At 42.7% G+C, this 104,491-nt stretch overlaps 5 protein-coding genes across 5 annotated transcripts; all 5 read left to right on the forward strand.

Moving 5' to 3' along the window:
* Positions 1-2,130: 2,130 nt before the first annotated feature.
* Positions 2,131-30,008, forward strand: LOC115077430 (extracellular calcium-sensing receptor-like). Its single transcript, XM_029579719.1, has 7 exons — positions 2,131-2,339; positions 4,005-4,296; positions 4,740-5,570; positions 14,752-14,979; positions 15,585-15,708; positions 18,689-19,607; positions 29,786-30,008. Exons 1-7 carry the CDS (start codon positions 2,131-2,133, stop codon positions 30,006-30,008), a joined length of 2,826 nt encoding a protein of 941 aa, XP_029435579.1.
* An 817-nt stretch (positions 30,009-30,825) lies between these two features.
* Positions 30,826-43,600, forward strand: LOC115077431 (extracellular calcium-sensing receptor-like). The gene is made up of 5 exons (XM_029579720.1): positions 30,826-31,092; positions 31,534-32,364; positions 40,879-41,106; positions 41,713-41,836; positions 42,672-43,600. The coding sequence occupies exons 1-5, from the start codon at positions 30,826-30,828 to the stop codon at positions 43,598-43,600; spliced, it is 2,379 nt and encodes a 792-aa protein (XP_029435580.1).
* A 7,106-nt stretch (positions 43,601-50,706) lies between these two features.
* On the forward strand, positions 50,707-60,034 carry LOC115077432 (extracellular calcium-sensing receptor-like). The gene is made up of 6 exons (XM_029579722.1): positions 50,707-50,897; positions 51,696-51,987; positions 52,693-53,538; positions 56,730-56,957; positions 58,246-58,369; positions 59,112-60,034. Exons 1-6 carry the CDS (start codon positions 50,707-50,709, stop codon positions 60,032-60,034), a joined length of 2,604 nt encoding a protein of 867 aa, XP_029435582.1.
* A 3,366-nt stretch (positions 60,035-63,400) lies between these two features.
* Positions 63,401-83,223, forward strand: LOC115077433 (extracellular calcium-sensing receptor-like). Its single transcript, XM_029579723.1, has 7 exons — positions 63,401-63,501; positions 67,948-68,181; positions 73,727-74,018; positions 74,384-75,229; positions 77,818-78,045; positions 80,648-80,771; positions 82,301-83,223. Exons 1-7 carry the CDS (start codon positions 63,401-63,403, stop codon positions 83,221-83,223), a joined length of 2,748 nt encoding a protein of 915 aa, XP_029435583.1.
* A 7,837-nt stretch (positions 83,224-91,060) lies between these two features.
* On the forward strand, positions 91,061-100,833 carry LOC115077434 (extracellular calcium-sensing receptor-like). Its single transcript, XM_029579724.1, has 6 exons — positions 91,061-91,257; positions 93,780-94,071; positions 95,108-95,950; positions 96,988-97,215; positions 99,029-99,152; positions 99,911-100,833. Exons 1-6 carry the CDS (start codon positions 91,061-91,063, stop codon positions 100,831-100,833), a joined length of 2,607 nt encoding a protein of 868 aa, XP_029435584.1.
* Positions 100,834-104,491: the final 3,658 nt, after the last annotated feature.

Here is a 104,491-nt window from a genome sequence, read left to right on the forward strand (position 1 = left end):
ACATTCACAATAATAAAGCTAATAAAACAAAACAAATTACAAAAGCACAGTATTATAAAACCAATAAAAATAAAAAAAATCATAAAGCAGTATCCTAAATGCTACAATTTTTCATCCAGATAAATTGCAGAGTGAAGACTGAACCTCGATTGGGGGCTCTTTCTGGAGGTGTAAGATTTTAGCTGTGCAGGTGATCTGTCTCCTGGGATTTTCCAGTGAGACTTCTTACAGTCTTTGCTTTCTACTATGCTATTTAAATTTGGCTTGTACTGAGTAGTGCATAAATGCAATGATTCGTATTTGTGTACATCAATCAGAACAGATTGGTGCAGAGAAAACAAACTCACAAGAGTGAGCTAAACACTGAAAGAATTCCGTCTTTTAGAAGAGGCTTCCAGGGTTCTGCTATTTCTGGTTGAGGAGCTGCTTCATCAGTAACTAAGGGAGATCTCAGGCTGCTTCAGCAGAGGAGGGGGGGGGGGGGGGGGGGGGGGAACTGACATCTAATCTGAGGTCTTTTCCACTGCTAACTGCTATTCAGATCCAGAGAGGATATTTCATAGAAACCACATAAACAAATAAATAAATATCATTTATCTCCAGACTCCAGTGATGGGATGAGGGTGAAAGGGGATAATTTTAGGAAATATTTCTTTACAGAAAGGGTGGTGGATGCCTGGATCAACCTTCTGGTGGAGGAGGTGGAGACTTAAACAGTATCTGAATAAAGTAAACATGGCATTTGTACAAGGGATCTCTGAGGGAGGGATGAGAATTGTAAAACTAAATTAGTTGGACGGATGGGCAGAATAGCTAGGCCATGCAGTCTTTTTCTGCATCACGTTTCTTTGTTTCAATGGATTTACATCACAAAATGTGATTTGAGCTTGTGAAGCTCTCCACGGGACCCAATGCAGTTTCAGTCTGGGGGATTACAGTGCAGTTTTCCATCCACAGACAGAAATTTGGGGATGTTGGACCTCTGCAGGCTTTCTCATCCCAATCCTCAGGACACTCCCAACAAATTGTACTTTCAGGAGCTCCGCAATAAATATGCATGAGAAAGATCCGCATACAATAGAGGCAACACATACAAATCTTTCTCATGCATATTCATTATGGATATCCGGAAAACTCAACTTGCTGGATGCATTTCGGGGGTCTGGGTTGAGAACCCCTGCATTAGAGTGTCGGTGGCAATGTGTGCAAAGGACAATCTTCGAGAAGCAATAACCCTGGAGTTATGGCATGAGATGTGTGATAAAGTATGAAATTGTCTGCTCTGGGGTAACTTGTTGCCCCCCCCCCCTCCCACCTGAAGTTTTTTGTCTGTCAGTAGCCTACCAATTATCGTTACTGGCTGAATTCTGCACGGGGGATACCTGTGATAATGTCCTAAACATTCAAAATTTTAGGAGCACAAACTAAGAACATAAGAAGTTGGCATACTGGATCAGATTGAGGGTCCATCAAGCCCAGCATCCTGTTTCCAACAGTGGCCAATCCAGGCTACAAGTACCTGGCATTTACCCAAACACTTAGTAGATCCCATGCTACTGATGCCAGCAACAAGCAGTGGCTATTCCCTAAATCAACTTGATTAATACAGGTAATGGACTTCTCCTCCAAGAACTTAACCAAACCTTTTTTTAAACCCAGTTAGACTAACTGCATTAACCACATCCTCTGGTAACAAATTCCAGAGTTTAATTGTGCATTGAGTGAAAAAGAAGTTTCTCTGATTAGTTTTAAATGTGCTACTTGCTAACTTCATGGAGTGCCCCCTAGTCCTTCTATTATCTGAAAGTGTAAATAACCAATTCACATTTACCTGTTCTACACCTCTCATGATTTTGTAGACCTGTATCATATTCCCCCTCAGTCGTCTCTTCTCCAAGCTGAACATCCTAACCTCTTTAGCCTTTCTATGGAGTTATATTACAACCTTGGAGATTGGGTAAAAGGTCATCCCAAGATTCCATATGAGGATTAGGTAAAGGCATAAGACAGGGTTGCCCACTAATCTCCCTTACTATGTTTCCTATGAACTACTGAGCCCTTGTGATTGTCTCGGGTGTTTCCACTGATTATTAATATTTCCTCAGCCTGTCACATAATCCAGACTGCATCATGGCACTTCTTGGGTTGATGGTTCTGCTGGTGATGTCCTCTCCTCGCTACTGTGCTCTCTCCCTGTCCCCGGGCTGCACCCTCCGGAGCCAGAAAGAGGTGGGCTTCACGCAGGACGGGGACATCCTGATTGGAGGAATAATTCCTGTACACCTCAGCTGGCTGAAACCAGACAATCAGATCATTGGACAGCCCGATCTCTGCGATACGTAAGATGCCTGCTTTTCATGTTCAGCTTGAGTCTCCTGCACTGATCTGAAAGTCCCCTGGCTGTGTAAGAATGATCCCTGAACGTGCAGCCTTTTGCATGTCTCTGCTCTATGATTCTGCTTGGATACTGTGTGTGTGTGTCTCTGCTCTGTAAATCCCTTGGGGTGATCTTTGTGTGTTGTCTCTGCTCTGTGATGCGCTGTGTATGCTGCTTGTGTCTTGTATGTCTCAGCTCCCTGATTCCCTGGGGGGTAACAATATAATGATAACCAAATGCTTCATCCAGTCTGCCCAGCAAGTTGCTTATGGTAGTAACTGCCGCACCGTGCAGGTTACCCCCCACGTTTTCTGTTAAGGGTATTAACTTCAGCTTCATGTGGGTTACCCCCAATCCTTCAGTTAGGGGTAGTAACTCTCAGAGCATACGTTATCCCCATGCACCTCTTTCTTCATTTCCAGTATCTGGCCTGTAAAGATCTGCAGTGTTTATCAGATGCTGTTTTTAATTCATTTACAGTTTTCGTCCTCCCCACCTCTTCTGGGAGGGCATTCCAGGCCTCCACTGCCCTTTCATGAAAAATATTTCCTGATGTTGGTTCTGAGTTTTCCCCCTGGAGTTTCATTTTGTGACCCCTAGTTCTGCGGTTCCCTTTCCAATAGAAAAGATCCAAGGTTGGAAAATGATTAATACCGTTAAGGTGTCTGAAGGTCTGTATCGTATCTCCCCTGCATCTCCTCTCCTCCAGGGTCTACATATTTAGATCCTTCAGCCTCTTCTCATATTCTTCCAGTACAGACGCCTACACCATTTTGGTCGCTTTTCTCTAGACATTTTCCATCTGGTCTCTATCCTGTTTGAGATAGGGGCTCTAAAACTGAACACAGTACTCAAGGCGAGGCCTCACCAAGGACCTGTACAAAGGCAATATCATTTCATTTTTCTTACTGTTTATTCCTCTCTCTATGCAGCCCAGGATTCTTCTAGTTTTAGCTATTGCCTTGTCACATTTCTTCATTGCCTTCAGATCACCAGAGACTATTGACCTAAGATCCCTCTCCCAATCTGTATATATTAATCTTTGGCCTCCCACTACATAAAGCTCTTTTGGATTGCCGCACCCCAGATGCATGACTCTGCACTTCTTGGCATTAAATCCCAGCTGCCAAATCTTTGACCACTCCTCAAGTTTTGCTTGGATATAAACCACATTGTTTAACTCAATCCGTTGCTTTTCTGGGTAAATTGAAAATTTTCCCGTATATTTTGCTTTCATTGCATCATCAGACGCTCTCCTTGTCTTCATTTAATGATGTCACAAGCAATGAAATTGCACTTCAGAAATCAGTCAAAGATCTGCTACTACTAAGGACTAACTATTTCTATATTGCTACAAGACATATAAGATAGGGACACAAGTAACTAACTCACCTGCATCACATTACTAAGCTAGGGCCTGGTACACTTACTTTCTTATAGGAATTGAGACGACAAAGCCAAGAATGCAGTTTGATATAAGACAACAAAAAAAGAGATTAAAACTAGGCAGATATAATATGTAAATCATAACAAAAAACACAAAGACTTCAGACAACCAAACATGATTATTGCACTCACTTAACTGGACAACACACCACCTGAGTGTGGAATTCTATTTGTTCCTCAGATTAGATACGAAGGCATATAGTTGGGTGCAAGCCTTGGTGTTCTCCATCAACGAAATCAACCAAGACCAAGCCCTCCTTCCCAACATCAGCCTGGGCTTTCAGATCTATGACACCTGCTACTTAATCACTAGAGCTCTAAGGGGCACTGCATGGATGCTGACAGGGCAGAAGAAACCCATCTTGAACTACCGGTGCCAAAACCAGACTTCATTGGCGGCCATCATTGGAGAACGCAGTAACACGTTCTCCATTCCCATGGCGAGAGTCCTGGGACTTTACATGTTCACCCAGGTAAGACTTGGTCTCCTTATCTGAAATCGGCAACTAGGTTAGTGGTATGGTAATAATGGTGGTTGCGAAGACCAAGACTCCTAGAAATACTCATAGACCAATGAACAAATAACAAAAGTTGTGCCTTTGGGCTTATTCATGAGACAAATTTTACCAAAGGCAAAGAATAGATAAAATAAAAGCCATTTGATCATTTTGAAGATGCTGTCTATTGAGATAATTCAGAGGCTTTTTTTCTGAAACAGCTTTTATTTCCAGGATCAGGTCATCTCGTGATCCTTTTATTAATAGTTAACATAAAAAAAAGTATAAAAGTACCAATTCACTGATGATGATGATGATGTTAATCTAAATAATATTAGAATATTGTAAAATTCTCAGCCTGCTTCTGTTGTAGGAAATCTGACTCTTCTTCCCCTTCACTGAACCTTCTGCTCTTTCAGGTAAGTTATTTCTCAACAAGTCCAGATCTGAGTGACAAGTTCCAGTTTCCATCCTTTTTCCGGATGCTTCCAAGTGATAACATTCAGGCGCTGGGACTGGCCCAGATGGTGGCTCACTTCGGCTGGGCATGGGTGGGGCTGATGTCCAGTCCAACTGACTATGGGACTCTTGGATCTCAGATCCTGAAGGTGGAGCTCTTAAAGCTTGGCGTCTGCATTGCCTTTCATAAAACATTCCCGACAGTTTCCAAAGCCAGGGATCTCATGCTCATCTTTGAGATGATCAGGAGATCATCTGCCAAAATCATACTTGTTTATTCTTCAGTCTCTTATTTGCTACCTGTGGTAGAGGAGCTATCGAGAGCAAACATTACTGGCAAGCTATGGATTACCTCTCATAGTTGGTCAAGCAGCTTCTACTTCATAAAAAGAGAATACACTCATCTTTTGAGTGGCACCATTGGATTTGCAGTTCATGAAGGTGAGATGCCAGGATTCAAAGAGTTCCTTCTCAAACTTCATCCTTCCACATCTCCACGTGACATATTTATCAAACCATTATGGAAGGAGATCTTCGGGTGCCACTGGCCTAACTCAGAGAACAACTTGACCAACTTGGATGTCAGCCTACCCATGTGCACAGGCGCTGAGAAGCTGAAGGAGTTTAATGGTAAAATTCCACGTGAATTTGACATGAGCACCAGCTACAATGTCTACAATGCAGTTTATTCTGTGGCCCATGGCCTTCACGACATGCAATCCTGCATGCTGGGGGAAGGGCCCTTCGTCAATCACACATGTGCTGACATAAGGGATTTCAAACCATGGCAGGTAAGAAACAGCAGTAACTGCAATGTTTCCATGGGGATGACAATTTTCAAAACAATTTACACAGGCAAAAAAGTGTTTTATCTGTGCTAATCATATGTTTGAGGACTGCCTGTCCTCAATCTGGCTGTGTCCATGTGCTCATCCACAACACCAGTACTTTTAGCCACAATGAGAGGAGGCATTTCTGGTAGGGTATCATGGGGATCTCTGGGCTTGGCAATCAGGGCTGCCCAGTAGAAAAGGTGCCTGAGAGGCAAGGTTGAGGCATGGTGGTGGAGAGCCAGGAGAGATACACAGAACAGAAACACAAACTGTACACAAGCAGGGCATTGTAGACAGGACTGTGAAGCAGGAACATTTTTAAGCAGGAATACTGGAACATGAATATAACTGCAGGAATGTTGGGACTAGATACTTAGACAAGAACAATGCTAGAAAATCAGGGCCTGAACAGATTGCCACAGGGCAAACACCAAGAGGGTTATTGGATATTCTGGGTATGCATTATATTCTGCTGGGAATATAGGGCACACCCAGTGCTGGTCCAATTGGAATAGTGCAGGGCCATGTATGACTCTCCCAGGAAACAAGACTAATATACCAAGATGCTCTGAAAGCCAGCAGTCTCTCCAGTCTTGCATCAGGTTCACCAACTGGAAGTCTCAGAATCATGGATTTCGATAATGTTGATCCTGACATAGGGATGTGCTTTTGTTTGAAATGACATAGGAAATGTGAACATAGCTTCATTTATTTCATGCACATAATTAAGAGGTGATTTTAAAAATTCCTGAATCCCCTCCTATAATTACTTCCCTCAATGGTCTTCCAGAGCAAAAAGACCTTTAAGTTCCAGTCTATTTCATATGTAGATATAAAGGCAACTGAAAGCTGCTAGTGAATGCGTGCCATGTTAAATTCTATTGCCCAGCAAGCAACACATAAGAGTAAAGCAAGAGAGACAGGAAGCAGACAACAGTGATATAGCACAATCATCCATAAGGTGGCATCAATCTCTAAGCTAACATCTGTAACATCTCCATTTTCTTTGTTCTATTGTAAAATGTCCTACAGATTAAAGCTCTTAGAAAGCATTGAGTGTCAATCAATGTGAGTGTAGATATGGCCTTTCTGGGCATGCAGTTGCTGATCTCTGTCTTGCATCAGTGGACAGGTACCTCTCATGCTTGGTCCCAAACCTCCAACAGGTGTGCCTCCCTGCTCAGGGTGCCCATCCATACTGTTCCAGATAGATCCTCTGCTTTCCATACTTTGGCATCTACTTGCACAGGAGGAATTGCTTGGTGCTTTAACTGAGCAGTGTATATTCTGTCCATGGCACCCTTGTGAAGCTGGCTGATCAGCCACTCATAGATCCACATGATTACAGTGATTGAGAGTTCCTTCATTTTCTACCAGATAGAAAGGAAAATTAGTTTCTTACCTGATAATTTTTGTTCCTGTAGTACCAAGGATCAGTCCAGGACACCTGGGTTGTGACTCCGCACCAGTAGATGGAGACAGACTAAAACTTGTGGGCGGAGCCATATATGCTCCTGTGCCAGTCACAGCCCCTCAGTCATACGTAATGTCAAAGTAGAAAATTCCATAAGGTAACCATAGCTAACCATACAAACTTGCTATTTAAACGGAAAAAAATTCCAACACCCCTACAGGAACCAGACGCCCCAACCGGGAGAGCGACTAAACAAGGGGTCAGCGTACTGAAACACAACAATGAGCGGACTCTTCGTTACTGCAGCGTAGCACTGCGGGCGGGATCCTGGACTGATCCTTGGTACTACAGGAACGAAAATTATCAGGTAAGAAACTAATTTTCCTTTCCCTGTACGTACCAGGATCAGTCCAGGACACCTGGGATGTACCAGAGCTAAACTACCGAGGGTGGGAAGCAGAGAGTCCCGCTCGGAGCACCTACTTTCCAAAACCCCCGGAATCAGTAGCCTGAACCTCCAACCGGTAATGACTAATGAAGGTATGTAACAACCTCCAGGTAGCCGCCCTGCAAATCACTGGAGGCGACAGCTGCGAAGACGCCACCCAAGACGTCGCTGGAGACCGCGTCGAGTGAGCCCTGAGGCCCCCAGGAATCGGTTTTCCCCACACGAGGTATGCTGAACCAATGGTTTCTTCTAGCCAACAGGCAATCGTCGTGTGGGATGCTGCGGTCCCGTTCTTTGGACCCGAAAAGGAAAACAAACAAAAGATCCGCTATCGGAAAGGAATTCGTGACCTCCAGGTAGCATAGAAGGGAACTTCGCACATCAAGCCTCTTTAAGTCCCTTGCTTGAGGAACAGAGGAGCTCCCGGCCGCAAAGCGGACAGCTCAACTGACTGATGCCGATGAAAACCTTAGGTAGAGAGGAAGGGATCGCCCGCAAGGATACCCCCGAGGCAGATCTCTACAGGAAATAGCCTGCAACTCTGAGAAGGGCCGCGCCGAGGCAATCGCCACCAAGGAAAACAGTCTTTAATGCGAAATCCTTGAGTTGTACGCTTCAAGGGTCAAACGGTGCCGTGCACAGGGTGGGAAGAACCCAATAAGGTTCCAGGACGGGCAGGGGAAACGCAACGGAGAACGGAAAGCTTAGCCCCCCCGGAGAAAAACGGGAGACATCAGGCCCCGCCAGCAACCAAGCGCCGCCACTTGGACCCGCAGGAACTGTATGCCAAGCCTTTGGCCAGACCAGCCTGGAGAAAACCAGAAGACCAGATACCGAAACGGCAGTGGGAGCCACACTCCGCTGCACGCACCATTCCTCAATGACTACCCAGACCCGGACGTACGCCAAGGACGTAGACTGCTTCCTGGACCGCCGCGGCATAGCCACCACCGCGTCAGAGAAACCTTTCCTCTGGAGCCGAGTCCACTCAAAACGCCATGCCGCGAGACAGGAGGGATCCGCATCCTGCAACCAGACGGGGCCCTGACGGAGGGGCCCCCGCGACCCCGTGGAGACGCATGGGACGCATGGTAGCCGCCCTCGACAAACTGAAAGAGGCCCGCGAACCACGGACGGCGAGGCCATTCCGGAGCCACCATGATCATGTTGAACGGGTGCAATACTATGCGGCGCAGAATCTTGCCGAACATCGGCCACGGAGGAAAGACGTACAGCAAGATATCCGTCGGCCACCAATGCGTCGACTGCTTCTGCTCCCCTTGCTCAAAACCAATTGAAAAATCACGGAGCCTTCGCAGTGCGGCCTGTGGCCATCCAGTCCATGTGGGGATACCCCACGTCTTGCCGATAAGGCGAAACGCTTCGTCCGCCAGCTCCCATTCCCCGGGGTCCCGACGATGCCGGCTGAGAAAATCCGCCTGGACGTCGCCGACCCCGGCGGTGTGAGAGACTGCGACGTTGTCGAGATTTATTTCCGACCAAACCACCAAGAGCCTCGCCTCCTCTGCTACCTGTGGGCTTCTCGTCCCGCCTAGGCGATGGATGTGGGCTTCTCGTCCCTCCTTGGCGAGTGATATAGGCCACTGTGGTTGCGTTGTCCGACAAAACACGGACTGCCCGTCCCCTCAGCAGAGGTAGGACAGATTGCAGTGCCAGACGGACCGCTCTGGTCTCCTGTCGGTTGATAGCCTCTCGGGCTGGAAACGCTGACCATAGGCCTTGAACTGACTGTCCTAGACAGACTGCTCCCCATCCGGAGAGACTGGCATCCGTGGTCACCACTGTCCAGGTGGGCACGAAGAGTGACACTCCAGAGGTCAGAAGACTGGAATCGAGCCACCAGGACAGGCTGGATCTCGCCCGGCCTACGAGTGGAAGTGGACGGTAGAATTCCCCCGAAACCGGCTTCCAGCGGGATAGTAAGGACGACTGCAATGGCCGTAGATCAGCGAACGCCCAGGGAACCAACGCGAGAGTGGAGGCCATAGGACCCAGGACCATCAGGTAATTGCCGACTCGTGGTAGGCGTAGCGACAGCAAGCGCCGCAATTGAGACTGCAGTCCGCACCTTCGGTCCTGCGATAGGAACACGCAGCACCGTGTCGTCGAAGGTATTCCAAGGTCTGCGTGGGCACCACTTGACTCTTGTTGAAAATGACTACCCAGCCTAGAGACTGCAAGAGTTGTAGGTCCCTGGCCACCGCCAGCCGACACTGATCCTCGGACCTCGCCCGAATCAACCAACCATCCAGGGAAGGATGAACCAGCACCCTCCCGGCGTAGCTGCGCCGCAACCACGACCATCACCATCGTGAACATTCGAGGCGCCGTTGCCAGCCCCAAGCGGGAGAGCCCTGAATTGATAAAGCTGTCCTAGGACGCAGAACCTTAGGGATCGCTGAAACGACAGTTGAATGCCTACGTGAGGGTACGCCTCCGTGAGATCTAGTGAGGCCAGGAACTCTCCTGTACGCACCGAGGCGATCACCGACCAAATAAACTCCATATTGAAGTGAGGCACACGCCGGCCTCTGTTCACCCCTTTTAGATCCAGGATTGGTCTAGAAGAGCCGTCTTTCTTTGGAACAATGAAATAAAAAGGAGTAACGCCCCTCGCCGTGCTGACTGATCGGAACGGGGAAAAAAATGGCTCCCCAAATTTTCCAAGCGCCGGATGGTGTCTAGCACTGGTGCCTTCTGTTCGGGAGCCTTGCACGGCGAGACCAGGAATTTGAGTACTGGGGAACGAACAACTCTAATGCGTAGACGTGCGTTATCACATTGAGGACCCCCTGGCCCGAAGTTATTCTGGCCCATTCCTCGACAAACAAGGGTAACCGCGCCCCTACCTTGGAAACGACGTGCTGGGGCTGAGGTGAGGGATGGGCTGGCCGCGTATCACAGTGAAGAATTGGGCTCCTCCCTGTCTACCTAAGTGTGTACTCCGAAAAGACTGCTGCCATTGAGGGATTCGGGAGGAAGGCGACCTATCAGACGGACCGGTAGACCTTTGAGCACGCGAATTCCTGGGCCCTCGGAAACGGGATCTGGCCGAAAAGGAGGAGCGCGCCCTGAAATTTGTCCTCGGGCAGCCGCTTTGGACGAACCATCTGCAGCTCAGTTGCGTAGCCATAGCAGGCGACGCACCGATACAGCCTCCACCCCGGACTTAGCGGATGTACGCCGCAACCCGTGGAGAGCATCTGCCCCATACGCCATTGCTGCCTCCACCTATCTGCCTGTGATGCCTCTGCCGCCGACAGACCTGGGTTCGACTGAAGAACGTGGGCCCAGCGCAGACTCGCGCGTATAGCGAAGCTGGTACAGATAGCAGTCCGCACCCCAGGACAGACACCTCCAAACTCTTCTTGAGTTGCACTTCCAGCTTCCTATCCTGTATATCCCGGAGAGCCGTGGCTCCTGTAACCGGAATGGTCGACCTCTCTGTCACCGCAGAGACTGCGGAATCCACCTTCGGCAGTCTAAGGAGTTCCAGCGCATCCTCGGGTAGCTGGTAAGACTTGCCCATGGCCTTACTGACCTGCAAGCGTAACTCCGGCGTATCCCATTCACCGAACAGGATATCTGTCGATGAAAAGTGAAAAGGAAATGCTACTGCCGGCCCCGAGAGACCTAAGAGCACCGAATCCATGTTTGCCTCTGGACGGGCCACCACAGGCGGAGCCTCTATTGCCAGTTCCTGAAGAATTGCTGGAATTAGTGGGGACATTGCCTCCCTGCGAAATAGCCGCACCACTTTGGGGTCCTCCCCTTCCACGGCTAGTGTCCCTTTGCCCGCGCTGGGCTGGACGGGACCGTCCGCAGCCGCCTCCTCGGCCCCCTTCAGGGGCTCCTCTGGAGACTCTGAGTGAACTGTAGATGGAGATTCCTTCTCCGACTCCTGAGGTACGCCACGCGGCGGATGCGTCCACCGCGAGGGCTCCCGAGAGCCCTCCACAACATCCATAGTGTTCTTCTTCTTTGGAGCAGACCTGCGGGTGGCCCTCCCCCGCGACGCCCCTCCGGCTGCGCTTACTATGCTCAAAATTGAAAAAAGAAAAGAATCCTGCGCCACAAAATCAGATGACAAGAACCCGAATCTGAAGAAGCCTCCGCGGTAGCCACTGGGGAACGAGGCCCCTCCGTGGGGACCCCCCCCCCCCCCCGCCGGACCCCGCTACGGAAAAAGCGCGGGAGGCAGAGCTGAATCCCCTGCTGGGAACCGAGCAACTTCGCGGCTGGGAATTAAAATGGCCGCCGCACTCGTACAGAGCAGGAAAGAAAACAAAAACCTTGGGGCCTATCAGCCGAGCCCCCTCCCTGCGTGGCGGCGATCGCGCGGTTCAGGACCGGACCCCCCGAGGCGATCCGGGCATTCCTTCTCCACCCGTGAGACAGGAGCTGCAGAGACCTTGCCGCGATAAGCATGCGCGAGCCGAGCCGCAGGCCGACCCTCATGGCAGGCCGGCGATCGCGGCGAAAAACGGGCGGGAAACGCCGCGAAACAAAAAAATTTCAAAGTCGGCGACCTCCATACTGCTACCGGCGCCCCCCCCCCCCCCGAAACGGAGTGGAGACGCGAGGAAACAGAGAGCCGGCACAACAAAAACAAAAAACCCCCTTTTTTTTTTTTTTTTTTTTTACACAGCTTGCAGCTGTCCTTGGTTCTGGAGCCCTTTTCCTGCAGGGGGTGAGTGAACCGGGCTCCCCGGTGTCACCCCTGACGCTGCCACTAGCTCAGCCGGGTCCTCGACCCTGGCAGCGGCCTCAGCCGGGGGAGGGTAGTCCCCTCAGGACCTCTCAACCCCCCTGGGAGGCAGGGCACCCAACTAAGAATTAAAAACAAAACCCAATTTAGTATACAAACTATTAGGCCTAACAAAACTAGCCCAAAAAACCAAACCTGACTAACCACCAGAATCAGGTCAGGCAGGGCTGTGACTGGACCTGCACCATCTACTGGAGACAGAGTAAGACTGAGGGGCTGTGACTGGCACAGGAGCATATATGGCTCCGCCCACAAGTTTTAGTCTGTCTCCATCTACTGGTGCGGAGTCACAACCCAGGTGTCCTGGACTGATCCTGGTACGTACAGGGAACCAGGGTGTGACCTTTTGCATGCAGGTGCCCAGCCTCCAATGGTTCATTTGACCTCACAGTAATGGTTTCATGTGGACTGGGCTCACCAATACTCAACAATACAGATCCCTGACAGATACATCATAGTTTGACTTAGACTTAGATAACATTAAGATCTGCAAAAGAGTGGACATGCATGAAGGAGTGGAAAGAATGAGAAATTACCTTGAAAAACTGGAGAAGTGGTGAAAGATTTGTCAGTTGGGATTCAATGCCAAGGAGTGCAGACTCAGGTATTAGGAGCACCGCAATTTAAAGGAGTTGTATATGTTGGGTGGTGAAAGACTTATGTGCAGTTTCTGCACAAACATAAAGGTGATAGTATCTGATGAACTGAATGTGGCAAAGCAATGTGACAAGGTGGTGCTAAGGCCAGAGGAATGCTGGGCTGCATTCAAAGATGCATAACCAGCAGGAAAAAGGAGGTGACAATACCACTGTATAGATCCTTGGCGAGGCCTCACTTGGAATACTGTGTTTAGTTCTGTATACTTAATCTAAAAAAGGATAAGGACAGAATGGAAGCGGTCCAGGGAAAGGTGATCAAAATTTTGTGGGATCTGCATGGAAAGCCATATGAGTTGAGATTGGTGGACATAATACTATGTATATCCTAGCAGAGAGAAGACACAGGGGTGATATGATACAGACATTCAAATTCTTGAAATAAATTAACAAAGTACAAAAATCAAATCTTTTCCAATGGAAATTGGGTAACTTTACTACTACACCTGAAATTCACATTTATGCTTGGGGGTAGCCTGCACGGAGCAGCAGTTTTATTACCCTTAAGATAATAATAAGAAGAAGAATTTTAATTTGATATTTTTTTAAAGAGAACTTGTTGAGCAGACTGGATGGACCATTTTGCTCTGTCTGCCATCATGCAGATAGAGCTTTTCTGATACACCTTGTATCACACAAGGCTACTGGCAATGATGTCTTTAGTCTTGTTGACATACTCGCTGTGCTGGATCGCAATCTATGCCTTCCATTAGTTTGTTTCTCCAATGTCAATGTCTACGTCTATGTTTCTATCCCTGAATAGCCAGTATTCATTTTTCTCCGGCCAACTATTCAGGACCACAAATTTCAATACCTGCACAGTTTAATCTCCTGCAGTGTGCTGTATAATGTGACGTAGACTCTGGTCAGTGACATTCAGACAATATGCTTGATTTTACATCCATAGTTTATGGAATATTCTTTATGTCTCTAACTTTATTCAGGTCTGCTTTCAATCCCTGTGAGGACAGGATGTGTCCATGGAAGCAGAATTCTTCACCTTGAATTTCAGTTTCTTCATTCTAAGCCTTAGCTTCACCTGCCTGCATCAATCCATTAGGGCCAATAGCTTTTCATCGTGGTCATACTCTGTTTCCTAATCAGAGTCCACCATAGCCCATGAAGAGGATGTCATCTACTATTGACTCAATGCCACTGAACCCTGCTAACAGTTTGTGCTGCTTATGCTGATACACCTCTGATTATATCAAGACCCCAAATGATAGTAGGAGGGTTTGCAACCCTCACTAAACGTTCCTGCTGAGGCAGATGTTTTTGGGGATTTTTGCATTTTTAATCCCTCCCTCTCCAACTCATTCTCAACATGCTGCATAAGCAAAATACTAGTGCACCATTTTCTTTCAGTCATCGTTCTTGCACAGACACCTCCGCAAGTTAGTGCATGTTTTTTAAACAGTGAGCACTATTCAAAATAGTGCATGTTAAAAACAATTAAAAAAACAAAATAAAGTACTAATGAAATGAAACAAAAAATATTTCCATGCACATCCCTAATTCCCGAGGATGCATTTTAAGTTAGGGGAAGAAACGTGTGCACATAGATAGGATTTTCAACTCTATGTGCTTTTTTTTCCAGCAAAATTCTACCTGCAGAAAAAGCAGCTGCAAGGGACCACACATGCTGTGTATTCACAGTATATTTTAAAGAAAAAGAACAAGCATACATTTGCTTTCAGAGTTGCCCATGGGTAAATAGAGGGTCTTTCAATTACATTAATTTTACCATAATGAAATGAACAAAATTATTAATTCTTCCATTACCTGCCTACACCATCAACATGACTATAATACTGAACATTTTTCACCCCCAGCTCCTACACTACATGAAAAAGGTGAGGTTTATGAACAAGATGGGGGAAGAAATTTACTTTGACAACAATGGCGACTCTCCTGCTGTCTATGACATTGTTAACTGGCAACCAAATCCCGATGGCAGCATCCAATCTGTGAAGGTGGGAAGCTTTAACTCTAGAGCACCCAAAGGTCAGGAGTTGTCCATCAACATGAGCGCCATCCAATGGAATACTCAACACACAGAGGTAAAAACCCACGGTACACAAAGCAAGAGCTGGAATTTTTCCCTGAACCCATTGAGAAGCCTGGGAATATGAAGCCAAACACTTTCAACAGTATTGTGTCTTGAGAAAGCCGTGCAGCCTCCTCCCATTGCTTTTTCCAAGCTCCTCTTACTCATCATTTCAGCAATGTAGCAACGGATAACTGTGAAACTCAGACAGGTTTCCCATGTCTCTTCCTCATGGGATGATGTCAAACGAGGCTTCTTACTTCCCTCTGCTTAACCTCTCTTGCTTGCTGCCATTTCCTTTCTGTAGCATGGACATGCATTCCTGCAGGTTCTTCTGCTTTGCAAAACTCTACTTACATGGTTTGGAGATTTACAGCAGAAACTTTTGAACAATTCTTTTTTTTTTTTTTAATGAGACATGATTGTTGATTAGTTTTCACTTTTTTTTTTTTATAATCTACAAATTAAATTCTAGAACTTTTATTCAACAAAGTTGTTTTCCATTGGCTGAGAATGGGACAAATAATACCAGGCCGAGTAATTTTTATGCATGCTGTTTTCAACATAGCTTAGGTCTACAAAAGATTTCCTTCTCTTTCTTTCTCCATCCACTCCCAGGTACCGCGCTCCGTGTGCAGTGAAAGCTGTGGCCCTGGGTACAGGAAGGCGATTCAGCAGGGGCAGCCCCTCTGCTGCTTTGACTGCATCCCATGTGCAGAGGGGGAGATTTCCAATGTAGTAGGTATACAGTGCAGGATTATTGCATTTATTGGATTTCATGTCTTTGAAAACAGGACAATTTAATATGCCATTATGACTTAAAAAAATGGATCCATGATCTATTCATGCTTGAATGACCCATGCCATTCAAACAGAACTAGAATGACACTAAAAGAGATTCCTGATCCATTCAGAAGGTGGAAATGAAGGAAAACCTCTAGTCTTAAAAAGAAGTAAAAAAAATGTAGTCAGAGCTAGGATGTCCACATGATCTCTTAATGGCACCCAAGTAGGAGAATGAGTTCCTTAAGCTTAGACTGTTTGTCAGTCATTGGGGCTATTATCGTGCCTGCTAGATTGTGCAGGAAAGGTGAATTTACAGAACCAAGCCAAAAATTCCACAATAATATTCTTAACTGCTGTAGAAAAGCTTTGCCCAATCTCCAAACGAGTCATAAATGCCGCCTCAAAACCTACAAAGCCATGGTATTCACCAGAGCTAAAGACCCTAAAAAACAACCTCAGGCAAAAGGAAAGAAAATGGCGTAAGGAACCCACTCCCCAACACTCTGCCATCTACAAAACAGCTCTTCACAACTACAGACTCTCAACCGAAAAACACAAGCGAGATTTCTATGCCAAAAAAATCTACGAATTCAGATTTAACCCCAAAGTGCTTTTCTCCTACATCTCAAACCTCACCACACCTATCCCCCCCACGATACCTGACTCCGATGCAGCATCCAAATGCAAACAACTTGCAAACTACTTCCAGAGTAAAATCTCCAACCTCCTCTCAAGGTTCCCCCACTCCACTAACAGTACCTCCTCCACCCTACCCACCATCCCTACATCCTCCCAACCCACAATGGCTGCCCTCGACTTCACCTCCTCCAAGGAAGTCGAAAACATCCTCAGAAAACTTAAACCTTCCTCCCACCCCAATGACACCATCCCCTCTAAAGCCCTACTAGCCATTCCTAACTCCATAGCCAGAGCTATAGCAGATCTTATCAATTGCTCTCTCGCCCACGGATCTGTCCCAGACCCACTCAAGCACACGGTTGTCAAACCTCTCCTAAAGAAACCCTCCCTGGACCCGAAGGATCCTGCCAATTTCCGACCAATTTCTAACCTTCCTTTTATCGCCAAGCTAATGGAAAGAGTTGTTAACTCACAACTCATGGACTTCCTCGAACATCACGCGATCCTCCATGCCTCTCAATTCGGCTTCAGAAAACACTTTAACACAGAATCGCTACTCCTCTCTCTATCTGACCACCTTCTCAGAGGCATGGGCCAAGGACACAGCTACCTCCTCACCCTGCTTGATATTTCAGCAGCCTTTGACACCATCAGCCACCAACACCTCCTGACCCGCTTGGAAAATATTGGCATCACAGGCCTAGCGCTCGCCTGGTTCAAATCCTTCTTATCAAACAGGAAGTTCTCTGTTAAAATTGGCAACTCTACATCCACCCCCCACACCTTACATCAAGGAGTCCCACAAGGTTCATCACTTTCATCCACCCTCTTTAATGTCTACCTCACCCCACTCTGCCAACTACTCACAGATCTTAAGCTAAAATTCTATCTTTACACTGATGATGTCCAGATCATCATCCCCATCAACAACTCCATCTCTGACGCCCTAAAGCACTGGGAAAGCTGCTTGACGGCCATCAATTCCCTGCTCACCAACCTCCATCTTGCTCTTAACACAAATAAAACTGAACTCCTGGTTATCTCCTCCGAGGCCTCCCCCCCCACCCCCCTAACTATCGATCCTAAGCCCAACCCTCCCACAACACAACCATTGGTAAGGGACCTAGGGGTCCTCCTTGATCATCAACTAAACATGAAAAACTACGTAAACTCCATCCTCAGAGCAGGCTTCTTCAAACTCAATGTACTCAAAAAGCTCAGACCACTACTATACAACCAAGACTTTCACACAGTGACCCAGGCTACCATAATTTCCAAACTGGACTACTGTAACGCACTCCTCCTCAGGCTCCCCTACTCTACAATAAAACCCCTACAAATACTACAAAACGCCACAGCAAGACTTATTGCAAATTCCCGTAAACATGAACACATCACCCCAATCCTCAGAGACCTCCATTGGCTCCCCATCCCCTCACACATTCAATACAAGACATTAACCATAGTACACAGATCTATTCATGCCCACAACTCTAAATGGCTTGACATTCCTTTCAACTCTCCCCAGTCCACTTGACCTACCAGAACTGCCAACAAAGGCACCCTACTTGTACCCTCGCTAAAAATAGCACATCTTTCCTCCACACGCGACTGTGCCTTCTCAATTGCTGGTCCCACACTCTGGAACTCCCTTCCGCCCATCCTACGTAAATGAGCATATCCTGAATAGATCTTCCCCTGTCAGCCCAAAAGCCCCTCACAATGTGACCATTACATGCCTTATGTTAAGGTTTCTTTTTTGCTTTTGTTTATCTATATTTCTATACTGCATCTTGTTGATCCCCCTCCAGGTTTCTCCTCCCTGTTAATATGTATTTTCCAAGCTTAAATGTTTGAATGTAAACCGGTATGATGTCCCCACTAATACCGGTATAAAAAAGTCTTTAAATAAATAAAAATAAATAAATAAATAGATATGTCAGAAATGAACCTGGTGATATCCAGGTTCCAACTATAGTATGCCAGCACTGCAGCTATCTGAGTAATTCCTCCTGCTTAGCTAGCAGAAAATCCTTGGCTACCATAGACAAGATATTCATTACTAATGTATGACTTCACCCAATCACATGACTGTGCTAAAGAAATTCTAAGAATCAGTGAATTCCAAATGTATGACCTAGAGGAATACAAAGAAAAAAAACATCATCTCTAACTGATAAGTATTTCCAAGGTCAGTTAGAAACATTTCCCGTTGCATCTCTAGAAAGAATTTTTCATCAAGGCAGGGGACAGTCCTCTTACTATTCATCATGAATATCTGATTTTCTAATTTATAGATTCAACTATCTGTATGCAATGTGAAAGTGACCAGTGGCCCAATGAGAGAAGGAGTGAATGCGTCCCAAAGAGAATAGAATACCTCTCCTATCAAGAAGTCATGGGAATCATTTTGGCTCTTGTTGCCATTTCCTTCTTCATCATCACAGCTGCCATATTGTACGTTTTCATCAAGTACCGAGATACACCCATCACCAAAGCCAATAACCGTGAGCTCTCCTTCCTACTCCTAGGGGCGCTGATGCTGAGTTTTCTCTGTTCCCTGCTCTTCATTGGGGATCCACAGCTAATAACCTGCTTGCTTCGTCAACCTGCCTTTGGCACCATATTTGTCCTCTGTGTCTCGTGTGTGTTGGCCAAGACTATTATGGTACTCATTGCCTTCAATGCCACCAAACCCAACAGTAACTTGAGAGGATGGGTGGGTCCCCAGGTCCCGATTGTTACAGTTAGTGCTTGTACATTTATACAGGTCCTCATCTGTGTCACTTGGCTGCTGCTCTGCCCTCCCTTCCCAGAGAGGAACATGAAACTGAAGACTGGCATTATCATATGGCAGTGCAATGAATGCTCAGATGTTGCATTCTGGTGCATGCTGGGTTACATGGGACTTTTGGCATGTGCCAGCTTCCTGGTGGCGTTCTTTGCACGCAAGTTACCTGACAGCTTCAATGAGGCCAAGTGGATCACATTTAGCATGCTCGTGTTTCTGAGCGTCTGGCTGTCCTTCATCCCAGGCTATCTGAGCACCCAGGGGAAAAACACAGTCGCTGTGGAGATCTTTGGGATCATCTCTTCTAGTGCAGGGATTCTCATTTGTATTTTCTTACCCAAGTGTTACATCATATTACTGAGACCTGACATGAACACCAGGGAACAGCTTTTAGGGAAAGGTACTGGGAACATAAAGAGGAGAAAGTAAGCATCACACTCCTCCATGCTACATCATGCTGATCCGTTATAAGCGCTAAGCCAGCAGGCGCCACTGAGGGGGATAGCTGGCCACTATCTGGAAATCACCTGTTCACATCTGAGGTAAAAAAGACAAAAAAAAATTGAAAAAAGAAAAGAACAGCACTGAAACTGGGATGAGATGATGAATTTGAAAAGAATAAAAGGTCTGAGGGACCCGCCCCTCCCCCGACGTCATCGCTCACGGAACTGATCCGTTATAAGCGCCAAGCCAGCAGGCACCGTGCGCCGAAGGGGTGCAACAAAGGGGCACTCCCCTTTGTGCACCCCTTCATGCATCCCCTAGTTTTAAATATTCCCCTTGTTATCTTTATTCCTTTGTTAACAATTTTCTATTTTGTAATTGTTTTACATTTCTGACAAAGGTAATGTATGCTTTTTAGTATAATTTGTTGATTGTTCTATGTAACGCTCACAGGCGAAATTATGTTTTTATTGTAAACTGGTGTGATTTGTATTTTATACAGGAATGTCGGTATATAAAAGTTAAAAATAAATAAACAAATAATTGCTGACTGTAGTACAGAGCCAGTAGTCACAATGGTCCTGAAGGAAACTGGAAGATTCTGTAGGTTCTGATATATTATCTTGGATCATTCAACGAGACATAGTACAGGAGCTTTAGAGACCAGACAGATCTCTTTCTTCATCTACGACTCACTCAATATTATTCTTTGCAAATGATCAGATTTAGCCAGATATGTAGTTCTTTTTAGACTTCTCCAGCTATCAGACTGAGCAGAATAAATTGTATTTCACGACTTATCTAGCAAAGCAGCATTTATTTAGACTTATTCAGCTGTCTTACATACCCAGATAAGTCCAAAAAGCTCTAATTAGACAGACAAGTGCCCCCTTTCAGACTTATCCATATAAATGCCACTATTTATCTGGATAAGTCCGAATTTGCACAACTTGTGGTTTTTATGCGAGCATGTTTGCACACATAGGCACTTGTATATTATAATCTGCACTTTTCGTTTGTGCACAGGTTATAAAATGCTGTAGCAACTTTGTGTGTGCCCATATCCACGCTTATATGGGTGCACGCAAGCTGCTTTGAAAGTTATCCTCCCTATGAGTAGGTTGATTAGTTCCTGAAGAATCCACTTAGTGATGCAAAAAAGCAGCACGTAAAGCGTGCATTTACTACAGCTTCGAAGTCTGGAGCTATGCGCTGGTGGTGAAGTGGAGAATGTCAGTGCCAATCCAGGTCAAGAAGGATTGGTGGTAGCTGTTTTAGAGGCAGATATTTAAAACCTGCTAAGTAGATAACATAGATAATTATAGCCTTTTCTCTTTAATCAAATATTCAGATGTTCTTAACCCGCCATGTTTCCAGCTGAATATTTGGCTAAATCTAACCATCAAAACTGGTCCAACTTGATTCGGTGCATCTGGGGTTCCACGGCAAAACTTAGCTGGTTAGTGCTGAAAATCTGGCAGAGTAACTGGTGAAAGGGAGAGTTTACCAAATGCCTCGTAGTCCCCATTCACTTCCCTTTACCCTCTCCTGATTTCAAAGAAAGAGCCCTGCTGTTCCCATCCTCTTCCGCCCAACCTTTAATCTTCTTTCCTTAGATGGGAGCGGGCAGGGGATCCCAGGGCTTCTCCCACCAGCTTTTAAAAATATTCTGAAGGAAGAGAGAGGGAGGGAGTTTAGTTTGGGGGTTCACTAAGATCTCACTGCACCTATAGACTGCAGGTCACGCTTGCAAGACTGCTGTACTACATTCGGTCAAAACTGTGGAGCGAGCTACCATTGCAGTTGAGGACAGAAACAGATCTTGAACTGTTTAGAAGGGGAGTGAGAACATGCTTCTTCTCACAAGCTTATCCATAATAATTGTGTGGCGCATGGTTTTAGACTTATTGCAATATCACTTATGGGACTACTGCATAGGAAACTGTCTTTGTTGTGAGTCTAATGTGTTGTTCCTGTATGTTTGATGGGCCTATCTGTGTAACTTATAAGCTCTTGTAACTCTTAATCATCTCTAACAAGCAGCCTCTTCCAGCTATCCCCCTCTCATATGCATCTACATCTTTCTCCTCACACACTCGCAACCTAGGTGTCCTCATTGATAACCATCTCACTTTCAAACCATTTATTAACTCTATCATAAAGGACTGCTATTTTAAGCTACAAACGATAAAAAAAACTCAGACCATTGCTACACTTTTCTGATTTTCGTACAGTTCTTCAGTCTATTATCCTTTCTAAAATAGACTACTGTAACGCCCTCCTCCTTGGCGTCCCCTCAACGCACACCAAACCGTTACAACTATTACAAAACGCCGCTGCACGTATTCTGGCAAACTCTAAAAAAAAGGGACCACATTACGCCCACGCTTATCGAACTCCATTGGCTCCCAATACCTTCACGAATACTTTACAAAGCACTCTCCCTCATCCATAAAAGTCTGTTAAATGCAAAACTCAACTGGTTCAACCCCCCTCTCCTCCCCCGCACTTCCAATAGACCTACTCGCCCAGCCCTCCAAGGAACCCTCCGTACACAATCAATCAAATCTATCAAACTCTCCTCCACCATGAGCAGAGCATTTTCCCTTGCTGGCCCCACCATATGGAATTCCCTACCTCCTGATATATGCATTGAGACCTCTACTTCTAAATTAAAAAAAAAACTTAAAACTTGGTTGTTCCGGCAAGCTTACCCCCTTTCCCCTCCCCCCCCCCCATAAAAATACCTAACAGCAATCGAGTAGTTGACCTGTTACCGCCTCCTTCGAATATGATTAAGAATGCATTAAGAACGCTGGCTCCTGTACATTGTATTTTATTGTATTATAGTTGTCGTATTCATTGTTATGCCCCTCAGCATTATTTATAGTTCCTGTTTCTGTAAATGCATATGATACCCCCATATTTAGTTCCCAGTCTTAAAACATATATATTTGTTAACACACTTTTCCCCCTTATGTTTCATTTGTTACTTGTCTTACGATTGTTATTTGTAAGGGCCCCGCCCAAAAGTTATTTTTTTTATGTAAACCGATACGATGTGCAAACGGCTATCGGTATAGAAGAGACTATAAATAAAATAAAATAAATAAATAAATAATAAATAAAAATAACTTGGAATCCACATTGGCCACAAAGTCTGAAATTGTGGAATATAAGTTTATAGATAAACAAAAATAAAAATAAATCTTGCACCGGCCCTATTAAAGGATCTAAACGCATAGCCGTAGCAACCATGTTAACGGAACGTACATGAACAAACTGTCCTGAGCTTGGAACGTTCCCATGCCCTGAGTATGTCACAGCGAGCAGACACATCTGAACACCATCCAATAAGTAAGATACATTACTAATACTTATATTACATTTGTGCTCAAGGTTTTTGGCCTCCCAGCACAATTTAGCCTGGCAATTTCAACTTCTCCGTTTCACTTATTTTTTTCAGTAATAATTTCAATTCATCCTGCATGGATTGTGACAGTGAACTCGGAAGGAGTCTCATTGGGGGCCCGTTCACTAACAGAGTGCATTCTAGGCCTGCCTAGCATACACAAAACATAGCATGCGGTATACTAATGGTGTAAAGTGCATACTAAACCAGTCCTTCCCCAGTAGAACCCCATGCTACCAGGTGCATGCTAACATTAGAGCACACATGCCCTTAAATAAGGCAACATCGTATGCAAATTAGGCTTTAGCAGGCCTGCATGAAGTAGCATGGTCTGCTGTCCTCTGCACAGAGCCAGATTAAGACATGCCAAGGCCCTCAGCTATGCCGCACAGCATTACCAAAGATGAGGCCCTAAGATGAAGCCTAGGTAACTTTTCCGAAAATTTGTTGCTGCCTCCACACCTTCTTTTCCACAAGCCTGCTTAGGCATCATACCTAATGCCTACTTCATAGCAGGTATAGCAGTTTAAGGTGGTAATTTTATGACAGGATGCGTAAATAAAAAAATCTTTAGACTTTGCACTAAGTTACAAAGCAAAGTATGCCCATACTTTCACTTTGAAAGTTATCCCAGTATGGATGTAAATACAAATCCTTCCCCAACAATCCCCCAAGGAACGTCTTCCTCCTACTGCGGGTAAAAGTAGGCACATACATGCCCTACACGTGCAGTTTTGCCCACAAACAGGGCGGGCAATTTTATAAAAGCCCGTTTCCATACTTGAAGCACTGTTTTACCTGTGAAAGGGACTTCGACAGTTACCCTTGCTTTTTAACTAGCACATTTTCTCTCAAAATCCCTCAACCTAACACTTCTCGTTAAACCTGTTCACACACGGATCAGGGTCCTCGTTCTCCTGTGGAAAAGTCAATCCAGGATGACAGGTTTATTTACCTCTTTAAAACAGAGACCGCTTTCCCATCTAAAATTAGTTGTCCCAAGCAGTGTACAACAGTAAGGCATTCGTCACAATAAAACAAAACATTCAAATGCTAAGCTTCCATAAAACATGAGTTCTCTTCCTTAAGCAGCAACCAGGTCTTCAGTTTCTTCCGAAATTTTAATAAGTCCTGTTCCTCCCTGATCTCAAATGGGAGCCCATTACATAATTTAGGAATGAACATGGGAAAAGCTCTATTAAGGAGCCTAACCTGTCAGAATGCACAGAGTGGGGATACTCCCCACTCCACAGATGCATCAGAAGCACCGCCACAGGGGTCCTGGATGGGCAGCCCTCTCCCTCTCAACTCCAGAAAAACTAGGGACAGTTTTTTTTTCCCCTTCCCCTTCCCCAAGCTCCAGACTCCTTCAGAAAGATGAGAGGTTGGACTTCTCTGACTCTCCACTCCAAATCTGTCTCAAGAGACAAAGAGACGGGCTTCCTCTCCATCCTCTTACTCTTAGGCCTCACTTTCTCACCAGAGTCTTCTCGGGCTTCTCTGACCAAAACCCAGGACTGAACCACTCTGGCCACTCCTAGAGGGGAGTGCCATACAGAATGGTACAGTCCATTCACTACTCCACTAATATCAATTTGTCCTGCTTTACATTTCTATTTGCAAATTGGTGCAAAGGCTACAAGTAGAAAGCACTCATGGAATGTGACATAATGTTAAACGTTGCCCCCATTGGTAGAGTTTTAGAATGTAGTTTGTATGGAAAATTTTCAGACATCTATCTGAAGGGGCTGTTGTGCAAATGATCCTCCTATCAAAGCAGCTATAATTACTTTTGCAGAAAGGTGCTGGTTCAGGGGCAGGGTTCAGATGGGACCCAGAAATTACACATGGGGATTTTATTTTGAATAATTATTTTGAATAATTTCTGTTTCCTGTAAAGAATGCATGAAATCTGCGCCAATGAGCCACATATAAAAATTCACTTGCGGGTCGCCTGCCATCTCCCCATCCTATCTCAAAATTGCAAGCTACATTTTTTAGAGAAGATAAGCAAAACACATTTTTTACACAAGTTTCATGGTCTGGGCCCCTCTATAATCTTGTGCTTCAGATCTAATCTCTGGCTTTGGTCAGTTACCTCTGGCAGGTCTCTTTATTTCACTGTTCTTCATTTAAGACATAATAACCATCATTGAGTTTTTAATAATAATTTAAATAATGCAATAATGTTATTCCTTCCACCCTCTGCTCACTGGAACCTTTCATGCCGTTTAGGCAGAAGAAAATGCGTCCCATCACTCAGTCCAGACACGGCTCTCCTTCTGAATGATCAGCTTAGTTGGGATGCAACACAAATCCTAATTGTTAATGAGATTCTCATCATCATTAAGGGCCTTACACATCCCCTACCCTCTGTGAGCCTCAGCTTTGCACCTTTCTGAGTTCATTTTCATAATCTTATGGAGTCAGCAATGAATAATGACTCCCTTCATTCTCCGATGGGATCTAGAAAAAATGAGAGACAATTGCAATTACAGGATAATTCCCTCCGGAGGGAGATCTCGCCCTGTCAGAGAATGGGGAGAAATGAGTATAAAGGCAGGCAGGATCCGGGGGCTGTCACCACTGTGGTGATTCATCGGGACCTGGAGGTACACCAGAAAGACTCCGACAGATCAAACCCTACAAGGATACGGCCAAGAAATATTGATTTCAGGTACTTTAGCAACATCTCCCATTTGTTTCTGGTGCAGGTGTTGTTCTGCTTTTACAGCACGCTTGTTTAAAAGATCTGTTTGTGTTGTCATAATGGCGATTTAAAAATGACAAACAGGATAGCGGCACCTCACTAATTCTTGACCTGGAAAGCTCAAACCTCAGTAATTTGGGTGCTCTATAAGGTGCCACCAACCTCCTTGTCATATTTCTTACCCCAAAATTTTTAAGTTTTGAAATAATAATTCATCAATAAACCAAACATATATTTTTAAACCTACTCTAAGTTTATAGAGGGACAAAAAGTGCCATCACATGCTGGACCCAGCATTCAAACATACATAAGAGTCAGATCTTTTGCAATCCTTGGTGCTAATTTTTCAGTCTCATCTCCAAAGGTGCTTGAACAGATAAACGTCACTAATTTCCAATTCAAACTTCTTAAACGTTGAAGAAAACAAGCAGTATTACAAAAACTCGTTACTTATCTAACACAGCAATGATTCTGCTTCAGGGGAGCTGCTGGGCTCCATGGTCTCTAAATGCCACTACTGCGTGTCAGTCTTCATAACGGCTGATTCTAAACAAACAAAGGCACGCAGCCGTTACTGTGGAATTATCTAAAGCTAAACCATTTAAGAAGACCCGGGAGAGAGAATGCGGTCGTGTAGTAACTGATGATGCAAGGACTGGAATCTTTAAAGCCTTTGGAAGGGCAATAGTTAGAAACCTGTTCAAGATGATATTATACTGCCGTTAGACTAAATAAGGTGGGAATTAAGGATTCTGACTTGTGATGGCAGAATTGTAGTGGCATTGGGTCTTTATGTCATGTGTGGTGGTACTGCTGATAATCCAGATTTTCTGGACAGAGGTTGGGTCATGGATTCATGAGGTGGAGGGACAATTGCTGCCAGCAGGACCTGTAATATTGTTGCTGAGTTCTTCAGGAGGAAAAGCTCCTTTTCAATTTAGAAAGTTGAACCTTTTAATTAGCCACATGATGGTGCCAGTAAGAAGAATAGCAAGTCACTGAAACAGACCGACTGTGCCCCCTCGAGAAGCTATGGAATATGAAAGCAGTGCAACAGCTAAACCCAAACAATAAAAGAGAAATACTGTAACGTTAGTGAAATTTGGAAGCCATTTCTGGAATGGAATAGGAAGATGGGAGTTTCTGTCTTGGTTGATTGAGTATGGCTCCTCCCGATCAAAGTATTCTGGGATAATACACAGCACTGGACACATTTTCAAAGGGATTACATGCATAAAATTAGCATATACATACCTAAGTAGCTTATGCTTGCTTATATGCAATCTTATAAGCATCACATATACCCACATAGGTTCAGTTCTGCGTGCACTTTTAAATGCACTAAAAGGGGAGGTCTAGGGGATTTCCTGTGCACGGCTAAGTTACGGGCGTAAGTTGCTGTTTTAGAAGAGACTCACACAAGTACATTTGGTGACTTCTTTGCACTATTTTACGCCTGCTAATTATCTCGTGCAATTGATACCGGGTTTGTCTGTTTTTTAATGTTGAATGGGTGAGAGGTCTGTGTGAACTGGGGGCACTTCAGGGTGTAGAATTAGGAGGGTCTCGATGAGCTGGAGAAGGACTGGGTGAACTGGTGGAGGAATGGGGAAACTGGTACTTTCAGTAACGTGCTCATGTTTTAAAGTACCCAGACTTCCAAGCGTAAATCAGGGTTTTATGTAAGTTATATTTCATTCTGTGCATAGTATATATTTGCCTCTGTTATTAAATAGTTAGGAAAAGTACGTGCTTTCAGTAAATCGCAGCTTTTCATGCGTAAGCAAGCACACGCATATTTTATAATCAGCGCACACCTGATATGCGCTTGTTATAAACTGTTGCAGTAGATCTCCGCGTGGCCTTATACATGAATATAAGGGGCCGCGCTGAGTTGTTTGAAGGTTATCCTCCCTATGAGGAATGTTTATTTTATTTTAATTTATTGTATTTTAATTTTATTTTAAATGTATTAAATTAATGTGAATTTTCCTTCCAGCAAGTTGTTCAGGAGGGTGGGAGGAGGCGTTAATTTGCTGAAATGTTTCGCTGTTATTTTATCTTCAAAAACACTATTGCAAGAAAAAAAAGAAAGCTAAGGGTGAAAAAGAGAAAGAGAGACTGAGAGATGCTTTCTGTCTTGGTGTGTGAGATCTTGCTTTCACATTCCATGAAATCACTGTTTTTGATATTCTGTATTATCTTTTGATATTCTAGCCATGAAAGAAAGAGCCAGAGACTTCAGGTATTTCTTTGCCAAAACATGTATTTAATTATTTTTTTGATTTATTTTTATTTATTTCGCAAGTAGGGGTAGGTTTGATATTGGACGATAGTTGTTCAGGTCATCTGGGTTCAGGTTCTTTCTTTTCAGAACTGGTCTGATTGTTGCTGTTTATATATATGCAATTTATATTTATTTATATTTTTATATTTATATTTATATTTTTAAATGTTTATTTATTTATTTATTTATTCTTAACTTTTATATACCGACATTCTTGTATAGAATACAAATCCCACCGGTTTACATTAAACATAACTTCGCATGGGAGCATTACATAGAACAATTAAATGCAATTCCTCTAGATATTTCTTTTGGGGGGGGGGAGAGATGAGGAGAAGGGGAGAGGGGGATATTGGTCTTTGCTATCTGGACCTGATCTGCCAAGGAATACTCATTATATGCAGAATACGTGGAAGTGATCTGTTCCCACACACCAGAGTTTGCACATAAGAAGACTGAGATACATTTCCCAATGTATTCCTGAGCCCTTGTGATTGTCTTGGGTGTTTCCACTGATTATTAACATTTCCTCAGCCTGCCCCGTGTGCCAGACTGCATCCTGGCACTTCTTGGATCACTGGCTCTGCTGGCGATGCCCCCTCCTTTCTACTGTGCTCTCTCCCTGTCCACGGGCTGCACCGTGCAGAGGAAAAGAACGCTTGCTCAGTGAACTGCAGCTATTCATGTGAAAGCAAGCATACGCCTGTTTTATAATCAGTGCATTCCTGATACGCGCTGGGTATAAACTGCTGCAGTAGATCTCTGCGCGACCATATACGCGGGTGTCCGGGGCCGCGCGCAGTTGTTTGAAATTTATCCTCCCTACGAGGAATTTTGATTCTATTTTAATTCATTTTATTTTTATTTAATTTATAATTTAATGTGATTTTTTTTTCTTGGAGATTCCCTATTTTGATGCATTGATTAATTGTTTTGCTGAAATGTTTTATTGTTATTTTATCAATTAATCTTTAAAAAAAACCCCATTCTTTCCCAAGATAAAAGAAGCTATACCGGTTTCCCTTCTATAGACATACATTCTGAATGAGAGACTGGGAGATGTTTTCTATATTGACCTGTGAGATCTTGATATAAATTATAAACTTATTAACTCTTCATATTCTAGCCATGAAAGAAAGATCCAGACACTTCAGGTATAACTTTGCCAACACATATGCAAATTGTTACACCAATGAAGTGGCTTTATTTTAGAGGGGGGGGAAGACTGGAGAAACGTAAGTTTTATTGGCTTCAGTCATTGCTAGCTGGATGTGATTCGCCAAGGAGCCCATTCAACTAGAGATCAGTCTAGTAACAGCTTTGGAGGTTCCTGAATCAATTGCTCACCTTGGCTCTCTCAGAACCGAAAAGCAGAAAAGCTGGGAAACAGATTATATCCTCTCATCCAACTGCTGCAGGCAGAATATTTATTTTAATGACATCACATGCATGCATTCGGGTGTTATATGCAACCGGTATAGCCAGTATACTTCTGTCATAGCTAAAACTATAAATTAGGGCCATAACCACCTAATAACACTTAAAATTCTTCTTCATATGCCTAAAAATGTGGGAAACAGTGAAATGAACTACCTTACTCTTCACATATAATAAAGACAAGTGCTCTTACTATGATAAAGAGTTTTAAACAACCCCTTGCACAAAGGAAGATGGTGAGAATTTTTCCTGTGAACTTCTGAGCCCTTGTGATTGTCTCGGGTGTTTCCACTGATTATTACTATTTCCTCAGCCTGTCCCATAATCCAGACTGCATCATGGCACTTCTTGGGTTGATGGTTCTGCTGGCGATGCCCCCTCCTCTCTTCTGTGCTCTCTCCCTTTCCTCGGGCTGCACCCTCCAGAACCAGAAAGAGGTGGGCTTCGTGCAAGATGGGGACATCCTGATTGGAGGAATAATTCCTGTACACGTCAGCTGGCTGAAACCAGACAATCATGATCCCTGCGATACGTAAGATGTCTACTTTTCATGTTCACCTTAAGTCTTCTGCACTGTTCTAAAAGTCTTCTGGCTGTGTAAGGATGATCCCTGAGGGTGCAGTGCTTTGCATATCTCTGATCTCTGATTTTACTTGGATTCTACTTTACCTTCTATCCCTTTCAAAATGTTGCTCATGAACATATTGAATATAACGGATCCCAAATCTGATCCTTGACGCTCTCGGCATAAAGCTGTTCTCTTTTTTTAAGTGAAGTGCCCCAAGGATCATTTTTGGGACCGTGACCTCTGTGTATTTCTACTCTAAGACTTCTAGCACACATCTGCCTCAGTTTGCTGGATATAAACCACATTGTTTGACTCAGTCAGTTGCTTTTCTTTGTAAATTGAAATTTTCCCCTTTGTAATTTTCTTTCATTGCATTATCAGACTCTCACCTTGTCTTCGTTTAATGATGTCAGAAGCAATTAACTTGCACTTCAGAAATCAGTCAAAGATCTCCTACTACTAAGGATTATCTATTTTTATAATGGTGCAAGACATACAAGTTAGGGTCACAGGTAACTAATTAACCTGCAGCACACTGTTATAGATAGGGCCTGGAACTCCTACTTTCTAATGGGAATTGAGATGAGTAAGCCAAGAATGCAGTTTGATAGAAGACAACAAAAAATGAGATTACAAACTTGGCAGATATAATCTGGAAATCATAACAAAAAAACATAAAGGCTTCAGACAACCAAACATGATTATTACACGCATATCACTGGACACACCACCTGAGTGTGGCATTCTCTTTGCTCCTCAGATTAGACACTAAGGCATATAGTTCGATGCAAGCCTTGGTGTTTTCCATCAACGAAATCAACCAAGATCAAGCCCTCCTTCCCAACATCAGCCTGGGCTTTCAGATCTATGACACCTGCTACTTAATCACTAGAGCTCTGAGGGGCACTGCATGGATGCTGACAGGGCAGGAGAAGCCCATCTTGAACTACCGTTGCCAAAGCCAGGCCTCATTGGTGGCCATCATTGGAGAACGTAGTTCTACATTCTCCATTCCAATGGCAAGAGTCCTGGGACTTTACATGTTCACCCAGGTAAGACTTGGCCTCCTTATCTGAAATCGGCAACTAGGTTAGTGGTATGGCAATAATGGTGGTTGCGAAGACCAAGACTCCTAGAAATACTCATAGACCAATGAACAAGTAAGAAAAATTGAGCCCTTCGGCTTATTCATAAGACCAATTTTACCAATGGCAGAGAACAGATAAAATAAAAGCTGTTTGAGAACAAAACCCACTGAGCTATCTCAAAAGACAGTTCCTTCAAAATGGTCAGACTCCTTTTATTTCCAGGTTCAGATTGTCTCTTGATGCTTTTAACAATAGTTAACATAAAACTGAATAAAGGCACCAATTCAATGATGATGATGATGATGTTAATCTAAATAATATTGGAATTACATAAAATTCTCAGCCTGCTTCTGTTGTAGGAAAACTGACACTGCTTCTCTTTCACTGAACCTTCTGCTCTTTCAGGTAAGTTATTTCTCAACAAGTCCAGATCTGAGTGACAAGTTCCAGTTTCCATCCTTTTTCCGGATGCTTCCAAGTGATAACATTCAGGCGCTGGGACTGGCCCAGATGGTGGCTCACTTCAGCTGGGAATGGGTGGGGCTGCTGTCCAGTCCAACTGACTATGGGACTCTTGGATCGCAGATTTTGAAGGTGGAGCTCTTAAAGCTTGGCATCTGCATTGCCTTTCATAAAACATTCCCAACAGATTCCAAACCCAAGGATCTCATGCTCATCTTTGAGGTGATCAGGAAATCATCTGCCAAAATCATACTTGTTTATTCTTCAGTCTCTTATTTGCTACCTGTTGTAGAGGAGCTATCCAGAGCAAACATTACTGGCAAGCTATGGATTACCTCTCACGGTTGGTCAAGCAACTTCTACTTCATAAAAAGAGAATACACTCATCTTTTGAGTGGCACCATTGGATTTGCAGTTCATGAAGGTGAGATGCCAGGATTCAAAGAGTTCCTCCTCAAACTTCATCCTTCCACATCTCCACATGACATATTTATCAAACCACTATGGAAGGAGATCTTCAGGTGCCAATGGCCCAACTCAGAGAACAACTTGACCAACTTGGATGTCAGCCTACCCATATGCACAGGCGCTGAGAAGCTGAAGGAGTTTAATGGTAAAATTCCACGTGAATTTGACATGAGCGCCAGCTACAATGTCTACAATGCAGTTTATTCTGTGGCTCATGGCCTTCACAACATGCACACCTGCGTGCTGGGGGAAGGGCCCTTCGTCAATCACACATGTGCTGACATAAGGGATTTCAAACCATGGCAGGTAAGAAACAGCAGTAACTGCAATGTTTCCATGGGGAGGACAATTTTCAAAACAATTTACACAGGCAAAAAAGTGTTTTATCTGTGCTAATCATATGTTTGAGAACTGCCTGTCCTCAATGTGGCTAAGTGTCCATGTGCTCATCCACAACACCAGTACTTTTAGCCACAATGAGAGGAGGAATTTCTGGTAGGGTATCATGGGGATCTCTGGGCTTGGCAATCAGGGTTGCCCCGGAGAAAAGGTGCCTGGGAGGCAAGGTTGAGGCATGGTAGTGGAGATTAGAGGCTGTAGAAGAGCCAGGAGAGATACACAGAACAGGAACACAAACTGTACACAAGCAGGACATTGTAGACAGGACTGTGAAGCAGGAACATTTTTAAGCAGGAATGCTGGAACATGAATATAACTGCAGGAATGTTGGGACTAGATACTTAGACAAGAACAATGCTAGGAAATCAGGGCCTGAACAGATAACTATTCCACAGGGCAAACACCAAGAGGATTGTTGGACATTCTGGGTATGCCTTATATACTGCTGGGAATATGGGGAACACCTAATGCTAGTCCAATTGGAATAGTGCAGGGCCATGTATGACTCTCCCAGGAAACAAGACAAATATACCAAGATGCTCGGGAAAGCCAGCAGTCTTTCCAGCCTTGCATCAGGTTCACCAACTGGAAGTCTCAGAATCATGGGTTTAGATAATGTTGATCCTGACATAGGGCAGTGCTTTTGTTTGAAATGACATAGGAAATGTGAACAACAAAGCTTTGTTTATTTCATGCCCATAATTAAGAGGTGATTTAAGAAATTCCTGAACCCCCTTCTATAATAACTTCTCTCAATGGTCTTCCAGAACAAAAAGACCTTTAAGTTCCAGTCTATTTCATTTGTAAATATAAAGACAACTGAAAGCTGCTAGTGAATGGGTACCATGTTATATTCTATTACCCCGCAAGCAACACACAAGAGTAAAGCAAGAGAGACAGGAAACAGACAACAGTGATATAGAACAATCATCCATAAGGTGGCATCAATCTCTAAGCTAACATCTGTAATATCTCCATTTTCTTTGTTCAATGTAAAATGTCCTACAGATTAAAGCTCTTAGAAAGCACTGAGTGTCAATCAATGTGAGTGTAGATATGGCCTTTCTGGGCATGCAGTTGCTGATCTCTGTCTTGCATCAGTGGACAGGTACCTCTCATGCGTGGTCCCAAACCTCCAACAGGTGTGCCTCCCCGCTCAGGGTGTCCATTCATACTGTTCCAGATAGATCCTCTGCTTTCCATACTTGGGCATCTACTTGCACAGGAGGAATTGCTTGGTGCTTTATCTGAGCAGTGTATATTCTGTCCATGGCACCCTTCTGAAGCTGGCTGATCAGCCACTCATAGATCCACATGATTACAGTGATTGAGAGTTCCTTCATTTTCTACCAGATAGAACCAGGGTGTGACCTTTTGCATGCAGATATCTAGCCTCAAATGGTTCATTTGACCTACCGGTAATGATTTCATGTGGAATGGACTCACCAATACTCAACAATGCAGATCCGTGACAGATACATCATAGTTTGACTTAGACCTAGATAACACTAAGATCTGCAAAAGAGTGGACACGCATGAAGGAATGGAAAAAATGAGAAATGACCTAGAAAAACTGGAGAAGTGGTGAAAGATTTGTCAGTTGGGATTCAATGCCAAGGAGTGCCTAGTCAGGCATTTGGAGCACGGCAATTCAAAGGAGTTGCATGTTTTGTGGGGTGAAAGACTTATGTGCAGTTTGTGCACAAACATAAAGGTGATAGTATCTGATGAACTGAATGTGGCAAAGCAATGTGACAAGGTTGTGCTAAGGCTAGAGGGCTGCAATGAAAGACACATAACCAGCAGGAAAAAGGAGGTGACAATACCACTGTATAGATCCTTGGCAAGGCCTCACCTGGAATACTGTGTTTAGTTCTGTATACTTAATCTAAAAAAGGATAAGGACAGAATGGAAGCGGTCCAGAGAAAGGTGATCAAAATGGTGTGGGATCTGCATGGAAAGCCATATGAGTTGAGATTGGAGGACATATTAATATGTACATCCTAGCAGAGAGAAGACACAGGGGAGAAATGAAACAGACATTCAAATTCTAGAAAGAAATTAACAATGTGCAAAAATCAAATCTTTTCCAATGGAAAGGAGGCTACAGAACTAGAGGTCCCGATATGGAACTCTGAGGGGAAAGACTGTCAGAAAATACTTCTTCACAGAGAGGGCATTGGAAGCATGGAGTGCCCTCCCAGAAGAGGTGGCGAAGACGATATTGGTAATGGAATTAAAAAGGACGTGGGACAAACACAGAAAATCCCTGCTGTCTAGAGAATGGAAATGAAGAATTGGGGTAACTTTACTACCAGACCTAAAATTCACATTTCTGCTTGGGGGTAGCCTGCACGGAGCAGCAGTTGTATTACCCTTAAAATAATAATAATTATTATAATTTCAATTTGATTTCTTTTTTTTTAAAGAACTTGCTGGGCAGACTGGATGGACAATTTTGCTCTTTATCTGCCATCATGCACTATGCTACTATGTTACTTGCCTCTTGTGTCACAGCTTTTCTAATACACCTTGTATCACACAGGGCTACTGGCAATGACGTCTTTAGTCTCATTCACATTCTCGCTGTGCTGGATCGCAATCTATGCCTTCCATTGGTTTGTTTCTCCAATGTCAATGTCTGTGTCTAAGTTTCTATCCCTGAATAGCCAGTATTACATTATGGTAGTTGGCACTTCTTCCATCTTCTCCGGCCAACTATTCAGGACCACAAATTTCAATACTTGCACGGTTTCATCTCCTGCAGTGTGCTGTATGATGTGACGTAGACTCTGGTCAGTGACATTCAGACAATCTGCTTGATTTTACATCCATAGTTTGTGGAATATTCATTATGGGGTAGGTAGGTTTTAAAAACATACACGTGTGCATGCATGTTATTAAATACGGGGTGGAATGCGTAAGGGGGAGGTTTGAAAAATGCAATTTTCGTGCGGCAACGCATCGCGGTTTTCCCCAGTTCCCTCCCAGTCCGCTCCAAGTAAGGAGCAGACTGGGAAGGAACTTCCCTATCCCCCCTGCCCATTCTCCCTCCCCCTGTTCTCCCTGACCCCTTAAGAGGCCCTATCTTTTTTTTTTTCCCTTTGTTTTAGAACTTACCCCAACTCCTTAGCTGGTGTAAGTTGCTCATGCCGGCAGGCTGTCGGCGCACGATCCCCTGGCACAGCGGCAAATGGCCACTGTACCGGCTGCCTCCAGCTCCATCCACCCCACTCCCTGGACCGCCACTTTTCTTCGGCCCGGCTCTTGTGCATGTAACAAGAGTTATGCGCGCAGCTGGCCATTTAAAATTGGGCCGTATGTCTCTAACTTTATCCAGGTCTGCTTTCAGTCCTTGTGAGGACAAGATGTGACCATGTAAGCAGAATCCTTCCCCTTAGCTTCACCTGCCTTCATCAATCCATTAGGGCCGATAGCTTTTCATCACGGTCATACTCTATTTCCTAATCAAAGTCCACCATAGCCCATGAAGAGGATGTCATCTACTATTGACTCAATGCCACTGAATCCTGCTAACAGTTTGTGCTGCTTATGCTGATACACCTCTGATGCTTTCAAGACTCCAAATGGTAGTTTGATGGTAGCTGCACAACTCTTGCTAAACTTTCCTCTTGTAGCAGAGGTTTTGGGGTATTTTTACATTTTTAAACCCTCCCTATCTGTTTATTCCCCTATTTTCGGATTGGTCTTGCTGAGCTATAAATATTGATTTGAGCATGCTCAGAGCAAGTTATCTGTTTGGTTGGCCTTTAGTCCAGTTGGATTTTGTTTCAAATTTCACAGTTTTGAGAAAGTAAGCTTTTGGAGCTGCCCCAGTAGGCTTCACAGTCTACAAAAAGGGGACAGTATCTTATATCTTAAGGAACCCTCATAGAGAGTTGGATGACTTTTTGAGTCTTGACCAGTTCCCCTCCAGTAGGGCATATCTACCTGCTTGAAGGGACTGGATTGTAGTTTGTTCATTGCCCATTTAACAGTGGGGCTAAGCATTTTTGTGAGAAGTTGAGGAATTCAGAATTTTGAGGAGAATTTTTTCTGATTTTTCTTCACTACTAGTCTATGCCAATTGAGGAGGAGAATTTCCCTATCCTCTATGGGGAAGGAATTTTGGATATTGCTTCAGAGTCAAAGAGAAGAGTAGAAAGAAAAAAAAAACAATGGATAAAAAAACAGTTCTGCATAGTTGGCTCATGAATAAAATGAGAAGCTTGGGAGCAGACGCCAAGGTAGTGGAGTAGATTGCAAATTAGTTGATTGACTATTATGCATGGACCAGGAGAGGGGCTTTGGGGTAACAGTGTGGCACATTTAAAACTAATCGGAGAAAGTTCTTTTTTACTCAACGCACAATTAAACTCTGGAATTTGTTGCCAGAGAATGTGGTTAGTGCAGTTAGTATAGCGATGTTTAAAAAAGGATTGGATAAGTTCCTGGAGAAGTCCATTACCTGCTATTAATTAAGTTGACTTAGATAATAACCACCGCTATTACTAGCAACGGTAACATGGAATAGACTTAGTTTTTGGGTACTTGCCAGGTTCTTATGGCCTGGATTGGCCACTGTTGGAAACAGGATGCTGGGCTTGATGGACCCTTGGTCTGACCCAGTATGGCAGGTTCTTATGTTCTTAAAGGCAGTGAAGCAATCTGACAAGGCAATAGCTAAAGCTAGAAGGATGCTGGGCTATGGAGAGAGAGGAATAACCAGTAGGAATAAAGAGGTGATAATGCCCTTGTACAAGTCCTTGGCGAGGCCTCACCCACAGTACTGTGTTCAATTCTAGAAACCATATCTCAAAAAGGATAGAGACTGAATGGAAGCAGTCCAGAGAAAGGTACCAAAATGGTATGGGGTCGATACCGGAATGCTTATGAGGAGAACAGGTGCAGGGGAGATATGATTTAGACTTTCAGATACCTGAAAGGTGTTAATGATACATGAATTTCAAAACTTTTACATTGGAAAGGAAGCTGTAGAACTGGGATCATGCAATGAAATTCCAGTGAGGGACAACTCAGAACCAACATCAGAAATATTTCTTCACAGAGAGGGTGGTGGATACCTAGAATTCCCTCTCAGAAGAGGTGGTGATGATGAAAACATTAATGAATTCACAAGGGCGTATGATAAACACTGCAAATCCCTAGAGGCTAGAGGTTTGAAATTTAGAAAAGGGTGCATAGGGGTAACCTGCACGAAGTGTCAGTTACTACTCTCAGCAGAAGGCATTGAGTTAACTGCATGGAGCAACAGTTACCTCCATAAATAACTTGCTGGGCAGAATACATGGACTATTCGGACTTTATCTGCTATTATTACTTTGTTACTATTTTATGTTACTATGAAACCAGAGCACTAGGGATTTTAATTATTTTGTTGATGATGGAGATGTTTGTCATTTTAGAATGGATTCTATTCTTTAAGTTAAAGAAAACCTGATTTTTGCTGGACACCATCCCAGTCTGCTGTATGAGTTTTTCCATATGGTTCCTGGCTGCTGAAGAATACTATCAGTTAGTACTACCACCATACACCATCCAGGGCCACGGAGGCTAGACCTCCTCCCTTCCGGTGATCCCCTACACCCACGGCTGAAGGCTGCTGTTACGGAATAGTGATTGATCCGGACGTAAAGATTGGCCCTGGTACTTTGCAGTAGGCCCCTGCATTATGGATGCCCAAACCAAGATGGGGTTACAGTAATTGAGGGGGGTTCAGAAGATTGCGATGAGACTGCTTTTCTCATCTAACTTACATTGCAGAAAAGCTTCCCGAGCATCAACAAGCATAGGCACTTGAGCCTTAGACAGCTTGGGCCAGATTTTCAAAGGGGTATGCGCGGGGGGCGTGTTGGGGGGCGTGTCACGGCCGGTGCGTCATCGGGGGAGTGGCCGTGGCCTCCGGACCAGCCCCGGGACTGGACCCTGATGCGCCGGCGGCCAGCCCAACGTGCGCAAGTTACCCCTGCTTTGAGCAGGTGTAACTTGTACAACAAAGGTAGGAGGGGATTTAGATAGGGCCGGGAGGGTGGGTTAGGTAGGGGAAGGGAGGGGAAGGTGGGGGGAGGCCGAAGGAAAGTTCCCTCTGAGGCAGGCTGCGCGGCTCGGCGCGCACAGGCTGCCGATTTTGGGCAGCCTTGCGCACGCCGACCCCGGATTTTAATGGATACGCGCGGCTACGCACGTATCTATTGAAATCCCGCGTACTCTTGTTCACGCCTGGTGCGCGAACAAAAGTATGCGTGTGCGCACATTTATAAAATCTACCCCCTTGTGTAAGACATCTTCAAGTGTTAACATCTTGTGGTGAGATCTCCTCAGTGCTAGGTTTAGAAACTTTGGATCAATACAAATCCTCAATCTTTATGGCTTCCTTACTACAATCATGTTAGCTATCTAGTCAGTCAACTCAGTCACCAAAGCAATTATCAGCCTTTTGCCTATCCAGCTATGCTTTTAACCTTGGCTTTATGGCAGCTGGCATAATGCGTGGAACACATTGGATTGGTGAAATACCGGAAGTTCATAATGACTTCTGGAACAGATTCCACTGGTTCATGAGATATATCATCATATACATTGATCAGCTATTGTTTCAAAGTGTGCACTCCTTGGCTATAACAAGAACTAGTTTATCCTGAATCAGTTCATCATTCAGTGCGCCATACTCACACGTCACTGCATTATCTCTCAAGTTGTCAATGGATTCACCACTCCCTTGTTTACAGCAGCTCAATATATATCTTTTATATATTACATTTTTTGCAGGCGTGAAGGATGGCTTTTGTATCCTCTCTCTATTCCTCAGTAAGACTCAAATTGTGCTTAGAAACATAGTGGTATTCAGTACCCATCACCCTCTTCAGTGTAGCTGCCTGGACTTTGGCTGACTTCTTGCCTGTGACTAGAGCGTAGTCTTTAAATCCAGTAAAGAAATTTTTGCAGTTGCTACTTAAATCACCACTAACCATGTTTTGTTTTGTTTTTTTGTTTTTTTTTGGGGGGGGGGGGGGGGAGAGGGCAGAATGCTGTTTGCAGCTGCCATAATGCAGAACTGCTTTTGTTTTATTTTAAGGCAGACACTGGGATGGGGCGCCATAGGCGTCCCACTCCCACCAAAAAGCAAGAAATGGGAAAATACATGGCCCCCTACCCATGAGATACCAAGATGAAAAGAGATATGTTGTCTAACCAAAAAGGAAATGTTCCGGCTGTTGTTGGACACCATTGCAGTTCTCCAGTTTTATTGCAGGTTATGCTGGCAGCTGCAGTTCCAGCTCCTTAAAAATAAAAAGTAAAAACACAACTCAAAACCTGACAAGGAGAAGGGGAAGCAGTATCCTTGGCAAGAGGGGTTTCGTGGATGCTCCCATTTCCTCAAGGTGTGACTTCAAGGCTCATGGAATCGGGACAGCAACTCCTCTCACTGCTCCTGTATGGACCTATCAGGCCGCCCACTGCCCCAAGAAAAGCTCTCATGCCTCATCATCCATAGGAGGGCACATGAAATCCTAAGCCACTCAATATCACTGCAAGCCTTGCCGCCTGTTTCTGAGCCCACTATCATCCGAAAACTCTTATTACAGATGTAGGGAAGCGGTGCAGGATCAGATACTTCTGACACCATGATCATGTGTACAATTAAAGTGCTAGTGAACGGGTGACATGATATATTACCCAGCAGGTAACGCACAAGGTTGATGCAACAGAGATAGGAAGTAGAAAATATTGATATATAAAACAATTATCCATAAGGCAGCATTAATCTATAAGTTAACATCTGTAACAGAGGCCCCCCCAAGCTCCCACCTCAGCCTTTGTTGCAGTTTCAAAGGAAATCAGTCTCACTCTCTCCTCTTCAACTCATTCTCAACATGCTGCATAAAAAAATATAGCAGTGCACCATTCTCTTTCAGTCTGCCGATCCTGCACAGACGCCTCCGCAAGTTGGTGCACATTTTTGAAACAGTGTGGCACTATTCAAAATTGTGCATGTTAAAAACAAAATTAACAAAATAAAACAAAGTACTAATGAAAAGAAAAAAAATATTTCCATGCACATCCCTAATTCCCAAGGATGTATTTAAGTTAGATAGGATTTTCAATTCTGTGTGCTTATTTTTCCCAGCAAAATTCTACCCACAGAAAAAGCAGCTGCAAGGGACCACACATGCTGTGTATTCACAGTATATTTTAAAGAAAAAGTAGAAGCATACTTTAGCTTTCAAAGTTGATACAAACCCATGGGTAAAAAGCACACAGGTTCACACCCATGGGTAAATAGAGGGTCTTTCAGTTACATTAATTTTACCATGATGAAATGAGCAAAATGAGTAACTCTTCCATTGCCTGCCTTCACCATCAGCATGACTGTGATACTGAACATTTTTCACCCCCAGTTCCTACACTACATGAAAAAGGTGCACTTTGTGAACAAGATGGGAGAAGAAATTTACTTTGACAACAATGGCGACTCTCCTGCTGTCTATGACATTGTTAACTGGCAGCCAAGTCCCGATGGCAGCATCCAAGCTGTGAAGGTGGGAAGCTTTGACTCTAGAGCACCCAAAGGTCAAGAGTTGTCCATCAACATGAGCGCCATCCGATGGAATACTCAACACACAGAGGTAAAAACCCACGGAACACAAAGCAAGAGCTGGAATTTTTCCCTGAACCCATGGTGAAGCCTGGGAATATGAAGCCAAACACTTTCAACAGTATCGTGTCTTGAGAAAGCCGTGCAGCCTCCTCCCATTGCTTTTTCCAAGCTCCTCTTACTCATCGTTTCAGCAATGAGGCACCTGAAACTGTGAAACTCAGACAGGCTTCCCATACCTCTTCCTCATGGGATGATGTTAAACGAGGCTTCTTACTTCCCTCTGCTTAACCTCTCTTGCTAGCTGGCATTTCCTTTCTGTAGAATGGACATGCATTCCTGCAGGTTCTTCTGCTTTGCAAAACTCTACTTACATGGTTTGGAGATTTACAGCAGAAACTTTTCAATTTTTTTTGAAATGAGACATGTTTCATGAAATTATGATTGTTGATTTGTTTTTGGCTTCTTTTTTGTAATCTCCAAATTAATTGTAGAGCTCTTATTCAATAAAGATGTTTTACATTGGCTGAGAATGGGACAAATTATACCAGGCAGGGAAATTTTCATGTATAGTCTTTTCAGTATAGCTTAGAACCACAACAGATTTCGTTCTCTTTCTTTCTCCATCCACTCCCAGGTACCGCGCTCCGTGTGCAGCGAGAGCTGTGGCCCCGGGTACAGGAAGGCGGCTCAGCAGGGGCAGCCCCTCTGCTGCTTTGACTGCATCCCATGTGCAGAGGGGGAGATGTCTAACGTAGTAGGTATACAGTGCAGGATTATTGCATTTATTGCATTTTCATTTACATTTATTATTATTTATAAATCACCTAATGCTAAAAGGACTAGGCGATGAAAAAGAGTATAATCATTGGATTTCATATAACTGAAAAGAGGACAATTTGATATCCATTCATAATGCCTTTATGACCTCAAAATAGATCCATGATCTATTCGTGTATGAATGACCCACTCAATTCAAAAACAACTAGAATGTCACTAAAAGAGATTCCTGATCCATTCAGAAGGTGGACATGAATGAAACCTCTAGTCTTAAAAAGAAGTAAAAAAAATTTAGTCAGAGTTAGGATGTACACAGGATGTCGTTAATGGCACCCAAGTAGGGGAATGAGTTCTTTTATCTTAGACAGTTTCTCAGTCATTGTGGCTGTTATCATGCCTGCTGGCTGAGGTAGAAAAGGTGAATGTTCAGCACTAAGCCAAACATTCTCCAGTAATATTCTTAACTGCTGTAGAAATGCCAGGAACGAACGTGATGATTAACAGGCTTCAACCATATTATGCCAGCACTGCAGTGATCTGAGCAACTCCTCCTGCATAGCAGCCATAGCCAAGATAATCAGTACTAATGTATGACTTCACGCAGTCACATGACTGATGTAAATAAATTATAAGAATCAGAATTCCAAATGTATGATCTAGTGGAATACCAAGATATAAACATCATCTCCAACTGATAAGTATTTCCATGATCAGTTTAGAAATATTTCTCTTTGCTTTTCTAGAATGAATTTTTCATCAAGGCAGAGGACAGTCCTCTTACTATTCATCATGAATATCTGATTTTCTAATTTCTAGATTCAACTATCTGTTGGGAGTGTGCAAGTGATCAGTGGCCGAATGAGAGAAGAAGTGAATGCGTCCCAAAGAGAATAGAATACCTCTCCTATCAAGAAATCATGGGAATCATCTTGGCTGTTCTTGCCATTTCCTTCTCCCTCTTCACAGCTGCCATATTGTGGGTTTTCAGCAAGTACCGAGATACACCCATCGCCAAAGCCAATAACCGGGAGCTCTCCTTCTTACTCCTAGGAGCGCTGATTTTGAGTTTTCTTTGTTCTCTGCTGTTCATTGGGGATCCTCAGCAAATAACCTGCTTGCTTCGTCAACCTGCCTTCGGCACCATATTTGTCCTCTGTGTCTCTTGTGTGTTGGCCAAGACCATCATGGTAGTCATTGCCTTCAATGCCACCAAACCCAACAGTAACTTGAAAGGGTGGGTGGGACACTGGGTCCCCATTGTAATAGTTACTGCTTGTACATTTATACAGGTCCTCATCTGTGTCACCTGGCTGCTGATCTGCCCTCCCTTCCCAGAGAAGAACATGAAACTGAAGACAGGCACTATCATATGGCAGTGCAATGAATGCTCGGATGTTGCATTTTGGTGCATGTTGGGATATATGGGACTTTTGGCATGTGCCAGCTTCCTGGTGGCCTTCCTTGCACGCAAGTTACCTGACAGCTTCAATGAAGCCAAATGGATCACATTTAGCATGCTTGTGTTCCTGAGCGTCTGGTTGTCCTTTATCCCTGGCTATCTGAGCACCCAGGGGAAAAACACAGTCGCTGTAGAGGTCTTTGGGATCATCTCTTCCAGTGCAGGGATTCTCGTTTGTATTTTCTTACCCAAGTGTTACATCATTTTGCTGAGACCTGACATGAACACCAGGGAGCAGCTTTTAGGGAAAGGGACAGGGAACAAAAAGAATATAAAAGCTGTTTAGTAACCCATTATATGCCTCCATTCCAAATCAAAAGCTCACTTTCATTAATACAGCTCCAGTAGACATAATTGTCCTGAAGAAAACTGGAAGATTCTGTAGGTTCTGATATATTATCTTGGACTACTCAAGGAAACATAGTACAGGAGGTTTAGAGACCAGACAGATCTCTTTTTTCATATGCGACTCACTCAATATTATTCTTTGCAAATGATCAGATTTAGCCGGATATGTACCGCTTTTTAGACTTCTCCAGCTATCTAACTGAGCAGGATAAGTAGTGTTTTTAGACATACCTGGCAAAGCAGCATTTATTTAGACTTATTCAACTATCTTACATACCCAGATAAGTCCAAAAAGCTCTACTTAGACAGACAATTAGCACTTTCCAGACTTATCCGTATAAATGCCACTATTTATCTGGATAACTCCGAACTTGCACAGCTTATGGTTTTTATGCGAGCATGTTTGCACACATAGGTACTTGAATATTATAATTTGCACTTTTCGTTTGTGCGCAGGTTATAAAATGCTGTTGCAACTTTGTGTGTGCCTATATCCATGCTTATATGGGTGCACGCAAGCTGCTGTGAAAGTTATCCTCCCTATGAGTAGAGCGGGAGTTTAGGTTGGGGGTTCACTAAGATCTCACTGCACCTATAGACTGCAGATTATGCTTGCAAGACTGCTGTACTACATTCGGTCAAAACTGTGGAGCGAGCTACCATTGCAGTTGAGGACGGAAACAGATCTTAAACTGTTTAGAAGGGGAGTGAAAACATGCTTCTTCTCACAAGCTTATCCATAATAATTGTGTGTCGCATGGTTTTAGACTTATTGCAATATCGCATATGGGACTACTGCATAGGAAACTGTCTTTGTTGTGAGTCTAATGTGTTGTTCCTGTATGTTTGATGTGCCTATCTATGTAACTTGGAATCCACATTGGCCACAAAGTCTGGAATTGTGGAATATAAGTTTATAGATAAACAAATAAAAGTTAACGGAACGTACATGAACAAACTATCCTGAGCTTGGAACGTTCCCATGCCCTGAGTATGACACAGTGAGTAGAAACATCTCAACACCATCCAACAAGTAAGATGCATTACCGGTACTTATATTGCATTTGTGCTTAAGCCCCCCAGCGTAATGTAGACTGGCAATTTCAACGTCTCTGTTTCACTTATTTTTTCAGTAATAATTGCAATTCATCCTGCATGGATTGTGACAGTGAACTCAGAAGGAGTCTCGTTGGGGGCCTGTTCACTAACAGAGTGCATTCTAGGTCTGCCTAGCATACACAAAACATAGCATGCGGTATACTAATGGTGTAAAGTGCATACTAAACCAGTCCTTCCCCAGTAGACCCCCATGCTACCAGGTGCATGCTAAAATTAGAGCACACATGCACTTAAAAAAGGCAACATCGTATGCAAATTAGGCTTAAGCAGGTCTGCATGAAATAGCATGCTCTGCTGTCCTCTGCACAGAGCCAGATTAATCATGCCAAGGCCCTCAGCTATGCCACACAGCATTACCAAAGATGAAGCCCTAAGATGAAGGCTCCACACCCTCCACACCCTCTTTTGCAGGGGACTCTCTGTGGCCCTCTGGAACAGAGCCCTGGATGGGCAGATCTCACCCTCTCCCTCTCAACTCAGGAAAAACCGAGGACAGAAAGCAGGTTTTTCCCTTCCCCAAGCTCCAGACTCCTTCATAAAGATGAGAGACTGGATTTCTCTGACTGGATTTCTCTTCAGGTTTAACAACCTGACGTTGACGAACCAGTGTGACACGGCGATAGGCAAATCCAGAAGAATGCTAGGCTGCATAGAGAGAGGAATATCTAGTAAGAAAAGGGAAGTGATAATCCCCTTGTACAGGTCCTTGGCCAGGCCTCACCTGGAGTACTGTGTTCAGTTCTGGAGCCCGTATCTCAAAGGAGATAGAGACAAGATGGAGGTGGTCCAGAGAAGGGCGACCAAAATGGTGGGTGGTCTCCATCGAATGACTTATGAGGAGAGGTTGAAGAACCTGAATATGTATACCCTGGAGGAGAGGAGGAGCAGGGGTGAAATGATACAGACCTTCAGGTACTTGAAATGTTTTAATGATCCATGGTCATCAACAAACGTTTCCCATTGGAAACAATTTAGTAGAACTAGGGGTCACGATTTGAAACTCCAGGGAGGAAGACTTAGAACCAATGTCAGGAAATATTTCTTCACTGAGAGGGTGGTGGATGCCTGGAATGCTCTTCCGGAGGAAGTGAAGACTAGAACTGTGAAGGATTTCAAAGGGGCATGGGATAAACACTGTGGATCCCTAAAGGCTAGAGGATGGGAATAAATAAAAAAGCTTAACCAACATGGAGCGGCAGTTACTACCCTTAACAGAAACGTGGAGGTAATCTGCACAGAGTGGCAGTTACTACCTTGGAAAGCTTGCTGGGCAGACTAGATGGACCATTTTGGTCTTTTTCTGCCGTCTTTACTATGTTACTATGTATGAATCTGCATCAAGAGACAGAGAGATGGGCTTCCTCTCCATCCTCTTACTCTTAGACTTCACCTTCCCGCCATAGTCTTCTCGGGCTTCTCTGAGCAAAACTCAGGACTGAACCACTCTGGCCACTCCTATAGGGGGTGCCATACAGAATGGTACAGTACATTCACTACTTCACTAACCTCAATATGTCCTGCCTTACATTTCTATTTGTAAATTAATGCAAAGGCCATTAGTAAAAAGCACTCGTGGAATTTGACATATGTTAAAAGTTTTAGAATGCAGTTTGTATGGAAAATTATCAGACATCTATCTGAAGGGGCTGTGCAAATGACTCTCCAATCAAAGGTGCTGGTCCAGGGGCAGGGTTCAGATGGGACCCAGAAATTCCACATGGGGATTTTATTTTGAATAATTATTTTGAATAATTTCTGTTTGCTGTAAAGAATGCATGAAATCTGCGCCAATGAGCCACATATAAAAATTCACTTGCGGGTCGCCTGCCATCTCCCCATCCTATCTCAAAATTGCAAGCTACATTTTTTAGAGAGGACAAGCAAAACACATTTTTCACACACGTTTCATGTATCTGGGGCCCTCTTTAATTTTATGCTTCAGACCTAATCCCTGGCTTTGGTCAGTGACCTCTGGAAGGTCTCTTTATTTCGCTGTTCCTCATTTAAGACATAATCATCATTGAGTTTTTAATAATAATTTAAATAATGCAACAATGTTATTCCTTCCACCCTCTGTTCACTGGAAACTTTCATGCCATTTAGGCAGAAGAAAATGCGTCCCATCACTCAGTCCAGACATGGCTCTCCTTCTGAATGATCAGCTTAGTTGGGTTGCAACACAAATCCTAATTGTTAATGAGATTCTCATCATCATTAAGAGCCTTACACATCCCCTACCCTCTGTGAGCCTCAGCTTTGCACCTTTCTGAGTTCATTTTCATAATCTTATGGAGTCAGCAATGATTAACGACTCCCTTCATTCTCCGATGGGATCTAGAAAAAATGAGAGACAATTGCAATTACAGGATAATTCCCTCCGGAGGGAGATCTCACACTGTCAGAGAATGGGAGGAACGAGTATAAAGGCAGGCAGGATCCTGGGGCTGTCACCACTGTGGTGATTCTTCGGGACCTGGGGGGGGGACACACCAGAGACCCTACAAGGATACGGCCAAGAAATATTGATTTCAGGTATTATAGCAACATCTCCCATTTGTTTCTGGTGCAGGTGTTGTTCTGCTTTTGCAGCACGCTTGTTAAAAAGATCTGTTTGTGTGGACGTAATGGCGATTTAAAAATGACAAACAGGATGGCAGCACCTCAAACCTCAATAATTTGGGTGGTCTATAAGGTGCCACCAACCTCCTTGTCATATTTTGCTGCTACAGACTGACACAACCGCCCCTCTGGAAGTTTTGGTAATAGGGGAGATTTGCAGTGCGCACGGGTACTTTTAGGCCACGCACATTGCAATCAGTTCCCAAACTGGAGTAACACGTCTTGTTCACCTTTGGAAATTTGTAGCCACAAAGTCTGAGAGGTGGAAGCGTCCTATGCTTCTCGTACCTGCTGTTTGTGCGCTTGACCGGAGGAGGCGGAGTTTAAAAGCACATTTACTTTTGAAAATGTCAAGTACCCACCCTGCTTTACTCCCTCGACCCAAACACCCTGGCAGGAGCGCCCCTATTTAACTCGGCTACAAGCAAGCGTGTGCTTCCGTTCCATCTCCTTTCAGTCCATTATGGGAAAACCTAAACCTGCTGGAGGTGCCCTCACCTTTGGCATGCGGTGCAGAGCGAGAACAGCACAAATGAGCTAATTGTTTCACAGGGGCTCTAAATTTCTTATCCCAAAATTTGTAAGTTTGGAAATAACAATTCGTCAATAAACCAAACATATATTTTTAAACCTACTCTAAGTTTATAGAGGGACAAAAAGTGCCATCACATGCTGGACCCAGCACTCGAACATACATAAGAGTCAGAGCGGTTGCAATCCTCGGTGCTAATTTTTCAAAGTCTCATCTCCAAAGGTGCTTGAACAGACAAGCGTCACTAATTTCCAACTCAAACTTCTTAAACGTTGAAGAAAACAAGCAGTATTGCAAAAACTCGTTACTTATCTAACACAGCAATGATTCTGCTTCAGGGTAGCCGCTGGGCTCCATGGTCTCTAAATGCCACGGCTGATTCTAAACAAACAAAGGCACGCAGTCGTTACTGTGGAATTATCTAAAGCTAAACGGTCGTGTAGTAACTGATGATGCAAGGATTGGAATCTTTAAAGCCTTTGGAAGGGCAATAGTTATAAACCTGTTCGAGATGATATTATACTGCCGTTAGAATAAATAAGGTGGGAATTAAGGATTCTGACTTGTGATGGGCAGAATTGTAGTGGCATTGGGTCTTTATGTCATGTGTGGTGGCACTGCTGATAATCCAGATTTTCTGGACACAGGTTGGGTCATGGATTCATGAGGTGGAGGGACAATTGCTGCCAGCAGGACCTGTAATATTGTTGCTGAGTTCTTCAGGAGGAAAAGCTCCTTTTCAATTTAGAAAGGGTGAAACCTTTATTAACTACATGATGGTAGCAGTAAGAAGGATAACTGCCCCCTCGAGAAGCTAGGAGACAATTGCTATGGAGTGTGAATGAACTGGAACAGCTAAACCCAAACAATAAAAGAGAAATACTGTAACGTTAGTGAAATTTGGAAGCCATTTCTGGAATGGAATAGGAAGATGGGAGTTTCTGTCCTGATTGACTGAGTATGGCTCCTCTGGATCAATGTTTTCTGTGTTAATACACAGCATTGGACACATTTTCAAAGGGATTACATGCATAAAATTAGCATATATATACCTAAGTAGCTTATGCTCGTGTATATGCAATCTTATAAGCATCACATATACCCACATAGGTTCAGTTCTGCGTGCACTTTTAAATGCACATAAAAGGGGAGGTCTAGGGGATTTCCGGTGCACGGCTAAGTTACGGGCGTAAGTTGCTCTTTTAGAAGAGACTCACACGAGTACATTTGGTGACTTCTTTGCACAATTTTACGCCTGCTAATTATCTCGTGCAATTGATATCAGGTTTGTCTGTTTTTTAGTGATGATTGGGTGGGAGGTCTGTGTGAACTGGGGGCACTTCAGAATTAGGAGGGTCTCGATGAGCTGGAGGACTGGGTGTACTGCGGGCACTTCAGGATGTAGAATTAGGAGGGTCTGGATGAGCTGGAGAAGGACTAGGTGTACTGGAGGAGGAATGGGGAAGCTGGTACTTTCAGTAACGTGCTCATGTTTTAAAGTTCACTGTCTTCCAAGTGTAAATCAGGGTTTTATGTAAGTTATATTTCATTCTGTGCATAGTATATATGCTCCTCTGTTAGGAAAAGTACGTGCTTTCAGTAAATCGCAGCTTTTCATGCGTCAGCAAGCGTACGCGTATTTTATAATCTGCACACACCTGATACGCGCTGGTTATAAACTGCTGCAGTAGATCTCTGCACGGCCGTATACGTGAATATAAGGGGCCGCGCTGAGTGGTTTGAAGGTTATCCTCCCTATGAGGAATGTTTATTTTATTTGAATTTATTGTATTTTTATTTTATTTTAAATGTATTAAGTTAATGTGAATTTTCCTTCCAGCAAGTTGTTCGGGAGGTTGGGAGGAGGCGTTAATCATATTATGATGCACTGGTTTTGTTGAAATGTTTCACTGTTATTTTATCTTCAAAAACACTTTCGCAAGAAAAAAAGAAAGCTAAGGGAGGAAAAGAGAAAGAGAGACTGAGAGATGCTTTCTGACTTGGTGCGTGAGATCTTGCTTTCACGTTCCATGAAATCACTGTTTTTGATTTTCTTTATTATCTTTTGATATTCTAGCCATGAAAGAAAGAGCCAGAGACTTCAGGTATTACTTTGCCAAAACATGTATTTAATTATTTATTTGATTTATATGCAATTCCTCTAGATATTTCTTTTGGGGGGGGGGGAGATGGGGATATTGGTCTTTGCTAGCTGGACCTGATGTGCCAAGGAATACTCATTATATGCAGAATATTTGTTTATTTATTTATTTATTTATTTATTCATTCATTTATTTAATGCTTTTTTATACCGACATTCATGACAAAGGTCATATCATATCGGTTTACAGAAAACATAGTATCATAACATTAACAATAACATGAAGGAGCAAAAAAGTTACCAAAAAACAGGGGTGTGGAACTGGGAAGATGGAAAGGGGGGAAGTTAACTCATAAATTAAATACAACTATAGAAGTGGTAGGTGCTTGGAAGGACCTAAAAACTGTGACATGGCGATTGTAATGATTAGGGGAATGCTTCTTTGAAGAACCATGTCTTAAGTTTTTTTTTTTAAATTCAGCAGACAAGATTCCTGTCTTATGTGGAAGTGATCTGTTCCCACACACCAGAGTTTGCGCATAAGAAGACTGAGATACATTTTCCAATGTATTCCTGAGCCCTTGTGATTGTCTTGGGTGTTTCCACTCATTATTTACACTTCCTCAGCCTGCCCCGCGTGCCAGACTGCATCATGGCACTTCTTCTTGGATCGATGGCTCTGCTGGCGATGCCCTCTCCTTTCTACTGTGCTCTCTCCCTGTCCACAGGCTGCACCCTTCAGAGCCAGATAGAAGAGGGCTTCGTGCAGGACGGGGACATCCTGATTGGAGGAATAATTCCAGTGCACATCGACTGGCTGAAACCAGACTATCAGATCACTGGACAGCCCAATCTCTGTGATACGTAAGATGTCTGCTTTATATGCTCACCTTATGTCTCCTGCACGTTCTAAAAAGTTTCCTGGCTGAGTAAAATGATCTCTTTGGTTGCAGTTTTTTGTGTGCCTCTGTTCTCCAACTCCCTGGGGGCGATATGTGTGTGAATTTGTGTGTATATTTCTGCCCTGTAACTCTGTGGGAGTGATTTGTGTGTGTATGTGTGTGTGTGTGTGTGTTTTGTGTGCTCTGTGATGCTCTAAGGACGCTATTTGTGTCTTGTGTGTCTCAGCTGCCTGACTCTCTAAGTGTGTCTCCTTCCTGTGTGCATCTCTGCTCTGGGACTCCCAACTCATATCTGCAGGCTATAAACCACAGTTTGGCCCTGTCAGTCGCGTTTATGTATAAAATGAATCTTTCCTTTTATATATTTTGCTTTCATTGCATCATCAGACACTCAACGGGTCTTCATTTAATGATGTCAAGCAATGAGTTTGATTTTTCGAAATCAGTCAAAGATCTGCTAATACTAAGTACTATTTATTTCTATGACACTACTAGACATACAGGTTAGGATCAGAAATAACTAACTGAACTACATCACATTGCTATAGCCAGGGGCTGTAACTTCTTCCTTAAGGAAATTTAGAAGATGAAGCCTTAAATGCAGTTTGTTAGATGACAACAAAATAAGAGGCTACAAACTAGGCAGATATAATCTGGAAGTCATAACACAAAAACACAAAAGCTTGAGACAACCAAGATAATTATTATCGTCACATCTCTGGACACACCATCTGAGTGTTGAATTCTATTTGTTCCTCAGATTAGACACAAAGGTATATAGCTGGGTGCAAGCCATGGTGTTCTCTATCAAAGAAATCAACCAAGACCAAACCCTCCTCCCTAACATCAACCTGGGCTTTCAGATCTATGACACCTGCTACTTAATCACTAGAGCTCTGAGGGGCACTGAATGGATGCTGACAGGGCAGGAGAAACCCATCTTGAACTACCGGTGCCAAAACCAAACTTCATTGGCGGCCATCATTGGAGAACGCTGTTCTACACTTTCCATTCCCATGGCAAGGGTCCTGGGACTTTACATGTACACCCAGGTAAGACATGATCTCCTTATCTGAAATATGCAAGAAGGTTAATAGTATGGTGATAATGGTGGATGTTGTACATCGCATTGGACATCGTATCTAAATTGGTAATACGGTTTATACATTTTATTAAATAAATGAACAAGCAACAAAAGTTTTTCCTTTGGTCTTATTCTTGAAACCAATTTTAGCAAAGGCAGAGTATGGAATGTTTCTATATTATGAACGTAACCTGGGCACTTCTCGGGTTACCAGTAAGCCCTGGGTTTAGTGACAATGTCAGCTAGTCAGAGTAGCATGGATATTGGGAGGTCCATGCAGATGAAGTCCTTCCTTCTGCTTGGTTTGCCATGGCCATCGCACTTGGAATGCTATATAATATCTCCCCAGCAAAAGTTGAGGAGGCAGTCCTTTTGGTTAGTACCGAAGTTAGATTTTTGTTATTTTACAGGCCCAGCTGGTTTAGCCAAGCAAGGCCTGCTTGGTGGTACTGGCCAAGATCGGTAGGGGGTTTTCCTTTCCAGTCCACTCACTGGCTGGTTTGGTTTATTCCCCTCTGGCTCACTTTTTGGAAAACTAATTTCAAGATCCAGGAGGAAGTTCTAACTGCCCTTCCTTCCTGTTGGGAGCATTAAAAATTCTATTCCAAGGGATCCGTTCTGTTGTAGGAAATCTGACTCTTCTTCCCCTTCACTGAACCTTCTGCTCTTTCAGATAAGTTATTTCTCAACAAGTCCTGTGCTGAGTGACAAGTTCCAGTTTCCATCCTTTTTCCGGATGCTTCCAAGTGATAACATTCAGGCACTGGGACTGGCCCAGATGGTGGCCCACTTTGGCTGGGCATGGGTGGGGCTGCTATCCAGTGCAGGTGACTATGGGACTCTTGGATCTCAGATCTTGAAGGGGGAGCTCTTAAAGCTTGGCGTCTGCATTGCCTTTCATGAAACATTCCAAACAGTTTCCACAGCCAAGAATTTCAAGCTCATCTCTGAGGAGGTCAAGAGATCATCTGCCAAAGTCATAGTGATTTATTCTTCTGTTGCTTATTTGCTACCTGTGGTAGAGGAGCTATCCAGAGCAAACATTACTGGCAAGGTATGGATCACCTCTCATAGTTGGTCAAGCAGCTTCTACTTCTTAAAAAAACAATACACTCATCTTTTGAGTGGCACTGTTGGATTTGCAGTTCATGAAGGTGAGATGCCAGGATTCAAAGAGTTTCTTCTTAAACTTAATCCTTCCACATCTCCACATGACATATTTATCAAATCCATATGGAAAGAGATCTTCAAGTGTGACTGGCCTGACCCAGCCAATAACTTGACCAACTTGACCAGCATGGACGACAGCGCACCCATAATCATGTGCACGGGTGCTGAGAAGCTGAAGGAGTTTAATGGTAAAATTCCACGTGAATTTGACATGAGCACCAGCTACAATGTCTACAATGCAGTTTACTCCGTGGCCCATGGCCTTCAAGACATGCACTCCTGTGTGCCAGGGAAAGGTCCCTTCATCAATCACACGTGCGCTGACATAAGGAATTTCAAACCATGGCAGGTAAGAAACAACAGTAAGTGTAATGTTTGTAGGGGGAAGATGGTTTTCAAAGCAATTTATGCAGGCAGAAAATGTTTTACCTATGTTAACCATCTGTCTGAAAACTGCCTGTCCTCAATGTGGCTACATGTCCATGTCTTCATCTACAACGCCAGTCCTTTTATCCACAATGAGAGGAGGCATTTCTGGTAAGGTGTCACGAGGATCTCTGGGCTTGTCAATCAGGGTCACCTCAGAGGGAATGTACCTGAGAGGCAAGGTTGAGGCACGGTGGTGGTGAGGGGCTAAAGTTAAACCAGGAGAGATGCACAAAACAGGAACATAGACTGGACGCAAGCAGGATACCTGAGACATAACTGAGAATCAGGAAGATTTAAATGCTGGAATGCTGGAACATGAATGCAACTGCAGGAATGCTGGAACAGGATGCTCAAGACAAGCACAATGCCTGGAAGTCAGGGCTGGAATTGATAGTGCATCCACAGTGCAAACACAAGAAGGCTGTTTGTCTTTTGGGGATACCTTATATACTGCTGGGAATATGGAGCACACCCAGTGCTGGTCCAATCAGAAGACTGTAGGGGCGTGTCTGACTCTTTCAGGAAACATGACAAATATGCCAAAGACTCACAGGAAAGCCAGCAGACTTTCTGCAGATTCATGGCCTAGCAGTCCCAAGATTATGGGTTCAAATCCTGACGTAGGGATGCACTTTTCATTGAAATGAGATAAGAATTGTTACTGATATAGTATCTTTCATTTCTTGCCCACTATTAAGATGTAATTTTAAAATTCCCTTACTCTCCTCCTTCAGTGCTCCTCCAGAGCACAAAGACCTTGAGAATTCAGTCTGTTTCATATGCAGAGATAAAAACAACTGATAGCTGCTTGTGATCAGGTGCCATGGTTGGTAATTGCCAGGTACTTGTATACTGGATTGGCCGCTGTTGGAAACAGGATGCTGGGCATGATGGACCCTCAGTTGGACCCAGTTTGGCAACTTCTTATGTTCTTATGGTGTATTCTATTACCAAGCAAGCAACACACAAGAGTAAAGTAGCAGAGACAGGAGATAGAAAACAGTGATATATAACAATCAGCCATAAGGTGACATCAATCTATAAGCTGACATCTGTAACATTTCCCTTTTCTTTGTTCAATATATGCACAACTTTCTATTGTAAAATGTCCTACAGATTAAATCTCTTAGGAAGCTTTGAGTGTCGATCACTGTGTGTATAGATGAGGTTTTTCTGTGCAGGTAACTGCAGATGTCTCATGCCTGGCCTTAGCTTCACTTGCCGGCATTGATCTGTGAAGGCCAAGAAGCTTTTCATCATGGTCATGCACCGCTTCCTCATCAGAATCATCGCATCCCACAATGTCATCCCACAATGTCATCTAACGATACCGCCGAGTCCCGCTAACGATTTGCACTGCTTCTGATGATACACTTCTCATGCGTCCAAGACTCCAAATGGTAGTTTAAGACATCGTTTTCTGCCTCAGGAGGTTCAGAACATTGGAATGAGACTGCATTTCTCATTTAACTTACATTGCAGGAATGCATCCCATGCATCAACAAACAAATGCTCAAGCCTTAGAAAGCTTGTATAAGACATCTTCAAGCCCTGGCATGATGCAGTGAGATCTCCTCAGTAAGACTCAAATTGTGCTTATAAACAATAGTGGCATTCAGTACCCATCACCCTCCTCAACGTAGCTGCCTGCACTCCTGTAGCTCACTCCTGTGGCTAGAGAGAAGTCTTCAAATCCTGCCCTGAAATTGTTGCTATTTAAATCACTGCTAATCTTCGCGCCTTTGGGGTGCAGAGTCCTGTTTGCAGCTGTCATAAAGCAGACATGCTCTTGTCCTATTTTAAGGTGGATGCTGGGGCAGGGCCCCAAAGGTGACCCGCTTCCACCGAAAAGCAGGAAACAGGAACAAATTTGGCTCCACATCCCATGGAGCACCACAATGAAAAGAGAAGTCTCGCCCAACCAAAAAGCAAATTGTTATTGGACACCATCACAGTTCTCCAATTCTGTTGCATTGTTATGCAGGCAGCTGTGATTCTAGGTCTTTTAAAAGAAAAAGAAAAAAAAAAAAGAGGATGGAGAAGCCGTATCCTGGCAAGGTAGGGTTCAGGGTTGCTCCTACTTCCTCAAGATGTGACACTAAAGCTCGTGGTACTCCTCACTGCTCCCGAATGGACCCATCAGGCCGTCCACTGCCCCAAGATAAAGCTGTCATGCTTCGGCGTCCATACGAGGACACGTGAAATCCTAAACCAGTCAATATCACTGCAAGCCTTGCTGTCTGCTCTCAATTCCTGAGCCCTCTGCACTCCGGAAACGCTCTATTCCAGATGTAGGGAAGTTCTGAACTGAGGATAGACAAGAGGACAACAAATTATTCTGTTAGAGCCCATGGTGATATAAAAAAATGCTGCGGGTACAAAGCATGAGCGGTCATTTGCAGCTGCTTTTTCTTCAGGTAGAATTTATCTGGAAAAGTAAGCATATAGATTTGAAAATGTGATACTTTTAAATATGTCCCTGGTAATTAGGGGTGTGAAAGGGAAAATTCTTTCTTTTGTTTCATTTCTCCTTTGTTTCATTCATTTTGCTTTGTTGTTAAAAGTATGCTGTTTTGTATTTTAATTTTGTTCTTAACGAGCACTAATTGGAAGAATGTGCACTGTTGTGGAGGTGTCTGCGCAGGAATGGCCGGCTGAATGATACCTGTGCATTGCTATTTCACTTCTGCAGCATGTCGAGAACGAGTTGGAGAGGAGAGGCTGATTTTTTTTTTAATCTGCAACAGTGGCTGAAGCTTGGTGGGCCTGTGCTACAGATGTTAACTTATAGATTGATGCCACCTTATGGATGATTGTTCTAACTCACTGTTTTCTACTTTCTGTGAGAAGTCTCTAGTTTTCTAAGAATGCTACTGTTAGCTAAAATCCAATTCTAGTCTGAATCAGTTTAGGTCATTTGCTTTAGCTGAAGTAGAGCAAAGGTTATTACTATTTTCAGCATACATGGTTTTCCTTCTAACCCTGTTATAACTCTGAACTCTTGCACAGTTTATTTAAGAGTTAGGAGGGCATTAGAAAAAACACAATCAGGCTGAAGGTCAGGACTGCTAAAACCCCACACTATGATAGCAAATATTTTTTTATCCACAGCTCCTTCACTACATGAAAAAGGTGCACTTTGTGAACAACATAGGGGAAGAGATATACTTTGACAACAATGGCGACCCTCCTGCTGTATATGACATCGTTAACTGGCAGCCACATCCCGATGGTAGCATCCAAGCTGTGAAGGTGGGAAGCTTTGATTCTAGAGCACCCAAAGGTCAAGAGTTGTCCATCAACATGAGCGCCATCCAATGGAATATTCAACGCACAGAGGTAAAAACCCAACGTACACAAAGCAAGAGCTGGAATCTTCTCAAAAACTGCTGTGACGCCTGGAGATATGAATCTAAATACTGTCACCAGTATAGTGTCAGCCTCCCCCAACTGCTTTCTTCAGTTTCTCCTTACTCATTGTCTCATTGGTGTTATCACCTGATATTTTTTGTCTTCCAGACACCTGTGAAATTCAGACAGGTTTCCCCACACCTCTTCCTCATGGGATGGTGTTAGACGAGGCTTCTTACTTCCCTCTGCTTAACCTTTCTCGCTTGCTGCAATTTCCTTTTGTCTATAGCATGTGCAAGCCCTCCTGCAGATTCTTCTGCTTTGCAAAACGCAACAGGATATACTTAATAAGGTCAACTTATTCTCCTTTTAACTTATCTATAAGCAACAGAGTCACCGTTCTGTAAACTTACTTGTTTTGGGGATTTACAACAGAAACTTTATAATGTGGATATGAAATGAAACAGCTCTCAGGGAATTATGCAGGTTGAGGCATTTTTTTGGCTTTTTGGGGGTAATTGTCTAAGGCTCTTATCCAAGAAAGATTTTTTCCCCCGGATGAGAATGGGAAAACTGGTCCTATTCAAATACGACCAGGGAGGGAAATTTTATAACCTCCCTTGGTTAGGCTAAAGGCTGTATGTAAAAAGTACATACGGACTTTAACCCGAATTTTCAAAGCAGATTTATGCAGCAGTCCAGATTGAAAATTGGCAGGTATGTGTAGAACTCGGTACCAGCATGCACGCAAAGTTTTACACTTCTATGTATATACATGTGAGCGAACAGATTTATGCTTTATCTTCACCCTCTTTCTAGGGTACATGAAAAAACATACAAAATCACCTCTGCACATACTTTTACCTACACAATGCCTGCCAATTTCCAAGAACCGTTTTACATGCACAAACCAGGCTTTAAGATTATAAATCTTTTGGAAAATTCAGCCCTTAATTTCCCCAAGAAGGTAAAAAGCGTTTCTCCATTGTTAATCATCCACGCACTCTTCCACAATGCCTATATTTTTAGCCACAATGAGCGGAGGCATTCTTGAGGGTGAGCTTAGGCTGGAGAAGAGAAAACAAGCAACGTAGATAACATTTTCAAATCTTAGTTGTACTTTTCCGGCAAACATCTACCCACAGAAAAAGCAGGTGCCAGTGGCTTCCAACTGCTGCTCCTCCTTCCTTCCTAGAAGTCTTCAATTATGCTCTTTTCAAAATAGATTACAACTCTAAAAAGATTTTCTTCTCTTTCTTTCTCCGTCCACTCCCAGGTACCGCGCTCCGTGTGCAGCGAGAGCTGTGGCCCCGGGTACAGGAAGGCGGCTCAGCAGGGGCAGCCCCTCTGCTGCTTTGACTGCATCCCATGTGCAGAGGGGGAGATTTCTAACGTAGTAGGTATACAGTGCCGGATTGTGGCATTTATTGGATTCCATGTAATTGAAAATAACACAATTTGAAATCCAGATAATTACTGCCATTATGACTTCACAAATGAATTCATGATCTTTGATGCTGGAATGACCAACTCCATTCAAATGGGACTAGAGTTACATTGCCTGATGGAGATTCCCATTCCATTCAGGAGATAAAGCCTCCAGTCTTGAAAAGAAGTAAAAAGATTTAGTGAGAGCTAGGATGTACACTTGACATTATTAATGGCCCCCAAGTAAGGGCATGAATTACTTAAGCTTAGAGAGTTTTCCAGTCATTGTGGCTATTATCATGCCTGGAGGAGAAGATACAAAAAATGAATTTGTAGCCACCAAGCTAAACATTCTCCAGTAATATTCTTAAGTGCCGTAGATAATCAGGCTCCAAACAGACTATGCCACTACTGAAATGATTTGAATAACTCCTCCTGCATACATGGTAGAAGACACTTGGCTTCCATAGCCAAGATAATCACTACCAGTTTATGACTTCTCCAATTCACATGAATGATGTATTCAATGCAATCTATAATTTGTAAATAACTTGTAAAAAAAATCTGTAAACTCCAAATATATGACTTGATGGAGTACAAAGATAAAAACATCATCTGTAACTGACAGGTACTTCCATGATTAATTTACAAACATTTTCTGTTGCTTCTCTAGAGAGAACTTCTCATCATGAATATCGATTTTCTGATTTCTAGATTCAACTATCTGTTGGCAGTGTGCAAGTGATCAGTGGCCTAATGAGAGAAGAAGTGAATGTGTCCCAAAGAGAATAGAATACCTCTCCTATCAAGAAGTAATGGGAATCATTTTGGCTTTTGTTGCCATTTCCTGCTCTATCATCACAACTGCCATATTGTGCGTTTTCATCAAGTACCGAGATACACCCATCGTCAAAGCCAATAATCGAGAGCTTTCCTTCCTGCTTCTAGGGGCATTGATGCTGAGCTTTCTCTGTTCCCTGCTCTTCATTGGGGATCCTCAGCAAATAACCTGCTTGCTTCGTCAACCTGCCTTTGGCACCATATTTGTACTCTGTATCTCTTGTGTGTTGGCCAAGACCATTATGGTAGTCATTGCCTTTAATGCCACCAAACCCAACAGTAACTTAAGAGGGTGGGTGGGAACCCAGGTCCCCATTGTTACAGTTACTGCTTGTACACTTATTCAGGTCCTCATCTGTTTCATATGGCTTCTGCTTTGCCCTCCCTTCCCAGAGAAGAACATGAAACTGAAGACCGGCACTATCATATGGCAGTGTAATAAATGCTCAGATATTGCATTCTGGTGCATGCTGGGATACATGGGACTCCTGGCATGTGTCAGCTTCCTGGTGGCCTTCCTTGCACGCAAGTTGCCTGACAGCTTCAATGAGGCCAAATGGATCACGTTTAGCATGCTTGTGTTTCTGATTGTCTGGCTGTCCTTCATCCCTGGGTATCTGAGCACCCAGGGGAAAAACACAGTCGCTGTTGAGGTCTTTGGGATCATCTCTTCCAGTGCAGGGATTCTTGTTTGTATTTTTTTACCCAAGTGTTACATCATATTGCTGAGACCTGAAATGAACACCAGGGAACAACTTTTAGGGAAAGGGACTGGGAACATAAAGAAGATAAAGTAACCATCACACTCTTCCATTCTACATCAAATAATTGCTGTCTGTAGTATAGTGCCAGTAACCACAATGGTCCTGAAGATAATTGGAAGAGTCTGTAAATTCTGGTATATTATATTGGATCACTCAACGAGACATAGTATAAAAACTTTGGAGATCTCTTTCTTCATATACAACTCTCTCAAGCTTATTGTGTGTAAGTGATGTTGAATTTTAGTAGCTGTTTTGATTTATGCGATATCTACATTGACCTGGTCTTTCAGCAACCGATCTATTATTTACCCATGATGGTCTTAAACTGGGTCTACCTGAACACTAGACTTCCATCTTTAATAAGCAGGTTGAATTGTTCCTGAAGAAGCCTCTTAGTGAGCCAAATAAAGCAGCATGTAAAGAATGTACCTCCTATAACATCTGGTTTCTCAAGAGTCTGGTGCTAGTCTCCAGTGGTGAAGGGTGGAATGTAAATCCCAATGTAGGTCAAGAAGGATTGATGGTAGTATTTGTGAGGCAGAGATTTAAAGACCTGCTAACTGGGTAAGATAACTGGCTAAGTACAGCCAGTTTTCCCCTGAATATTAAGCTGAATTTATTTAACCAGATTTTCAGCTAAAATCTAACTGGTCAAATTTTGATCAGCTAGAATATTGTTTCTGGGGTTCCCTGGCAAAACTCAGCCAGTTGGTACTAAAATTCTGGCACTAACCAGCTAAGTCTTCCTTAAAAAAAATGTCTTAAAAAACCCAGGGGGCAGTTTACATTTTTTTAAAATTGCTCTGCATTCCCCATTCCCATCCCCTTTCCCTTACCCTCTTCCTCTTGATGCTCCTAAGATCTAAAAGCAAGAAACTCACTGTCCCCATCCCCTTCATCCCACCCTCCTGATGCTCCTTCGACGCATGGGGAAAAGAATCCCCTCGGTAGCCCTCGATCCCTAGTTGGACTGGAGCAGGCAGGGAATCCCAGGGCTTCCCCCATAGCCTTTTTAAAGAAATTCCGAGGGAAGGGTCAGGAAGAGAAGTTATGGCTGCCCAGCTATCCATGAACTTTATTTTATTTATTTATTTATGTATGTGATTTTTTTAATTCTTCATTTTTATTTACGATGATGAATCGGGATTGGAAGAAAAGGAGTGGGGACCATGGAGCACTTTCTTTTGTGCTGAAGGAGCATTGGGAGGGTGGGAGAAAGGGGATGGGGCTTTTATTCATAAGGAAAGGAGTTTGGCTAGCCAGATTTAGGACTGCTGTCCGTGTCCGGTCATGTCTGGTGGCTAGCTCTGGAAATCGGTGCTAGCCACACAACTTTCCAGCTCCTTCCCTACATGGCCCCAACAGTCACCCAGAATTTGTTCAGCTAAATTTGTCCTCCTACTAAAATTTAGAAGGGTAAAATTGAGCCAGTTAGGCTGTCCAGTTTTACAAAGCTTTGATCCATCCAGCTAAGTCCTTGCTTAGCCAATGATATCCCTTTGTATATTAGGGATGTGAATCGTTTTTCAACGATTAAAATTATCGTCATAAATCGTTAAAGAACGCGATACAATAGGAATTTCCACGATTTATCGTTAAAAAATCGTTAATCAGGTTAGTGCGCTTGCTTCTTTTATCTTCCTTGCTGCTCCCCTCCCCTCCCTGGTTTTTTGTATTTTTGTATTTTCCCCCTTTCAGTTATTCTGTAAACCAGCATGATGTACCCATGAATGTTGGTATAAAAAAAGCTAATAAAGAAAGAAAGAAAGAAAGAAAGAAATATCAAAGAGCTGGGTGAACAAATTAACAAAAATCAGCTGAATAAGGCAGAAAAGAGGTCCAAGAAAAGCAGGAAGCTGAAGAAGGGAAGCTGAAAAGCTATGCATACAAATGCTCATAGTCTGGGCAATAAAATCCCAGACTTGCAGGCTTTAATGGTGGAGGCGAACTTGGACATCAATGCTGTTACAGAGACATAGTTCATGGAGTCACATGACTGGCTTATGGCCTTCCTGGGCTATAACTTATTAAGGAAAGTCAGAGAGGACAGGAAAGGCAGAGGAATGGTGCGTTATGTCATAAACAATATCCAAGCAATTGAAAGGCAAGGGATGTGGGGTAGGGAAGAATCATTATGGGCTATCCTTAAAAAAGATGATGATGCTTTCATTTACATCAGTATGGTCTACAGGCCTCTATCTCAGACGGAAGAGCTGGATAGAGATCTGATCAAAGACATCCAAAAGTTGAGGAAGAAGGGAGAAGCATTGCTCGTTGCCGATTTTAATCTGCCAGATGTAGACTGGAGTATCCCTTCTGCAGAATGTACAAGGAATAGAGAGATCATGGATGTCTTCCAAGGGGCTCTGCTCAAAAAAATGATAATGGAACCCTCGAGGGAGGGTGTGATACTCAACCTAGTGTTCACCAATGGAGATAAGGTCTATAATGTCGAGACAGGTGCCCCACCCCCCCCACAAGTACAAGAGATCATCAGATGATATGGTTTGATATCGCAAATATGATACAGAGAAGTCACACAAAGACCAGAGTTTTAAATTTCAAAAATATGAACTTTGACAAAATGGGGATGTTCCATGAAGAAGAACTAGAAGACTGGGAGAAAATGGGCGAGGTGGAACATCAGCGGGCCAAACTGAAAGGAGCTATTACTAAGGCAACAAATCTCTAACAGGCCGATACAGTACAGTGCGCTCCAACAGAGCGCACTGTTAACCCTTGATTGGACGCGCGTTTTCCCTTACCCCTTATTCAGTAAGGGGTGGAAAATGCGTATTCAACCCGCCGAACCTAATAGCGCCCTCAACATGCAAATGCATGTTGATGGCCCTATTAGGTATTCACGCGCGATTCAGTAAGTAATTTGTGCAGCCAAGCCGCACATTTTACTTTCAGAAATTAGCGCCTACCCAAAGGTAGGCGCTAATTTCTTCGGGCACCGGGAAAGTGCACAGAAAAGCAGTAAAAACTGCTTTTCTGTGCACCCTCCGACTTAATATCATGGCGATATTAAGTTGGAGGTCCCAAAGGCTAAAAAATGTAAAAAAAAAATAAAAAAATTTGAAGTCGGCCGGCGGCTGTCGGGTCGAAAACCGGACGCTCAATTTTGCCGGCGTCCAGTTTCCGAACCTGTGGCTGTCAGAGGGCTTGAGAACCGACGCTGGCAAAATTGAGCGTCCGGTTTTCGACCCGACAGCCGCTGGCCGACTTCCAGCCTGTGCGTGCGCCGGGAGAGCGGGCATTCACCCGCTCTCCCGCGGACTTTACTGAATCGGCCCATATGTTAGGGAAGTAACCCAAAGTAAGAGGAAAAAGAAACCGATCTGGTTCTCAAAGGAGGTGGATGAAAAAATAAAGGCGAACAGATCAGCATTCAAGATGTATAAAGAATCCCAAAAAGAGCAACACAGGGAAGAATACTTGGTGAAACTGAGTGAGACGAAGTTAGAGCAACACAGGGTGAAACTGAGTGAGACGAAGTAAGAAATCAGGAAAGCAAACGGTCAAGTGTAAGAAAGAATTGCCAAAGAGATAAAGAGAGGTGACAAAACATTTTTCAGATTATATATAAGAGAAAGAAGTGGTATAGTGAAATTGAAAGGTGACAAGGAGCAATCTATAGAGACAGATGGAAGAAGTGGCGGAAATAGTACATGGACCTAACCTTTGCTTTCAGCCGACAAAACCCTACAGGTTCAGGCTGGCTATACAGCAGGCCTACATTTATAATATAAATATTATTATATTTATTATAAATAAATATTATCATTTTCAATACTGAAGTTTCACCGGGAGGTTTTTTATGCTTTGTAAAAATGCCAGAAAGGGGAGGGCCCGGGGCAGGATTTGCATACTTTCCACTCGTTGTAAATAATGCGCAAAATTCACACCAATGACCCACATTTAAAAATTCACTTGTATTCCTCCGCACGCTCTCTCAGAACTGCAAGCTAAATATTTTAGTGAGGACTGCAAGTAATAAATATTTTGGAGTAGATTTTTAAAAAAAGCGCGATCGCGTACTTTTGTTCTTGCAGCAGGCACAAACAAAAGTACGCTGGATTTTATAAGATACGCGCATAGCCGCGCGTATCTTATAAAATCCTGGATCGGCGCGCGCAAGGCTGCCGATTTTGGGCAGCCTGCGCGCGCCGAGCCACGCAGCCTGCCTCCGTTCCCTCCGAGGCCGCTCCGAAATCGGAGCGGCCTCGGAGGGAACTTTCTTTCGCCCTCCCCTCACCTTCCCCTCCCTTCCCCTACCTAACCCACCCCCCCCCGGCCCTATCTAAACCCCCCCCTTACCTTTGTCCTTCGATTTACGCCTGCTAGAAGCAGACGTAAATCTACGCGCGCCAGCGGACTGCTGGCGCGCCGTCATCCGACCCGGGGGCTGGTCCGGAGGCCTCAACCACGCCCCCGGGCTGGTGCCATGCCCCCGGTCCCGCCCCCGAAACGCCACGTCCCGCCCCCGAAATGCCGCGTCATTCGGCCCCACCCCTGACACGCCCCTGACACGCCCCCTTCAAAAAAACCCCGGGACTTACGCGCATCCCGGGGCCCTGCTCGAGTAAATCCAGGCGGATTTACGCGAGCAGGGCATTTAAAATCCGCCCGTTTATGCGCAAGTTTTATTGCACAGGGCCCCTCTATAATCTTCTGCCTGAATTCTAATCTATGGTTCTCGTCAGTGACTCTGTGTGTGTGTGTGTGTGAGCTCTGATAGGTCACTTTATCTCACTGTGCCTCACATTACAGACAACTGTCATTGGCTTGTTAATGATAATCTAAATAATGCAATAACGCTGTCCCTTCCACTCTTTCCACATTGGAAGCTTTGAGGCCGCCTAGGCAGAAGAAAAGTCCCACAGGTCACCCACCCCAGACACGGCCATCCTTCTGAATGATCCGTTTTGTTGGGATGCAGTCTAATCCACAAATCTTAACTGTTGTTAATAGTATTGTCATAATCATTAGAAAGTTTGCACATCCCCTACCCTCACTGAGCCTCGGCTTTGGACCTTTCTGCCCTTCAATTTCATAATCAACAGAAATCAGCTGTAACGACTCTCTTCCTCCTCCGATGGGATCTGGAAGAAATGAGAGACAATTACAGGATAATTCTCTCCGGCAGGAGATCTCTCCCTCTCGGGGTGGATGTGGGGAGGAACGAGTATAAATGCAGGCAGGATCCGGGGCCCAGTCACCACTGCGGTGATACGTCAGGTCCTGGGGAGTCTCCGGGAATGGTCACACAGATCTGAACTCTACAAGGATACAGCCAAGCAACACTGATTTCAGGTATTATAGCAAGATTTCTGGTTCAAATATTTTTCTGCTTTTGCAGCACACCTGTTAAAAAGATTTTATTCTTTCATTTCCAGGGCTGTGTGTGTGCACATAATGGGGGATAAAAATGACAAAGAGGCTGGTGGTGGTACCTTACTGACTCTTGTCCTGGAAAGCTCAAGCCTTAATAATTTGGGTATCTTAAAAGGTGCCACAAGCCTCCCTGTCATTTTTTTCCAGCTACAGACTGATTTGGCCACCCCTCTGGAATGTTTTGGTAACGGGGGGTGATTTGCAGCGTGCCTGGGCACTTTTACACCACGCACATTGTGGTCAGTTTCCAAACTGGAGTAGCACGTCTTGTTCACCTTTGAAAGTTAGTAGCCGCAATGTATGAGTGGTAGAAGCCCTCTCGCATCTTGTAGCTGTTGTATGTGTGGTCGCCCGGGGGAGGCGGGTTTTTAATAGCACATTTACATTTGAAAATGTCAGATACCCGACCTAAACATGCTGGAGGGAGCCTCCCTTTTTAACTCAGCTACAAGTAAGCGCATCTCCTTTCCATCTCCTTTCATTCATTTACGGGAAAACCTTGACCTGCCGGAGGTGCTCTCACATAAGGCCTTTGACATGCAGCATAGAGTGAGTACAGAAAAAGTGGGTCAAATGTTTCATGGGGGCTCTTTCCTAGGCTTTCAGGAAATGAGCAAGTAAATGGATTCATCTAATTATAGAGCAGGACCATCATATGCTGGACCCAGGCACTCAAACATACGTAAGAGTCAGAGTTGTTGTAAGCCTCAGTGTCATCTCCAAAAGGGCAAACTTCACCAATTTTCAATTCTAACTTCTTAAACATGCAAGAAACCAAACCCATTACTTATCTAACACAAAGATGATCCCGACATGAATCCATGTTTCAATGGTTGTTCTGCTTTGGGGAGCCACTGGTATCTATGATCTCTAAATGCCACAACTATATGTTGGTTTTCAAAGTCGTTGGGTCTAAGAAACTAAAGGCATGCAGTCGTTATTGTTGAATTATCTAAAGCTACACATTGAAGAAGCTCTGGGAGAGAGAATGTGGGTGTGTAATAACTGATCGTGCATAGATATAAATCTTTAAAAGGCTTTGGAAGGGTAACTCTATTAGAGCTACAGCACAAAAGAACAATTATAAACTTGTTCAAGATGATATTATACTGCCGTTAGACTAAATAAGAGGGGAATTAAAGATCCTGACTTGTGATTACAGAATTGTAGTGGCATTGGGTCTTTATGTCATGTGTGGTGGCACTGCTGATAATCCAGATTTTCTGGACACAGGTTTGCTCATGGATTCATGAGGTAGAGGGACAATTGCTTCCAGCAGGACCTGTAATATTATTGCTGAGTTCTTCAGAAGGAAAAGCTCCTTTTCAATTTAGAAAGTTGAACCTTTATTAACCACATGATGGTAGCAGTAAGAAGGATAACTGCAAGTTACTGGAATAGACCGACCCAGCCCCCTCGAGAAGCTTGGAGACAATTGCTATGGAGCATGAACAAACTGGAACAGCTAAACCCAAACAATAAAAGAGAAATACTGTAACGTTAGTGAAATTCGGAACCCATTTCTGGAATGGACTAGGAAGTTAGGAGTTTCTGTCCTGTTTGACTGTGTAAGGCTCCTCTGAATCAAAGTTTTCTGAATTAATATACAGAATGTGAGGAATTGTTATTTTATTTCAATTTTATTTAAAATTTATTATTTATTACTTATTGTGAATTTTTCTTGCAACAAGTAATGCAGGATGCCGGGATGAGGACTTAATGTCATATTATTCAATGCATTGGTTAATTGTTTTGCTGAAATGTTTCATTATTTTATCAACTGATCCTCATAAAATATTCTTTCACAAGAAAAAAAAGTTAAGAGAAAAAAAAAAGAGTCTGAGAGATGTTTCCTATTTATGTGAGATCTTAATTTTACATTCCATGAAATCACTGTTTGGTATTTTCTTTATTAACTTGTGATATTCTAGCCTTGAGAGAGAGAGCCAGATCCTTCAGGTATTAATTTGCTAACACAAATGCAAATTGTTATACCAGTGAAGTTTCCCAAATCTGAAAGGGTGAGAGAGATTCAGATTTCACCAAAAAGCTCAAGATGTTTTTTTGTGGGGAAGGGGGAGATTGGTGCATCTTAAGTTTCATTGGTGCTGGTCATTGCTAGCTGGATGAGATCCTCCAAGGAATAGTTCTTAAATTCAGCAAGGACTTATCCGGCTATCTTTTAACAGGTCAATGTGATGCTGGGCAGTGGGCAGATCAGGGCGGCACTATGTATCTGATTAACTTAGCCATAGAGCTGATCTAACTTGGCCGGATTTAACTTAACCAGCTAAGTAGCGCCTTGACTGCAGATATTCAGCAGCATAGACGTGCCACTGAATATCCTTGTAATTCAGCTGGATAAGTGTTTTCCGGCTAAGTTACTTAGCCAGCAAGGGTTTGAATATCTACATCAGCATATAATGAAGTGATCTCTTTCCACACGCCAGAGTTTGCACACAGAAAGATTGTGAGACATTCTCCCATGGTCAAGTGAACCCTTGTCTTGTCTCGGGTATTTCCACTGATTATAAATATTTCCTCAGCCTGTCCCATAATCCAGACTGCATCATGGCACTTCTTCAGTTGATGGTTCTGCTGGCGATGCCCCCTCCTCTCTACTGTACTCTCTCCCTGTACCCGGGCTGCACCCTCCAGAGCCAGAAAGAGGTGGGCTTCATGCAAGACGGGGACATCCTGATTGGAGGAATAATTCCAGTGCACATCAACTGGCTGAAACCAGACAAGCAGATCGCCGGACAGCCCGATCCCTGCGACGCGTAAGATGTCTGCTTTTCATGTTCACATTCTGCACTGTTCAAAAGTCTCCATGCTGTATAAGAATTATCTCTGCGAGTGTAGCTTTTTGTGCGTCTCTGCTCTGTGATTCCTCTTGGGTACTGACCGTGTGTATGTGCGTCTCTGCTCTGTTACTCCCTGGTGGTGATTTGTGTGTGTGTGTGTGTGTGTGTGTGTGTTCTGTGATTGTCTATGGATGCTGCTTGTGTCTTGTGTGTCTCAGCTCCCTGACTCACTGAGGGTGTCACCTACCTGTGCGTAGCTCTGCTTTGTGACTCCTGGCTCACATCTGCCTCAGTTTAGGTTATAAACATCACTTCGGGGCGCTGGGCTGATAAGGCAGATGAGGACGCTGAAGCCACTGTGTAATGTTGGTGCTATAGGGTACAAAAGGAGCTTGCCCCTTAGTGCGCTCAGAATAAGCAAGGGATAACCCTGCTATTTACCATTCCTGTTTTTGACTTTTCATTGAGCTATGGTTATTGTGCAGCCCAGCCCTGAGATTACTGGAATGGGACAACATGGAAACCTTTCCAGACAACAGAAGAGTGAGTTTCCTCTTAAGCGATATTTCATTTCTATACCTAGATAGAAAACCGAAGCGTCCTCATTGATATTGGACATTCATCTCATGTTGATTAAGGCACAATCTATTTCCAGAATTTATTATCTGACAGTAACCCTGACTTTCTTCTTTGTTTTACAGAATTATGGTTATCAGACACTGATTATCCCCATGGGTTGTTCTTGATTGTTAAAAGACTGACCTCTGATATAATTAACATTGACATGAATACTTAGATTGCTAAGCACCCCTTTAAAGGTAAACAGGGTATACAGTCAGTTTAATACTCTCTCCTTCCCCTATTACTCGTCAATATCATTTTTTGATGTCACAGAGCTACCATGCCGGGAGAGTTTTTCGCCCGTCTCGACTGAAGAGATTAAGGGCATTATTTCCCAACCAAATTCAGCGCCATGTGCTTTGAGTTCGTGTCCCCCTGAGCCGATTATTTATTTATGTGTTTATTTATTTATCATTTTTATATACCGACATTCGATCTGAGGTATCACAAAATATTCTCAATGAGATTTCGCCGAACCGATCGGAAAGGTAGTTAATTTAATTTATCGCTATCTGCGAGCAGTGTGTGCTAAGCAGTCTGAAAATGGCCTCTGCTAGGCCTGTGCTGAAAAAGCCTTCCTCAGATCCATCTGATATTTGTCACTACTGCTCTGTGCCTTCTTTCCATTTTCAGCTAAGACGATGGAGAATGCTGTTTTAGCTCAACTGAATGAGTTTCTGGAACACAGCGGTGTGTTAGATCCATTTCGGTTTGGTTTTAGAAGGTTTTTTTAGTACTGAAACATTTTTATTGAGAAGTTTAGATACCATTAGGAGAGGTTTCGATCAGGGAGCAAGTTATGTTCTGGTTCTGTTGGATATGACGGCCGCCCTCGATACGCTATACCATGTATCCTATCAGCCCGTTTAGCTCTGCAAACCAGGGAGGTCAGGGCTCAAAATCCCACCGCTTCTCCTTTCATCTCCCTCCATTGCCTTAGGTAAAAATTTAGATTCTAAGCCCTCTGGGGATAGCGGTATACACCTGAATGCAGTATGCTTTGAAGTGCCTGAAAAAGCAGAAAATTAAAAAAACAAAAAAAGTTGACAGTACCTAAATGGTTTTAATCATTTATGCCTGAACGCCGGCAGTGTGTGTCCATTGCCTCATCTTACTGGAACCCACAAAAGTTACCTTATGGTGTCCCGCTCGGCTCCTTTGTGCACACTTTTATCTGGTTTGGGTTTCTGCTATAAAATTATATGCGGAGGATACCCAGTTGAACCTGGCAGGCTACCCGGGCTGTTTTCTATCTGTTTATCATCTGTTTGGACAATGGGTATCTCATAATAGTCTTGCTTTAAATTTAGGCAAAGCGGAGGTTATTATTTTGAAGAGATTCCCTGATCCGCAGGCTCCAACAGTTTTAAATGCAGGAGAAGTAACTTTATTAGTGGTAAACCAAGTTCATAATTTGGGGGGGGGGGGGTAATTTTAGATTCAGAACTATGAAGCCCCATATTAAATCGATAGTGAGGGCATCATTTTTTAAATTGCTCCTGCTAGGTGGGCTTAAAACCCTGCTCTCAGCAGCAGACTTTTGTCCTGTCTTTCAGGTACTTGTGCTGGGTGGGCTTGATTATTGTAATTCGTTGTTGGGTTTGCAGGGGGGGTCAACATTGTGTGCTACTGAACTTGAACAAAATGTTGCAGCAAGGTTTCTTACAAGCATGAGGGTTTTTGATCGGATTGCACCAGTTCTGAAGGGGCTTCACTGAATAACAATAGAACAGAAAATTAAATATACAGCGGCCATGATAATTCACAAAATGATGGTGAACAATGAATCTGTTCCTTGGGACAGTGCCCTACTCTATGTGCCTTCATGCGTGTTGCGCTCCGCTGGGAAAGGTTTGCTTGGGATTCCTTCGGTTTAGGTTGGTTCAATTGGTAGAGGCTCGAGAATGTTCATTCTCTATTGCAGGTCCTGCTTTTTGGAATACTCTCCCGGAACAACTGTGGCTGACTTCAGATATGAAGCAGTTTAGAACAGCACTAAACACAGTTCTCTTTCAGAGACCACATTATGATACCTATCTGTCTTATTTGATGTGGGATGTCTACCTATTTGTTTTAATTTTTAGGTTTTTATCTCTGTTTAATATTCTGTTTTATCTTTGGTTTATATTTATATATTGTTTTTATGTAATTGCTCATTTTATGTGATTTGAGGTGTGGTTGCAATTTATTATGTATGTTCTGTTTGTAATCCGCTATAATCTATTACATACAGCAAAATAAAAATGTTGAAATAAAGATAAGGATAAAAATAAACCACATTGTTTGGCCCAGTCAGTTGCTTGTCTCTATAAAATAAGATTTGCCATACTGGATCAGATCACGCCCAGTATCCTGTTTCCAACAGTCACCAATCCACTGACTTGGCAGGATCCCAGAAGGTCAATAGATTCCATGTTGCTTATCCCCAGAATATGCTGGTATTTTCCCACCTTAATGGTTTATACACTTTTTTTTCAGGAACTTGTTCAAAGCTTTTTTTTAAACTCAGCTATGCTAACAGAGTTTTACCAGAGCTCAATTATTCATTGAGTACAAAAATATTTTCTCCTACTTGTTTTGAATGAATTATCTGGTAACTTCGTTGAATGTCTCCCTAGTCTTTTTATTTTTTGAATGTGCAAATAACCAATTTTCTTTTACCTGTTCTACTCACTCATTTTATAGACCTCTATCATATCCCCCCTCGGCCGTCTCTTCTCCAAGCTGAAAAGCCCTAACCTCTTTAGCCTTTCTTCATAGGGAAATCATTCCATACCCTTTATTATTTTAGTTTCCCTTCTCTATACCATTTCTAATTCTGTTATATCTTTTTTGAGATGTGGTGACCAGAATTGTACACAGTATTCAAGGTGCGGTCTCACCATGGAGCGATACAGAGGCATTATGACATTCTCTGTTATATTCTCCACTCCTTTCCTAATAATACCAGGCAAGGCGTTCTATTTGCTTTATTGGCTGCTGCTGCACACTGAGCAGGGTATTTCAACCCATTCTCCATGATGATGCCTACATCCTTTTTATGGATGTAACTCCCAATGTGAGACCTTGCATTGTGTAGCTATCATCAGAGTTGCTCTTCTCTTCATGCAATCGCTTTGTACTTGTCCACATGAAATGTCTTCTGCCATTTGGATGCCCACTCTCCCAGTCTCACAAGATTCTTTGCAATATCTCACAATTGTTTTGGGGATTTAACAACTTTCTATCTATCAGCAAATTTGTTCACGTCACTCATTTTTTTCCATTTCCAGGTCATTTATAAATATATTAAAAAGCAGTGGTCCCAGTATAGATCCCTAGGGTACTCTGCGCTTTACCTTTCTCCATTGAGAAAATTCATCATTTAGCCCTACTCTCTGTTTTCTGTCTTTTAACCAGTTCTCAATCCAAAATACAACATTGCCTCCTATACCATGACTTTTTAATTTTCTGAAAAGTCTCTCATGAGGCATTTTGTCAAAAATCTAGATACACTATATCAACTGGCTCATCTGTATCTACATATTTATTCACACCTTCCAAAAAATGTAGAAGATTGGTGAAACAAGACTTCCCTTGTCCCATTAAACTATTTTCTTCTTTATAATAGTTTCAACCATTTTGCCCAGCACTAATAACAGGCTCAGCAGTCTGTAGGATCCTGGATCACCCCTGGAACCCTTTTAAAATAATAGTTTTACATTGGCCACATTTCAATTGTCATGTGCAATAGCTGATTTTAATGATAGTTTACAAATTGCTAATAGTAAGTCTGCAGTTTCATTTTCCAGTTCTTTCAGCACTCTGGGATGTATACCATCTGGTCTGGGTGATCTTCCATTCTTTAGTTTGTCAATTTGCCCTATTACATCTTTCAGGTTCATTGAGATTTGTTTCATTTCCTCTGAATCATCATCTTTAAATATCACTTCTGCCATGGGTATCTGCCTTACATTTTCCTCAATAAAGACTGAAGCAAAGAATTCATCTCATGTCTTTGCTATTTTTTTCTCCTTCCTTACAGTCCCTTTTACCCCTTGATCATCTAATGGTCCAAATGACTCCCTTGCAGGATTTTTGTTTCAAATATGCCTGAAAAAGTGCTTATTATTAGTTTTTGCCTCCACAGCAAGCTTCTTTTTAAATTCTGTCTTTGTCTTTCTTATCAATGATTTATCTTTAACTTGCAGGTGCTTATGCTTTTCCAGTGTTCTTCATTTGCATCCCTTTTCTATTTTTTGATATATGTACTTTTGGTTAGAATAGCTCTTCTCACCTCATTTTTAAAACCATGCCAGATCACAAGTCATTTGGCCTTCCGTCCACTATTTTTTAAGTATGAGTTACATCTGGTCTGGCCTTCAAAGATGATATTTTTAAATAATGTCCTTGCCTGATGTAAACTCTTAAATTTTTGCAGCTGCTCCTTTCAGTTTTTTCCTACCCATTTCCCTCATTTTATCAGTCTCTCTTTTGAGTTGAAACTTTCCCTTTCTATATTTTACTTTCATTGTGTCATCAGTCCCTCACCTGGTCTTCATTTAATGATGTCACAAGCAATGACCTTGATCTTCAGAAATCAATCACAGATCCATTACTAAGTAGTATATATTTTTATAATTCTATTAGACATATAGGTTAGAGTCAAAAGTAACTAACCGAGCTGCATCACACTGTTATAGCCAGGGACTGGAACTGCTGCTTTCTCGTGGGAATTGAGAAGACAAAGGCCAGAATGCAGTTTGCTAGAAGACATCAAAAACAAGGACTACAAGTTAGGCAGATATAATCTGGAAGTCATAACACAAAAGCACAAATGCATGAGACAGCCAAATATATGATTATTATGCACACATCACTGGACACACCACCTGAATGTGGAATTCTATTTGTTCCTCAGATTAGACACTAAGGCATATAGCTGGGTACAAGCCTTGGTGTTCTCCATTAATGAAATTAACCAAGAGCAAACTCTACTTCCCAACATCAGCCTGGGCTTTCAGATCTATGACTCCTGCTTATTAATCACTAGAGCTCTGAGGGGTACTGCATGGATGCTGACAGGGCAGGAGAAGCCCATCTTGAACTATCAATGTCATAGCCAGGCTTCATTGGCGGCCATCATTGGAGAATGCAGTTCCACATTCTCCATTTCAATGGCACGGATCCTGGGACTTTACATGTACACCCAGGTAAGACATGATCTCCTTATCTGAAATCTGCAACAAGGTTAATTGTGCTGTTGTCATAAATCATCTGCCTTTGCTTGAATTGCTAATCAGTAAGTTAAAGCTTCTTTTTCCCAAATTCTAAATATCAGAGAACTCAGTTTTTGAATGCCAAAAAATATTTATTAAAATGAAGAAACAGTTCAACATTTACCGTGTCTTGCACAGTGTCAAGAATAGCCATATAGACAGCAATCTGAATCATCTGTTATGCATCTCTGGAAGGCCAATAATCAAAGACAACTGCAACTGAAGTAGAAACTGTGGCTACTAGTTGTTGTAGGAAATCTGACTCTTCTTCCCCTTCACCGAACTGTCTGTTCTTTCAGATAAGTTACTTTTCTACAAGTCCAGTGCTGAGTGACAAGTTCCAGTTTCCATCCTTTTTTCGGATGCTTCCCAGTGATGACGTCCAGGCTTTGGGACTCGCCCAGATGGTGGCCCACTTTGGCTGGGAATGGGTGGGGCTGCTGTCCAGTGCAACTGACTATGGGACTCTTGGATCTCAGATCTTGAAGGTGGAGCTCTTAAAGCTTGGCGTCTGCATTGCCTTTCATGAAACAATCCAAATGCTTTCCACAGCCACGAATCTGAAGCTCATCTCTGAGGTGGTCAAGAGATCTTCTGTCAAAATCATATTGGTTTATTCATCAGTCACTTATTTGATACCTGTAGTAGAGGAGCTATCCAGAGCAAACATTACTGGCAAGGTATGGATCACCTCAGATAGCTGGACAAGCAGCTTCTACTTCTTAAAACAAGAATACACTGATATTATGAGTGGCACCCTTGGATATGCAGTTCATGAAGTTGAGATGCCAGGGTTCAAAGAGTTCCTTCTCAAACTTAATCCTTCCACCTCTCCACATGACATATTTATCAAATCATTATGGAAGGAGATGTTCAGGTGCCACTGGCCTGGCTCAGAGAACAACTTGACCACCTTGGGCAACATAGACATCAGCACTCCCATGACTATGTGCACGGGTGCTGAGAAGCTGAAGGAGTTCAATGGTCAAATTCCACGTGAATTTGACATGAGTACCAGCTACAATGTCTACAATGGAGTTTACTCTGTGGCTCATGGCCTTCAAGGCATGCTCTCCTGTGTGCCGGGAGAAGGGCCCTTCATCAATCACACGTGCGCTGACATAAGGCATTTCAAACCATGGCAGGTAAGAAACAGCGGTAAGTGAAATGTTCATATGGGAAGGACAATTTTCAAAGCGATTTACACAGGCAAAAAATGTTTTATCCACATTAATCATTTGTCTGAGAACTGCCTGTCTTCAATGTGACTACATTTTCTCTGAAGCCTGGACTCCAGGCCTGGGCCTGACCCTAGGACAAAGCCCAGGCATCAGGACCCAGCCTCCAGTCCAAGCCCCTGGGTCCCGGCCTCCAGACTAGACTGCAGCATGGGATTGGGCCCTGGCCTGGTCTAGGCCTAGGCCCAGACCCAGGCATCGGGATCTGGTCTCTGGGTTGGGCCTGTGTCCAGGTCAAGGTCCAGCCATCAGGACCCAGACTCTGGGCTGGACCCTGATATTGGGCCTGGGTCTGGGTTGAGGCCCAGGCTTCAGGATACGGCTTTCAGGCCAGGCTGCAGTGTTGGGCCTGGGCCCAGGCTCCGGCCTAGGCTGAGGTCCAGGGATTGGGACCCAGTCTCTGGGCTGGGCCATGGTCTGGCCTAGGCCAAAGCTGAGACATTTGCCTTGAGTAGGTTGAGGCCAAGGTTGTGCCATGATACAGAAATGCTCTTATCCTATTTTAAGGAGGATGCTATGGCTGGGCACCAAAGGTGGTCCATTCCTACCAAAAAGCAGGAAATGGTAAACAATGTCGCCCCACATCCCATGGGACACCACGATGACAAGATAAATCTTGTCCAACCAAAACGCAAATATCTGTGGTGTTTTTGGACAACATCACAGTTCTCCAGTTCTATTGCAGGGTTATGCAGGCAGTTGCAGTTTCAGCTCTTTAAGGAAATAAAAACAACTTAAAATAGAACAAGGAGAAGGGGAAGCAGTATCCCTGGCAAGGGGGGTTTCAGGATTGCTCCCACTTCCTCAAGGTGTGACACTAAGGCTCGTGGAACTGGGGCGGAAACATCTCACTGCTCCGTATGGACCCATCATGCCGTCCACTGCCCCAAGAAAAGCTCTCACGCTTCAGCATCCATAGGAGGGCACATGAAATCCTAAACCAGTCAATATCACTGCAAGCCTTGCCTTCCGCTCGCTGTTCCTCAGCCCTCTGCACTCCAGAAACGCTCTATTTCAGATGTATGGAAGGATGCAGGATCAGATACATCTGACACCATGTTTTATATGTAGAAATAAAAACAACTGAAACCTGCGAATGAATGTTTTCTATATTATATTGCATTACTCAGCAAGCAACACACAAGGTTAAAGTAGCGGAGACAGGAAGTAGAAATAAGTGAGATATAACAATCAACCACAAGGTGGCATCAATGTATATGTTAACATCTGAAACACAGTCTCACAGACTCCCACATCTTCTCCAACACATACTTGACATAGTGCAGAAGCAAAGTAGCAGTGCACCATTTTAAACTAGCGCATGTGTTTAAACAGTACAAGCCATTCGAAACAGTGCTTATTAAGAACAAAATTAAAAAAGTAAACAACATACTTTTAATAAAACAAAAGACATATTTAGGTTAGGGAGGAAAAGTACGCACATAGATGGCATTTTCAACTCTTCGTGCTTAACTTTTCCAGCAAAATTCTACTTGCAGAAAAAGCAGCTGCACCCGCAGCATGTTTTAAAGCGAAAGTGTACCCGTGCTTCCACTTTCTGTATTGGTGCAGATCCCGCAGGCAAAACAGCATGTGCGGCCTTTGTCTCAAGATGGACAGTTTGAAAATTGCTCCGTATACAACTGAGCAACCAATCAGTCATCATTGTTTAGTCATTCCACCTCTGAGCCTTTGCACAGACTCCTCCAGAACAGAGGTGAGTCCCACTGGGGGGACATCTGACCGAGAAAATTCCCCTTGCTGTCAACCTCCTCCATAAACAGAGGGGGGGGGGGGGATTAGAGGCTCCTGAGCTTCTGGTCCAGGGTCTTTCGCGAGCATTCATTTTACCATATTAAAATGAGAAAAATGAATAACTCTTCCATTTCCTGCCTGCACCATCAGCATGGAGCCCTTACCGTACCGCCTGGTCTAGGTTTATAACACAATAAACACACCCAGTGACTCCGGTAGTATTTCTCTTTATTACCCACATGTAAGGAGATCAGCAAGATCATACGCTAATCTGAAGAAAATAGAAATGCAGACCAATCTATCATTTCAGTTGCTTAATATGAAACTGTAGCTTATTAATTAATATATAGTTAATAAATGGTACTTTGTACTTTTGGGTGGTCTTGCTATCAACATAATGTCAGCTTCTATTCAATAAAAACTGTATTTATTATCAGTAGCTGTGCAGATTTAGTAACATCTGAGTAATAATTTAGAAGCTGCTTGAAATCTCTAGTTCTCTAAAAATGCTACCATTAGCTAAACCCTAGTTCTAGTCTGAACCAGTTTAGGGCATTTGCTTTAGCTGAAGTAGAACAAAGGTTGTTACTATTATCAGCCTACTTGTTTTTCCTTCTGCTATATGACTCCTAATTCTGCACAGTTTATTAGTGGTTGGCATTAAAAAAAAGCACAATCGGGCTAAAGGTCAGGACTGCTAAAAGCCCACACTATGACACAAAATATTTTTGTATCCACAGCTCCTTCACTACATGAAAAAGGTGCACTTTGTGAACAAGGTAAAGGAAGAGATGTACTTTGACAACAAAGGCGACTCTCCTGCTGTATACGACATCGTTAACTGGCAGCCAAATCCCGATGGCAGCATCCAAGGTGTGAAGGTGGGAAGCTTTGATGCTAGAGCACCCAAAGGTCAAGAGTTGTCCATCAACCTGAGCGCCATCCGATGGAATACTCAACGCCCAGAGGTAAAAACCCAATGTACACAGAGCAAGAGCTAGAGTTTGCTATGAACCCATTGTGAAGGCTGGAGATATGAATCCAAACACTTTCTAATATCTTGAGCAAGCCATTGCTTTCTTCAAACTGTCCCTATTCATTGTCTTAACAGTGCATCATTTGATATTTTTTATCTTCCAGACTCCCGTAAAATCTGAACAGGTTTCACCACGCCTCTTCCTCATGGGATGGTGTTAAACAAGGCTTCTTACTTTCCTCTGCTAAACCTCTGTCTCTCGCTGGCTGCTATTTCCTTTGGTCTGTAGCATGTGCAAGCCCTCCTGCAGATTCTTCTGCTTTGCAAAATGCTATGGGATACAATTAGTATGAGAAACATTCTATAAGGTCAACTTATTTTCCTTTTAACTTATCTACAAGTAGCAGAGTCACTGTTCTGTAAAGTTACTTATTTTGTGGATTTACAATGGAAACTTTACAATAATTTTTCGTGGCTATAAAATGAGAGAGCTCTCCGGGAACCGTGTAGGTTGAGGGTTGTTTTTATTGGCTTTTTTCAGGGGTAATCTTCTAAGGCTCTTATTCAATAAAGATGTTTTCCACTTCATCAGAATGGGAAAAATGAAATGGTCCTATTCAAATAGAAACAAGGAGGGAAATTTTATAACATTCCTGATTGGGCTAAAGGCTGTCAGGTGAATTTTAAAAGCCCAGCGGGCGCCAAAACTGGGAGATACGCGCAGAAGTTGAGCCAGCGCACACCGTGCAGATTTTAAAAGGTGCCCGAGAGCATGCTCATCTCCTGCTATGCACACAAAATTTATTTTTAAAAAGGGGGCGGAGAGTGGGTGTGGTCCGGGTGAGGGCGTTCCTGGATTTCTCATTGAAACCGGTGCATAAATACTTATATGCAAAAGTGTGCACAAGATAAACCTGCCACATAGCTTTACTTCTGCTTTGGATCGCATGTAAGTCATAAAAAAATCTAGGCATGTCAGCAAGGTTGTAAAGGTCAGGGCTAACAGGAGCGAGAGAAGTTATTAAACCTGGGGGGGGAGGGGGTTTGAGGTCCTATCCCTTGCCTCGGCAAACTGGGAATAAAATGGGAATACTGGTAATTGTGTCAGCTCACATGTCTACTAAAATCCCCCACTTACTCACTAGAAGCGGCATTTGCAGCACATGCGCGCGTCCACTTAAAATTACATGCACATGTGCTTGCATTTTGCCTATTTTATTCTATGTGTGCATATACAAGCATAGGTTATAAAATGGATGCATCTCTGGCCATGAGCCGGCAAACACGCACACATGCGCGCCCGCGCGCCAGTATTAAAATTACTGTCCCTGTGTAGAAATTGCAAACAGAATTTAACCCAGATTCTCAAAGCAGACTTATGCACATGAGTCTACACTTAAAACTGGTGTATGTGTGCAGAACTGAGTACTGACATGCATGCAGAGATTTACACCTGCTCCCGAGATGTATATGAGTGCATATAGATTTTATGCCTGTAACTTTGCCTCCCAGAATGCCTCTTTCTATAGCACACAAAAGTACGCATATAATCATGTCTGACATACTTTTATGTACACAGTCCCTGGGAATTTCCAGGAGCCTGTTTACGTGCATAAACCCAAGTTTTATGAGCGTAAATCCTTTGGAAAATTCAGTCCTTAATTTCCTCATGAAGGTGAAAAGCATTTCTCCCATCTTAATTGTCCATCCAAAAAATTGCCTTCCCTCAGTCCAGCAAAAAATCCACACACTGCTCAAGAATGCCAATATTTTTAGCCAAATTGAGAGGAGGCATGCCTGAGGATGTGCTTAGATAGGAAGAGGTAAAATATGGACACAGATGACATTTTCAAACCTTACAGGTCATTCTTAAAATTGCTGTTTGTGCAAAAATGCTCATAGCCTCATGTATGTGGGCTGTGCGCGAGCAACAAGGATTTTAAAAAGCCACGAATTACGTATATAGGCACCACTGTGTGCGCGAGAAAAAAGTGGCGGAATATGTGTGTTCTGGTGTGGGGTCAAGGCTTACGCGCATAAATCCGAATTTTGAAAACGAAAACCGCAGCGGTGCATATGTTAGATATCCATGTAATTTTTCTGCTGCTCCTCAAGAGGAACAAGTCTGTAGATCTCAAATTGTACAGCTTAGAGGACAAGTTGAGGGGTCCGGGTGAAGTGGGAGGCATGCAGGGTGAAGAACCAGAGGGGTCTGAAGGACCTCGCTATTAACTGGACAAACTGGTGGATTGGTTGTAAAACTCGGAATGCGCCTCGCGCCAGCATGTTTTAAAATTCGCTGACATACGCACGTAAACACTGACAAGGTCCTATGGAAGACATGCGCAGGCCAGCTGTACTCGAGTAACCAGTTTATCCTGGCTCCTGTGTCGATGCGTGCGGTACAAGCGCGCTCATTTTAAAATTGACCTGTTAGTGTGTACTTCTCCAGCAAAATTCTACCTAGCAGAAAAAAGTAGGTGCTAGTGGCTCCACCTTATTTTAGAAGATTTCAATTATCATCCTGTGCTTTTTTCAATGCAGATTAGCTCTCCAAAAGATTTCCTTCTCCTTCTTTCTCTGTCCACTCCCAGGTACCACGCTCCGTGTGCAGCGAGAGTTGTGGCCCCGGGTACAGGAAGGCGGCTCAGCAGGGGCAGCCCCTCTGCTGCTTTGACTGCATCCCATGTGCAGAGGGGGAGATTTCTAACGTAGTAGGTATACAGTGCAGGATTATTGCATTTATTGGATTCCATGTAACTGAAAATAGGTCAATTTGATATCCAAATAATTACTGCCATTATGACCTTACAAATGGATCCATAAACTATTGATGCTGGAATGACCCGCTCCATTCAAACAGCACTAGTGTGACATTGACTAACAGAGATACTTATTTATTTATTTATTTATTTATTGGTTTTTATATACCGCCGCTCATCAGAGATATCATGTCGGTGTACATAGAACAAAATCCGCAATTGCGTTTTACATAAAACAGTAAGAAAACAACTGAGAAAACTTTACATTAAAAACGGTTAAATGCAATAACAGCAAAACAATTTATAAAATATAAATAGATATATAATGATAATATTATATAATGTAGTTATAACATTACAATTTATAACAGAGTCAAGGGAGAATAGAGAGGGGCAAGGGAAGGAGAGAATAAAAATTTGAGTAGGGGAGGAAGAGAGAAAGGTGTGAGGGGAAGGGATTATATACAAGTGGGGCTGCAAATGAGCAAATTCTTCAGTTTTATAAATGGAAAGGAAGGAGCTAGGGTGAAAAAGGTAGGAAAGAGCCTAGTGTTGGCTGTTGTAAAGAGGAGGTGTGAGAGGTTAGAGGAAAAAGGGGGTGTCGTCTTCAGAGTCTAAACTTAATGGAAAAGAGAGAGAGGAGGTAGAGGTAGAGAGGAGAGGGAAAAGGGGGTAAAGCAAGAACATGTGCAGATCATGTGTAGGCTTTTGTGAATAGCCATGTCTTGAGCTTTTGTTTAAAGGTTTTTGGAGACAGTTCCAGGCGTAAGTCAGTAGGCATGGAATTCCATAGCATAGGGCCAGCTAGGGATATGGCACGAGCTTTGGTGGATGCATGTTTGAAGAGTTTTGGTGAGGGGGTTTGCAGGGTGGCTATGTAAGGTTATGTAAAGTCTCTAGTCTTAATAATAAGTAAAAGATTTAGTCAAATCTAGGACGTATACAAGACGTTCTTAATGGTACCTGAGTAGGAACATGAATTCATTCACCATACAACAGATAGTTATTCAATCATTGTAGCTATCATCGTACCTGTTCGAAAGCTACAAAAAAGTTATTTGCAGCCACCAAGCTAAACATTCTCCAGTAATATTCTTAACTGCTGTAGAAATACCAGGAACCAACTTGAAGATTATCAGGCTCAACCATAGTAAGCTACCAATGGAGTGATTTGAACAACTCTTACATTGCTAGTAGAAAATCCTTGATTTTCATTCTCAAGATAATCACTACTAGTTTATGACTTTACCCAGTCTCCTGATTGATGTTTTCACTGCAATAGGTAATTTGTAAATAAGTTCTAAAAAAGAAGCAGTAAATTCCAAATATATGACCTGGTGAAATATAAATTCATCTATAACTGAAAGGTACTTCCATGGTTGGTTTAGAAACATTTGTTGTTGCTTCTCTAGAAAGAACTTCTCATCAGGTTAGGGGGCAGTTCGGTTGCCATACATCATGGAAATCTGATTTTCTGATTTCTAGATTCAACTATCTGTTGGCAGTGTGCAAGTGAGCAGTGGCCCAATGAGAGAAGAAGTGAATGCGTCCCAAAGAGAATAGAATACCTCTCCTATCAAGAAGTCATAGGAATCATTTTGGCTCTTGTTGCCATTTCCTGTTCTGTCATCACAGCTGCCATATTGTGTGTTTTCATCAAGTACCGAGATACCCCCATCGCCAAAGCCAATAACCGGGAGCTCTCCTTCCTACTCCTAGGGGCGCTGATGTTGAGTTTTCTCTGTTCTCTGCTGTTCATTGGGGATCCTCATCAAATAACCTGCTTGCTTCGTCAACCTGCCTTTGGCACCATATTTGTCCTTTGTGTTTCTTGTGTGTTGGCCAAGACCATTATGGTAGTCATTGCCTTCAATGCCACCAAACCTAACAGTAATTTGAGAGGGTGGGTGGGACCCCAGGTCCCCATTGTTACAGTTTCTGCTTGTACATTTATACAGGTCTTCATCTGTATCATATGGCTACTGATCTGTCCTCCCTTCCCAGAGAGAAACATGAAACTGAAGACTGGCATTATCATATGGCAGTGCAATGAATGCTCAGATATTGCGTTCTGGTGCATGCTGGGATATATGGGACTCTTGGCATGTGTCAGCTTCCTGGTGGCCTTCCTTGCACGCAAGTTGCCTGACAGTTTCAATGAGGCCAAATGGATCACGTTTAGCATGCTCGTGTTTCTGAGCGTCTGGCTGTCCTTCATCCCAGGATATCTTAGCACCCAGGGGAAAAACACAGTCGCTGTGGAAATCTTTGGGATCATCTCTTCTAGTGCAGGGATTCTCGTTTGTATTTTCTTACCCAAGTGTTACATCATATTACTGAGACCTGACATGAACACTAGGGAGCAGCTTTTAGGGAAAGGGACTGCGAACAAAAAGAGGATAAAGTAATCCATCACACTCCTCCATTCTACATCAAATAATCGCTGTCTGTAGTACAGTGCCAGTAGCCACAACTGTCCTTAAGGAAACTGGAAGATTCTTTAGGTTCTGCTCTATTTTCTTGGACCACTCAATGAGACATAGTACAGGAGCTTTAGAGACCAGACAGATCTCTTTCTTCATATGCGACCCACTCAACATTATGGTTTGCAAATCTTTCAGCAACTGAATTATCATTTACCCATGATGGTCTTAAACTGGGTCTAGCTGAACACTAGACTTCCATCTTTAATGAAAAGGTTGAATTGTTTCTGAAGAAGCCTCTTAGCAAGCCAAATAAAGCAGCATGTAAAGAATGTACCTGCTATAACATCTGGTTTCTCAAGAGTCTGGTGCTAGTCTCCAGTGGTGACGGGTGGAATGTAAATCCCAATGTAGGTCAAGAAAGATTGGTGGTAGTATTTGTGAGGCAGAGATTTAAAGACCTGCTAACTGGGTAAGCTAACTGGCTAATTATGGCCAGTTATCGTCACCCAAATATTAGCTAAATCTAACTGGTAAAAATTTGATCAGCTACAATCATTGTATCTGGGGGTTCCCCAGCAAATCTCAGCCAGTTGGTGCTGAAAATCTGGCACTAACCAGCTATATTTTCTTTTTTTTAAAAAAAAAAGAAATGTTTAAAAAAATCCAGGAGGCAGTTTAAATTTACAAAAATTTGTTCTGCATTCCCCATTCCCTTTCCCTTACCCTCTTCCTCTTGATGCTCCTAAGATCTAAAATAAAGAAACTTACTGTCCCCATCCCCTTCATCCCACACTCCTGATGCTCCTTCGACGCATGGGGAAAAGAATCCTTTCGGTAGCCCTCAATCCCTAGTTGGACTAGAGCAGGCAGGGAATCCCAGGGCTTCCCCCATAGCCTTTTTTAAGTCATTTGGAGGGAAGAGGAAGGAAGGGAAGTTATGGCTGCCCAGCTATCCATGAGCTTTATTTAATGTATTTATTTATGTATGTAATTTTCTAAATTCTTCATCTTTATTTACGATGATGAATCAGGATTGGAAGAAAAGGAGTGGGGACCATGGAGCACTTTCTTTTGTGCTGAAGGAGCATTGGGAGGGTGGGAGAAAGGGGATGGGGCTTTTATTCATAAGGAAAGGAGTTTGGCTAGCCAGATTTAGGACTGCTGTCCGGTCATGTCAGGTGCCTAGCACTGGAAATTGGTGTTAGCCACACAACTTTCCAGCTCCTTCCCTACATGGCCCCAACAGTCACCCAGAATTTGTTCAGCTAAATTTATCCTCCTACTAAAATTTAGAAGGGTAAAATTGAGCCAGTTAGGCTGTCCAGTTTTCCAAAGCTTTGATCCAACCAGCTAAGTCCTTGCTTAGCCAATGATATCCCTTTGTATATCACCAATAAACACATAATTACCGACTGATACCTGTGTCTTTTTAGTTTTGTGTATTACAAAGTTGGCTTGTGAATATTTATGAAAAAATATAATATGGACATTGAGTAAAATAATAAATAAAATATAATAAAGGTTAAGGAGAAAGTGCCCTGCTGTTGTGTCATTAGAGTTATGCGTGTGTTGTTGATGAGTCTGCCAATAAAAAGATATTTTAAGAAACCAAACCCACAGGTTTCTACATTTTGTATGCTGTATTTACTGAAATACAAATATTTTATTAATATGATATCTATCTGCCGTGTTGAGGCAAAGTCATATCCCAATTAAAATCACTTTATTGAATCACTTAGAATCTGAAGCATCACCTTAGCTTCTTTTCTAGAACAGCTCTTCATTCCTAATTAGTTAACAGCACCTTACAGGTTTTTATGTTGTGTATGCTGTATTTATATTTACTCTTGTGACAGCACCCCAGTTCTCTACAACCATTCCCAGCAGACAAGCGATGCCATGAGAAACTCTGCTCTGTTTAGAATAGATTTATTTGTTGCATGCAGGTCTAGCTGAGACCCAGCATTCTTATAATAGATAAGATACAGGTACACTGGCAAATAATCAATCTGCTCACTAATTTCTTCGTGTAATGCAAGTCTTTCACTGCGTAGGTTAGGCTCTTCTCACCATCAGGGATTTCTTCTGCTTTCTTTCTCTTCCTGTATTCCCACATTGCCTCATCTGAGTCCATCTTGTTTGATCTGCTAGGATGGCGAGTAGACAGCTTAATGTGCTGTGCAGCCATCATGTGATGGGGCAAAATCAGGGATGGGTATGGGAATGGGGCAGAATGTTTGCACCACTAGCAGGGGGAGTAGGAGGGGGTCTCAATAGACCTCCAATGAGACTATATTGTGATGTTTCAGGAAGAGTAAATTTGAGCTGCATAGCCCTTTAAGAAACATTGAGGAGCCATTGGGATGCATGTTATCTATAGCTCCTCTATCCATGATAAAATAAGAGGGCTGACTTCTTCAAAGTACATTGCATTATTTTATTTTCTTAAAGTTAACTATGCAAGCGCTGTTTTGCATGGATTTGCAAAATTCATGCTTGTAAATTGCATGCAAAGCAGCTCATTTGAATAGGGATGGGTTTATGCAAAAATATCATATGGTATCATGAATATTATTTGATATGGCTGCAAATTGGTGATAAACACCCTTTAATGCCTGTTATAAACATAATGCGACTTCCTTCTGGACAGGTGACTGACACTCACGTCTCATTAATCCTGTGAATAGCTTCATAAATGTATTTAATAAATAAATACCCACATTCAGACATAGGTCAGGTTCCCCTTTCCCTTGTGGAAATGCCAATCCAGGATGAGAAGTTCACTCCCTCAGAGCGGGGATACTCTCCACCTTACAGATTGATCCCTCAAGACCAGATATTTTTAGTAAAGTATCAGAAGCACATCCGAAAGCAGGCTTTTCCCCTTCCTCAAGCTCCAGAGTTCTTCTTGAAAGACATAATAGACAGAATGCCTCTTCTTAACATTCCCTACAAATCAATTACAAAAACCAATATGGGGTATTAACGCCTTATTGGCGATCTCTGTTGTCTGGTATCATCAAACGTTTGATTTAATCTCTAAGAGATGTTTTAATTGCATATGATATACTCCTACCGCTACTACCCTAAAAAAGGTTAATTCCTTAATAGCACCAATTATAACAAAAATTGTAAACCAATCATTATCACAAGGAAAAGTTCCCTTGATGACTAAGCAGGCCATTGTTAAACCTACTTTAAAAAATAAAGCTGGAAGAACTGATGACTGGGGCAACTACAGACCTATCTCAAACTTACCATTCATTGCAAAAATTCTTGAAAAGGCTACTTTAACTCAACTAGAAAACTTCCTTGATGAAACAATATCCTATACGCAAACCAATTTGGCTTCAGGAAAAACTCTTCAACTGAAAAACTACTAATTTCCTTAACTGACAACATTCTAAAAGGATGCGATAATAATTAATCTTATCTTCTAATTGTTCTTGACCTGAAAGCTACTTGTGTGTGACACAGTTGACCATGCTCTCCTATGCAAACAAATAAAGAAAACTGGAATCAGTGGAAACGGATACAAATGGTTCTCTTCCTTCCTAGAAAATAGATCCTTCCAAGTCAAATTGGGCAATCAAATCTCTGATCCCTTTAATATTGACACAGGTGTTCCTCAAGGCTCAGCACTCTCAGCAACATTGTTCAACATCTACTTGCTTCCTATTTGCACTCTATTAACGAATCTAAACATCAAATTCTTCATATATGCTGATAATATACAATTTTACATACCCTTTGAAGAAACCTTTGAAAGAACCACTGCAACACTAACAAACTACATGAAATCTATACAAAAAGAATCCTCTCTACTGAAAGTGACTCTCAACACTACTAAAACCGAAATAATTTGGCTAATAAAAGAAAACACATCCCCCAAACCACCTATTCTTAACATTGAAATTGATAAAATTTCACTTTCAGATGAAGTTTGTGATCTAGGAATCCAAATCGATGAAAATATCAATATGAAAAAACCAAAGATAATGAAATCTGGCTTTGCCAAACTCAGAATGCTACACCGCCTAAAACCATTACTTACTTTCCAAGACTTCCGCACAGTTCTACAAACTCTGATTGTCCAGCCTAGATTACTGCAACTCCCTACTGCTTGGACTCAATTCAAACATAATTAAACCCCTGCAACTCCTCCAAAATGCTTCAGCCAGACTTCTTACCAGAACAAGAACATTTGATTATATAACTCCCACTCCGATAGACCTTCAATGGCTGTAAAGAATGTGCAAAATTCACACCAATGACCCACGTTTAAAAATTCACACCCTTTCTCAAAACTGCAAGCTAAATTTTTTTTTAGTGGGGACTGCAAGTAAAAATTATTTTATGCAGAAGTTTTATTGCACAAGGCCCCTCTATAATCTTCTGCCTCAATTCTAATGATCTGAGGTTCTCGTCAGTGACTCTATGTGTGTGTGTGTGAGCTCTGGTAGGTCACCTTATCTCACTGTGCCTCACATTACAGACAACTGTCATTGGCTTGTTAATGATAATCTAAATAATGCAATAACGCTGTCCCTTCCACTCTTTTCCCACTGGAAGCTTTGAGGCCGCCTAAGCAGAAGAAAAGTCCGACAGGTCTCCCACCCCAGACACGGCCATCCTTCTGAATTATCCGTTTTCTTAATAGTATTGTCATTGACTTTGAGAGGTTTACACATCTCCTACCCTCACTGAGCCTCGGCTTTGGACCTTTCTGCCCTTCATTTTCATAATCAATTGAAATCAACAATAAATAACGAGCCTCTTCCGATGGGATCTGGAAGAAATGACAGACAATTACAGGATAATTCTCTCCGGAGGGAGATCTCTCCCTGTCAGTGGGAGGGGAGGAACGAGTATAAATGAAGGCAGGATCCGGGGGCAGTCACCACTGCAGTGAAACGTCAGGACCTGGGAAGTCTCCGAGAAGGGTCAGAGAGTCCAAACTCCATAAGGATATAGCTAAGTAATATTGATTTCAGGTATTATAAAATAATTTCTGGTTCAAGTATTCTTCTGCTTTTGCTGTATGCCTGTTACAAAGGGTTGTGTGTGTGTGTGTGTGTGTGTGTGCACATAATGGGGGTTAAAAATGACAAACAGGATGGTGACACCTTACTGAGTCCAGTCCTGGTAAGCTCATGCCTCAATAATTGGAGGAGTCTATAAGGTGCCACCAGCCTCCTTGTCATTTTTAACTGCTATAGACTGACACGGCCACCCGTCTGGGAGCTTTGGCACCGGGGGTGAGTTGTAGTGCGCATGAGTACCTTTAGGCCACTTTCCAACACGGAGTAACACGTCTTGTTCACCTTTGAAAATGAATAGCTACAAAGTATGTTTGGTCACTTGAGGGGAGGTGGGGTTTTCATAGCACATTTACATTAGAAAATGTCAGATCCCTGCTTTACTCCCCATCCTAAACACGCTGGAGAGAGTTCCCTTTTTAACTGGGCTACAAGTAAACGCGTCTCCTTTCCGTCTCCTTTCATTCCATTATGGGAAACCCTGAACCTGCTGGTGGGGGAGGGGGGGGGGCGATTGGTGCTCTCACATGTGCTGTAGAGCGAGTAGAGTACAAACGGGTCAGATATTTCACGGGGGCTCTTTCCTAGGCTTTCAGGAAATGAGCGAGATAATGAATTCATCTAATTTTCTCATATTCAGATATTCACCGTTAAAAGTTGAAATGACCAATGTTCCTTGCAGGAAGATTTGCAGTTGAGTGCTAACTTGTTTTGAGCATTTCTTGGTGTCTAAGCCACAGAGTAAATAGATGTCTGGTTTCTGAACTATAACATTTATTACAAGAAAATTTCTTATCTAAAACCTCTCACAAATATTATCCCAAAAATGTTTACATTTGGAAATAATTTAAAAATAAACCAAACATATATTTTCAAACATAAGTTTATAGAGGAGGACCATCGTATGACAGACCCAGGTGCTCAAACACACTGTGTGAGAGTCAGAGCTCTCATAGTCCTCGGTCCTAATTTTTCAAAGTCTCGTCTTGAAAGGTGCAAACTTCACTAACTTTCAATACAAATTTCATAAAAGTGCAAGGAACCAAACAGCATTGGAAAGACCCGTTACTTATCTAACTCAAAGATGATCCATGTTTCAATGATTCCGCTTCAGGGGAGCCGCTGATATCCACGGTCTCTAAACGCCACTACTGTGTGTTGGTCTTCATAACGGCCGGATCTAAACAACCAAAGGCAAAGAGCCATTGTTCTTGAATTATTTATATGAATACCATTTAAGAAGGTCTGGGAGAGAGACTGTGATCGTGTAATAACTGATGGTGAATGGATAGGAATCTTTAAGGCTCTGAAAGGGTAATATTATTAGAAGAAAAGTTATAAACGTGTTTAAGATGGAATTATACTGCCGTTAGACTAAATAAGAGGGGAATTAAAGATCCTGACTTGTGATGGCAGAATTTTAGTGGCATTGGGTCTTCACACTGCTGATAATCCAGATTTTCTGGACACAGGTTGGGTCATGGATTCATGAGGTAGAGGGACAATTGCTGCCAGCAGGACCTGTAATATTATTGCTGAGTTCTTCAGAAGGAAAAGCTCCTTTTCAATTTAGAATGGATGAAACCTTTTAATTACCACATGATGGTAGCAGTAAGAAGAATAACTTCAAATTACTGGAATAGACTGACCCTGCCCCCTCGAGAAGCTTGGAGACAATTGCTATGGAGCGTGAATGCACTGGAACAGCTAAACCCAAACAATAAAAGAGAAATACTGTAACGTTAGTGAAATTTGGAAAATATTTAAAAAATGGGATAGGAAGATGGGAGTTTCTGTCCTGGTTGATTGAGTATGGCTCCTCTAGATCAAAGTTTTCAGAATTAATATACAGTATGCGCCTGATTTTCAGAAGCATTTATACACTTAAAAATGGGTTCTACATGTGTAAATGCACTTTTCCCATGTAAATGGGATTTTGTAAACTCCTACAAATTATCCATAGGATTTATCTGCATACGTGCACTTTAGAAGGGAAATGGCTTTGAAAATTGCTACAGTAGTAGTTAATTTTACAAATGTAATATTTTAGAAAACTGCCCCCTCAAATGACAGATTTTTTTTCATTTTAATTAATTTTATTTTATTTTATTTTTAATGTATTATTTAAGGTGATATATTCTTCCAGCATGTTGTTTGGGAGGGTGGGAGGAGGTGTTCATGTCATATTTTGATGCATTGGTTAATTATTATGCTGAAAATTTTCATTGTTATTTTATCAATTGATCTTTAGAAAACTTTCTTACACAAGAAATAAAGCTAACAGAAGAAATGAGAAGGAGAGACTGAGATATTTTTTTCTGTATTGATGAGTGAGATCTTGATTTCACATTCCAAGAAATCACTGTTTTTCTGTTTTCTTTATTAACTTTTAATGTTCTAGCCATGAAAGAGAGAGCCAGAGACTTCAGCTATTACTTGGCTGACACAAATGCAAATTATCATGCCAAGGAATTTCGCGAATCTGAGAGGGAGAGAATGATTCAGGTTTTACCAAATACCTCAAAATATTTTTTGGTGGGGGCAAGAGATTGGTGAAACTTAAATCTCATTGGTTCTTGTCACTGCTAGCTGGACATGATCCACTGAATAAGTCCTTAAATACAACATGTAAAGAAGTGATCTGTTTCCACACAGCGGAGTTTGCACACAGGAAGACCGAGAAAAATTTTCTTATAAACTAATGACCTTTTTTCATGGTGTCAGGTATTTCCACAGATTATAAATATTTCCTGAGCCTGCCCCGTAATCCAGACTGCATCATGGGACTTCTTGGGTTGATGGTTCTGCTGGCAATGCCCCCTCCTCTCTCTCTGTCCCCGGGCTGCACTCTCCAGAGCCGGAAAGAGGTGGGCTTCGTGCAAGACGGGGACATCCTGATTGGAGGAATAATTCCAGTGCACATCAACTGGCTGAAACCAGACAAGCAGATCGCCGGACAGCCCGATCCCTGTGATACGTAAGATGTCGGCATTTCATGTTCACATTCTGCACGGTTCCAAACAATCTCCTGGGGGTATAGGAATGATCTCTGCGGGTGTAGGTTTTTTTGTGTCTCAGATCTGTGATGCCCCATGAATATTGACTGTGTGTGTCTCTATGTGTGTATATATACTGTGTATATATATCTCTGCTGTGTTACTTCCTGGTGAGGATTTGCGTATGTGTGAGTGCTCTGTGATTCTCTATGGATGCTGCTTGTGTCTTGTGTGTCTCAGCTTCCTGACTCTCTGAGGGTGTCACCTGCATGTGTGTATCTCTGCTTTGTGACTCCTAGCTCACATCTGTGTCAGTTTAAGATCAAAACATCACTTCTGGGTGTTGGGCTGATAAGGCAGACAAGGACGCTGAAAGCGCTGTGCGTTGTTGGTGCTATGTGCCTTTTTCGTGTGCCAAAGAGGCTGCAAAAGCAGCTTGCCCCTTAGTGCACTCAGAGTAAGTGAGGGGTAACTAATTGCACAGAGGCAGTAAACACTTTGTTGATAGCATTAGATAACTCTATGGAGGAGATTGCACCTTCGAAGTAATAAAGGGAATAAACTGCCTGGTTTTTCCAGTCTCTGAAAGATTCTAAACAGGAACTTAGGAATTCGGAACATTCATGACAGAGATCAAACTCTGAGAGTATGGCTAAGATGTGTAAAATAAATTTGGACAAATATAGAGAGATGATAGATGCTGTGAAAAAGTCATTTTATGCAGGGAGGATAGCACAGGCCAGGGATAATCGCTGTGAGTTGTCTTGATTATTAAAAGATTGACCTCTGATATGCTTAACACTGATATGAGTACTTATATTGCTAAGGACCTCTCTAAGGCCTGGATTTTCTTTCTTCGCACCGGTTTGTGAATCCCGGTGCTAACAGGGGTGGGGGGAGGGGGGCAAAGAGGGGGCGGGCCTCTGAAAGCCAGCAGCGATTGCACCACCGCGGTGTTATCGCTGCCGGCTTTCGCACCCAATAGCACCATTGTAAAAGGTAGTGCTTTTGGGCATGCTACTGGCAACGATAAGGGCTCTTACCTTTTCGCCGTCAGCGAAGTTTTCACGGCGTCCGCCCCGATGCCACCCCAACTCCTCCTCTTCCGTTGCCGACGCCGCCCCAACTCCGCCCCGATCTAGCTATGCTTACAAAATGATCCCTTTAATGTCAACTCTTTGTGCAATTCTTTGAAGATAAAATAAGCCAGTTTAGCATTCCCTCCGATTACTTTTCTAGATCATTTGTTAATGTCATGGAGCCAACCATGTTGGAAGAGTTTTTGTCCATCTCAACCGAAAAGATTAAGGGCATTATTTCCCAACTAAATTCAGCACCATGTGCATTGAGTTCATCTCCTCTTTTTCTATTTAAATATTCACAATGAGATTTTGCCGAATCAATCGGAAAGCTGGTTAATTTATCATTTTCTGAAGGCTGTGTGCTAAGCAGTCTGAAAACGGCCTCTGCTAGGTCTTTGCTGAAAAATCCTTCTTTAGATCCATCAGATTTTAGTAACTACCGCCCTATGTCTTTTCTCCCACCTTAGTAAATTTATTTATTTATTTTACGAATATTTTTTCCACCACTCCAGCGATCGTGATAAGTTACAAAATAACATGCATACATGTATTTATTTATTTATTAAATGTGTAGCATGCTAATCTACAAAACTCATCAAATAACAACCAAACATACAAAATTGTTACAATGTGTAGTATCATTAACAAGCACAAGATCCAAACACAAATAAACCACAATAAAACAAATAAATTTCTAATGTATATAAGTATCAATACAATACAAATAACATAAGAAAACACAAAATCAAGTGTACAATACATAAATTAAATAGTTCATAAAATGAGATAAAAATAAAATAACATAAAAATGCTGATATTACTACTCCCTATCAAAGTCTGCTCATTATAACAAAAAGCTTTGGCTTGGATTCACTATTCTCCCAGAGAATAGTGAATTGCACAGCACCGGGGGGTGGGGGTGAAGCGGGGGGGGGCGGGCCTGTGAAAGCCAGCAGCGATCACACCACTGCGGTGCTATCGCTGCCAGCTTTCGCACCCAATAGCGCCACCGTGAAAGGTGGTGCTATTGGGTGCACTACTGGCAGCAATAAGGATTCTTACCTTTCGCTGTCAGCGAAGTCGTCGTGAAGTCCAGCCTAACTTCTCCCCTTCTGGTGTGGTCTCCGCCCCAGTTCTGCCCCAATCTAGGTATCGCACGCGAAAAGTCCCTTTTTGCATGCGATCCCTTTAGAAAATGACCCCCTTAGTTGGTAAAAGCTTGTTCAAACAGCCATGGCTTTAACATTTTTCTAAAACTTTTAACATCCGTTGTCTGCCTGAGTTATTCTGGAATTTTATTCCAGATTACTCACTTTGCAGTCACAACAGAAGAACATAAAGTTTTGAGAGAGCCAAAAATAATTATTATGCTCACTTCATTGGTCATATCACCTGAGTGTGGAATTCTATTTGTTCCTCAGATTAGACACTATGGCATATAGTTGGGTGCAAGCCATGGTGTTCTCCATCAATGAAATCAACCAAGACCAAACTCTGCTTCCCAACATCAGCCTGGGCTTTCAGATCTATGACACCTGCTACTTAATCACAAGAGTTCTGAGGGGCACTGCATGGATGCTGACAGGGCAGGAGAAGCCCATCTTGAATTATCAATGTCATAGCCAGGCTTCATTGGCGGGCATCATTGGAGAATGCAGTTCCACATTCTCCATTTCAATGGCAAGGATCCTGGGACTTTACATGTACACCCAGGTAAGACATGATCTCCTTATCTGAAATTTGCAATAAAGTTAATTGTGATGTTGTCATACATCATTTGCCTTTGCTTGAGTTGCTAAACAGTCAGTTAAAACTTATTTCCCAAATTCTAAATATCAAAGAACTCAGTTTTTGAAAGTCAAACAATAATTATTAAAATGAAGAAACAGTTCAACACTCACTGTGACTTGTACTGTGACAAGAATTGTCATACAGAAAGCAACCTAGATCATCTGTTTTGAATCTGTGGAAGCTCAGTAATCAGACAAAGACAACTGCAGTTGAAGCAGAAACAGTGACTACTAGTGAATAGTAGGGAAAAGTAGCATAAGGGAAATAGATAGAGATGAAAGAGCTTTTAGAGGATACTGGAGAGCTATTAGTTTGCAAAAGCCTTTTTCCAACTGAAAATTCCACAGAGACAGTCCCAGGTTGCTTTTCGTTAAGAGATCAATAAGAAGAGGCAAGAGAACACAGGCAGAGAGAGGGAGCAGGAAGAGATCCAATCATTCAAACAATAACCACTCAGGAAAAAGACCTCTATATCCTGCAGAAACTCAAAGCTAAGCAATATCATAAGATGACACAGGGTGGCAGCACAACAAAAAAAGCATATATACACTGTAGAGGTAGAACATTAATGGAATGGTAAAAATGGTGGTTGTAAAGATGAAGATTCCTATAAAGAGTCCGACCAATAAACAAAAGTTGTCCTCTTCCTTATTCTCAAGAAGAGTTTAAGCGAAGGCAGAGAATGAATAAAATAAAGCCCACTTGAGAAGAAAACCCTCTGAGTTAGCCCAACAGACAGCTTCTTCAAAACAATCGAACTCCTCTCATTTCCTCTCTTGATAATTTTTACCCAAGGTTAACATAAAAACGGTACAAAGACACCTATGTGATGATGATAATATTGGATGATGATAATATTGGATGATGATAATATTGGAATTATATAAAATTCTCAGCCTGCTTCTGTTGTAGGAAATCTGACTCTTCTTCCCCTTCACTGAACTATCTGCTCTTTCAGATAAGTTACTTTTCAACAAGTCCAGTGTTGAGTGACAAGATCCAGTTTCCATCCTTTTTCCGGATGCTTCCCAGTGATGACATTCAGGCCCAGGGAATGGCCCAGATGGTGGTCCGCTTTGGCTGGGAATGGGTGGGGCTGCTGTCCAGTGCAACTGACTATGGGACTCTTGGATCTCAGATCTTGAAGGTGGAGCTCTTAAAATTAGGTGTCTGCATTGCCTTTTATGAAACATTCCGTACAGTTTCCACAGCCACGAATATCAAGCTCATCTTGGAGGTGGTCAAGAGATCATCTGTCAAAATCATACTGGTTTATTCTTCAGTTTCTTATTTAATACCTGTGGTAGAGGAGCTATCCAGAGCAAACATTACTGGCAAGGTTTGGATCACATCTGATAGTTGGTCCAGCAGCTTCTACTTCCTAAAAAAAGAATACACTCATCTTTTGAGTGGCACCCTTGGATTTTCAGTTCACGAAGGCAACATGCCAGGGTTCAAAGAGTTTCTTCTCAAACTTCATCCATCCACATCTCCACATGACATATTTATCAAACCATTATGGAAGGAGATCTTCAGATGCCACTGGCCTGACTTAGACAGCAACTTGACCAACTTGGCCAGCATGGACATCAGTACCATGACCATGTGCACGGGCACTGAGAAGCTGAAGGAGTTTAATGGTAAAATTCCACGTGAATTTGACATGAGCATCAGCTACAATGTCTACAATGCAGTTTACTCCGTGGCCCATAGCCTTCAAGACATGCACTCCTGTGTGCCAGGGGAAGGGCCCTTCGTCAATCACACTTGTGCTGACATAAGGAATTTCAAACCATGGCAGGTAAGAAACAGCAGTGAGTGTAATGTTTATATGGGGAGGACAAGTTTCAAAGTAATTTACGTGGGCAAAAATGTGTTTTATCCACATTCATCATCTGTTTGCAAATTGTTATTTATTGATTTATTTACAAACATTTGATATTCTGCTTTTTACCAGGTTTGCTCTCAAAGAGGTTTACAGTATTTAAGACATAGAGAGATATAACAAGACATAGAGAGATATAACAAGTTTAAGGAGTGCCATTTTATGATATAAGGACCAAGTGTATGAAAAACCTTGATATTCCTAATAAACCAGTGGGGAAAGGCCTGGTTGAAGAGCTATGTGTTGGCTTATTCCCCGGGAAGCGAGGTAGTTTGGTTCCTGGTGGATAGTTAAAGAAACCTCATTCCAGATCTTAGGAGGATAGCAGGTGAAGGCCCTTAATTTTGTGAGGTTCAACTTGGGGAAGGTCAAGTGTGAGGAGAAAATATGGGCCTTTTGTGAGGATCATATTTCTCTAGCTGGCAGCTGAAGAGGATTGGGAAGTATTGCTTGCTGGGTAATAATGGGATTTAAAAGTTTGGGGAAAGGTTAAATTGTGGGGTAATTTAACTTCTAGTCTGTGTCTGTCTTTATTAAAAGCTAAGAAAGGTAGGTAATTTCTTTTTGTGTGTTTATGTGTGTGCGTGTGTGTGTGTGTGAGTGTGTGTGTGTGTGCCTTGATTTAAAAAAAAAACAAAAAAAAACTAGATGGCTTTTTCATCTCTATGTACTTACTTTTCCAGCAAAATTCTACCTTCAGAAAAAGGAGTTGAAATGGACCACACGTATAATACTTTCTACCCAAAGCCTGTTTTCAAGCAAAAGTTCAAGTGTACTTTTGCTTTCAGAGCAGTTAAAAATCTGTGGGTAAAAAGTACATAGGTTCAAAATTCAATAGAGATTTTTTCAGTTGCATTCATTTTACCATGTTGAAATGAGCAAAATGAGTAACTCTTCCGTTGCCTGCCTACACCTTCAGCACAACTATGATGTCAAACATTTTTTACCCCCAGCTCCTACACTACATGAAAAAGGTGCACTTTGTGAACAAGATAGGGGAAGAGATGTACTTTGACAACAATGGTGACCCTCCTGCTATATATGACATCGTTAACTGGCAGCCACATCCCGATGGTAGCATCCAAGCTGTGAAGGTGGGAAGCTTTGACTTTAGAGCATCCAAAGATCAGGCGTTGTCCATCAACATGAGCGCCATCCGATGGAATACCCAACGCACAGAGGTAAAAACCCAATGTACACAAAGCAAGAGCTAGAGTTTGCTATGAACCCATTGTGAAGCCTAGAGATATGAATCCAAACACTTCCAACAGTATCTTCTGTTGAGAAAACCATGCAGCCTCCCCCAACTGCTATCTTCAGTCTCTCCTTACTCATTGTGTCATTGGTGTTATCACCTGAAATATTTTGTTACCAAAACATCTGTAAAACCTGAACAGGTTTCCCCAAACCTCTTCCTCAAAATGATAAGGGGAATGGAACAACTCCCCTATGAGGAAAGACTAAAGAGATTAGGACTTTTCAGCTTGGAGAAGAGACGACTGAGGGGGGATATGATAGAGGTGTTTAAAATCATGAGAGGTCTAGAACGGGTAGATGTGAATCGGTTATTTACTCTTTCAGATAGTAGAAGGACTAGGGGACACTCCATGAAGTTAGCATGGGGCACATTTAAAACTAATCGGAGAAAGTTCTTTTTTACTCAACGCACAATTAAACTCTGGAATTTGTTGCCAGAGAATGTGGTTCGTGCAGGTAGTATAGCTGTGTTTAAAAAAGGATTGGATAAGTTCTTGGAGGAGAAGTCCATTACCTGCTATTAGGTTCACTTAGAGAATAGCCACTGCCATTAGCAATGGTTACATGGAATAGACTTAGTTTTTGGGTACTTGCCAGGTTCTTATGGCCTGGATTGGCCACTGTTGGAAACAGGATGCTGGGCTTGATGGACCCTTGGTCTGACCCAGTATGGCATTTTCTTATGTTCTTATGGTGTTAAATGAGACTCGTTATTTCCCTCTGCTTAACCTCTCTCTCTCACTGCCATTTCCTTTTGTCTGTCAAATGTAGAAGAACTCCTGTGGATTATCCTGCTTTACAAAACACTACGGTATGCAGTTAGTATGAGAAACATTCTACAATGTCAACTTATTTCACTTTCAACTTATCTTCAATTTGCGGAGTCACCGTCCTGTAAACTCACATGTTTTCAGGATTCACAGCAGAAACTTTTCAACAATTTTTTTTATTTGGGCTATGTTATAAGACAAGTCTCAGGGAACTCTAACTGTTGGTTTGCTTTTGGCAATCTCCAAACGATGATCTAGAACTGTTATTCAATAAAAATGTTTTCTAGTGGCTGAGAATGAAGAAACATAGTCCTATTCAGATAACATCCAGGGAGAGTAATTTTATAACAGCTCCAATTAGACTAAAGGCTGTGTATAGAAAGTACATATGCAGACTTATGCAAATGAGTCTAATTTGAAAATTGGCGGGTGTGTGCGAAGCTGGCACCAATATTTTTCCGAGGTATAAATAAAAATTATGTGTGTAAATAGTTCCCTGTCACAGCTCCGAACCTCAGAATGCCTCTTTCTAGGGTGCGTAAAAATAGATTAAAAAAAAAAAAAAATCACCTCTGTGCATACTGAAACATACACAGCTCCTGGGAATTTTCACAAACCTCTTTACCTGCATAAAAAATCAGGTTTTATGAGCGCTATTGCTTTGGAAAATTCATCCCTTAATGTCCTGAGGAGGACAAGTCCTGTAACGAATTATGAAGATAAAAAGCATTTCTCCCATGTTACTAAGCCATCTGGAAATCACCTTCCCACAATGCAGCTAAAATTCCACGCACTGCTCCAGAACGCCTAGATTTCTAGCCACAAAGGGAGGAGGGAAAGTATGCATGAAGATGACATTTTCAAATCTTTACACGTGCTTTATCAGCAAAAAAAAAAAAATACCCACAGATAAAGTTGCTGCCAGCATCTACAAATGCCTTCTCTTTCTTTCTCCATCCACTCCCAGGTACCGCGCTCCGTGTGCAGTGAGAGCTGTGGCCCCGGGTACAGGAAGGCGGCTCAGCAGGGGCAGCCCCTCTGTTGCTTTGACTGCATCCCATGTGCAGAGGGGGAGATTTCCAATGTAGTAGGTATACAGTGCAGGATTACTGCATTTATTGGATTTCATGTAACTTAAAATAGGACAATTTGATATCCAAATAATTACTGCCATTATGACCACCTCACAAATGGATCCATGGTGCTAGAATGACCCACTCCATTCCAACATTACTAGAGTGACACTAACAGAGATTATGTTCTGTTCAGAAGATAAAGCCTCTAACCTTGAAAAGAAGTAAAAACAAATGTAGACAGAACTAGGATGGATACATGATGCTAACGGCTCCCGAGTGGGGCTATGAACTTCTTAAGCTTAAAGAGATTTTCATTCATTGTGGCTGTGTTATCGTGCTTGCAGGAGAAGGTACAAAAAGTGAATCTAGAGCTACCAAGCTAAACATTCTCTAGCAATATTTTTAACTACTGTGGAAATGCCAGGAACAAATCTGACAATCATCAAGCTCCAATTGAAGAGACCTGAACAAGTCCTCCTGCATAACTAGTAGAATATTCTTCTCTACCATAGTACAGATAAACAATATTAATGTATCACTTCACCCAATCACATGACTGATATCTTCACTACCATCTATAATTTGTAAATAAATTCTAAAAAGAATCAATGAATTGGTAGAATACAAAAATAAAAATATCACCTGTAAATGACAGGTACTGCTATAGTCCATTTAGAAACAAATCCCATTGCTTCTCTAGAAATAATTTATCATCAAGACATTGGTCAGTCCTCAAGCTATACATTATGAATTTCTGATTTTCTAATTTCTAGATTCAACTATCTGTTGGCAGTGTGCAAGCGATCAGTGGCCTAATGAGAGAAGAAGTGAATGTGTCCCAAAGAGAATAGAATACCTCTCCTATCAAGAAATCATGGGAATCATTTTGGCTCTTGTTGCCATTTCCTTCTTCATCATCACAGCTGCCATATTGTTCGTTTTCATCAAGTATCGAGATACACCCATCGCCAAAGCCAATAACCGTGAGCTCTCCTTCCTACTCCTAGGGGCGCTGATGCTGAGTTTTCTCTGTTCCCTGCTCTTCATTGGGGATCCTCAGCAAATAACCTGCTTGCTTCGTCAACCTGCCTTCGGCACCATATTTGTCCTCTGTGTCTCGTGTGTGTTGGCCAAGACCATTATGGTAGTCATTGCCTTCAATGCCACCAAACCCAACAGTAACTTGAGAGGGTGGGTGGGACCCCGGATCCCCATTGTTACAGTTTCTGCTTGTACACTTATTCAGGTCCTCATCTGTGTCACATGGCTGCTGATCTGCCCTCCCTTCCCAGAGAAGAACATGAAACTGAAGACTGGCATTATCATATGGCAGTGCAATGAATGTTCAGATGTTGCTTTCTGGTGCATGCTGGGATTCATGGGGTTGTTGGCATGTGCCAGCTTCCTGGTGGCCTTCCTTGCACGCAAGTTGCCGGACAGTTTCAATGAGGCCAAATGGATCACATTTAGCATGCTTGTGTTTCTGAGCGTCTGGCTATCTTTCATCCCAGGCTATCTGAGCACCCAGGGGAAAAACACAGTTGCTGTGGAAGTCTTTGGGATCATCTCTTCCAGTGCAGGGATTCTCGTTTGTATTTTCTTACCCAAGTGTTACATCATATTACTGAGACCTGACATGAACACCAGGGAGCAGCTTTTAGGGAAAGGTACTGGGAACATAAAGAGGATAAAGTAAGCCTCACACTCCTCCATGCTACATCAAATGGTCACTGTCTGTAGTACAGTGCCAGTAGCCACAATTGTCCTGAAAGAAACTAGAAGATTCTGTAGGGTCTAATATGTTTTATTGGATCACTGAATGAGATGTAGTACAAGAGCTTTAGAGATCATTCAGATCTCTTTCTTCATATGCGACTCACTCAATATTATTATTTGCAAATGATGTTGAATTTTAGTTGCTGTTTTCATTCATGCAATAATTACATTAACCTGGTATTTTAGTGACCGTCAGCAACCGATGATTTTCTTAATCTAGGTCTTCCTGTCCACTAGACTTGCATCCTTAAGTCATTGCTAAAGAACCCTTTTAGTGACAGAAAAAAGCAGCACGTAGAGCATGCGCCTGCTACAACACCGGGTCTCTCAGTAGTGTGGAGCTGCGCCCTGGTGGTGAAGTGGGGAATGTAAATTCCAATGCAGGTCCAGGAGGATTGGTGGGAGCTGTTTTAGAGGCAAATAAAAACCCACTAAGGAGATAACAGACCAATTGTAGCCATTTATATTTACCTAAATGTTCAGTTGGTGTTGAAAATCTGGCAGTAACTGGCAAGGGGAAAGATTTAAAAATGCCTCGCAGTCACCATTTCCTTTCCTTTACTCTCTCAATGCTCCTTTAATCTCAAAGAAAGAATCCTGCTCTCATCTTCCCCTTCCTCCTAACCTCTGACTGGAGCAGGCAGGGGATCCCAGGGCTTCCCCAGCAGGCTTATAAAAAGAAATTATGAGGGAGGAATCAGGGCGCGGGACTAGGGCTGGCCGGTTGGCTGGGGGTTTCATTTTGATTTAAGATGATGCATGGGGAGGGTGGGAGAAAGGGGATGGGGTTACCAGAAGAAATGTTTTTTTCTTAAGGAAGGGAGTTTGACTAGTCAGATTTTGGACTGCTCTCCAGCTCAGGTCTAGATTCATGAAATGAAACAAATTTTGCACGAATAACGCCCGCGATAAGGAAAAGGGGCGTGGCTATAATTTTAGAGTTAGGGCACCATGCATAGGTATTTTCTCACAATGCACGTCAAATTTATCACACCCGTGATATTTTCACTTTGCAGAGTACCCAGATGGGCAATTTCTTATTTTGGGCAGAGAGAGAGAGTCTTTAAAAGGCTCTCATAGTAGTTAACTATTTATACCACTATAGAACAGCACAGTATACATCAGTGAAGACTGGATGTGATTTGGAATGAGGAAAGATACACGAAGATGAGATTTCTACAATTTTGTCTCACCCTAGCTTGGTGCATCTCTACCTGGGTACTGTGCTGTTCCTTAGTCTGACTGTGCATGTAAAACTGGCCCCAAAACCCTAGTCCACCACCAAAACCTCACCTCGAGTTACTAGATGATCCTCCTATAGTGGTATAAACAGATAACAGTTATCTGTGCCACCCTAGAGGTGCTCTCTCTCTCTCTCTCTCCTACTCCCCCTGCCCAAAAATGGCTGAAATGGAATTTGCGATAAATATCATAAATTCCATTTTGGGCATATCACACAGCTTAACGCCAGGAAAAAAAGGTGTAGTTATTTGCGGCATAAAAAATATGCGATAAATTGCTTTACGCTATCACATGCTGCAATAATGCCCTTCATTTTCATAGACCCCACCCAAACTCCTCCTCTTTGAATAAATTTTCAAAATTCACTTCTCGCGATGCGATAAATATCGCATGCATTATGGCGTTATATTGGGCTTTATAATGGCCTAATGCACTTTGATGAATGACCCTGTAAATTAGGTAGCTAGACCTGGAAATCAGTGCTAAACTTCTGACTCCATCCTAATTCTGCCTTCAGGCTCGCACAAAATTCGTTTGGCTAAATTTTGCCTCCTACTGAAATTTTGCCTCCTAGGCCGTCCAGTTTTCTTTTCAAAATCTTTGATTTTAGCTGGCCTAGATTCCTTTGAATATATTCCCCTAAATGAATAATTTCTCGCTGATACCTGTGTTTCTTGCATTTTGTATGTTATAATGTTGGCTTGTGAATATTTATGAGAAAATATAATGGCAGCTTACAATGAGTTGCCGGGGGTAAGGGCCCTGCTGTTGTATTGTTAAATGTATGATTCTATTGATGTGTATGCCATTCATGGTGTATGCCTCGTTTACTGTGTATTTGGTATTTATTTACTGGAATGCAAATGTTTTATTAATATGGTGTCTACTGTGTTAAGGTAATGTCAATACTGATGAAAACAGCATCACTGAAATACATAATATCTGTATCTCTTGGCAGCTAAGGAGGTAACAGCACCATACAATATCTGCTTATCTCTGCATTATGTGTATATATTTAAAATGTAACTTCAGTTCAGTTACCAAAGACTAGTACCATACCAAACCATTCCCAGCAGGCAAATGATAGAATTAATTGTTCTGCTATGTTTGTTTGTGTTTTAATTGCCATACTGGCTCAGACCAAGGGTCATCAAGCCATGCATCCTGTTTCCAACAGTGGTCAATCTAAGCTATAAGTACCTGGCAAGTACCCAGACACTAAGTAGATCCCATGCTACTAATGCCAGTAATAGCAGTGGTTATTCTCTAAGTCAACTAGATTAATAGCATTTAATGGACTTTTCCTCCAAGAACTTATCCAAACCTTTTTTGAACCCAGCTACACTAACTGCACTAACCACATCCTCTGGCAACAAATTCCAGAGCTTAATTGTGCATTGAGTGAAAAATAACTTTCTCTGATTAGTTTTAAATGTGCTACCTGCTAACTTCAATAGGTGCTCCCTAGTCCTTTAATTATCCAAAAGAGTAAATAACCGATTCATATTTACCATTTCTAGACCTCTCATGATTTTAAAGACCTCTCTCATATCCCCCCTCAGCCTTTTCTTCTCCAAGCTGTACAGCCCTAACCTCTTTAACCTTACCTCATAGGGGAGCTTTTCATGCCTTTTATCATTTTGGTTGCCCTTCTCTGTTCTTTCTCCAATGTAACTAAATCTTTTTTGATATGTGGCAACCAGAATTGCACACAGTATTCAAGGTGCCTGTCTCACCATGAAGCAATGCAAAGGCATTATGACATATTCCGTTTTATTTGTCATTCCCTTCCTAATAATTGCTAACATTATGGGCCTTATTTTCTAAGGCTTGCGCTAACAGCACAAGCCTGCGATAGCTATCGATAGTAGCGCATGCCTGTGTTACCTAAATCGGGGCGGAGTCAGCCCCGGAAGACGGCGCAGACAGCGAAAAGGTAAGGGCCTTTTCACTGCCTATTTTGCGCCCAATAACTACACCTTCTATGGTGGCGCTATTGGGTGCAAAACCGGCAGCGATTGCACCGCGGAGGTGCGATCGCAGGCCTGCGATACTTTAGAAAATGAGGCCCTATGTTTGCTCTCTTGACTGCTGCAGCATTACCAAAAAAAAAATTATAAAACTTGACTATAAAGGAGTGTATGTCAGACTCTCCTTAACGATGCAGGACCAGGTATTTAGCCTGCTCCACCTTAAGGCAGCCTAGGAGGGAATCCTGGAGGACAGGCATTTCCCCTGATGGAAGGGATAAGAAGCCAGGGCTCAGGGGGGAAGGGAAGCCCTGGAGGTGAGAACAAGTTTTGCTAAAGCTACTTATCTGAAAACTACTGCATTTC

The sequence above is a fragment of the Rhinatrema bivittatum genome, chromosome 16, assembly GCF_901001135.1.
Source record: "Rhinatrema bivittatum chromosome 16, aRhiBiv1.1, whole genome shotgun sequence".
Lineage (NCBI taxonomy): Eukaryota > Metazoa > Chordata > Amphibia > Gymnophiona > Rhinatrematidae > Rhinatrema > Rhinatrema bivittatum.

Bases quoted from the DNA above. Each gene is read 5' to 3' on its own strand.
- LOC115077430 (XM_029579719.1), top strand. From the start codon at position 2,131: ATGGCACTTCTTGGGTTGATGGTTCTGCTGGTGATGTCCTCTCCTCGC. The intron at 14,980-15,584 runs GTAAAAACCCAC...ATCCACTCCCAG, and splicing joins GGAATACTCAACACACAGAG to GTACCGCGCTCCGTGTGCAG. The intron at 19,608-29,785 runs GTAAGCATCACA...CTATTTCCTCAG, and splicing joins GGGAACATAAAGAGGAGAAA to CCTGTCCCATAATCCAGACT.
- LOC115077431 (XM_029579720.1), top strand. From the start codon at position 30,826: ATGCAAGCCTTGGTGTTTTCCATCAACGAAATCAACCAAGATCAAGCC. The intron at 31,093-31,533 runs GTAAGACTTGGC...CTGCTCTTTCAG, and splicing joins GACTTTACATGTTCACCCAG to GTAAGTTATTTCTCAACAAG. The intron at 41,107-41,712 runs GTAAAAACCCAC...ATCCACTCCCAG, and splicing joins GGAATACTCAACACACAGAG to GTACCGCGCTCCGTGTGCAG.
- LOC115077432 (XM_029579722.1), top strand. From the start codon at position 50,707: ATGGCTCTGCTGGCGATGCCCTCTCCTTTCTACTGTGCTCTCTCCCTG. The intron at 56,958-58,245 runs GTAAAAACCCAA...GTCCACTCCCAG, and splicing joins GGAATATTCAACGCACAGAG to GTACCGCGCTCCGTGTGCAG. The intron at 58,370-59,111 runs GTATACAGTGCC...TCTGATTTCTAG, and splicing joins GGAGATTTCTAACGTAGTAG to ATTCAACTATCTGTTGGCAG.
- LOC115077433 (XM_029579723.1), top strand. From the start codon at position 63,401: ATGTATAAAGAATCCCAAAAAGAGCAACACAGGGAAGAATACTTGGTG. The intron at 63,502-67,947 runs GTAAGAAATCAG...ATATTTCCTCAG, and splicing joins GTGAAACTGAGTGAGACGAA to CCTGTCCCATAATCCAGACT. The intron at 68,182-73,726 runs GTAAGATGTCTG...TTTGTTCCTCAG, and splicing joins CAGCCCGATCCCTGCGACGC to ATTAGACACTAAGGCATATA.
- LOC115077434 (XM_029579724.1), top strand. From the start codon at position 91,061: ATGGGACTTCTTGGGTTGATGGTTCTGCTGGCAATGCCCCCTCCTCTC. The intron at 95,951-96,987 runs GTAAGAAACAGC...TTTTACCCCCAG, and splicing joins GGAATTTCAAACCATGGCAG to CTCCTACACTACATGAAAAA. The intron at 99,153-99,910 runs GTATACAGTGCA...TCTAATTTCTAG, and splicing joins GGAGATTTCCAATGTAGTAG to ATTCAACTATCTGTTGGCAG.